Below are 144,179 nucleotides of genomic sequence, written 5' to 3' on the forward strand. Positions count from 1 at the left end.
GGATCAGGGGAAAAAATAATAAAAAACACAACAAAACAAAAACCAGACAACTATAAATCAGACATTCTGCAGGGGAGGGTCATGGAGTGGGATTAAAACAAGGGCAGGAAGAGCACAAGGGACTATGGTGATGGTGCACTGGTGAACTGGTGGTAGAAATTCTATGGGAATTACACCTGAGGAAAAAAAGCAAACACTGTTTAAAAAAAAAAAAGAACAATGATGTAAAATATATATTAATAAATATTGTAGCTCTTGCTCCTTTGGTGAGAGCCTCACTTCCTGCCCTGCCAGCTCCCTTACACCCTCACTGGGTTATCTTCTCAGCTGGCCCTTGCTGTGTGTCCTTCCTGCTGCTGAGCTGGGTCCTGGGCCTCTGATCATCTCAACCTCTAGCCCTCATATCTATTCCCCTCCAGAGACCATTTCCCTCTCCACTTGGCTGTCCCTGGAGGGGAGAGGGGGAATGAGCTGTCCCCAGCTCTTCAGGCTTTGCACACGGGTGCAGGAAAGGGAAGCAGGACACAAGCAGGAATGCACTTTTAGGTGGAGTTCATAAAACAGCTCAGGCATGCCTGCCGGGCCCCATGGTCCACACTTATTTGCACAAAGTGAGAGGAAAAAGTGTGAAGGTTCTGAATTTGAAAAGAACAAACAAACAAAAATTAATAAAATATGCCCAGGGAGGTTCCTGCATCTCCGATAGCCATTACAGTAACCTTTAGGGTAGTATTCTTTGGCCACAAATACAGCAATTGTGCTAAAAGGTCTTGAGTAAAACTCAAGCACTTGTGGAAAGAGGACCAGAACTAGATGCCTGGAGTGCCCAGAGGCAAGTAGCCAAACTCAGTTTTGTTTTTTTCAGCTACTTTTTTTTTTTAAAGATTTATTTATACATACAAGAATTGGAATACAGGCAAGAGATGTGGGGGGTGAGAGGATTCACCAGAGACAGAGTGGGGAACAGAACAGGCAGATCCACTGAAATACACTGCTGAGGGGAGCAGCGGGCGAGTCAGGAGAGGTCTGCTGCGCCATGTGGGAGATCCCTGGCTGGGGATCGAACTCGTGCTGCAGTGGCTGCCGCGAGCTTCATAGGTTGTGTCTTAACCCCTTGGACCATGAGGGAGACCCCTTTTTCAGCTACTTAGAAAAATCCTATGCTATGGTCCAAGAGGGGAGAAGGTTTTTGAGGGCGTGAGCTCGCCATCTCCCGGAAATACCTGTTTCCTGGATAAAACCTGGTTTTCCTAACCCCAGCTCCTATGTCAGATGGGCTTCTGAGGGGCAAGTGTCTGAGCACGTGGGCTTAATTACAGCTCCACCAACAAGGATATCCTTGCTAAATTATGTGAACCCTTCAGAGGTATGCTTGCTCCCACTTTTGAAAGTTGGTAATGAAGGGACAGAACATGCTAATTCCATAAGGCTTTTAAGTAATTTTAAAAGGACATATAGCAAGCCATGCTTGGATCCAGATGGGGATACAGGATAGTACTGGATCACATTGATTATGTTATTATATAGCAGAGAAATGTAACAACTAGATGGTGGTTGCTCTGAAAGTCCTTATAACATCACACAGGTCACCCTAGAAACATGTGTCTTTTATGACCCATTTTATATATTCTTCATGTCAACTGTGTGACATTATTTAACTCCATACACAAAAATTAATGCAAAATGAACTGAATACTTGGACAGATGACCCAGCACCAAAAAAGACATAGAAGAAAACATTGATGACACACTCCAGGACATTAGCCCTCTAAGATGTATTTGACGATTCATCTCAACATTCAGGGAAACACAAACATAAATAAACACAAGAGACAACATCAAACTAAAATCTTAGTGAAAGAAACCACCACAAAAATGAAAGGCAACCTGTGATGAAGATCCCATGGCGACAAGGGCTGAATTTCCTTTTCTCTGGCTGGAGAGGAGTTTGCCCCAGTAGCTTCTGCCTTTTCTCCCAGTCACTGGAATCTCCATGCTTGTCTGATACCATTAAGACTATATGCCTTTCTGATGGTAAGAAAAAAAAAATACTCACTTAGGGACAAGACATTCATTTTATCCTGTCTCTGATTCATCTCATTACAGGGAGCATGGAAGGTGAGGAAGGATCCTTCAAAGCCAACACACGCATAGTACATACAGACTACATATGACAGAGGACACATAGACACTGTCCTCATATGAGATAAGGCTGAAAAGTGTAATTAATAGGATTCATGAAGCATAAAATTCTCTCATATATCATCACATTCTAATTTTGATCGACATCCCAGTTTGACTTTTACTTTGGAAGAAACAGAGCTCTTCAACTATATAATAATTTTAATAAACATGGCTGTGATCTTCCTTTGGCGATTTGTTTTTCTTAGTCATCACTCTTGTTGAGGGAAAATTAAGTAGTCCTTATTGTAGACTTTGGTAATAAAAAAACACTTAATTCTGGGATGCAGACTAATAAGGATTTCTTTGTAAGATGAGTTTTAGTTGGAGGCCATGATTGTGGTCACAACTATTTAGTTTTTGTGTGTTAAATATGACAGTTACAATCATTTCACATGAAGTCTTTTGTTTCTCCAAGGCTAACTTTAAGTTTGTATATCTGAAGCCACACACATTAATTCCTTGAGCGTCATAGTTGATCCATAAATATTTAAATGAAACAGATTTATAAATATATTAATGATGTATTTCATTACTTTATAGAGCATTTATTGAATATCTACTATGAGAAGGCTTTGTGCCAGGTGCTTAAAATTTAGAATTGCATCAAGGAACCGTTAAAGCCAAGGTAGAGCAAGGAATAATTAAAATTTACTGCTTTAGCTCTATGAGCCAAAGTTATGATAGGTGATTAATGAGTATTATCTAATGCTGTAATATCCATATGAAAGAGGTGTTATTCAGAACTGAAGGAGAGGAAACTAAAGCCCAGGAAGTTTAAATAGTAGGCCCAGTGTCACACAGCAAATACAGTATTTCTGGGAATTCAACTCAGGTGTGTATTTCTTACTATGTTGCTGAAGGGAATCTGTCTCATTTGCATACGCACTAGAGAAATATGTAGGAGAAATCAACTTCTTTCAGGTTGGCATCATGAATGAGAATATTTAAAAGGAGGCTAGATTGAAAGGTCTAGAAGTGGCCTATCAAATGTTACTGGGCACAGAGTATTTGAGAAAACCACAACTCAGCATGGTGCCTACCATGGTGGAAAGGTCTGCGGGAGTCAGAATGTGGAAGGTCAAATGATGTGCTGTGAAGGTTGTACTTTGTATGGCAGTCTGAGTAGAGCTCCTTGGTGAGTAATGTGATTAGTGGGCGCCCTAAAACGTATCAGTACAGGGGGTTGGCCTCAGGCTGGAGAAGCAGCCAGGTTCCATTTAAAAGGCCATCTGGGTGTGATCAAGATATGAATGAGATGGTGGCAATTTGGAAGGAGAATGGATGACAAATAGGGAAAAAATAGTTGAGAAATAGGTTGGTGGAGCAAATTGTTGAGCGGGAATGTGAAACAGTGAAGGTGTGCTCTTAGTTTCTGACCCAGGCACTTGAGTATATTGTGATTTCTCTTGCAAGGCACCTTAATCACTGAAAAAGACTGAATTACTCCCTTTTCCTGTGATCACTGTAAAGCTTAGTTTGATGTGCCCTTGGAGAGTATTTGTGATGTCTTCTTTATACATATTAGGCTGAGGTTAAGAAGAATTTTAAATAAACTTATTGAACCATATTTCATAAAAGCATCATTTCATCTGTAAGCAACTTGGAAGTGTGAAGTATCATATCAAACTGAAGAGCTAATAATGTGTATTGAGGAAGTGTAATCAGTCATCCTTTTTCCCACTTACTCATTTCTGATTACTAAGAACTGAGGAATAAATGTAAGGATTCAGCTGAGGGTTCAAATACAATGTCGGTTTTATTACTAATAAAGCTGGATTAAAACTGCAAGAGAATGTCCTATCTCTCTCCCTCTAAACCTTGAAATCACATCTTGACTTGACCTCCAGGTTTCTGTGGGGGGAAGCTGCAGGCCACTTCAGCCAGCTGGTTGCCAGGCAACCCAGGGAGTGCTGCCTGAATCATCCACTGGTCTCCAGAACAGAAATTGATTTAATATCAAGGACACACTGTACCCAGTCAAAAATACATTCTCTAATCCATTCCTCATTGCAAATTATGTCTAGCCACGTTTTTTAATATAAATCAATGGAAGGAGCTGTAAAATGAGCACCCACAATAGCAAAAAATATAAATAGTATGCTAACAAAATTAAATTACATAAGAATATCAAGTCCGAACATGAAGTGCCTTATTAAAATTTCAGAATATAAGTATAAATATAAAATACCCTTTTGTTATTAAACTTTGAAGAATCAAATGTTCAGAATTATTCCCTCCATTTCATATTCATCTCATTATAAGGTTGAGGTGCCGTATTTGTGGCCATGGTCGCTTTCTAATTTTGGGCCTCTTTCCTGATGGAATGGGATGAGCATCCTTTAGTACTACCAAATTTGTGTTGCTTTAATGTAGAGTCTCTTCATTAATGTCTACTTTCCCCATGGAAAGATGTTTTTATAAAACCAGTATCTGAAATATTGACAAAAGAAGCAAGTCCTAGTCATCTAGTAATATCTTAAACAGAATAATATTCTTAGGATCTGGTACATGATATAATATCAAACCAAGTGCTGTTCCAGGCAAAACCTGTGAGAGAGACCTATTGGTTCTGAGGGCTGGGAGTGTAGACAAAAATGTGAGAGAGGGCCTCCCTGGTGGCACAAGGGGTTGAGCACCACACTATCAAGCAATCCACAGCCTCTGCAGCATGAGTTTGATCCCCAGCTGGCCAGAGAGAAACCCACATAGTGCAGCAGACCTCTCCTGGCTCACCTGCTGCTCCCCTCAGCAGTGTATTTCAGTCAGTCTGCCTGTTCTATCCCCTGCGCTGTCTCTGGTGAATCCTCTCACCCCCCTGCATCTCTGGCCTGTAACCCAGCTCTTGTATGCATAAATAAATACATCTGATACCAAAAAAATTGTGAGAGAAAGGGGACAGCTTGATGTCAATGTGGTGGTCATTCAGCATCAGTTGCCCAGAGCCCATGAATTTGGATTTAAAATTTAAATGTAAGAATATCCTATTGAGGGATTGAGGAATGGTATTAGACTGCCACATCCTGGGAAAGAATTCACCTATAGATACTTCTTCTCTTTGGAGTTTTAGATATTTCTGGTTTTTTGCAATATTCAGAAATTTACTGTGGTGACATCATAGTTTCCTGGTTTTATATAGTACTTGACTTTCATTTGATGAAATTTCTTAATGATAGGGTTTAAGTTCATTTTACTCACTTTCTACATACTCTACAACTTCTATTGAACACAATAAGTGGTCAGTTAATCTATGTTGACTAATAGCATAATCTAGTACTAATAGTACATAATCCAGTGTATGCTTAACCTATTAATTTCCATTTCTTTTGAGATTTGTGTTTCTGGCACAACAATCATGAGTGAAGTTCAGAGTACAGTCATTCTAAGTGATAATTGGTGCAGCCTGCATTTATGACCCTCTAAGTGATGTTTATGGCTTTTGCATCCTCCCCAGCCAAAGCTCCTTCAGACTACAAAGGTGATTTGCTCTGTATTGTACATTCTCTCTCTCATGCTTCTCAGTACCTACTCCCTATAAATGTTCTCGAACTACTAGGGGTTTGCCATTTATTTGGTTTTTGCTCACTTGAATGAGTTTTACATAAAGCTATTTCATATCGTGTGCTCACAAGTAGCAAACTATTAAGATTTAATATTTGAATGTTAATGGGAAAAGCCACCATGTTTGAAAAGTCTTCTAGCCCCAGGCTATTTGACTTCAGGATCTGTAGTTAGGTGTATTCACAGGACAATTTTATTGGTAGAAAATGTGAAATTCTAAAACAGCATCAGGTGGTGTAAAAGTGTAGATTAAGACTGAGTGCTGAGTGAGATAAATAATGTAATTTGTGGTGTGAACTGCTAAGCATTATGAGAATGGCCTCCTCTCCTAACTCTTCAGCATCTAGGTCATTAGAGTACTCACAGGAGACTCCCTGGGTTGCAGAGTCTGAGAGCATGGTTGAGGACTTTGTAATGATCTAAGCTCATCTTGTCCCCTAACTATAATCATCTGAGTACTTGTACAATACTGAGGTTGATGGGGTGTCTCTGTCCCAAGCACCTCTACTTTGAGGTAGTTAGTAGCATATACACACAGTGATGGTCTAGCCTTATGTTCTAGTTTTCATTAATCCAGGTCTAAGTGAGTTAGTGACGCATCCGATGGTAAACTTACTCATTCCTATGTTATCATGAACAACACCCTATCGTCCATGGTGTGATTTAGGTCCAGGAACCTTGTATCTTCTGTCTTGAGAAAAGCTGCTGATGTCTCTGTAGTATATCATGATTATACCAGCTGTTTTATATCTGCTTAAAATCAATAAATCCCGTTATTTGGTTCACTGGCATCCTTGCCAAGTGTCTGGCATTTGCCTGCCAAAGAGGGAGGTAGAGAAGAAAACACAGGTGTTTGCATTTAGGAAACTGGAAAGAGATTACTGTGAGTCCTTGGCGTCCAGAGGAAGACAGATGTGCATGGGCACTGCAGTTGGCAGCATCATGCAGGGCTTAGAGAGCTGGAATGACTATTGTGTTTCCCAGATAACAGAATTGCGGAAATAACAGCCTTGCTATAATGGAAGTTATTCATTTTGTGGACTGAAGTTGATAAACGAAAATCAAGCCATTATTTAGATTTTACCCTTTAACATTAGACAAGTTTAATATTTAAACTCAATTGTTGCTTTTCTGGAAGGACATTTACTGTAACTAAGTTTGTCTGATTTTGGACTAAAGTCCTTTTGATTTCTAGCCTGACTACCTGATTGTATGAAAGGTACATTAGAGATTCTTCTAAGGTAACCACAAAGTATGGGTCATGGCTCCTGTAGTCACTGGAGGCCATTTAATATTTTTGGATAGCTCATTCCACGCTCAGTGTGATGCCTATAATTTCCACTGGAGAACTGATTTTAAATCATCTGCATTAATAGATAGGAACTGAAGGCAAGAGCAGGAAGGTAAAAATCACTCCAATATGAAAAATGCTATTTCATTTTTAAAATACAGCTTTATTATGTTTTTGGTTTTAATGTATTCTCTGCTGCTTTTCAAAAAGGATATAATGTATCATATAGGAAAAGCCATAAACAACTGGTAGGTAAACCATAGAAAGGAAAACACCAGGGGAAGAAAAATGAGAATAGTTACAAAATTTAATGTAGTTTCCATAAATAGACCTATTTTTTCCCTTAGTATTATAGACCATAGATTGAAGGGATAAAAAATTATATAGGGCCTCCCAGGAGGCGCAGCGGTTGCGAAGCTGCCCGCAGCCTCTGCAGCCCACAGCCTCTGCAGCGCCGGTTCAATCCCCAGCTGTTCCCTGGCCACCGAAGGAGGGTCCCACATGGCGCGCAGACCCCTCCTGCCGCCTGCTGCTCCCCTCAGCAGTGTACTTCGGTCCTTCTGCCTGCTCTGCTCCCCGCTCTGGCTCTGGTGAATTCTCTCACTCTCCTGCGCTTCTGACTGTACACAGTGCTTGTATGTATAAATCAATCAATAAATAAATCTTTAAAAAAATTATATAGATGTAATTATGAGAAAGAAGCATTTTCTACAGAGATGCCAGTTTTTTATTACTGCCTGTATTTAACTGAAAACTTTCACATGCCTTTTGTACCATTCAAAGATAGATCCATGTGCAATATACTTAAAAAAAAAAAGACATGGGTAATATACTTGGAAAAAGACATGAGCGATATACTTAAACTTGATTGGCTTTGTTTTGTTTTTACTATCTTTGACAAACTAAAGCTGATTCTCTTAGGGACTAATGTCTTAAATGGAAAGTCAGATTTCACCCAGCAAAGCTGTAGATTTTCTCATTTATTTTCCAGAGCAAAGTCCCTCTTGTGGAGGACATTCCTCAAAGCTGATTTTACATCCTTATTCCTCAGGCTGTATATCAGTGGGTTCAACATGGGGGTTACAAGATTATTCAATATCTGAATTATAGCTCCCAACAAGGCACTGGGATTGGGCTGTAGATAGATAATGATCACTGGCCCATAAGCACAAAGAATGGCAGTGATGTGAGCACTGCAGGTGGAGAACGCTCGCTGCCTGCCCTCTGCAGAGCGAATTTTTGATATGGAGATGCCAATGCAAGTGTAAGAAACAAGGATCAGAGAAAAACAAATGAGAGATAAAAGACCAACATTTGTGAAACCTACCCTCTGGGCTAGAGACGTGTCTGTGCAGGCTAGAGATAAGACAGCAGGAATGTCACAAAAGTAGTAGCCCACCTTGTTTGAGCCACAGTAGGGTAACTGGAAGGTGAGGGAGGTGAGGATAATGGCATGGACACAGCCCCCCACCCATGTCCCTGTGGCCAAGATGGCACAGACTCTGTGGTTCATGATGACCATGTACCGCAGAGGGTGACATATGGCAACAAAGCGGTCGTAGGCCATTACAGTGTACAGAAAACACTCCGTGCAGCCCAGGAAGTGGTAGAAGAAGAGCTGGGTGGCACAGCCCTGGTAAGAGATTCCTTGACTCTGCCCGGAGAGGTATAATAGCATCTTGGGAGCAGTTGTTGAAGAGAACCCCAGGTCAAACATGGAGAGGTTTCCCAAGAAAAAATACATGGGGGTGTGAAGCTGGGAGGAGGAGATGATAGCTGTAAGAATGAGCACATTTCCCAAGAGTATACATAAATATACTAAGAGAAACAAGAAGAAAAGCACAGTCTCGAGGCCCTCTGTCTCAGGGATGCCCAGCAGGATGAATTCAGTCACCATGGTGTGATTTCTCATTTTTAATGGAAGAACTAACTCTTGCGTATCTGTGAAAAAGAATTGTGGTTAGCTGCTTAAATCAGTGAGGTGGAAAAGCAGCAACTGCCTTAGATATTTGCAGATTAATGCTTCCTGGAGGAATTGTCTTGATCTACCCGCTTCTCTCCTTACTGGATATAATAATTTCACCAACAACCTTTATAGGACCTGTCTCCTCACATTCTTCATAGACACTGTTAAATCACATTCATTCCAGAAGCTACTTTCTGATACTAAAAGGGACAAATATAGGGACACAATGTCTTTGTAACAGTTTCCTATATTCATCAAAGACAGTTCAGTAATGTTAACGCTCCAAAAATCATTTGTGATCATCTAAGCCATACATACAAAGGATCCAGCATCTTTCCCACATTGGCTTCCTAGGTATAAAGGTCAATCATGAGAAACTAGCTGAAAGAAGAGGCTTAGGCCGCTCTTAGTGAACATAAAATTACTTTAACAGGGCTTGTGTGCTCAGATTTCAAACAGTGAGTAACTTGTAACCTCCCTTTCAGTTCTCTAATGTCTACAATTGTCTAACAATTTTCTAAGCAATATCTTAATTTTATGGCAGTAGAAGACACAGGAGAAGGGATAGTAGATGCTTCTTCCAATGTCCATGTTTTGAAATATCCTGGGATATCTTTTTTCAACTCATTCTAACTTCTACAACAATAAGACCTTTAAATTACAGCTCAACCCATGAATCCTACTGTCTAAGATAAGACCCTATCCATCTCTTAATCTTGTGTGTGTATTATATATCTATACTATCTATCTATCTATCTATGGGGGGGATCTCATGAGAGACAAAATAAAATAGTGAAGGCCTTGAGGCTACCTGACAGGGGGGATAATGATGATGATGGGGATGCATCAGAGGAGGTGTGATCCTATGTCTTTGAATAATCACATATCATGTTGTCAACCAATGTTATCTCAATTGAAAAGGTGAAGGACTGAATTCGGACACTTACAAGGCAAACCAGGAACATATTTGGCTGATGTTACGGGGTGTTATTTCCTTTTTGTTCTCCAGGAGGAAGGGGCGCTCTTCTGTCTAAATCCCCATCAGTTTGTAGTCTGCAGGTTGATATCCTGAGTTCTGTTTTTCAATCACTTTCAAATACAAATGTGCTTCAATTTCTTTATAGTAAATTCACCCCCAGCTCCAGAACTGCAAACACAGATTTTAAATAATCTTGGTTTTCCTTTGGGTATTAGTCCCCCAAGTCAGGGACTGTGCTGAGCAAGGGAACAATTAACTACTTGGTATAATTGGACCTTAGAAATGAATGAGAGAGAGAGAGACCTGATTAGAGATTAAATCTGTTAGTTTCTTTTGTAAAATATAATTCAGTGGAATAATAATGTGAAAAATATGTCACATATTTTTGGTTTATTTTTATATTTACTGGTTTTTCATATGTGTTATTTTATAAAAAAAAATTGTCATGCTATTTACTACACTGCGATAATAGGGTTGATTTATTGCCAACAATAGTAACTGGGGTAGCACAGATAATTGATGAAAGTATCAGGCCTATGGAAGATTCTGGAACTAGGGCAGCTCCAGGGTCCTGAGCAGGCTCACGACACTGCCATCAGATGATTCAGCCTCAGCTGCTCTTTGCTGATGTGCGCCTCAGCTCCAGGTTAAAATCTGATTTTCTTAGCTGGGTCATATGCTTATTCTGTGCCCGGGTACAGAGTACAGTGGGTTGGAGATGGGCAGTTGACCAAAGGGCAGGGAAAAGGTCTATTGCTAGGGGGAAGAAACATGCTGAGGGCACAAAAAGAATTTTAAGCTGTCACTTCAGGTGTCCATATTATTTTACTTAGCATCTGCTCACACTTCCTAAGTTAAATGTCTTGCACACACAATAAATAATTGGGGGAGGCAGGGTGTAAATTCCTCATTGAATGCATTTGTTCATTTATTACTGCATTCATAGATTCATTTATACCAGCAAGTCCTGAGTACTAATTATCTTAGTCAGGACATTAATCATTTGCCAGATCTTTCTTGGCCCAAATAGTTTTGGGTGGAGGTGGTCAGATATAGGCCCTGTGCTCAAAAATTTTAGTTTATTGGAGAGAAAAAGAGTGTTATGGTCTTATTTATACCTCATAAAACTCTGATGAAGTCTACATATTAGAAAAGTAAGAATCAAAGGACTTAAACAAATGCCTCCAAATTATGGAGTTTATTCTGGAATAAGCTGGGATCTGGCCTCTTCTTGGTAATAAAGTTTTTGATCATCAAGTTTCAATGTTTAAGGAGTGTTTAGTATATCATTGTTACAAAGTCATCTGGAATTTTTATTTAAAAAGCAAATAATGTTTTTGTTGCAACCTAGCCTTTTAAGACTATTTGAAAATTGCAAATGAAATGTTTAAAATCAACAGGGTACATGCTAAATTAATATCATGGCCACTAAAAACACAAATGTTCCACAAGCTTTAAAGTCCAGTCACTGCTTTCAGTGATAACAATTGCAGAATAAAGAATAACAGAACATCTTGTTATTTTCATTTATAAGTTCCTCAAAGTATAAAGATGTACCAGAATTATTCTAAGCAACAAAGGTATAATTGCACATTACACTTTATATGCATTTTAAAACAAGAACTCAATTTACCTTTTAATAGAATAAGTTATTATTTTGAAGCACTTGTTTGGTTGCAGTATTTAATGCCGTAATACAAAACTAAAATATTAATATTCTTGACCTTGAAATTAAACATGTGAAAGCAACTTTCATTTATTTTGGCTTTTGAGATATAAATTGACAAATACTCTATATAAATTGTACAGTGGGGTGTTTTGATATATGCGTACATGATGAATTGTGCTGAATAACATATCCAGCATCTCACAGAGTGACCATTTTCTTTTCTCTAATTTTCTCTGTGTGGTAAGGACTCTTAGAACCTGCCCTCTTAGAAAATTATATGTATTCATTACATAAAAGGGGTTCACAGGAGAATGGGTGGGAAGAAAAGGAGGAATTTAGTACTAGTTATAATAATAGTCAAAAGGCCTAAACTGGATAAGAAGCTAAGAACAGGCAAGCAAAATGCTAAAAAGAGGAGAGAAAGTGGTGTCAATAATGTGGATGTTTCTGAGGTCACTTTTTCATTCCTCAAAAATGTGTTAGCAGCTGCTGTGGTATGGAAACTATGTTCTGGTGAATAGGAATTAGTCTTGACTTCTCCCAAATAATTCACAGTCCAGTAATAAAAACATTACTCAAATCTAATATATATGTATCTATATATCATATGTATATGTTTATGTAGCAAATGCTAGGAAGAAAAGCTCAGTTTTCTTTATACACACACACACACACACACACACACACACACACACACATATATTCTCTCTATATAGTCTCTATATGCAACTATACCTGAGTAGTTGTAACAGCAAAGTACTTGTATCCTGGGTTTTTCTTTTCATGTCAATACCTATTTGTATCATGATTTGTATCACTAGGTGGTGGTCCTTGAAAGTCCGGGACTTCCCTTGAAATGTGTCAATGGAGATCTGAAGAGCAAGAGTTCCAAGAAAGGTAAGACAAAGAACATTCTTGACAGACAAGAGCACATACAGAGGCTTTGGAAGTATGTTTGATGAACAGGAGCAAAGCGAGGAAGAGGACTGAGATAAACCTTGAGAGGCAGAAAAGCAAGTTAATCATGGTCTGGTTGGTCCTTTTAACGAATATGCTCTCTGTTAGGAACTTTGAGAAACTTTAGGTGAGTTTTAAGGAGGATTGTATTGAGTATATTGTGGGGGAAGGGACATAGGAAGAGACAGTTCAGGTAGTAGTGCTGAGAGAGGCTAATAATCAGAGTGACAGTTAAGGGAGATCACCAGGCTGTAGAATTTTGAGATACTTGGTTATGAGAAAAGGAGAAAAGATAGTTTTTAGGTTAGATAAATGCTACTGAGATTGTAGGTGGATTTTGTCCTTTTTTGTCTTTGGTAAAGGCAGACATTTACTTTTGATTTTTACTTGTTTTAATGGTTGCAAGTAGAATATGAGCATTGGAGAGTAAAAATGGAACATAAAAGCCACAAATCACAAAATGTCAAGAAAACTATGGGCTGCTGTGTCTGTGGGATCATCAATAAATTGTACCACCAATAAATTGAAGGTCAAATTAGAAAACATAACTTGGTGTGTGTTCAAAAGCATGTGGTAATTGAGCTACATGATTAGACCATTTTCTCTTCAAACGACACTGGACAGGAAGGTTTGCCCCATCCTTTTACACTAGGGAGTAATTTTGGATATTAGCAATGTGGGAGGAAAGGAAAACCATGACAAGGAGTTAAGAGGGCTTAGGTCTAGCCCTGGCTATATCATAGTTAGATATGTTATAATGGGTAAGATACTTCTATATGTAGGTGGAAGGGATTATAAGTAAATAGAGATCACAGTATAGTCAATATTCAAATATAATCTATAGTACACCATGTTTTACCAGTAATTTATTGAAAACCCTCTATAGATCATGAGCTCTGGAGAGAGGTACAAATGATGAATATATTGCTAAGCAGGCCTCTTAGGGCAGTCATGTTGTAGAGAAATTAAGAAAAGAGATTTTAGTGTTACTGGAGCTGAGTTGCAAGTTTGGTCTGCTACATTATATGTATCTTAGGTGCATTATTTGACGTCTGTAATCCTGAAAATTCCTTCCTACAATATGGAAACTCAACTTTATGGGAATGATGTTAGAGTCAATAAGATGGTATCCAAATTGTTCATCATAGTGCCTGGAAAACAAATCAGGTTCTATGAATGTTAATTAATACTATTTTTAGCAACATGGAGGAACTGAAATGTTCACAGCAGAAGAGGGTAACTATTGCTTTCGGAGAAGCAAGAAAAATGAAAGATTTGATACAGAGGTGGTGGACTTTGAAGGATTCTCCCTGATTAGCACAGATGCTTAATACCATCAACCATGTAAAATTGGCTACTGAAAATAGGAATAAGAAATCTGTCTCCAGCTGTTAACTCTGCCCCTTGGATTTCCTTAAGCAAGATAAAGGCACTGACAATAATATTGTAGTTACTTACAGACTTCAGGGATTACAGAGACACATACAGAAAAATCTCATTAGGCAAATAAAATACAATGCTTTGGAGAAGCAAATTTTATTATCTGATTATTTAACAAGAGGATAGGAGGATGATGTTAGCAACAATAAATTTCAAACATTAGTGTTTGCTTCTATAGAATGTATATAATAAATCAAGAATTCATTAAAAAATTATAGCTTATTACAGAGAAGTAAATACTACATTATGGAACACCCTTTTTAGGGATCTTTTCACTTCCTTGTTCCTTAAGGAGTAGATTAATGAGTTCAGCATAGGTGAGACAATATTATTTAATATTTGCACCACCGCACCAAGCAAGGGGTTGGGTGTAGACTGCAGATAGATGATGATTACAGGTCCAAAAGCACAGAGGATGGCAGTGAGGTGGGCACTGCAGGTGGAGAAAGCTTTCTTCCTGCCCTCCACTGAGCGGATTCTCAAAATGGCAATCCCAATGCGTGTGTAGGAGACACAAATAGTGAACCAAAGCATTAAGGCCAGAAAGCCAACATTAGTAGAACCCACAGTCTGGGCCTGAGAATTGTCATCACAAGCCAGGGGTAAGACAGCAGGAATGTCACAGAAGAAGTAGTCCACACGATTGGGGCCACAGTAGGTTAACTGAAATGTAAAGGAGGTCAGAATTGTGGATTGAAGGCAACCCACACACCAGGCTCCCAGGACCAAACCAACACAAACTCCAGGTCTCATGATGAGATTATACCTCAGTGGGTGACAGATGGCAACAAAGCGGTCATAAGCCATCACAGAGTAGAGGCACCCTTCTGTGGAGCCCAGGAAATGGTAGAAGAAGAGCTGGGCGGCACATCCGTGATAAGAAATGGCGTGGCTCTGGCCAGAGAGATAGAACAGCATCTTGGGGCAGGTGACAGATGGAAACAGTATGTCAAAAATAGAGAGGAGTCCCAAGAAGAAATACATGGGTGTGTGAAGGGCAGAGGAAGAGATAATTGCTGTAAGGATGAGTAAGTTTCCAAGCAGGGTGAAGAGGTAAATGAACAGGAAGATGACAAAGAGCAAAGTCTCTGCTCCCTGGGTCTCAGGTATTCCCAGCAGAATGAACTCCTTCACCTCCGTGTGATTCCTCATGTCACTGGGGATCTGGGTGTGGTTGGAAACAAAAATTGAGATAGCATGAACGTGGATACTGAATTTACTTATGTAAATTGTGAGGAACATGGTATCTCAAGAAATCAAGGTATCGATTTTTATACTGAGCCTTAAATGTTTGGGTAGAATTCCTATTCTAAATTTCAACATCATTATTTTTAAACAAATATCAGTGATGATGAATGTAGTTGGAGTGTTTTGTTCACAAACCAGTATCCATGTTCATGATATCTCAATTATTTTTTTGCATGAAAACTTAACATGTGATCTACCATCTTACAGATTTTGAAGAGTACTGTTCATTAGTGTTAACTTTTGGCACAATGCTTTAGAGCAAATTTCTAGGATATATTCTCTTGTGTTCCTGAAACTTTATATCTTTTGACTAGCAACTCCCTAATTCCCCCTCATTCCTACATCTGGCAACTATTATTGTGTACTCTGCTTCATGACTTGGCTATTGTTCTATTATATATTTTTCGTTCTAATATGTTGATTCATAACAACATATGATCTGTGGTTCATTATTTGCTAAAGAGAATCCCATGATAAAGAGCTTGGAAAATAATTATCCTTACATAGATGACAGAGTCTGAAGCCTAAGGGAGAGTTCAGAGGGGAGACAAAATAAGCACAGAAGACTGGATATAAAATTTAAGCACTATTTCACTTTAGGAAAAATGGAACAGGAGCCATTTAAGACATATATACATTTTTCAGAGAATTGGGAGATGACCTGGAGAATGTCTTTTACAAATCTTTGTGTCATAAAGATGATGATTTTCTTCATGCCATAGAAATAAATTTTTCTCCATGTTAGGGGATATATCCACTATTTTTTTTTATCCTAGGTAATGTTTGGTGCTTGGAACAGAATAAAAATTGAATATGATTAAAGAAAAAAAATAAATGAATGAATTTCTGCGTGTTGTTCAACAGAGTAAATGAAGAAAAGGGCCCTGGTCTTTGCATAAAAAGAGAAGAAAGTCCTTACTTTGATTTCTTCCAATAGTACTTGCAATACTGAGTCTATAGTGAGGGTAAAGACGTTAAAAGAAAGATGAACTATGCTTTAGGCACTTACGTGGCCAAAAGGGTCATTATAGGCTCAAGTAAAGAAAAATGTTTTCTGCCTCCTTTATGCTTCAGTTTCTTCTACAAAGATGTGGTCTCTCCATTTCCAATGTCTCTCTTCCCTGTGCGTCATGGAATCAGTCTTGGGTTCTTGTTCTGCAGACCACAGTGATCTTTTTCACTTAGATTCACACAGCGAGGGTATGGTATGTGTCTGATGGTGCCCTCACATCTAGAGTGATTCCTCACTGATTAGCAGAAGAACAGCTCTTCCCTTTGCAGAGATTTCATGTGATCTCATCATCCCTCTGGGATCCCACTCATGGTATATCCCAGGACACAGGGAGCAGGAGCCCTTTGAGCAGAGGGAACAATTAGTGCTAGATGTTGAGTGTAGGAGCGAGAAAATTGTACAAATTGTTAATCAAGATTGTCTTCAAAGGAATTGGGATTAAAGGAGTGTAGATTCTCCCTGGACACGCAATATACCTCCTTTGGGTAGCCATCCTATGGACCCCGTTGTTCTCTGAGGATCTCAAGCATTTGGGCTACTTGTCATTTTTCTAGTTTCTACCTATTTTCTTGCCTCTTGGTTTAGAAGAAGTTGTAACATAATTAATACCACCTATGAGCTAAAAAGTCTGGGTTGAAGTATGTGTTTCTCAATAGCTATGTTATTGAGAAGGTAATTGGTTGTCTCCAAACCTTAACACAATAATTTATAAAAGTTATAATTGTAGGTAACAGGGGTATTTTTCTTTTTCATAGGAATATTGAGAAGTTTAAATTAGATAATAATTGTGAACTTCCTGACATGTGGTTCTTGCTCCTGCAGATTTATTGATGTTGCTTGGAATATGGATTTCTCATCATTGTTAGACTCCTTTTATCCCCCACCCCCCAGTCCTGTTTATTCCAATTTAAAAATGAGTTTTTCTTCAGCTTTTGTTTTCTTGTTATTTGGCTTATTTGGTTTTCTTTTTCTTAACTTCTAGTGATTTTGAGAAAACTGATAGTAAAACAAAAACAAAAATTAATATTTCTATTGCTAGAAAAGTATATAAGAAATCTCCATCCTTTTATTTATAATAGCCTATTCTCTGAGACTAAATGACCTAAGATTTCCCATTTTCTCAAAATTCCACCAGGGTAAAGGAAAAGTGGGACTAACATTTAAAGAGTGGCTACTGTGAGTGATGTCTTAAAAAAATCTTTTCACATCTAAGAGACAGTGATTAATTTTTTTGGTTTGTTTTAATTCCTGCAATGTGCGTATAGGGTATATGCTTTATATGATGACATGGATCTCCAGAGAGGTTATGTCTTTTCCCTAAGGTTATACAAATGTTGAATTGTACATGAAGGAAGTGACTCCTAGATGCTTTAAGTCTAAAGTTCATAGACTAAATTCAATGGTAGAACCACATTGATTCTAATATACCAGAAGCTGCTTGACAGTTTTCTCTACAATTTCTGAGCCTCCGGGTTAACAAAATACCATTTACTAGTTGAATTTCTTTCATATTTCAGCTTTCACATAACTTTAATTCCACATAAATGTATGTGGATATTTTAATTAGTGCACATTGTTCTGTGTTCTAATTCTTCATGTTCCTCTTTAAATGGTAGCAAATATGTGATTATATCATAATTTGAATGACAAAGTAGTGTTCAACTTACAAGATATTGACTATTGGCTACATCCTGGGGACATACCGGTGAATAGGATCTCTATACTTACGGAATTTTTCATTAGATTTTCCAAATCTCTTGAACAAGTTGAAGTGTTGGTCAATGGGTACATATTCATAAACACAATCGAGGTGTGAGGAGACACCATAGCACCTGGCTTCTTCCCTCAATGCAGCATTAATAGGACAAAAACACACTAGCGCAATATGGATCTGGCACATTCTCTAGGGTAAATATTCTATCTGTGGGAGTAGGATTCTGTGTGATACAGGTTTTTCTAGATGGGCTAGCACGGGGCATGGAGCCTTACAGTACCTGGCTCCATCCATCTATGCTAGTGTGCTTCATTTTGTCCTCTTGCTTCATGTCCTCTTCTTTAGTTAGGGAGGCAATTTACTTCATTTGGGATTTCTGCTTTTTTATTTGTTTCCATGGTTTCCACTAGAAGGGAGAATTTGGGGATTAAAAAGGGAACACAAAACTACCAATCACTAAAATGTCTTGAAAACTAAGGCTGATTGATCTGTGGGGCTTCATAAAGTGGTGTCCCTTTCCCACCACAGATTGTAGAAAAGATGTAGGAGAAATCTGCTCCAGTATTGTTGGAAGCCAAGTTGGCAAATGTAGCTTGATGGTGGAATCAAGTGAGCATGGCTGTGGAGCCACATATTGGGACATTGTCTTCAACAATGGACAGAGTTTTTCCGGTCCTTTTACATTGACACTGAAGTTTCGTTTTCAAGATTGATTGCATGGTACAGAAGAAATACCATGACAGTAAGAGTTAAGAGAACTTGGTATAGACCTGGCTTTCCTGTAACAATTGTAGTTGTGTTATAAAGAGCAAGGCATATATAGACTGAAGCTCAGTACAGTGAGCAGTGGCACAGAATAAACAAAGCTCATAATACAGCCAATATAAAAAGGTGGAGTTTGTCCATATTATTTACCAGTTACTCACTGAATGTATTGTATATATATAATGAGTTCTGAGAGAGGTAATGAGGATGAGTAAATTTCCAAACAGATCTTTTAGAATAGTCATGTAGTAGAGGGATTTTAAAAAGGGACTTTGGAGTTAACAGGTTCTGACTCTGGGGTCTGGTTTGCTGCCTTATGTGCAATGGAGACCATTACATGAAGTCTGTTTCTCAAAGCTCCTTTTGACAAAATGGAAACTCTACTTTTCTGGGTGATAGGATGTTGAAACAAGGTGGCATCTGTGAGGTGTTCATCACAGGGCCTCTAGCAAAGTTCTATCAATAATAATACTACTCCTAGCATCTTGCAGGAAGTGTATCTACTAAGTGTAACAACAAGAAAATGACTTTAAGTTTGATTCATCATGGAGATGGATTATGAAGGGTGCTTCTTGGATTGCCAGAGACTTTCACTTCCCTCAACTAGGCAAACTTGGTTGCCTAATGTAGAAAGAAATCTGTCTCAAGCTGCTTGTGATGCCCCTTGGATTTTTTATCCAGAAATGAAGACACTGACCATAATAGTAATTGCAGTTACTTATGGAGTCCCAAGAATAACAGATACTCAAAATAGACAGTCTTATTAAGCAAATTAATATATTGCTTTAAAGGAATCATTTTTTATAATGTGCTTATTTCTTTAACAACAACAACAACAAAAAATAGAGAATGAGTTACAAACCCATAACTTATTCCAGAGAAGTAAGTACTATTCTGTGAAACACAATTTTCAGGGATCTTTTCACTTCCTTGTTCCTTAAGGAGTAGATTAATGAGTTCAGCATGGGTGACACATAATTATTTAATATTTGTACCACAAAACCAAGCAAGGGGTTGGGTGTAGACTGCAGATATATGATGACTACAGGTCCAAGGGAACAGAGGATGGCAGTGAGGTGGGCACTGCAGGTGGAGAAAGCTTTCTTCCTGCCTTCTGCTGAACGGATTTTCAAAATGGCAATCCCAATGCGTGTGTAAGAGATGCAAACTGTGAACCAAAACATTAAAACCATAATGTCAACAATAGTGGAACACACTTTCTGGGCAAGGGAGCTGTCATCACAAGCCAGGGGTAAGACAGCAGGAATGTCACAGAAAAAGTAGCCCACCTGGTTGGGGCCACAGTACGTTAGCCGAAATGTAAAGGAGGTCAGGGTAGTGGCATTTAGACATCCCACACACCAGGCTCCCAGGACCAAACCAACACAAACTCCAGGTCTCATGATGAGATTATACCTCAGTGGGTGACAGATGGCAACAAAGCGGTCATAAGCCATCACAGAGTAGAGGCACCCTTCCGTGGAGCCCAGGAAATGGTAGAAGAAGAGCTGGGCGGCACATCCGTGATAAGAAATAGCGTGGCTCTGGCCAGAGAGATAGAACAGCATCTTGGGGCAGGTGACAGATGGGAACAGCATGTCAAAAATAGAGAGGAGTCCCAAGAAGAAATACATGGGTGTATGAAGGGCAGAGGAAGAGATAATTGCTGTAAGGATGAGTAAGTTTCCAAGCAGGGTAAAGAGGTAAATGAACAAGAAGATGACAAAGAGCACAATCTCCAGTCCCTGTGTCTCAGGTATTCCCAGCAGAATGAACTCAGTCAGCTCTGTGTGATTCCTCATGTTGCTGTGGATGTGGGTCTTGTCTGGTTGGAAACAAAAGATAATGCATGAATGTGGATGCTGATTTGTGAAAGAAACACTGAAGCTACATTCATCATCACTGATATTTGCTTATAAATAAAAATGATGTTTTAATCAAGAATTAGGAATTCTACCAAAACACTTAGGGGCTATAAATGAAATCTGTGTTTCGTAGCTCAAGATAGCATCTTCCTGATGAGTGCACATGGGTATATATGGATGCAAAGGAAAGTGACCATCAAGATGCTGAAATACTTGAATGGCTGTGAGGTCAAAGATCACAATTGTTATCATTTAATTAAGGCTCACAACCAAGTATAAATAATAATGTGCTAAAGTAGACCAACCTGGAAGTTACTCAAAGATGTGGTCAAATACCCCAAGCATCTATCAAAAGTCAGTTTGGGACGGCTCATTAGATAGCATATCCCTTTATAATTGCAATATAAAATAGATACAAATTTCTTATAAAATACAGAAGGAAGCATTATTTGGTCAAATGCATATAAACTGTGGCAATTGAACATAATGTCCAAAACCAACTGTTTAGCGATAATGCCCTTTAATAAAGCAACCTGGGAGCCTGATGCTCCTGATTCTTTTTAGAATGTGTCTATTATTATCTGAGGGTTCATTCAGAGACCCTAAATTTCCATTGAAGGTTAATTTGGGCACTAAATATGATAGGACAATAGATTGCGATATCATGTAATGACCATTAGGATTTGATTTATTAACATTGTTTCAGCATTTTTCTTGTTTGGCAATGTTTATTAAAATATACAATGAAATAGTGATAGGTAGATATTACCCTGAACTCTTACATTCTTTAAAGTTTAGCTAAGTTGTGTCTTGTATGAATATGTAAATATGGGATATTTAATCTTTGCCAACAATTGGAATTTTTGAATTATTAGTGCATTGAAAGTATTTCAATTCTGCAACTTTTGCGGTGTTTTCTAGAAAGCTTAATGTGATTTTTTTTAGTATATTACACAATATTGTTGACTTTAAACACAGTCTTGTACAACAGATTTCTACAATGTATTCACCTTACACTACTGAAATTTCATAACCTTTTATTATCAACTCCCCTTTTCTCTCTGGCTTCTGTTCCTGTAATCCACCAGTCTGCACTCTGATTCTAGAAGTTTGATCATTGTTTTATTTTAAAGGGAGATGTCACTCAAATGCAGAGAGTATGAAACTGCCCATCGGTTCTGTTGTGATCAACATCTGTTACAATGCTTTATGTTTAAATGTGCTTGTGAGTTGTGCAAAAAAAGAGATATTTTTATGTTGTTTTTATTTATAAATTCTTATTTTGATATTCAAAATATATGAAAATTGTCTAATCATAAATGACTGACTTCTAAATACAATCCCTGATGAATTTCCCTGATCTCCTTTATAATTGATGGTTACTGATAGATCATTTTATCTTCCAAGAAAATAGGAAGTGGTAAGACAGGTTAAAACTACTCATATTTACAAGAGAAATCCTTACATGAATGAATTCAGGTACTATTAGACTATAAGGTCCTTAGAGTGAACACTGCAATTTTCCATTTAATCTGGAGTATTATCACTGTACCTTTGAATTGTTGTCATTTAAATATTTATATAAGTGAATAAATGAAAAGTTCACATATGGTGTCAAGTCTATGTAGATACACTATTTTAAGATAAACAGGATAAGACATCTATGCAGTCTATGGCATTGGAGGTACCCAGCAGCTGTAACTTACTCCTTACCTCTGGACAAGAGTCAGCCATTTCGTGCTGATTTAATATTTGCATCTGCACAGCTAATGCTAAACAGCGAGGGTTTGGAGAAGTGTTTAGAAAATACCCTGGGGAACTTGGCAGTCCATTCTGAGTTATGCTAAGGAGCAGATAAAATACATAATGGACAAGTTTGGGAACTATGATTTAAGGATCTCTCTTGTCCCTTCTACCCTTCATGCAAGCAATCCCCCTCCAAACCATTCAAAACCAGTAAAACAGGAATTGTGCCAGTTTATGATCAGTGACATATAAAATGAAATATGAGTTACATTTCTGCTGGTTCTAGAGCAGAATAAATATTATTTTATCTAAGACAAGTCGTATCAAAGATAGCTACAAACTAAAATTGTATTTACCATGTTAAATTTTTGAAAAAAATTCTAAAATTCTGTCCTAATAACTTGAAATATTAATTTTTTTCCTTAAAATTTCAACATCCTCCCATTCCTAAGATCATGATTAGACAGGTTCGTAGGCATCCAAGACATGCCTGAAACCTAAAGTGATAATTCAAATAGTCATTTAGGGTGACACCTATAACAAAAATGGACACAGCTTTCCTAGAAGATTGAGCTCAAATCAAATATTTGTCTAGGAAAGACACGACATAGGATATAATGAAAAGATTAGAGGTCTGGAGACCCAAGTTCAAATTCTGATTGTTAGTGGCATGGCTGTGGATTAGTAATTTACTTTCTCCGAACCTCAACTTTCATTTTTGAAAAAGCAGAAAATATTCTTTGTACCAGTAGCCTCCCCCACAACTTAGTTAAAATTTATCACCATAACTGGGATACTTTTGAGAATCAAAAGGGATGCTAATAATAATTAACGCAAGACAGTAGGGGTCAAATAGGAAAGTCCCATGAAATCATTGATAAGTCTCTTTGGCATTATACCCCTCAATTAGGTTCTGCAAGTCTATATTTGACATTTTCAATAAAAATGTGGGATGTTGTTACAATTGTGCTTGGTAGTAGTGGAACCCAGTAAATGTTAATTTTTGTTTCAATGAAGATAATATATCACAGGATTGTTGTAAGGATTAAAGTGATATTGTTTATGAAAGATTTGATACAAAATAGCATGCTATGTGTGGCTCATTATACTATTTGTTATTGAGCGTGCAATGCTAAAAAATTTGGGAAGTAGTTACCTGCATGGAGATGACAGATGTCTTAAGCCTGATGGAGGTTACAGAAGGGACAATAAAGTGACGACAACATAGGACTGGAGGCCAAACCTTGAGAGATACTGCATTTTAGAAAAAGGAGAAGAAAAGGGAACCATTTAAAAAGAATTATGTGCAGGGCCTCACCTGGTGGTGCAGGTGGTTGAAAACCGTGCTGTGAAGCTGTCCGCAGCCTCTACAGTGCTGGTTCGATCCCAGCCAGCCAGCAAGGGTCCCATATGGCGTGGCAGACCTCTCCTGTCTCGCCCGCTGCTCCCCTCAGCAGTGTATTTCGTCAGTCTACCTGTTCTGTTCCCCTCTCTGTCTCTGATGAATCCTCTCACCCTCCCGTGAATCTAGCCTGTACCCAAGTTCTTGTATAAATAAATAAAAAGAAAAAAAAATAAAAAGAATTATGTGCAGTCTTCAAAGAATTTGGGAGAGACCCAGGGATTATCTTTACATACCTTTGTATCATAAAGATTGTTATTTTCTCCATGCCAGAGAAATTTCTTTTCTTCGTGTCTAGAAATATCCATCCAGATTTTTAGTCCTAAATAAGTGTGTTATTTGGAAAAGGTGATAGATGCTGAGTTATTGGTTAAGGAAACAAAAATTGAGGCAAAAAAGGATCTGTGAATGCATTCCTGCATGCTGTTTGATAGAGTGAATGGTGGTAAGAACTCTAATCAAGCCATAAAAGGAGAAGGAAACTCTTGATTTTGATTTCTTCTGTCAGTCCTTGCTATAGTAAAGTTCAGAGTGAGGATAACTTAGAAAATAAAAAGATGTACTGAGCATTTTATAGTCAAAAAGTTCATTGTTGGTTTAAGTTAGAAAAACAAATATTTTCCTCTACTTTTAGCTTCAGTTTCTTCTATAATGTTTTGGAGCTTACCATTCCCAATCTTTCTTTTTTAGGGATCATGGAAATGGTTTGGGCTTTTTGGGCTGCAGACCACACATGGTCCTTTTCATTCCTAATCACACAGAGAGGGGACGCTGTACATCTGAAGTATGCCCTGTGACCTAAGGTGACTTCTCTGCTAGCAGAGGGTATCTCTTCCCTTTGCAGGATCTTATATGATCACATCGTCCCTCTGGGGTCCCATTTATGATGTATCCCAGGACACAGGGAGCAGGAGCTCTCTGAGCAGAGGGAGCAATTAAATACCGGATGCTGAGAGTGTTTAGGAGTGAGGAAGTAGCACAAGGTAATCAAGGAAGTCTTTAAAGAAACCAAGAAACAAAGAGGGTATAGAGTCCCCCAATTCACACTGTTTGCACTGGGTAGACATCCTATGGACCCTTTTACTTCTCTGTGGATCTCAAGGGATTGGTCTGCTTATTTATCTGTTACTTTTTCCAGTTTTCCCACAAGCTCTTTGGTTGTGGAGAAATTGTGACATAATGAAAAGAGTACCCCGGGAGACTATGTGCATGAAGAACAAGGCTGTTTCTCCTTAGCAATATGTTCTTAAGCAGTTCTGTTCTCTTTGAGCCTAAAATACTGTGTTTTGAAAAATGGAGTTTCAATGGTATTTCATAGAATGGCCATGTAGATTAAATGCCATGTTTTTGGATTTCCTGAGACTGCTTGCTCCTATGACAGTATTTCTTGATGTGGAGCAAGTTTAGAATGTTATCATTTTAACTATATTGTTAGAATTTGTTCTTTTTTTCCCCTCTCTCCTTCCCTTTCCATTTTAAGATGAGTTTTGTTTTGCTTTGCTTTTCGTCTTTTGTGTGATTGGTTGGATTTTTTTTTAAAGATTACTTATTTATACTTTATTTATACAAGCACTGGGTACAGTCAGAAGCGCGGGAGGGTGAGAGAATTCACCAGAGTCACAGCAGAGAGCAGAGCAGGCAGACTGATAAAGTTCACTGCTGAGGGGAGCAGCGGGCGGCAGGAGAGGTCTGCGTGCCATGTGGGATCCTCACCCGGTGGCCGGGGATTGAACCAGCACTGCAGAGGCTGCGGGCAGCTTTGCAAGCCAGCGCTCAACTGCTGTGCCACTGGTGAGGCCCTGGATTTTTTTTTTTACTACTAGTAATTACAAGGAAAGAGAACAAGCAAGTAGTATATCAGGATTTAGAAAAATATTAGTAATCTCAAACATTTTCATAATAATATCCTCATCTAAATGAACTCTAAATGACTTAAGATTTTCCAGATTCTCAGGCTTCCACCTGAGCAACCCAATGAAGGGAAATTGGAAATAGCATTTAGAAAGGTTCATTCTTTTGACAGACGTTTTAAAGAAATCATGCTTTTATTGTGAAGCGTGGAGACAGAGTAGGTATTGTGACTCCATTTTACAAATAATGACATGTACTCAAAGAAGTAAAAAAATTTTCCTCCAAGAGTACACAATCATTAAATAGTAGAGGTAGAAATGAAGGCTCAGATTCTAAGGTTCACAGATTGAATTCTATGATGACCTAATAATACATGAGAACCTAGTTCTTAGTTATGTCTACAAATTTACACATTCTCTGGATGGGGAAGATTCACTCTTTACTAGTCCTCAGAGAGACAAAGCTTGAGCATTATTTGGCCTCTCTCCTTTCATGTTAATTTATGCTTCTTGTTTGTCAAAAGCATATCTGCTGGTAGCTGATGACAATTGTTACTATTAAGCAAAACAGTTAGCATCTTCTAGGGAATTTCTGATAATGAAGTTTTTTTTCAGTGCCTAACAATCATTGCACAATGAATTAGAATCTGTAAAGCAGTGCTCAGCTTTTTATTCAAATGTCTGCTTTCATATATCGTCAATTTTATTAAAATGAGGATGCATGTTGAAGTTCATGCATGTTGTTCTGTATCCTAAATCATTTCAGTTATGTCTTCTTTTAACGTGCTGCCGTTGCATCATAATTTGAATGACAAAATACTCTTCATTAAGAAACTTACATAGGGACCTCCATGGTGGCGCAGCAGTTGAGCGCTGGGTTGTGAAGCTGCCCGCAGCCTCTTCAGCGCAGATTTCATCCCCCGCTGCTCCCCGGCCACCAGAGGAGGGTCCCACAAGGCACACAGATCTCTCCTGCCGCCCACTGCTCCCCTCAGCAGTGTACTTCGGTCCTTCTGCCTGCTCTGCTCCCCGCTCTGGCTCTGGTGAATTCTCTCACCCTCCTGCGCTTCTGACTGTACCCAGTGCTTGTATAAATAAATAAATAAATCTTTAAAAAAAAAAGAAAGAAACTTACATAGGATGTTTGCTTATATCCCTGGCAATGTCCTGTGCACACCAAAGTAAATAAGACAAATATGGTCTCTAATCTTTTTTTCTTAAAGATTTATTTATTTATACAAGAACCGGGGTACAGGCCAGATTTGCGGGAGGGTGAGAGGATTCACCAGAGACAGAGCGGGGAGCAGAACAGGCAGACTGATGAAATACACTGCTGAGGGGAGCAGTGGGCACGACAGGAGAGATCTGCCGCACTGTGTGGGACTCTCGCTGGCCGGCTGGGATTGAACTGGTGCTGCAGCGGCTGCAGACAGCTTCACAGCAGGGCGCTCAACTGCCTGCACTACCAGGGGAGGCCCTGGTCTCTAATCTTAAAGATTTTTCCATTGTATAGAAAAGAAATCTATTGAACAAGCTTAAGTATTAGTATGACAGTATCTGCCCATAGACACAATCCAGACATTATCAGATACATGGCACCCGGAGGTTCTTCTTCCAGTATCCAGCATGAACAGGACAACAAATAAATACTAGGATTGCTAGGATCCAGCATATCATCAAAGGTGGATATTCTGAAAGTGTGGGAACAAGATTCCTGTGCACTCACATCATTCAGGGCATGCTAGCAGAGCCCATGAGTTCTCAGACTGCAACTCATTCTGTGCATCTATCTGTGCTATCCTATGAGCTTCATTTTGTCCTTTTTCCTCATGCCCTTCACAAGGGCAGCAATGATTTGATTTGGGATTTTCCCTGTTTTGTTTTCTTTTAATAGCTTAAAACAAGATGGAAACTTTGGGGAGTAAAAATTGAAATAGAAACTACAAATCATAAAAAGTTGTGAAACTGAGGTCTGGTATGTCTGTAGGATCACCAATAATATGTACTTTTTCTGTTCCTGGACATGGAATAAAATGTAGAAATAACGATCAGCACCAGTTATCTTTGGAGGGCAAGGCAGAAACTGTAATTTGTTGGGCGAACCAGATAAGCTTTGTAATTGAAACACACATTTAGCCATCATCATCTTTAACAATGGACAAGAAAGCTTCTCTAATCTTTTACCCTCAGAAAATATTAGGGACATTGGCAGCATGTGGCAGTAGGAAAACTATGGCAGAGCTTAGGTGGCTTGGGTCTAGGCCAAATTTGCTATAACTAGATGTCTTATAAAGGGTAAGACATGTATTGCTGTATCTCAGTGCCAATGTCTAGAGAGGGGTACAGTAGGTAATGAGACAAAATAAATGGAGATCACAGAAAAGTTGATACACAAACATGACATATGTCAGTGCATATTGTACCAATTATTTATTTACTGACTTCTATGTATCACAAGACCTCAGAGAATTAATAAGTAAATTGTCAAATAGGTCTTTTAGGGTAGTCATATTGTAGAGGGATTAAGAAAAGGAATTTTGGAGTTAACAGGATATAACTTCGAATTCTGGTTTGTTGCTTAATATGCAGTATTGGGTCAGTTATTTGAGAGCTCTAGTCCTCAAAACTTTTTTTTTTTTTTTTTTTTTTACAAAATTAGAACTCTGTTTATGGGGGTGATAAAAAAATTAATTAAGTTGATGTCCATGGAGGGAGAAAAAGTGTTAAAATGGTTCCTAATGAAGTCACATATTTAAGTGATGAATGACTACCATGACTACCATGTTGTATAGAGAAAAAGTAAACTGATAAGTGATTATTAAAAGAGGAGAAAATCTTTCTACAAGGATTTTCTCTATACCTTGGATTCCTTACCCATGAATAAGGAACTGAGATTAATATTGGTTATGGAGTCAATGATGGAATCCCTCAGATTAGAGATACACATAAGCAAGTAAATATAATGCTTCGGAGGAAGCACTTTTGTTCTCTGAGGATCTCAAGCATTTGGGCTGCTTTTTTTGTCATTTTTCCGGTTTCTACCTATATCCTTGCCTCTTGGTTTAGAAGAAGTTGTAACATAATGAATACCACCTATGAGCTAAAAAGTCCGGGGTGAAATATGTGTTTCTCAATAGCTATATGTTGTTGAGAAGGTAATTGGTTGTCTCTGAATGTTAATACAATATTTATAACAGTTATAATTGTAGATCATAGGGGTATTTGTTTTTTGTCATAGGGATATTGAGAAGTTTAGATAATGATTGTGAACTTCCTGACGTGGTTCTTGCTCCTAAAAATTTCTTGATGTTGCTTGGAATATACAAATATATTAATGCTTGGAATATGGGTTTCTCGTCATTGTTAGTCTCCTCTCATCCCCTACCCTCCACTCCTAGGCTTTCCAATCTAAAGAGGAGCCATTTTTATTTTGTTCAGTTTTTTTTTCTTATTATTTGACTTATTTGGTTTTCTTTTTCTTCCAGTGATTTGAGAAAAGTGATGGTGAAACAAAAACAAAAATTACTATTTCTATTGCTAGAAAAATACATAAGAAATCTCCATCCTTTTATTTATAATAGCCTATTCTCCGAGACTAAATGACCTAAGATTTCCCATTTTCTCAGAATTCCACCAGGGTAAAGGAAAAGTGGGACTAACATTTAAAGAGTGGTCACTGTGAGTGATGTCTTAAAAAAAATCTTTTACTGTCTAAGAATCAGTGATTAAAATTTTTTTTTGATTTAATTCCTGCAATGTGCATATAGGGTATGTGCTTTACGTGATGACATGGATCTCTAGAGAAGTTCAGTCTTTTCCCCAAGGTTATACAAATGTTAAATTGTACATGAAGGAAGTGACCCTTAGATGCTTTAAGTCTAAAGTTCATAGACTAAATTCAATGGTAGAACCACGTTGATTCTAATACACCAGAACCTGCTTGCCAGTTTTCTCTACAATTTCTGAGCCTCTGAGTTAACAAAACACCATTTACTAGTTGAATTTCATTCATATTTCAGCTTTCACATATCTTTAATTTCAAGTGAATGTACGTGGATATTTGAATTAGTGCATATTATTCTGTGTTCTAATTCTTTCATTCATATTCCTTTTTTAAACAGTAGCAAATATGTGATTGCATCGTCATTTGAATGACAAAATAGTGTTCATTCATTTTTACATTCAACAAACTTACAAGATACTGACTATGGGCTACATCCAGGGGACATACCAGTGAATAGGATCACTGTACTTATGGAATTTTTCACTAGATTTTCCAGATATATCTCTTGAACAAGTTGAAGTGTTGCCGTGGTAGGTACATATTCATAAACACAATCGAGGTGTGAGGAGACACCATAGCACCTGGCTTCTTCCCTCAATGCACCATTAATAGGACAAAAACACACACTAGCATAATATGGATCTGGCACATTCTCTAGGGTAGGTATACCGACTGACTCTGTGGGAGTAGGATCTGTGTGATACGGATTTTGCTTGATGGGCTAGCAGGGGGCATGGAGCCTTACTGTACCTGGCTCCATCCATCTATGCTATTGTGCTTCATTTTGTCCTGTTGCTTCATGCCTTTAGTTAGGGAGGCAATTTACTTCATTTGGGAATTCTGCTTTTTGATTTGTTTCCATGGTTTCTACTAGGATGGAAAACTGGGGGACTAAAAATGGAATACAAAACTACCAATCACTAAAATGTCATGAAAACTAGGCCAGCTCATCTGTGGGGCTTTATAAAGTGCTGTCCCTTTCCTACCACAGATTGTAGAAAAGATGTAGGAGAAATCTGTTCCAGTATTGTTGGAAGCCAAGTTGGCAAATATAACTTGATGGTGGAACCACATATTAGGACATTGTCATCAACAATGGACAAAACATTTCTAGTCCTTTAACACTGAAGTTTCATTTTCAATATTGATTGCATGGTACAGAAGAAATACCATGCCAGTAAGAGTTAAGAGGACTTGGTGTAGACCTGGCTTTCCCATAACAATAGTAGTTGTGTTATAAAACAAAGAGCAAGGCATATATTGACTGAAGCTCAGTGCCACCATCTAAGATGGGTACAGGGAACAGTGGCACAGAATAAATAGAGCTCATAATACAGCCAATATGAAAAGGTGGACTATGTCCATATTACTTACCAGTTACTCACTGAATGCCTTATATATATAATGAGTTCTGAGAGAGGTAATGAGGATGAGTAAATTTCCAAACAGGTCTTTTAGAATAGTCATGTAGTAGAGGGATTTTAAAAATGGGCTTTGAAGTTAACAGGTTCTGCTGCTGAGATGTTTTGCTGCCTTATGTGCAATGGAGACCATTATTGAGTCTCTGTTTCTCAAAGCTCCTTTTGACAAAATGGAAACTCTACATTTCTGGGTGATAGGATGGTGAAATAAAGTGGCATCTGTGAGCTATTCATCATAGACCCATAGCAAAATTCTATCAATATTAGTAATACTGCTAGCATCTTGCAGGAATTGAAATGTTTATAGACAAAATAGGAGAACAGTATATACTATGTGAAACAAGAAAATGTCTTTAAGTCTGATTCATGATAGAGATGGATTATTGAAGGGTGCTTCTTGGATTGCCAGAGACTTTCACTTCCCTCAACTAGGCAAACTTGGTTGCCTAGTATAGAAAGAAATCTGTCTCAAGCTGCTTGTGATGCCCTTTGGAGATCTTGCCTAGGATGAAGGCACTGACCATAATATTAATTGTAGTTACTTATGGGTCCCAAGAATAATAGATACACAAAGTAGACAGCCTAATAGCAAATTAATATATTGCTTTAGAAGAAGCGTTTTTTATAATGTTATTTCTTTAACAGCAACAACAAAAAAAAAGGAGAATGATTTACAAACTCTGTTACAAACCCAGAATTTATTCATGAGAAGTAAGTACTGCCTTGAGGAACACCATTTTCAGGGATCTTTTTACTTCTTTGTTCCTTAAGGAGTAGATTAATGAGTTCAGCATAGGTGAGACAATATTATTTAATATTTGCACCACCGCACCAAGCAAGGGGTTGGGTGTAGACTGCAGATAGATGATGATTACAGGTCCATAGGCACAGAGGATGGCAGTGAGGTGGGCACTGCAGGTGGAGAAAGCTTTCTTCCTGCCCTCCACTGAGCGGATTCTCAAAATGGCAATCCCAATGCGTGTGTAGGAGACACAAATAGTGAACCAAAGCATTAAAGCCAGAAAACCAACAGCAGAGGAACCCACAGTCTGGGCCAGGGAGCTGTCATCACAAGCCAGGGGTAAGACAGCAGGAATGTCACAGAAAAAGTAGCCCACCTTGTTGGGGCCACAGTAGCTCAACCGAAATGTAAAGGAGGTCAGGGTGCTGGCGTGAAGACATCCCACACACCAGGCTCCCAGGACCAAACCAACACAAACTCCAGGTCTCATGATGAGATTATACCTCAGTGGGTGACAGATGGCAACAAAGCGGTCATAAGCCATCACAGAGTAGAGGCACCCTTCCGTGGAGCCCAGGAAATGGTAGAAGAAGAGCTGGGCGGCACATCCGTGATAAGAAATGGCATGGCTCTGGCCAGAGAGATAGAACAGCATCTTGGGGCAGGTGACAGATGGGAACAGCATGTCAAAAATAGAGAGGAGTCCCAAGAAGAAATACATGGGTGTGTGAAGGGCAGAGGAAGAGATAATTGCTGTAAGGATGAGTAAGTTTCCAAGCAGGGTGAAGAGGTAAATGAACAGGAAGATGACAAAGAGCAAAGTCTCTGCTCCCTGGGTCTCAGGTATTCCCAGCAGAATGAACTCCTTCAGCTCCGTGTGATTCCTCATGTTGCTGATGGACTGTTCTTGTGGAAATAGAAAAAAAAATAGCATGAATGTGGAAGCTGACCTGTGAATAAATAATACCAACATAGTCATTGTTTAAACATAAAGAAGATGTGATAAAGAAGTAGAAATTCTTCTGTGCTTTCAAACCTTGCATTGAGATATTCCTTACATGGATGGACCCAAAACAAAATGAAACATAACATTGAAAACTACTGGATTGAACTAAGAGAATGGAAGTCTGAATAGTGAGCAAATGAACTTAATGTTCACAACTAATTATCCCTCTATAATTGCCATAAAGTGCAGTTTGGTTCTCCTGATCCTTCCAGAGTATGTCTGCATGTCTGCAGTTACTCAGATTGTGGTCCAATACCCTATCAACTTGGGCACCCTCACCTCTGTTGAGAATGGTGATTGTGACACAATGCAAGGAGATATGGTCATATTTGGATATAGTTCTTTGAGCATTTTTTTTAATATTGTTTTCAAAGAGAAGAAAATAATGGTGACATCATTGGATATTATCCTGAGCTTTTAAAGTGCTTAGAAGTTAGTGGTTTAGTTGTATTATGTAGATGTTTATTTCTGTATCTGTTTGTTGAATATGAAGATGCTGCTATGGCATTCTTAATATTTTCTAACGGATGAAAATATTTAAATCCTGTAACTGTGTTTTCTGAATTTTTTCATCTAAATCTTTTTTTCATTCTGGTTAGGAAAACAATATAACATCTACCCTCTTAGAACTTTTAGTATATATAGCACAATATTGTTCACTCTAGGGACAGTGCTATTGCCCCAATCTAGAATTTATTCATCTTGTGTTACTTAAAATTTATACCTTTTGATTAGTAATTTCCCTTTCCCGCCTCACCTCAGCCCCTGGCAACCATTCTGCACTCTGGTTTTAAGAGTTTGACACTTGGTTTGTTGTAAAGAAAGAGTCAACCTAACTGAATAATCTGAGAACTTGAAACTACCACCAGGGTTTGCTGTGGTCAGCTCTGTTATGTTTGAGTTTAAACAACATTGTCTGTTGTCCAAAAGAGATACTGTTTTTACTTTCAGTTTTTATTTTTATGATAAAAATAATTTTAGAATATGATATGATAAGTGTTTTTTGAAATCGAATGTATATGAAAATTTTCTAATTTTAAATTTTGGACCCTAAATATAATTCCTGGTCAGTATATGTTTTTTCAGAATTAATATTTACAGATTAATAATTTTATCTTCTAAAAAATTGCTTTGACAAGACAGGTTAATACTATCCAAACATAAAAAAGAAATTGTTATAGAACTGGATAAATGTTCTATTTGACTGCAGAGTTCCTGAAAGTTAACAGCATAATAATTTGTGGTTGGATCTGCAGTACTGATGGTGATTATTTGACATTTAAATACTTGTTATTTAATGAATGAATGAAACCTCGGAAGTTAATTTATGGATATACTTTGGCAATAAGTTCATGAAGAGAGCTGTCTTTTGTTCACCATCATATTTCTGGGATTTGGGATATTTTTAGCTCTCAGTGTATTCAAATAGAATTTTATAATATGCTGAATGATTCCAATGACATTAGACTATATTAAGCCTTTTTTTATTAACCTCAGACAGCAGAGTTTGTAGTAAATGTACTTTTGGTATGAGATTCCATTGGAATTTAGATAGATTCTAAAGGAATTTAGATAGTCTTTGAAATGTAGAGTTTCTAATTCCTGAACTAGGAAAGATAGACTGAGCCTTAAAAATCTTCATAATTGTTGGTAACTGTTGGGTGACTCATGCTGGAGTTAAAAATATATATAAATGATAGGCAAGAGTAGAGAGCTAAGGAAAAAGTGTGGACACCCCTGAAGGGGAAGAAAAAGAAAAAGTCATTATTAGTGGAAAGTTTTATAACAACAGAAAAACATGTAAGTATGAATTATAGTAGAAAACCCTTGAACAAGCACAAAAAAACATTCACACAATCATAGGTCTAGACTTAGATTATGGGTCTTAGTTGCTTTGGTAATTTAAAGTAGAATAGCATTATACTTTGTTAATGCAGTTGACTCACTTTGCTATTTTGTCTCAAAACTATAGAGGTTTTGTTTATTACATTGGGTTCTTTGAGTGACAGTTTCTTTGCGGATTCTTGCTGGAGTATAGCCAGGAGTCATCAATATTTTCCCAGACAACTTTTGTCTTTTTCCAGTGAGGGCTCAACTGGACCTGAAGTCAATTTGTTCTTGTGCTGAAATTGTTGCAGGAAATGCATGGCCACTGGTCCCCATGGTCTGGATCAGCCATCTATTTGCTAAGTATCCTTGTAAGCTTCTGAACAATCTCAGCTAGACTCAATGAAAACATGAGTATGGAATAACTGCTATGCGACAATAATGATAAGAAAGTATATTTGCAGTAGGCAGATATGATTTTCAATCTAAGCTCTTGCTTGCTAATTTTGTGGCTTTGCTATGTTTCCGTTTGTCTCTAAAGTAGGCCATGTGTTACATTGTAAGGGTTGCTGGGTAGATTAAGCAGGGTAATGCTGAATGAGCATCTACTGCGGTATCTGTCATATCAACAGTCCCCAGCAATGGTTATTTATCCTTCACTTTGGACAGAGTAAAAAGACTTTGTAATATACTGACAATATGCACCAGAGCATATGTAATACTAAATAGCTCATCGTTTGGGGGAAAAGTTCAGAAAGTATGCAATGGACCCAGGGAAATTTCATCTGAGTTATGATGAAATTCAACAACTATAGTTTAAATATCTTTCTTATCCCCCAAATCCTGCTGAACATTCAAATCATAGTAATAAATGAATCATGCTAATGGATGGTATAATGATATGCCAGGTAAAACAAGAGTCACAGTTTTCTGTTTCTAGAGAAGTGGTAATGTTATTTTCTTTAAAATAAAAATTGAAAGCCAAGAAATTTTCCATGAAGAAAGAAATTTTCCACGAAATTTTCCATGAAAATAGCACAATTTCAGACCCATGTTTAGTTTACATGCTTTAAAAATGTTTGTCTTTATAACCTCAAATACATATTTTAAATGTTCAAACTCCTCACCATCCCTAAACACACAACCAGATTCATAGGCATCAGAGATAAACATGGAACCTAGAGTGATAATTCACACAGTAATTTAGGGTGGCTGCCATACTAGAAAAGAATACCTCTTTCCTAGAAGATTCAACTCAAATTCCAACATTTGTCTGGGATAGCCAACATGATATATTTAAAAAACCTTGGATTAGATGTCTAAAGACCTATCTTCAGGGCTTCCCTGGTGGCGCAAGGGGTTAAGCACCACAGTATGAAGCAATCCACAGCTTCTGCAGCACAAGTTCAATCCCTGGCCGGCCAGGGAGCAACCCCATGGCGCAGCAGACATCTCCTGTCTTGCCTGCTGCTCCCCCTCAGCAGTGTACTTCGGTTCAGTCTGCCTGTTCTGTTCCCCACTCTGTCTCTGGTGTATCCCATCAATCCCCCTCCCCCGCATCTCTGGCCTGTGCCCCAGCTCTTCTATGCATAAATAAATAGGTCTTTTTTCTTTTTAAAAGATTTATCTTCAAGTTCTGATTGTCGGTAGTGTCACTGTGGATTCACAAACTGTGAACCTCACTTTCTCATCTTTAAAGACACAGAAAGCATTCCCTGCACCAGTAACTCAATCTTAACTAATCATTTAAAATTTATCATTACAACTAGAATTCTTTTGAGAGTCAAAAGGGTGCTAATAATAATTAAGGCAAGACAATAGGAGCAAAATAGAAAAGTCCCATCAAACTGCTGAATAATCTCCTTGGCATAAGGCCTCTCATTTATGTTCTACAATCTATATTTGACTCACATTACTATGTCATGAAGATGTGTGATCTTCTTATAATTATACTTGGTAGATATTAGGACATTTTAAATGTTTATATTTGTTTAACAAATATATATCGTGGAAATGTTACAGATCAAATGCAATGTTGTTCATGAAAGATGTAAGGCATAATAACATACTATATATGGCTCATTACTATAATATTTGCTAAGGAGAGTGCAATGCTAATGAATTTGGGAAATAGTTACCTGTCTGAAGATGACACAAAATGGCTTATGCCTGATGGAAGTCCTGGGAGACACAGGGTAAAGTGAGAATAAAATAAGACAAAAGGCTAAACCTTGAGAAATACTCCATTTTTAGGAAAAGGAGAAGGAATGGAGCCAGAAGGGTGAGGGAAGCATGTGCCCATGAGGAGGAGTAAAAAATCTAACCTTAAAAAAAAAAAACAACCCACTAACCTTGCAGTTATACAGGTGGGTAGATGAATGATAATTTCAGTTAAAAAAAAAGAACTATGAATATTCATCAGAAATTTAGGAGAGAACAGGAGATTATCTTTACATACCTTTGTATCACAAAGATTATTATTTTCTCATTAACATAGAAATATATTTTCTCATGCCAGGGAATATTTCTAACTAATTTTTTAATCCTAAGTAAGTGTGGTGACTGGAATCTGATTGATGCTAAGCTAATGATTAATGATTAAGGGTAATAAAGATCACTGAATGTACTCCTGCATGCTATTAGATAGAATGAATGGAAGAAAGGACTCTAGTAATTGCATTAAATGAGAAGGAATCTCTTGATTATATTTTCCCACATTCCTTGCACTATAAAAGTCTAGACTGAAGATAAAATTAAAAATTGAAAAAGACAGGATGATGCTCTAAGCACTTACATGGTCAGAGTCGTGAGTGGCTCAGTAAGGACAAAAAATATATTCCCCCTCCTTTTGTCTTCAATTGCTTCTATCGAATTGGGTCTGATTTCCTTAAGGGCTATACAATTAGGCTTGAGTTCTCTACTACAGAGCCCAAAATGGTCCAGGTTTTCATTCTACACACACACACGCACACACACACACACACACAGAGGACGCTGTGCTTGTGATGTTGCCCTGTCACCTAGGGTGATTTCCTTAGAGTTCACAGAAGTAAAAATATCTTTGACCTTTACAGGTCTCTCTCGGGTCCCATTCATGATACATCCCAAGACACAGGGAGCAGGAGCCCTCAGAGTAAAGGGAGCAATTAAGTGCTGGGTGTTGGGAGAGTTTGGGAGTGGGAAAATAGTACACAGTAATTGAGATAATCTTTACATGAAATAGCAATTAAAGAGGTTGTGGGTTGTCCCTGGCCACCCTGTTTTTCTGTTCTGGGTACACATCCCAAGGACCCTTTTGTTCTCTCTGATTTGCTATCAGTCATGTTTTCCAGTTTCTCCCTATCTGTCATGTTCTCCCGATTCCCTAACCTCTGCATGGCTGTGGAAAAGATTTTAACAATAAAAAGAGCATCCACCTTGGTGTCAGAAAGTTCTGATATGAATACACGCTATCACACATTAGCTATGTGTCTTTAAAACTAAAGGTATCTGTCTTATCTGAGTTAATATTGTAATTTGTAAAATTGATTTATATTAGGATTTTATAGGGAAGATGAAGATTAAATGAGATAATGCTTATAACTTTCCTGACACATAATACTTGCACCTGTAATTTATTATTTCTTGAAGGTATTATACATTCTAATACTCAATTTCATTGCTAGAATCTATCTTTTTTTGTTACTCTCTCCTAGCCTTTGGAGTTTTAAAATGAGTTAGTGGGTTTTTGTTTTGTATTTTTGGTTTGTTATCTGGTTGTTGTTTATTTTAACTGCTAGTGATTAAAGGAGGGAAAAACATAAGAATCCTCAGAATTTTTTCCTAATTTCCTATTCCATATGGAATCTAAATGACTTATGATATTTCATGTTCTCAGCATTCAACTTGATCAATTAAAAAATGGGATAGTGGAATTAACATTTGTAGAGGGCTCTCTTGTGACAGGTCTTACATTCTAGTCTTTAATCCATTTTTAGTTAATTTTTGTGTATGGTGTGAAATAATGGTCTAGTTTTATTCCTTTGATATGACTCTTCAGTTTCCCAACACCATTTGCTGAAGAGATTTTTCTTTCTCCACTGTATAATCTTGTTATCAGGGAAATGGAGATCAAACCTACAATAAGATACTAACTTACACCTGTGAGAATGACCTATATCAAAAAACCAGAAACAGCCAGTGTTGGTCAGGATGTGGAGACTGAAGAAGGCTCATAATGGTACAGTCCCACTGTTGGTGGGAATGTACATACTCTGGTCCAGCCCCAGTGGAAAACCGTATGGACATTTCTCAAATATTAAAAATAGATCTATCATATGATCCAGCAATTCCATTCCTAGGTATCTACCCAAAGAATGCAAAACACCAAGTAGAAGGGATCTATGCTCTCTTGTATTTACTGCAGCACTATTTATAATAGCTAAATTATGGAAACTACCCAAGTACCCAATGACAGATAAGTAGATTAAGATAAAATACTGCTCAGCTATAAAAGATGAAATATTGCTATTTGTGACAACATGGATGGAACTGGAGGGAATTGTGCTAAGTGAAATAAATCAGAAGGAGAAAGATAAATATTGGATGATTTCATTTCTTTGGAATATGGAGATACAAAGAAACTGACAAAACTAAGCCAAAGAAACCCTAGAAATCTGACTGTAGAATTGAGGTTACCAAGAAGGAAAGTGGGACGCAAAGGCAGAAGGGATTCAGTGGACAATAGTAGGAGATTATGGGTGCTTTGGTGGTGGGTGTGTTGTGATAACATACATCTGAAGAGGTAGAAACCTATTCTCCTAAATTGTATGCAGTATTGTAAACTAATGTTACTTCAGTAACTACTACAATAAAAGAAAGAATGCAAGATTGCTCTCATGAATCAGATATTGGAGAAAAAATTGCTGAGCTGTGACTATTCCCTTCATTGTCAATGAACCCTTGGACGCTTCTACCTTCTGGTTATTGTGAATAATGCTGTTAAGAACATGTTATAAATAGGAATATCTCTTCAGGACCATTTTGGATACAAACCCAGAAGGGAATTGCTGGACCCTATGGTAATTCTATTCATAAATCTTTGAGGAAGAACTCACTGTTTTCCATATCGCTGCACCATTTTACATTCTCAGCATAGGCATATGGGGTTCAAATTTTCTACACCCGAGTCAACATTTCTTTTTCTTTTACTTTTTATTCATGGGCAGTCATATAATTGCTTGGAGGTGGTATCTCATTGTGCATTCAATTTGCATTTTCATAATTATTAGGGAGATCAAGCATCTTTTTATTTTGTGTTTTTTGGGGGAAGGGTCTATTTTATTTAAGTCTTTGGCCCTTTTTTGCAAATCTTGTTTTTTTTAAGATTTATTCATACAAGAACTGGGGTACAGACTAGTGGTGTGGGGGTTGAGAAGATTCACCAGAGACATAGTGGGGAGCAGAACAGGCAGTCTACTGACATACACTGCTGAAAGGAGCAGTGAGCGAGACAGGAGAGGTCTGCTGTGCCATGTGGGTTAACTTTCTGGCTGGGGATTGAACTCATGGTATAATGGCTGCTGATAGCTTCATAGTGCTGAGACTTAACCCCTTGCACCACCAGGGAGGACCTCTTGTTATTTTTTTTGTTGGTGATTTTGGAGTAAGTTTATAAAGTTTTATGTGCATATATCCTGTATTTTAAATAAAATAGTACTAAATTTTTTGATATAGGAAAGATGTGTTTTAAAGATAATTCTTCAATGCAAAAGTCATTACACACTGATTTAGAAAAGGCAAAAAAAAAAGTGGGGAGACTCAGATCATCAGGTAGTGGCTTTCATATGTCTTCATTTAACTTAAATATAGTTATTTATTTAAATTAGTGCATGTTGTTTTCTGTGTACTAATTATTTTATCTGTTTTCCCCTTTGCATATGAATAAACATGCACCTACATCATAATTTAACAGCAAAGTAATATCCAGTAATTTATTCAATGAACATTCCCAAGAATGTGGTGATATGAAGATTAAATAAGTTGATATTTGTGAACTATATATCACAATGTCTAGAAAACAGATTTTTTTCTGTTAATGTTGATACTATTCCAGGACATGGAAAATTGAAATGTTTATAGGTGGAAAAGGGGAACAGTTACATTATAAATGGATCAAGAAAAATGAAGTGGTGGGAGATGAACTGTTGTAGAATGCTTCTTGGAATCAGAGCCTCATTATTCTTTTTTTTTTTTAAAGATTTATTTGTTTGTTTGTTTGTTTGTTTATACATACAAGCACTGGGTACAGTCAGAAGCGCGGGAGGGCGAGAGAATTCACCAGAGCAAGAGCGGGGAGCAGAGCAGGCAGAAGGACCTAACTACACTGCTAAGGGGAGCAGCGGGCGGCAAGAGAGGTCTGCATGCCATGTGGGACCCGCCTCCGGTGACCGGGGAGCAGTCGGGGATCGAACTGGCGCCGCATAGACTGCGGGCAGCTTCGTAACCCAGCGCTCAACCGCTGCGCCACCGGGGAGGCAGAGCCTCATTATTCTCAATCAGGTTAAACTGGCTGTTCTTATTGTACAAGAAGTCCATCTCCCATGGCTGGCTATGCACTTTGAATTTCTTAAAAAAAAATATTTATATATGCACACAAGAACTGAGGTATAGGCCAGAGGTATTGGAGGGGGGTGAGAGGACTCACCAGAGACAGAGTGGGGAACAGAACAGTTAGATCTACTGAAATGCACTGCTGAGGGGAGCAGTGGGAGAATGAAGCAGGAGAGGTCTTCTGTGCCATGTGGGTCACCTCCCTGGCTCAGCATCAAACTCATGCTGCAATGGCTGGAGATAGCTTGATAGCACTGTGTCCTTAACCCCTGTGCCACCAGGATGGCCCCTGTACTTTGAATTTCTTACCCATTATTAAGGCAATAAGGATAATCTTAATCATAGAGGTGTATGTGTAGGCACAGGGTTTATACAGACAAACAGAAAATCTTAGAGAACAAAATATAATATAGTGGAGGAAGCATTTTCTATTACCTGCTTATTACTTAAGAAGTTGAGATAGGATGTAGGATGATATTCTTAACTGACAGCAAATCCAAAGCCCATTACAAAACCTGTAATTTATTCCAGGGAAGTAAGTACTACCTTGTGGAACACTCTTTTCAGGGAGTTTTTTACTTCCCTGTTCCTCAAGGAATAGATTAATGAGTTCAGCATAGGCGACACATAATTATTTAACATTTGTACCACAGCATCCAGCAAGGGATTGGGTGTAGACTGCAGATAGATGATGATTACTGGTCCAAGGGCACAGAAGATTGCAGCCAAGTGGGCACTGCAGGTGGAGAAAGCTTTTTTCCTGCCTTCCACTGAACGAATTCTCAAAATGGCAATCCCAATATATGTGTAAGAGACACAAACAGTGAACCAAAGCATTAAGGCTATAAAGCCAATATTAGTGGAACCTACAGTTTGTGCCAGGGAGCTGTCATCACAAGCCAGGGGTAAGACAGCAGGAATGTCACAAAAGAAGTAGTCCACCTGGTTGGGGCCACAGTAGGTTAATCGAAATGTAAAGGAGGTCAGGATGCTGGCGTGGAGACAACCCACACACCAGACTCCCAGGACAAAACCAACACAAACCCCAGGTCTCATGATGAGATTATACCTCAGTGGGTGACAGATGGCAACAAAGCGGTCATAAGCCATCACAGAGTAGAGGCACCCTTCCGTGGAGCCCAGGAAATGGTAGAAGAAGAGCTGGGCGGCACATCCGTGATAAGAAATGGCGTGGCTCTGGCCAGAGAGATAGAACAGCATCTTGGGGCAGGTGACAGATGGGAACAGCATGTCAAAAATAGAGAGGAGTCCCAAGAAGAAATACATGGGGGTATGAAGAGCAGAGGAAGAAACAATCGCTATAAGTATAAGTAAATTGCCAAGCAGAATGAAAAGGTACATGGATAAGAAGATGACAAAGAGCCCAGACTCCACTCCCCTTGTGTCAGGTATTCCCAGCAGAATGAATTCAGTCAGCTCTGTGTGGTTCATCGTGCTCCTGGAGGGGAGGTCTGCGTGGAAACAAAAGACACTAAATCATAGATGTAGAGGCTGATTTGTGAAAGACACAGACCAATTCATTCATTGTCACCAATCTTAAAGATGAGGGTCCTCCCTGGTGGCTCAATTGGTTGAGAAGCAGCACTATGAAGCTATCTGCAGCCACTGCAGAACGAGTTTGATCCCTGGCCAGGGAGCTATCCACGTGGCACAGCAGACCTCTCCTGTCTCGCCTGCTGCTCCCCTCAGCAGTGTATTTCAGTACATTTGCCTGTTCTGCTCCGTACTCTCTCTGGTGAATCCTCTCACCACCCACACCTCTGGCCTGTACCCCAGTTCTTGTATGCATAAATAAATAAATCTTAAAAAAAATAAAGATGATGCAATAAGAAACAGGAATTCTACCAAAGACAGTTAGGAGCTGTTACAGTAAATTTTTGCCTTTATATCTCAAGATACCATATTCCTTTATGAATATGAATACAAAACCAACCAAACGTTCATACGTTGAATAACTGAATAGGCTTTGAGGACTGAACCAAAGAACATACTTTAATATTACAACCAACAGTGTAACACTGTTGTAATAAGAGCCCTAAAATAGACCAGTCTGGAAGCTTCCTCTTGATTCCTTTGCAGAGAATGTTTCCAGCACTCAAAGATGTAGTCAAGTATAATATAAATCCATCAAAGGTCATGTTGGACACTTTGGATAAGAACAATGGATTATGATAAGTGAAATTAACTTTCGGATTAGTATCAGTCTGTTTGAATTTATTTCTCAGTTTGAACATTTTCTTAATGGCACATCTTTTTTGAGTGAAAAGAAACTATTGCACATTTGGATATTATCTTAGCATTTTAATTGTTTAGGATTTCACAATTTTGTTGTGTTTTCTACTTTAATTTTCTTGCATTCTGATGTAAAACCAAATTTTTTGGCATTCTGGTAAGAAATAATTTTATTTTCATTTTAAATAATTTTATGTGTTCCGGAAGGAAAACAATGTGAGAGCTACCTTGAACACCATTTCAGTGTACAGTACAATATTGTCGATTGTCACGGTGTGCTACAGCAGGTGTATAGAGACTTTGTGCCCTTTGACTAGTAACCCCTTGCTCTCTCCACACCACTGTCCTCGCTCTGCTTCCGTGATTTGCTTGTTTTATTTTAAAACAAAAAATCCATTAAATGGAGATGGCTGAGTACATGAAGTCACTCATGTTTCTTGTGCTTTGGTTAACTGTGTATTGAATGGAATTGAATTCAGGTTCTGCTATGCTGTGAGGTGCCTGAGAGCAAATGCTATCATTTGTCATTGAATCTGCAGTATGCAGCGGTGCCTGTGAGTAGCTGGCATTAGACAGTTGAATAGAAAGTTAGAAATCACAGCCACCACCAAAGCACCCATAAGCCTCCACCATAGTCCACTGTATATCCTCTCCCTGTGCCCCCAACCCCCTTTGAGCTTTGGTAACCTCAGTTATATTCAATTTTAGGAGAAGGAAAGGGAGTCATTTAAAAAGAAATATATATTTTCTTCTGAGAATTTGGATAGACCTGGAGAATGTCTTTTACATTGTATCAAAAGGTTTAGTATGTCCTCCATCTTTGCTATTGTTCCATTTCCACAGAAACATATTTTCTCTGTGTCAGATAATATAGCCAACCTATTTTTCAACCCTCGGTAACTGTTTGGTTCTTGGAATGCTGAATTAATGAGTAATGAATAACAACCTGGCATGCTCACTGATTGAGGTAATAAAGGATAAACTCTAGTCATTGTATAGAAAGACAAGGAAGCCTTCATTGAGATTTCTTCCACAACCCTTGCTAGGCAGATTCTAGGGTGAGGATAAAGAGTTAACATGGAAAGATGGAGAAATGCTCAGAACACTTACGTGCTCAAGGTGTGGTGACTGGTGCAAGTAAGGAAAACAATTATTTTTCCACTTCCTTTGCTCTAGTATCTTCCATAGAGCTGTGGAGATCTCCATCCCAATCATATTTCTTTCTTAGGTGCCATGGAATTGACTTGGTTTCTGAAAATCCAGGCCACACATGGCCTGTTGCATTCAGAATCACAGACAAGGGAGGCTCTGTATTTCATATCTGCCCTGTCATCTAGGGCAATGTCCTCCCAATTAACAGAAGTAAAAATGTCCTCTAGCTTTTGGATTTGAAATTATCTAGTAGCCCCTCTGGAGCCCCAGCCAGGATATATCCTGAGACTCTGAGCAGGGACCCTCTGAACAAAGGGAACAATTAAATGTTGAGTATCAAGAAAATAAGGAGTGAGCACATGGTTTACAGAAATCAGGATAAACTTTAAAGGAACTAGGAATCAGGGAGGTCATGGGTTTTCCCCAGCTAACTTGTATTTCTATCTGGGTACACATCCCATGGGACCCATTTGTTCTCTATAGATCTCAGGGATTTAATCCTTGAAGGTGCCCAAATCAAACCATCCCAAGACTCCCAGGATTAATCTCCTCTAGAATCCCTGCAGATTATTTTGAGTTAAGTGCAATTAAGGCCCCAGAAGCTGAGGAGAAGCTTTTGTCTTTATCTGAGTCCTTTACCCTTCCATGATGGACAAAGAAGAGACCGTTGCTCTCTAATCTTTTACCCTTTCCCTATTTGAAGCAGCAATCACTGCTTTCATTTCATTTTTATGACCTAGAAAAATGTAGTTTGGGGCTTATCATCCAGGTGTTTTTATTTGGAAGTACATCCTCCATATTTGACAATCTCATCATTACTTGGAGAGTAAAAATGAAGTCATCCTCTGCTTGACATGTTTAGTCTTCCCCCTCCTTAAACCTTGGTGAATTGTGCCCATTAAGTTGGATTTTGAATTTCTATCCCTTTCTCTCCAGCTGCAATTGAGACCTACATAATCATTGTAGAATACCTCACCCCTGACTCCTTGAATAAATGGATTTTAGTTAGTTAGTAAATGGATTTTTTCCTTAGCTAATCTATTATATGCTGTTTTGATTACTTGTTTAGCCTGAGAAGAACCCAGAGGGGTGGAGAATTTTTCCCTTTTTCCCTATACCCAGACACGTGCTTATCTGTCATTGTTCCCCAGTGTCTACCAACCTATTCCCATAGCTCTTACATTGTGGAAAAATTGAAACATAATTACTTACATTGCAATTAGAGATTTTTCTTGCTTTCTCAGGCTTAATACTACCCCATGTATGTGTATATATGTACATATATGTATATACATATGCATATACATTTTGTTGTTTATGACTAGTGCTCATTTGGATTGTTTCCACCTCCTGATTATTGTAGATAATGGTGCTATGAACATTCTATAAATGTGAATATTTCTCCAAGACCCTTTTGGCTGTATACCAAGAACTGAAATACTTGAATCACATGGTAACACTATTTTTAAATATTTTGAGGACACACCATACTATTTCCATAGTGGTTGTACCAGTTTACATGCCCACCAACAGTGTACAAGGGTCCAAGTTTCTCCACATCCTAGCCAACATTTACATTCTTTTCCCTCCACAACAGCTACCTTAATTGGTGTGATTGACTTCTTTGTGCATTTATTTGCATTTTCCTAGTGAGTAATGATATCAGTATCTTTTAAGATACTGGTCGGCCATTCCTATGTCTACTTTGGAGACTACTTAATTTCTTTGACATTATTTTGTTGTGGATGAAGTAGCACTTTAAGAAGTAGTGTTGTACATTGTTTAAATATTATATGTTGCTTGCTTTACTAAAGTTTTAGATATAGAAAGATTTAAACTCTTAAATTTGCATTTTAAAAATACCAAATTGGGGCCAAAATAAGGGGGTTGCAATTGTATGGGGAATATAAAAATAAAATTAAAAAAAAAAATACCAAACTGTCAATACAACACTAATTAAGAAGTGGCAAATTAGAATATATATTTAAATTAGTGCACATTAATTTGGGTCCCATTTATTCTCTCATGTACCGTGTTCCTCTCTTTATGTGAATAAATGTACAAATAAACCACTGTTTGAATGCCAGAGTAATGTCCATTCATTCAACTAAGCATGGACGCTTGCTATATCACTGGAATATGTTCTGTTGAAGCCAGTGTACCCTGTTATTTTAGCCCTTGAATCAGCACAGGTTGTTGTCTCACCAAGCTGTAAAAAGGAATTCGCAGACTTTTTAGACAAGTAAGCAGAGAAAATAAAACTTTATTGAAGAAAGTAAAGAACAATTTATTTAAAGGAAGAAAGCAATGACTCCCAGATGCGCTGTACCTGGGAGGGACAAAGAAGCCGCTGTGGGCCTGTGTCTGGGTATTTAAACTTTTATTTAATTTTTTTTTTCTACTCTAAAATCTCAGCATCCTACTTGGTAACTGGCACGCTCTCCTAGTGGCCATATTCCTCTGGGCAGCTGGGTCCATTCCCCCGGCTGTTATCTTAGCATTTCTCCTTTTCCTCCCCTGTTCAAGATCTTTATTCTCTCAAGATTTACCATCCATGTTTATTTAGTCCTCCTGGACTTGATGCTATCCTTATCTCTGGAGTATGTTTTGGTTAGCACCTTTTAGAATTGACTGTCCTGATCTCCCAAGCCTCTTTAACTCTCCCGAAGTCCCTGCCTGCACTGTCCCTAACTTGCCCTAGGACGTAACCCTAACTTGAACTCAGACTCACTGTGGATACCATTTGTCACAACATGGAGGAAACAGGGGGCATTAGGCTAAATGAAATAAGCCAGAAGGAGAAAGACAAATAATGGATTTTTCAGTCATATCTGAAATATAAAGAACCAAAGCAAAACCAAATTTGAAAAAAACAACAACAAAACAACACAACAGGGCCTCCCCGGTGGCACAGCGGTTGAGCGCTGGGTTGCGAAGCTGCCCGCGGCCTCTGAGGCGCCAGTTCGATCCCCGGCTGCTCCCCGGCCATGGGAGGAGGGTCCCACATGGCGCGCAGACCTCTCCTGCCACCCGCTGCTCCCCTCAGCAGTGTACTTCGGTCCTTCTGCCTGCTCTGCTCCCCTCTCTGGCTCTGGTGAATCCTCTCACCCTCCCACGTTTCTGACTGTACCCAGTGCTTGTATAAACAAACAAACAAATTTTTAATTAAAAAAGAAAAAAACAACCGTGAAATCTGACTATGGAAGTGACACTACTAGAGAGGGAGGATAGGAGCGCGGAGTAAAAAGGGAAGGAGGCCAAATGGACTATGGTGGAAGAATATAGGTGCATTGGTAGTGAACAGGATGTGATAACATACATGTGAAGAGGTGTGAACCTGTACCTGTAAATCATATACAGTGGCATAAATCAATATAACCTCAATAATGTACAATTTACCTGAGTAAGAGAGACAAATGTGATCTCTACACTTTTGGGATTTCCCATTGTATAGCAAAGAAACTGGTGGCTGTGTGATGCATATCTACCCATAGATGCTCTCCAGATTTTACCAAATATCATAGTGGGTTCTTCTGCCAATTCCCAGAATTAATAGTACAACAAACATATACTAGAATTGCTCCCATATCTTTTAAGGTATGTAGTCACAAAATGTAAAATTTTGCCCATCAGGTGGGTTCTTGTGTCCAAGCTTTTGAGAAATAATCACCGAAACACGGGACAGAAGATTAGTAAGCTCAGGTTTATTGCAAGAAAGTAGGAGGGGCGTCTAAGGGAGGAGCTTGTTACTGTTGGGAGTAGTTTACTTTCATAATTTCTCAAGGGGTCTTTTTCCTGTTCTGGTGCTTTTCCAGTATCCCCCTACTGTGTGCCTCTACATGCCTCTTGTGGTTACCGGCCTCTGCCTGCAAGCTCAGTGGCTAGCAGCCTTTGCCTGTCAGCTTTCTGCTTCCTCAGGCACCCAGCCTCAGTCTATCTGACACCCAGCTCTTGCAGGCCAGCTCTCTAGCCAGCTGACTCTCAATAATAAGATTCTTTATGATCTTGATTTTACTAATCATATTAGTAGGGACAATAGAACCTTATATTTCACCCTAAATTGTGTAGCTAAGGTTGAATGGGATTCATTTTTTCCTTTTATCACACTTTTTTTGTAATGCAGAAATTTATTTTACTTGGGACTTTCACTTTTTTTGGTTCTGTTTTAGTGGTTTAAAATAGGATAAAAATGAGTAATAAAAGTGGAGTATACAAACTAAAAAAATACTAAAATATCTTGATACTAATGTGTCTGTGGATTCTACAAAAAATATTGCCCCTTCTTCCTCTCTGGATTCAGAAGAATGCACAAATAATCATCAACTCTAGTATTGCTGGAAACCAGATTTGACAATATAACTTGGTAAAAACCAGATGAGCATGAACCCCATATTTAGGTTATCATATTCTTTAACACTGGACAGGAAGCCTTCCACAATTCATTCACACTGCAGAGTAATTTGGGATACTGGCAGCATAGCGCAGTAATAATACCAGCCCAATAAGAGTTAAGAGGGTGGTCAAGGCCTGACTTTATCATAACTAGATGTGTTATCAAGGGTAACACAGTTAGCTGTATCTCTGTGCTACCATCTATAGATGGGTGCAAAGGATTATGGCACAGAATAGATGGAGATCACAGTAAAGAAAAGAATTAAACATGACCTATGTAAGTACATATTTTAAGTTATTTATTAAACATCTTCAATGTATCATGTGCTCAGAGAGAATGACAATGAGTAAATTGCCATGTACATCTTTGTGGGCAATCATCTAGTAAAGGGATAAGAATAGGGTGTTTGTATTTAAGTGAATCTGAGTTATGGTCTTTTTTTTTTTTTTTTAATGTTCAACCTTAGGTCAATTAACTGAAACATTTAATCCTCAAAGCTTTTTTCTTTTAAATGGAAACTCTATGGGTGGGGGTGCTCTTAAGATTAAATAAGATAACATTGTAAAATATTCATTACATTGCCTGGAAAACAAATCATTTTCAATAAATATTTTAGTTAATACTACTCCTGGTAATTTGAAGGAATTGAAGTAGTCACAGGCAGAAAATATTTAACAGGCACTCTGCTAAGTATGGTAAGTAAAATACAATGAAGTTTGATTTGGCAAAGAGATGAACTATTGAAGTATAGTTTCTTGGGTGGCCATAGATCCTCATTATCCTCAACCTGCAAACATGCCTCAAACCTGCCCAAATATGGGAAAAGAAATCTGTCTCCAGATTCTTGCTATGTCCCTTTCGTTCCTTACCCAGATTAAGGTGCTGAGGATAATATTATTTAGAGTTACTTACAGACTTCAGGAACTATAGAGACACATTCAAAGTGGAAAAGCTAATAGGAAAAGAAATATGATTTACAGGAAGGATTTTCTATTACCTGCCTTTATGAGCAGAGAATATGAGGATGACGAGAGACAATAAAATCCCAAATTCAATCACAAACCTTTACTTTATTCCAGAGAAGTAAGTACTGTTCTGTGGAACACTCTTTTCAGGGAACTTTTCACTTCCTTGTTTCTTAAAGAATAGATTAATGAGTTCAGCATGGGTGAGACAATATTATTTAATATCTGCACTACAGCATCAGTGAATGGTTTGGGTTTGGGCTCCAGGTAGATGATGATTACAGGTACTAGGGCACAGAGGACTGCAGCCAGGTGGGCACTGCAGGTAGAGAAAGCTTTCTTCCTGCCCTCTGTTGAACGGATTCTCAAAATGGCAATCCCAATGCGTGTGTAAGAGACACAAAGAATGGACCAAATCATTAAGACCATAAAGCCAACATTAGTGGAACCCACAGTCTGGGCCAGGGAGCTGTCATCACAGGCCAGGGGTAAGACAGCAGGAATGTCACAGAAGAAGTAATCGACCTGATTGGAGCCACAGTAACTCAACTTAAAGGTTAAGGAAGTCAGGATGCTGGCATGAAGACAACCCAACCACCAGACTCCCAGGACAAAACCAATACAGACTCCAGGTCTCATGATGAGATTATACCTCAGTGGGTGGCAGATGGCAACAAAACGGTCATAAGCCATCACACAAAACAAGAAATTTTCAGTACAACCTAAGAAATGGTAGAAGAAGAGCTGGGCAGCACATCCATGATAAGAAATGGCGTGGCTCTGGCCAGAGAGATAGAACAGCATCTTGGGGCAGGTGACAGATGGGAAAAACATGTCAAAAGTAGAGAGGATTCCCAAGAAGAAATACATGGGGGTGTGAAGGGTAGGGGAAGAAACAACTGCAATGAGGATGAGTAAATTGCCAAGCAGGGTGATGAAGTATATGAACAAGAAAATGACAAAAAGCAAAGTCTCTGCTCCCTGTGTCTCAGGTATTCCCAGCAGAATGAACTCAGTCAGCTCTGTATGATTGCTCATATTCCTGGAGGGTTGGTCTGGATGAATGTAAAAGACATGAAAGCATGAAGATGAGTTCGATTTGTGACAGAAAAGACCAATACATTCATCATTACTAATCACTCTTCAAACAGAAAGATGTTGAAGTTAAGAACTAGAAATTTAGCTGAAATATTTAGAGGCTATAAGGCAAATCCATGTCTTCCTATATGGTGAAATATTGAACATATGAGAGCAAAAATTTTTATACTATACAGATCAACATAGTTTGATGCATGTTCATAACCAATTATGCAAAAAAATGCACTAAATTAGACTACCCTATAAGTCTGATCCTACTGATTCCTTTACAGAGCATATCTGTAATTAATTTAATAATTGGTCTAATATCCAAAATATTGATCAAAGGTCAATATGAGCAATAAACTCCTGTGATGAGAATAATGGATTGTGATAGATTAAAATAGTGTATCATTCCTATTGGATTATTTGTTTGAGCATTATCTTAGTTGGCAATATGCCTTTGACTTAAAAAGAACTAAAAGTGGTAAAATTAGATATAATCCTGGGGTTTTAAATTCCTTAGAAGCTAGCAGATCGTTGTGTCATGTGGATGGTGAATTTTAGTGAAGTTATGTCATTTATGAAGGTGTAAAGATAGACTATTTAATCTTTGCTAGAAATCAGAATTTTTGAATCCTAGTACAGTGAGACATCGCAATTATGCAACTCTTTGAGTGTGTTTTCTCCTGCCTTAATTTTTTTTCTATTAAGACATGTACAATATTTTATTAAGACATGTACAATATTGTATAGCAGATCTCTTGAATTTATTTAGATTTGCATTACTGAAAACTTACATGCTTTTATTTAGGCATCTCTCCATTTCTGCTCATCTCTGCCCATGGCAAACACCAGTATGCATTCTGCTTCTGAGTTTGACAATTAACTTTATTTTAAAGGAAAATGTCACTTAAGTGAATATGTGAAGGACATGAAACTGCCACTAGGGTGCGCTGTAGTCAGCTGTCACACTATTTATCTTTAAGGTGCTTGCCAATTCCAAAAACATGTTTTCCATTTTTTAGGTTCTTTTTTTTTGATATTCAAAAGATAAGAAAATTGGTTAATTATCGTGACTTGGCTTCTATATACAATTCTATATACAATTCCTTCAATATACAATTCAGTCTCTCTGAATCCCTTAATAGTTACTGACTCCTAATAGCACATTCTGAAACAACTGGAAGTGTTCAAAAAGGGTAATATTATCCACATATACAAAAGAAATTGGATGGAACTGAATTCAGATTGTATCTGACTATATTGAGACTATATTGGTGTGTTTGCAGTATTATCACAGTGACTCAATAGCTGGCAATATATATTTGTTAGATAAAAGACTGCATGAAAAGTTGTTATATGGTATAAGTACTCCATAAAGATTCTGTTTTAAATTAAACAGTATAATGCAGTGTAATGCATCAGATAGTCACTGCTATAGGGGAATGGTAATAAGGGAAGATAACATTTATGAAGCAGGCAGATTTGATTTTTAAACCTAAACTCTTGTTTACCTATTTTTTGACTTTGCTGTGTTTCATTTTATCTGTCTTTAAAACAGGGTTGTATTACAATCCAAAACTGTTAGTAAACAGGATAATATAGTATGAGACTCTCAAGTATGTCTGTCACATTTCAGGTCCCTAGGAATTGTTATTTACCTCTTTATTCTGGGCAAAAGTAAAAATACTCATGTAATGCTCTGACTTAATATTGGCATCAACATAGCTAATGCTAAATAACTCACAGTTTGGGGCAAGTGTTTATTTAGTAAATGCAGCTGTGGACATAATGGTCTCCTCTTAATTTTGCTGAGATACAAATAAAACCCATAATGGAGAAGTTTGGGAACCATGGCTTAAATGTCTTTCTCATGTTTCATACCCTATAAAAAAGCACTCAACCTTCCAAATCACTGAAAGTACTGTAAAATGTGAATCATGATAATGTGATACAGTGATCTGTAACGTATCAGTCTATAAGGTATTTGTAAATAGGAGTCACATTTCTGTTGGTTATAGAGCAGTATATTTTCTATAAGACAGCAGTGGAAAACTATGAGTAATATCTCATGAAAAGAATACTATGTTAGACTGAAGTTTTATATACTATATATTAAAAATATTTTTCCTTATAAATGACAGACTTCATGAAAGATTCTGATATATACAACATGCTACATATAGTTCATTATTACTATATTTTCTACAGAGAGTCTCATGTTAAAGAATTTGGGAAGTAGTTACCTGCATGAAGATGACAGTCATTGTCTTAAGCCAGAAGGTCACAAGAAAGATAAGAAAAAGTCAGGACAACATAGGGTTGGAAGTCAAACCTTGAGCCATACTCCATTTAAGGAAAAGGAGCCTTTTAAGATGAAATATGTACATTCTTCAGAGAATTTTGAAAAGACTATCTTTTACATATTTTTATAACATAAAGATTATTATTTTCTCCATGCCAGGAAATATATCTTAACTAAATTTTTAATCCTAAGTAATGTGTGGTACTTGAAATGTGATAGATACTGAATAAATGATTAAGGAAGAAAAGGAGAATCAATAAATGCATTCCTGCATGCTGTTTGGTTGCGTAGATAGAAGAAAAGGCTCTAGTGATCACCTAAAATGAGAAGCAAGGCCTATTGTGAATTCTCCCAACATATTTGCCACCAAGAACTCTAGAATGAGGGGAAATAGTAAAAAGAGGAGAAAGATGGGGAGATACTCTGAACTTACATGATCAAAAGGCTCATGACCAGCCCAAGTAAGGTTAACAAATGTTTTCCCCTCCCTTTTATCTTCAGTTTCTTCTACAAGAGTTATGGGACTCTCTGTTCCCCTGGGCACCGTGGAATTGGACTTGAGTTTCTCTCTCTGCAAAGCACAAATGTTTTTTTTCATCGAAAATTAGGCAGAAAGAGGAAGCTTTACCTCCAATGGCTGGCCTATCACTAGGGGGATTGCCTCAGAGTAAGGAAAAGTACAAAGATCTACATTTGCATGATTACATAGTGCCTCTGGAGACCCACCCATGGGATATCCCCAGACACAGGGAGCAGGAGCCTTCTGAGCAGAGGGAACAATTAAATGCTGGAAGTTGAGAGAGTTTGGGAGTGAGAAAATAGTACACGAATCAAAATGATGATTCCCCATTCCTTTGAAGACTGAGCTTGCCCGTTCCTCATGGCCACCATTTTCTCTTCTGGGTAGAGAGCCCATGGACCTCTTTGTTCTCCATGGATCTTAGAGATCTGACCTGTTCATCAGCCATTTTTTAAGATTATCTTGTTTTTTTATTGAGGTTTTTTGAAGAATTTGTAGCATAATGTACCACCTTGGAGCCAGGAGTTTCTGGTGTGAAAGATGTCTGTCTCATATCAGTTATATGTTCTAGAGAAGGTAATGATTCTCTTTGAACCTTAACATTATAATTTAAAAATGGAGTTTTACTAATATTTCATGCAGTGACTGTGAAGTTTTGTTATAGGACAGGGAGAGGGGCAGCCCAAACCCCGCAAACCTGCCTATTCTAAATGGGTTCTGTCATCCACTGCATCAACAGAAAACATGGGAGACTTTAAGGGGAAGGAACTTTAATAAAACTAAGAAACAATACAGGTAAGGCAGAGTCTAGTTTCTAAATGAAGCATCCAGAGTTACCCGTCCCCTCGTGGGTAAAAGTCCATCCAAATGGGATTGGCCCAGAACAAGGCCCCAAAGCCTGCTACAAGTCTAAAGCATCTTCCAGTGGGGACCCACAAAAAAGGGCCAGAAACAACCAGACAAGCCCGGAAGGAAAAGAGCAAAATCAACATCAAGATAAAAGCTGCCATTGTCACCTCCCCACGGGTCTCACCCACATCTGTGTCACCCAGTCCACGACCAAAAGACAAGCGCAGTTTCTTCATGTGTCTCCTGGCTCCATCCTGCTTCCTTCCTCAGTCTCTTCTGCAGCTTCTCCTCTTCCTACTCAGCTCCACCCTTCCTTGGGTGGGGCAGGGAACCTCCCCCTTTCCTGGGGACCACCCTGTTACAGTTTGAGTGAGGTAGTGCTTATAAAGTTCCTGGCACATGCTCTTATTCCCATAATCTTTATTAAATTTGCAGAAAGCGTATATTTCTCTTCATTTGTAGAATCTTTCCCTTTTTCTTATTCCTTCCTTTCCCACTGTGAAGATGAGTTATTTTTTGTTGTTGTTTGACTTTGTTTTAAACATTAATATGTATAGGGAAGAGATTGCAAATAACTAATATTTCTAGAATTAGGATACTATATAAGAAATATAAGGTTCCTTTTCATAATAAAAGCCTGTTCTCTATGAAATTTCATTAGAATCTGGGATGTAATCAGGTTAAAAATCAATAAAGGGAGAGTGCAACTAGCATTCACAGTGAATGTTCGTGTGTGAAGTAAAGCTATTTGTTTTACCATATAAAATATTTGATTTCCATAAAAATTCAAATACAATAGCTACATATGTTTTTTTTTTTTTCATTCCATCTTACCAACTTTCCATCTATTTTAAGTTTTTGTTGGGCCCCAGTGTCATGTGATCTCTCCAAACACAAAATTTGTGTTACCAGTGATCACATAAAGTGATGCCTATTAATTATAGTTGTTATCAGTAATAGATCAGGTAACAAAAAGATGTATACACTTCTGAGAACTTTTTTAATTTGATCTTTTTGACTATTACCTACAGTGGATAGCAATCAGAGATCTAAGTACAACCATTAGTATTCTCATGTAACACCTAGTAATAAAAAAAAAATATATGCATTTTGGGCTTTTATTTAAAAGTTTATAACTTATTTTTTTTAACTTACGAATACATAAAAGGCTTCAGTAGGGTAAGAATAATAAAAAGTCTTAGATGAATTGCAATGGAGAGGAAAGAGATTCCTCTGCAGTCAGAGGAAAGAGAGCAAATCTCAGAGGAAACTAAAATGAGACTCCATGATAATAAAGATAGAATGGCAGAAATGAACTTCAGGGTTAGAATGAAGTATTATAAGCAGCGTAAATTGGAAACCACGCTGGGCGCCAAACTGTTATAGGGCAGCCCCAATACAAAACGGGCTGCCTAACTGTGGGTCCTCACCCGCGTGCTTAAAATGACTTATCAGTACTCTACTGCAGACACACACGAAAGGTTAATAAAAGGTTTATTTACAAGGGAAGGGCAAATGAGGAAATGTACGACTCAGGGAGGAAAGTGGGAGACAAAGTTTTAAATGCGTTCTAACTGCTCCGCCAATCTGGAATCCCATATGGTACTCTGAGAGCTGGCTGCGAGCCAGGAGCCATGAAGCCAGGAGGCCAGCAAGAGAGCGAGAGACCCCAAGGCCCACATGTTTGGTTTTTTATACCAACCCTGGCTGCTTAACTGCACTCTCAGGTCCCTGCCACCTTCCCTTTGGTGGTGACAGGATTTGTCTTTCCCAATGTCCTGATGGCTTTGGTCTGGAGTGGGGGTGGAGTCCACAAAGCCTGTATGGAATTAGCTCAGGACATCCTTTCCCCCTAACAATTCTATGATTTCAGGTTTTCAAATCTAGCCTCCCAGCCAGGAACAGATCCCAGGCTGCAGGGGCAGCGCTGTGTCCCAGCCACTAGACCACCACGGGTTGGTGTCTCAAGAAGCCGCAGCAGGAAATTCAATGACGCTCAGGCAAGCAAGCAAAAAGAGGCAGATTTGTTTAGAGAAACGAAAGGTTTATTAAGGAGAAAAGGAACAGAAATACAGTGGGACTCCCAGCCAGTGGAACCAGGCCAGGGAGGGGCAAGGAAGCCAAAGTGGAGTCTTGCCTCAGGGAATATACACCTTCTTTCCCTCATTATTCTAAAACCCCACCAGTCTCTTTGTGATTGGTTAGTCCTTGGTGGTCTCACTCTGCCTTAAAGTCTCTGTGCCCAGAACAAAGTCTCTGTGTCTCAGCCCTTATCTTAGCATACTTTTCTTTATCATCCTTGTTCCAGGATGTCTTGTTGCCCCTGGTCCTGGGGTGTTTGATTAGTTCCCTTTGGAATTTGTTGCTCATCTCTGGAGGCTTCTTTATTCCTTCCAGGCTTTTCCTGTCTATTCTGACCCTAAAAGCTCTCCTCTGCTTGCCAGTAAGCCCTTGGTAATGAGGCTACAGAAATATCTAGTTTTTTATATTAATGTTGATGTTGTTACTGTTACATTTTCACTTGGGGTGGGGTGGGGGGACTCCCTTCCCTTTGCTTATGCTCAGATTGTTACTTAGGGGACAGCAAAAGTTCCAGAGTTAAAGAATTCTCCCTTGATTCAGAAAAGCAATGGTTAGAACATTTAAGAATTTCCTGTCGGTCCCTTACTCACGTAGTTACTATTTTTAATTGGTCCCTAGAAGAGGGCGGGCCTTCCCGTAATTTTTCTTGCAGCTGTTTTCTCTCTGCTTTGACACACTTCTCTCAGAGCTGCCTGTGAGGAGGTAGGTGACCCAGATGCCTGCCCTGGGGCTGGACCCATCCTTAGTCTCTGAGGACTAAGATCAGCCAATCTCATTCAGCTTCCAGATCTGCAGCTTTGTTGGGGCTTGTTTACCTGCAAGTGCAAGATTGGGGAAGTTAGTCCTGATGTGGTAGCCCAGGAGTTTCTGCTGGGTTGACAGTTCAGGGGCCTCTGGTGGTGGGCTGGGAAATTATTAGTCATTTCCTAACAATCTAATGACCTTCATTTCTGTCTCTCCCTCTCTGTCTCCCCTTCTTTTTCTTTCATATAAACTGTTAATGTTTTCTCCATGTTATGATGTGGAAATTAACCCTCCTCCCCACCCCCCCCCCCATCAGATTGCAGCCTCTAAATTCAAGGGACCGACTCTGATCCCTTGTGTTAATACCTAACACTGATATCTAGGACTGGACATTAAAGATTAAATCACTCCCTTTTTCTCTTCAGCCCTCTCTACACCCAAATCTCTTCCTCGGCTGGATCTGTCTCTTCTACTTCTGACCTGCAACAGGCTGCAAGGGTGTGGCCTGCTGCCCGCAGTTCAGGAACCCTTGCTTCCCTTCCCGAGAGCCCATCTGACACACATTCACATGGTTCTGTGATGCCTTCTATTTAACCAGACCTCAGGTTCAGGTTTAACCAGAGACCTCAAACAAGGCTTTGAACTTGTCAACCTCTTTAGCCAGTTTTTACCTACCTCTTCTATTTCTAAAGTGCCACCCCCAGGGCAGAGAACTCATGCTATCTGACCCAGCCTTGTTTGTACTAGGAAAGGTGAGGAACTGGGTACTGAAGAGCAGATTGCCCTCAAGGAGGGATTTATTCTGTGGTTAGAATCAGGAAATGAGGCTGTTTTGTTTAGTTTTTCCAGAGACACCCTTCAACTTCTCTCCCTCCATCTGAAATCCACCATTGGTGAGTATTGCCTCACCTTCGGCTTCCGTGGCCTGACATTTTCTGAAAACTGCTTCAGCTGTGTGTCTCTGTGGTTCCTGCTTTACGTTTCTGCTGATGTCAGAAATTCTTCCCCTTGCAGCCCCAGCCTGTTCAGCCAAAGAACTTACTGTAGTAAAGTGTCTGGATAGAAACCCTTTTCCTAAGCATCCTCTCCTGAGCTGCCACTGTTAGGGGGAAATGATGTCCTGAGCTAATTCCATACAGGCTTTGTGGACCCCACCCCCACTTCAGACTAAAGTCATGAAGACATTGGGAAAGACAAATCCCATCACCACCAAAGGGAGGGTGGCTGGGACCTGAGGGTGGAGTTGGGCAGCCAGGTTGGATATAAAAACCAAACACATGGTCCTTGGGGTGGCTCGCTATCGCTGGCCTCCTGGCTTTACGGCTCCTGGCTCATGGCCAGCTCTCAGAGTGCCATTTTGGAATTCCTGATCGGCGGATCGGGTAGGAGTCATTTAAAACTTTGTCTCCCACTTTTTTTCCTGAGCTGTACATTTTTTCATTTCCCCTTTTCTTGTAAATAAACCTTTTATTAACCTTTCGCGTGTGCCTGTAGTAGAGCATTGATAAGTCCTTTTAAGCGCACGGATGAGGACCCACAGTCAGGCACCCCGTTTTGTATCAGGGCTGCTCTACAACAGTTTGGCGCCCAGCGTGGTTTCCAAGTTACACCCGTGGTTGACCAGCCCAAAGTAACATTCCTTACGGTGGTCACCATAAGCGCACTAGTTCTGCAGGACTCGCAGTATAATATTTATCTCAAGTCCTAAAAAGTCTGTTTTTTTTGCCCTGAGTGTTATTTCAAACATAAATACAGACCCAGGAGGAAAAGTCTGATTTACTGGAACTAATTTATGGGGCCAGGGCAGTGTGTATAAGAAACATTGTTATTATCAGATGGCTGAGCAACATGGAGCAGGAGCATTGCTTGGGTTAAGATGTTGCACTGGCAGTTGTGACGGTGAGGCAAAGAAAGTTTATTCAAAGGAGGTTGTGGATGAGACCCCAAATATGTGATGTGAGGTGACATGATGAAACAGAAATCACAATTGGTGTAACAAAGAACTGCAGGCAAATAATGGTAAGAAAGCCAAAGGGAGTTTGTTGGAGTAAACTCCTTAATGCCTAGGTTCAGTGACATTGCTGCTGAAGATTGCAGCTTATGTCACCCTTTGACTGAAGAGGGAGGGGGACATTTACAAATAATTCAGTTCAGAATAGTCGGAGGGCAACTTCCAGTGATATTAGGGCCAAAGACTGTGACTAAATCCACTGCTGATTGGATGAAAGAACCATAATGTCTGTAATAATAGTGCAGATACATAAGTTTATCTTTGTTATATCACATGAAATTGTTGTCTAATGTTACAATACAACATAGAAGCTATATTTAGTATGGCTTGATTTAAAATAGAGAATATATTGCATATATTATATTAGAATGTCTTTGGCTAGAGGAACTAAAGAGTAATTTCAATATGAGTCCCACAAAGAAAATCACAAGAAAATTTGGTGTGGGGGTCCATTCTGGGTCAGGCAGCTGAGCCATGGAGACATGAAGCTGATATGGACAGTGACATTGTTAGGGTTCTTCAGCCCTTCCCTGAGGAAGAACCAAGCGACACTCAGAAAACTGAGATCAGGAGATTTTATTAACACCGGCAGGCCCAGGGGAGTCATCTCCAAGACTCTGGGCACCAAGTGTAAAGGGAACAAGCTTTTTATGCCTTTTTACAGTTCCACTGTGACAGTCAAAACAGAGTTAGCAGTTGCTTAGGAGCAGGGCGTGAGGGAGTGAAATGAATAATGGGTTAGGAAATGGGAGTGCAGGAGTCAGATAAGGTTGCTTAAGAAGGATGATTTGGGGGGTTCTCACGGGAGAGTTCCTTCGGGGGGCATAGTCATACTGCATTTTTCCAGACTTCTCTAGCAACATGAAGGTCACTGAATAGCATGAGCCAAAGTGACAGCAGAGGTCTATGTAACAACTGTAATGACAATCATAGAATACTAATAGTCTATCATAACTGATTGAATACATGCTATAGGCCAGATACTGTCCTAGGGACCTCACATACATTAATTCATATGTGCATGTATGACTTACAGGTATTATGGGCTTCATTTTAGAATACTGGGCTTCTGAGGAGTTTCATTAATTTTACCTGTGTAATGTACTTATGGGGGGATATGTTAAAATCACTTTGGGGAAAATGGAGGCGGTGTCTGAACCATCTTTGGGGCATTTCAGAGATTTTCTGTTTAGGGGGTAGTCAGTGAATCTTACAGCCTTACTGTTGGCATCTTTATCTCCGTTCCGGCTTCTTTCTCCCTTTTTTGGCTCCATCATTAACACCGAAGCACTATTATGCTAGAGAGAAGCACCTAAGGTACTGGTATTTGAAGCAGTAATCCCCAACTTGTTACTGTATTGGGGATTACTGTCACTTGTCACTCTTTTCCAGAGCAATCCCTGTGTCACCATGGTGGGGTCCTGTGGCCTACTAACCCGCCAGGAGGAGCCAGGTAAGCCCGATGCCTGCCTCTTAATTGCCACTGTCCCTTTGGTGGCTCACACAAGGGCTGGCTTGCAGGAAGCAATCTATTCATGTTTTTCTTCTTTTTAACCATTGGATTCTTTCCCTAGTGCCGCTAAAGAGCATCTCTGTGACCTTGTCGATTCGTGAGTTTGTGGCCGGTGTGTCCGCAACCTTACACTACGAGAATGAGGAGAAAGTTCCCGTGGAGGCCTTCTTTGTGTTTCCCATGGATGAAGACTCTGCTGTCTACACCTTTGAGGCCATGGTGGATGGGAAGAGAATTATGGCAGAATTACAGGAGAGGATGACGGTACTAGGGATGAGTATATTGTACCCTCCCTCCTTATTTCCTTAATGAATATTCTCTAGCAAATGCAATTTCACAAAAAAAAAATGCTGATGTTGAGTGCTCTTTCCTCCACTCTCCTCTTTAGTGCTATTTTCCTAAAATAATTTTAGAGATAAAATGCCATCAGAGCCACTCAGAGTTCAATTATGAACATGACGAGATCATCATAGCTCCTCTCCCTCAGTCTTTGTTTTATCACTTGTCTCCTCATCATCAACTATATTACCTTTGATGCCCCTTTTCTTTCCCTTATCTCCTTAGGCCAGTGCCAAGTACGACACTGCCATCAGCCATGGCTACCAAGCCTTCCTCTTGGAAGAGGACATGTTCTCCAGGGATGTCTTCTGTTGCAACGTGGGGAACCTCCATCCTGGGTCAAAGGTTTCACTGACGCTGAGGTATGTGCAGGAGCTGCCCCTGGAAGCAGATGGGGCCCTGCGCTATGTGCTCCCGGCTATCCTGAATCCTCGATACCAGAACACTAGTGAGTATTGTCTCCTCTGGAAAATTAGTGGAGAAATCCCCTCGAGGTTGGAGGGCTGCTAGAAAGCATGGGAAAGGAAAACAGAACTCAGGTAATATTCTGTAGGATTGTCTGAGGACAGTTGCCTGAACATGAAGGCCCCCAGAGTTCCTTTGGAAGACCTGCCCTACACACTCAGCATGACTGCGGCCATCCATTCCCAGCATGGCGTCCAGAGGATTCAGTGCAACTGCCCCTTGAGTGCCATTGAGTATCCTGAAGCTGAAAAGACTTCTGCTCAGGTACTTACGGTTACCCACATCTCTGTTCCTTGGGTTCTGACCTTGGTCCTCCCTCAATCTTTCCTTTACATTCCTTCCTTTTCCCTGTTGACTGAGAGGAGGGGATCCTACTGTGTTCCTCTCTTGTCCTCTTGTCCAGAGCCTTCTCTGCATTCTTTTTTTTTTTTTTTAAAGATTTATTTATTTATACAAGCACTGGGTACAGTCAGAAGCGCGGGAGGGTGAGAGAACCCAATAGAGCCAGAGCAGGGAGCAGAGCAGACAGAAGGACCGAAGTACACTGCTGAGGGGAGCAGCGGGCGGCAGGAGAGGTCTGTGCGCCATGCGGGACCCTCCTCCGGTGGCCGGGGAGCAGCCGGGGATCGAACCGGCACTGCAGAGGCTGCGGGCAGCTTCGAAACCCAGCGCTCAACCACTGCGCCACCGGGGAGGCCCCTTTCTCTGCATTCTTGGTCCTAGTCCTAACCACATTTACTTGTGGAAAAATCCTCAACTCTCACCACAGCCCCAGGCAGCAAGCCAGGAAAGTCCCAGCGTGGCTCTTTGTCTGTTCCCAACTCAGGTTTCTCTGGCCGATGGACACAAATTTGATCGAGATGTGGAACTCCTGATTTACTACAGGGATGTGCATACCCCCAGCGTAGCTGTGGAGATGGGGAAGCCAAACTCAAAGCCAGGTAGGGGTAACTCCTCAACTTGTTCTCAGCATCGCTTTTCTTTCCCTCTCTCCAGTAGTGGGTAAAAGAGATGGATGTACAGCATCTCACTCTGGCGTGAAGGAATGATTCATTTTAATGACTTAAGTGGTTATGTCTTGGAGGCATTTTTTAAGAGTACCAGTAGATACTTAGGCTAAGCACTAAACAAATAATTCACAAGAGGGAATATAGCTACCTACAAATATGTGACAACAATGTGACTTTTTCACCTTTCAAATTACCCAAGCTTTCCAGATCTGGCAGTGCTACATGCTTTGAAAGGAATGGTGAATTTGACATTCTCATAGGTAGTGTGAAGTAAATAATGTGGTTTCATACTTCTGAGAAGAAATTTGTTGCTAAGTGTCACATGTTCATTTTGGTAATTGCAAATTTGGGGATCTTACCTAAGGGAGGGAATCTAAATATAAGTAAACATATGCACTAAAATGACCTCTATCACTTTAATAGTAGCATGTCTACATGTAGTAAAATGTCTAAGTGGCTAAAATCACTATGCTCTGTTTATTTGATTAGTAAAATAAGGCAAGATAAAGTAAGTCATACAGACTTGCACAGGAAAATCCCTTCTGCATTGATCAAAACATTTAAAAACAGGAGGTATGCAAGTAGTAATTATTTGGTTAAGATTATTTAATTTTTTTATCTAATAAGTTTTATTGATTGATTCACCACATCTACATGTGATTTTACCTGCAGTTTTTTTTTTTTAAATCACGGTAAAATTTACATAGCAAAGTCTATCATTATAACTATTTTTAAGTGTTTGTTGCCTTGAATGTGTTCATTCACCTTGTTGGACAACCATCAGTAATATCCATTCTAGAACTCTTTCATCTTGCCCTAGTTTCTTACTACATGCATTTGTATTGCCTTACTTTGGAAATTTTCCTTAATATGTGTACACTTTTCCTTGGAAGGTTACCTGGTATCCATGTCACTCTTGGGAACTTCCTGGCACTAGGTTACAAGGACCATGACGCATGACTTTGCCTCACAGTGTCCTTATCCTTTCTGGTTAGATTCTTTGATGGGGGCTCCATCTGCAATGGTGAGTTTCTACCCAAATATCCCAGAAGCTCAACCACCAATTGCCTGTGGAGAATTTGTCTTCCTCATAGACTGCTCAGGAAGTATGGCCTGCCCAATGAGTAAAGAGGATAAATCTCAACTGCGTATCGAGGCAGCCAAGGTAAAACTACTTTCTTTGATCATATGCTCAAGTGAGAATGAAATGCTGGGGTTAAAATGGATTCCATCTGGAGCTGTGGGTCTGCTACCCATGTGAACTACAGAGGAAATGATCATTTGGAGTGAGGCTAACCTTGGACTATAAGGGCATGGAGGCATGAAGGTGAAAGATCTTACTGTCAAGAGTTAGATTGTTAGGGTCTGTGTGTCTGAGAGGAACCTTTCTCACTGTTCCTGCATACTCTGTTCCTTCAGGAAACACTGATTTTGCTGCTGAAGAGTTTGCCCATGGGTTGCTATTTCAATATCTATGGATTTGGATGTTCCTATAAGTCATTCTTTAAGTAAGTGTCTAGAAAAGTGAAAGTCCAAAAAGAAATTTGAATGAAAACATGCAATAATCCCTTTAATAAATGAAAAATTGACTTTGGGGATTTCAGATGGAGTTTATAGTGGGGGTATTTCAACGCAGGGACTCAATACTGGATGGTAGCTATGTGCTTTCTTTTTCTCAGGGATAGTGTGCAGTACACTCAGGAAACCATGGAGGAGGCAGTGAAGGAAGTGAAGCTTATGCAAGCTGACTTAGGGGGCACAGAAATATTGCAGCCATTGCAGGCCATTTACAGTAGGCCTTCCATTCCGGATCACCCCCTTCAGGTAAACACTGAAACAGAACAAAAAAAGGGGACAGGGAAAAAAAAAACAGCCTTAAATAAAGTTTTTAATCTTTATGAGGGAGGGCGGGCTTCCCTGATGGCACAAGGGGTTAAGTCACAGCACTATGAAGCTATCTGCAGCCACCACAACATGCCTTCAGTCCCTGGAGAAGGAGTTGGCTCACCAGACCTCTCCCACCTGCTGCTTTCCTCACCAATGTATTTTAGTGAATCTGTCTGTACTCTACTCGGGAGGGAAGGGGAGGGAAACCAAATTCAAAAATTTACTCACATTCACTGCTGATTTGATTCTTTTTCTTTCTCCAGCTTTTTGTGTTCACAGATGGTGAGGTTTGCGACACATTCCGTGTCATTAGTGAAGTCAGAAGCAACAATCTGAGGCACAGGTAAAGAAATCTCTGGCCTGTAGCCCAGTTCTTGTGCATAAATAAATGGATCTTAGAAAGATAATGATCTTGTGTCACAGTGCCATATAGTGCCAGCATTGACATTCCATGCATTGCTTTTCTTGTTTTGAATAGTCTTGCTTCTTTGCTCCCGCCATATGTTGAGATACATATTTTCCATGGAAACAGTAAATTTTAATAGGTATAAAATATCCCATAAAACTTATACCACACTTTATTGATTCTGCTGCTGATAGACATTGCTTCAGCAGTTAAAAATAATGCACATTAGCTTATTGTTGTATGGGTGTTTTTTGTACACACTTGTCTACATATATCTGTATGTGTGCACATGTATATATATATAGTCATGCCTCACTTAGCAACAGAAATACATTCTGAAAAATGCATCATTAGGCAGTTGCCTTGTTGTGTGAACATCACAGAGTTAATTGCACCAACCTACTTGGTAAAAGGACAGGTCTAGGCTGTATGGTGTAGCCTCTTGGGGCCATCACTGACCTTGACCAAAATGTAATTAGATGGATGGATGGATGGCTAGCTATCCCATATTAAGTTTCCCATATTTACTAGTTGGCATCCTACTGTAAAAGAGCTTTCCCTCCCTCATCTCACCCACCTTTGCTTTTGTTATCTCTTGTATTCTTTCATCATTTTTCCAATTTGTTTCATTACTCTCATTGTTCATCTAGATGCTCAAAAGTTCCAGATTAGGCCAATGGGAGCACCTTTTTCACTTGCTCCTGTCTTTCCCACATGGCCTTTGCTTTATGAATATTTCCGTTCTTTTTTGCAAACAATGTTTCAGACTCACCTGTACTTTCGCAGCCCTCTAACTTTCCATTTTTATAAGATGCCTTGTTCCTGTAAGTGAAAATAATAGAGAGAGGTCAATATTTTAATGTAGTTACAACTCCTTGATGCCCTGGGATATTATTAGTTCTAAGCATTTTCAGCAGACAGAACTAGCAAATATTTAAAAAAATTATTTTACTGCCACCCATCCTTCCAAGGGAGTAACACATTTGTTCTTTCTCCTGCTTTATATTTGTGTCTTCGTTCCTCCATGGCAAGAAACCTAGTATCCCACAAAATGAGCACATTTTCTTGTTTTTTAACCTAACAATACACACAAGATCTCTGTGTAACTATGTTTTTTAATTCATTGTGTGTGATCTTGGACAGTTTTTAAAAATGCATATGTGCATATGTATATGTATAGTCATGCCTCACTTAGCAACAGAAATACATTCTGAAACTCAGTTCTTTATCTGCAAAATGAAGCATAAACTGGCCTTTGAGGAGCATTGTGATGATTACACTGTATTAGTAATTTAAGGCATTTGCCACCCTAAAATATAGAAAAATAAATGGCTGTTATTAGACTTTTGGTTAAGAAGTAATTATTTGGACATTGCATATTTACTGTATAGTTTCACGCTGTATTGCCTGTCTCTAACTTTTACCCCTTCACAATTGCAGATGTTTTTCATTTGGTATTGGAGAAGGAGCCTCCACCAGCCTAATAAAAGGCATTGCCCGGGCCTCAGGGGGCACTGCAGAATTTATTACAGGCAAGGACAGAGTGCAGTCTAAGGTAAGGGATAGACCGGGTGTGCATAGGTTGTGAGCCACAGCAAGTGTGGGGTGGGAGAAGACATTGCTGAAAGGGCACAAGCAACCCTTGCCACCAGAATTCATTTCGTTTTATCCTGAAGGCATGGGCTATATACTTCTGGCCGATGTAAGAGGGCCCCTCATCGTTATAAAATCTAGCCTACTAATTGGAAACCCAGACAAGCGATTCTATAGCATGGTTAGGGATTTGTATTTAAGAACAGAAACTAAGAGACTGTCATGATTGAGATTCTAGGTATATGCTCTAGACTCTTTGGTATTACATCTTATCCTCCATGCAAAAAATACAGAGAATGAGAAGGAATAATTAGAGCATGTCTGCTAGATTGGAGAAAGTGGTGCATTGATGTACCATTTGATTAGTATGCACAAGGAAAGGCATTTTCCACCTCTGATCATATTTCTAAGTTCCTCTTTTCTGTTGCTGCCATCTCTTATTTAGCTCCTCCTTCTCTAGGGTTTCCTTTCTCAGATGTTTCCTTCATTCATTTTTTGTTAATAAATCTGTCAGCTTTAACTGCAAATTAAGAGTAATAATGCCCATCTGCTAGGACAGTGTTACAGATTAGGTGTGACATGCATTGTGTTGCATAGCACCTTATGCATAATAAATATTCAGTCAATAATAGTTATTGTTGCTGTTATTATTTTTTAATGCTTATTCTGTTCTCTTTCCTCCCCAGGCTCTTAGGGCCCTGAAATGTGCTTTGCAGCCTGTGGTAGATGATGTTGCACTCAGCTGGGATTTGCCTTCTGGTCTATCTGCTAAAATGCTTTCCCCAGAACAGACTGTCATCTTTAGGGGTCAAAGGTTAATCATGTATGCCCAATTGAATGGAGTGATGCAGGTGGGTGCCTGTTCTTTTTTGTGCCTAGAGTAGCTGCTGACCTGAACTCTGCACTGGACGTTTCATTAAACTAGGAGACCTCATCAAAAGATAGTACTTGGCAGGTGGAGTCAGCCTGCCTACCCCTTTCTCCATCATATCCGGTCTCTAATTTCCTAAACTACCTGTTCTAGTGGGAAATTTTTTAGTAAAAGATTTATTTACACATACAAGAACTGGGGTGTAGGCCAGAGGTGTGGGGGTGTGAGAGGATTCACCAGAGACAGAGCAGGGAGCAGAACAGGCAGTTCTACTGAAATACACTGCTGAGGGGAGCAGTGGGTGAGACAGGAAAGGTCGTCTGCACCATGTGGGTCAGCTCCCCAGCCAGGGATTGAACTTGTGCTGCAGTGGCTGGAGCGAGCTTGATAGTGCTGTGTCTTTAACCCCTGCACCAGCAGGGAGGCCCCCTGGCCAGAAATTTGAATGTGGGTTGGGAGTCTGCCCCAGTTCTGACCTTGCTCTTGGTGAGCCCTCCCTTCCGTCTTCTCTACTCTTCTCTAATTTATAGCCTGCAAAAGCGACAGGAGAAGTGTGCTTCAGGTACACATTCCAGGGCAAGAGGTTGAGCAGTAAAGTGAAGTTTTCTCTAGAGCCCAAGTTTGATGCCAAGTAAGAATTCATTTTTCCTTTGCTATCTTTCCCTTTTCCTTCTCTCCCTCCCTCCTTTTCTTCCTTTCTCTCCATTTTTTGGTTTCTGTCACCCTCGAGGGTTGTCTTCCTTCTCTTAATTTTGGGCTCAACTATTTCCCTGTAATCATTTCTCCTTTTTAAGTTACTCAAATCTTATCTCTCCCCTTCTCTGTTCTTGTTTTCCCTCTGCCATCTTTAATTGGTGTGTGCCCTGAATAACTGCCATAGGTATGCTTTCCCAGAGTCACAGGAATGCTTTTCTTTTAGCCTCACAGTTCACCGCCTTGCTGCCAAGTCCTTTCTCCAGTCCAAGGACCTGGGCTACAGGGACACTCCAGCCAAAGATAAGAAAGACATTCTGAAAGTCAGCATGGAGTGTGGAGTCATCAGCTCCCACACATCTTTCATTGTTGTCAACAAGGAGGCCAATAAGCCAATTCAGGGGCCCCTGGCTCGTAGGGATGTTCCAAGGCCAATGCTATTAGGAGCTACTTTTGCATCGAACCACTCTGTATGTGGTGAGTTTCACCCTATTCTAACTTGTAAAATTAGGGTTCCTGCATATCTGGACACATCATTTAAAGGAAATATTTAGAACAGGTCCTTAAGATGCATTTTTATTCCTTGTCTTTCCACATCTAGGGTTTCTGGCTGGTGTTAAGCTTTTCTGTCTAGTAATTGCACAGGTGGCTGATGGACAATCCAGTAGTGTTAGAGAGTGGGTTCTGATTGTCTCGGTCCTAAGCCAAGCAAGCTTAATTATAGACCTAGGGGTTCCAAGGATTAGGATCAGGTCAAAAATTTTCCTGAGCAAGATTCTATGACTGGATGGGGATATTTTATGTTAGCTCTAATGCCAGGTTTCAGTGCGAAACCAAATTTCTGATTAAGCAGCAGGGTGGATGATAATCTCATTTAAGTAGAGAATAAAGAATAAGACCAAGTTTAGGGGTTAAAACTTGAGATGCCTAAAGAATACCATATGAAGATGTCTAGTAGAAAGGGAGATAGATGGCTTTGGTGTTCAGAATGAAGATACACATTTGACAGTATTTAGCAGTTAGATAATAACTTGTCATGAGCATCAATGATACTATTTAGAAGGCAGGTATAAAGTGATAGGGAAATGGAGGGGTGAGAGTTATTGTAAAAAATAATTCAGTATCTAAGAATAGGTGACCAAGTGTTCTCCAAACCCAAAGAGAAATTAAGGGGGGGGGCAGGAAAGGTAACATTGATATAGCAAAGGGTATTATGAAAGTATCAGATACTACAGAGAAATCAAAGTGAAAAATAGAAATGAGAATAATGGGTTTATTTTAAAGTGGTCCTTGCTGATCTAATAGAAAACAATGTCATTGATCAGAAAAGAATCCATATTATAGAATGTTAGAGTAAATGAGGGGCTGTATAGATACTATAAATGATACATTGAAAATAGGAAGGCATATAGAGTGACATCTAGAAAAGAGGTAGGAGTTGAGGTGGGGTTTTTTTTTTTTTTTTGTATGTTTTTGTCTCTTTAAAATTTGAGAATGGGAGAGATTTGAGGAAGTGAGCAGATGAGATCAAGAGACACAGTGAGGGATTAACTTTTAGTAGGACAAGTATGGGGCCTCTATTGCCAGGAAGTGGGAGAATGGTGAACGTTATTTTAGGCTGAGGCAAGTTTTTGGAGTTTCTGTCTGCTAGACTTTGTTTAGTTTCAGTAAAAGAGACCAATTCGAGAATGAGTATGAACTTGAAGTGTTAGCATAGAGAATTAGATGAGTCTGAAATAACTATGTGGACTATTGGAGAACAAAATGAGTATTTTTCAAGGAGTGTTAAGGGTCCTCTTTAGCTTTGTTCCTTGGCCTTCCCAGTGGCACCACATTATTAAAGGGGGAATCATCATTTCTGGGATTCATTTCAGCTATACTCAGCACTTTGGTCTAAGAATGGAGTAGAGTGTTGGCTTCATTTCAAGGATGGAGTTTTGACTGTTGGGTGTGATTAAAAGGAATTTAGGGGATGTGGAGTTGAAGATATGAAGGAGTGGTAAAGTTTTTAGATTTGGGATGTAGGTTAAATGGAGAGAAGAGAAAAGACAGAAGGAAGTTGATATATAGTGAAAAAGCAGAGGAGTCAAGGATTTGGAGATCCAGATGAGGTCAAAGATCAGGTAAGATGGGAAACAACTGAGTTAGATTGTGTATAAAGAGTAGGATTTTGTTTCCCAATTTATTTTTTACAGGTGGAATAATTCTACTTGATAACAAGGCCTGGCTTGGGAAGGGAGTTACTGTGGTAGAAGCCTTTTGATTTAAGGAAGTCAAGAAGTTTTGAATTAGGGTTATTTACATGGGTACTGGATTCTCTTAAGATAATGGCCAACTTTGCAAGGAAGTAGAAATATAGGATATAGCTCCCAGATACTTCAGTGAATGAAAAGAAGTGACAAAGAGGTTGGGGTTTGGCAGTGATGAGAAAGGTAATCCTGGTAAGTGAGGATATGTAAAGAGCTGAATGTGAGTTAGCACTGTTTGATAGGAATAGAGGCAGAATAGTTTTTAAGTGAAGATAAATAGTTGGAAGAGGCCTCTTGTAATGAAACTAAAGATGCAGGGAAGATCATTGTCATGTAGTAAGGATTCCAGAGCATACCCTAGAAAGAACTCAGAGTGAGGGCATGTGCAGAATGTGGGCTCACGGGAGAAGAAATGCATAATAAAGAGGGTGACAGACTGATGTAAATATGAGAATATGTGTCTCAGATTATCAGGGTCTTTAGCCTACAGCAGAGCTCAGGGAGTGTCTCATTCACACTGTCTGTGCTGGTCTTTTTCAGCTCGTGCAAAGAACTCATCTCCCTTATGTCTTCCTGGGAGTCAATCCATGAGGAAACTGCCTTTCTCAGTCAGGGCATGCCGCCTAAGGCCTAGCACGTCTTCTAGGGGGCCCAAGAGGGACAAGCACCTGTACAATCTAAGTGAGCATCTTCCTAGGGAATTTTCCTCACCCAGGTCTCACACATATGCAGAACTAGATGACTCTGAGCTATATGGCTCTGCGCTAGATCCTGAATCCGAGCTTTTGGACTTAGATGAAGGAAGAAATACATGTCTTTCAGGCATCATTCCTGGAAGGGCTTATTCTTCCACCAACAGCACCAATTTGGAATCTCACCATACAGGTGAGGCGGGCCTCAGTTCTTTTTGATCTATGGGGAATGGAGAACTAATTTTTAATGCTCTGCTGTCTTGGGGGCTTTGCTACCAAGGAGGGAATCTATTTGCAAAGGATGACAGGGTGAGATTTATTAAGTCTCTGTATTTGTAGGGTCAGCCCAGCTGCTTTAATTTACAGTACAGGATCCTAAAACCTACTCCAGTGGGGTATAGGTCAAGTGCTAGTTACACACTCCCCCTTTGCTATCTTAGCCTTGCCTATAGGCTGGGACCCTCCTATAGAACTCAGCTGCCACCATGTTTGTGCCCCCACTACCTTGGCTGCCATGGCCCAAGTTGTGTTTGAAATTTGTCTTCCTGATACTGTCTGAGGACTTTCTTTCTGTCATCAGCGTTCCTTGGATATTGTGTTCTGAGCAGCTGGGCTTTTCATGGACAAAATGAGTTAAGGGACATTTTACTAACTGAAGAGGGGATTCATTTTCTACTAAAATAGGCTTAAAGACAACAACTTTTTGGTCTTTACAATTTCTGGAGCAAGAGTTGTAGCATGCGCTTGTTTATTTAAACTTCTTTGCCTCACTCTCTCTACTTGTCCATTCTCCTTAGGCTGCTACTTAAAGAAAAGACTGTGAGGTCTAAGGTGGATTCTGTACTTCCAATTACTGTGCGTTGGTAGGCAAATTAATTCATTTTCAGAGCATTAGTTACTTCAACTGCTTGGCTACTCACCTCTTATGGCTGTCATGAGAACCTTCTAGTGTTGTCCACTGATTGGATTTTCTGTTGATCTCCCATGGCATTCTAATGCCCAATATTGTAGGATATCTCTGCTTTGAGCTTTTTCTCTCATGAATTATTTTACCAACATGAAAGAAAAAATATTACCCAGCAGTGTTATGATGCTAGTTTTTGTGAATTAATTAGCACTACTATTTATAGGGAGCCAATTAGGGGCCTTCCAAGTATTTTACTTTCTTCTTCATATACTAGGCATTATTCCCTTCAATTTACAAAGAGTCCCACTGATTACAAAACTATTGCATTTTGAGTGTTAGTCGAAATTCAAATTAAGGTATTAATTTATTTTGCCAATAGAGGACAACTGTTTTTCTAGTTAGTTTTTGCCTACTAATTTCTAAGTTGCTCTAAGTACATCATCCCATTTGATAGCCAGATGTGAGATGGTTTCAATGAACATCATGTGGTCTTTAAACAGTTCTCACGCCACCAGGATTTAACACTAGACTAGATTAGACTGCTCTTTGCTTCTTTTAGATCTACTTTCGTTTGAAAGTTTTGATAATTGAAACTCAAGCACCTAAAGCTTAAATGCCTAACAGCACCAGGTAATGGTTTAAATAGCACTATAAGTGAGTTTTTTAGTACCCCGTCTTTCCTTTTTGCTGATTTTGTTAATATAGCTCTCTTGGAGTCAGTACATCACCTGGCTGACCTACATCATCACAAAACTCTGCCTGTCTCCTAGGAGAAGGTCTGACATAGGGGTCCGCTTAGCTCTGCACTCTTGCTATAGCCTATCACTGAATTCAGATCTGTCTCTCAGATATGACAGGGACCAGGAACGCCTTCACTTCTTATCCTCTCTCTTTTTGCTCTCTCAGTCTTTGGAGATAATTACCTTGTGCAGTTGATTTCCCTCCAAAAAGCAAATGGCTCCTGGGATCTGGATGAAGGTTTGGCCATTGTCCTAGGTATGAATTTGTCAGATATCCTGGCTGCTCTCCCTGTGAAGGTGAGTTTTGGAGGGAAAAAAAAAGGAATATTTAGGGGTGAAGGGTTAGGGTCAATATTGAGAATTCAGGTCAACTACGACTCACCTGAGGAAGGAGAATATGGGCCATAGACTCACTTTCTAGGAAAAAGGGTTTTCTAGGAATGTTAGAACAGAAAGGACAACAAACTAATGTTCTTGCTAGGACACACTGATGGTTTAGAGTTGAAGGATAGCAAAGGGAAATCAATAGTCCTCTTCCAATATGAACTATATTCCCTGCCATTGTAGTTATAATAGCCAATATTTACTGGGAAGTTTCTCTAAGTCAGGCACTGAGCTAAGCACTTAACATTCATGATCTTATTTATTCATCACAAAATAATTATATTAGGTAAATCCTAATCATGTTGCTGCTTCTAGATGAAGAAACTAAAAGCCAGAGAGGTATGTACAATGAAGTGTTTGAGTTTACCCAGCCAATCAGCAGCAGAGCTGGATTCAATCCTAGGACTCTTTTTCTTCAGAACCCACATTATTGTTCCTCTTCATATTGAAGGAAGTTATCCAGAAATTAGCAAAATTGCATTGAATAGGTAAAGTAGTAATAGAGATGACCTACTTATTTCAAATCTGTTCAACTGTGCTGGCAAAGATAAATTATATTCCAGGATTTCAAGGTACCCTACTAAACCTTCTAATTGAGAAATTGTTTAATGTGAGACAAATCCAATAGCCTATAACTGCACCATCCACTGTAGTACACACTAGTCAATTGTGGCCAATGCAAATGAAGAACTAATAATTTTTAACAAGGGTATGTATGCTATAGTTGTAAAAGACATACTGACTTGAAGTTTAAAAGAATGTAAATTGTTTCATCAATAATTAGTTTACATTGATTATGTATTATAATTATATTTTGACCATATTAATGTTAGTAAATGTATTATAATATCTGAGAAAAATAACTACATCTCTTAATTTCTACAAGTTTACATGTGGCCACCAGGGCATTTAAAATCGTCTGTAGTTCTGCCATCATATTTCTATTAAAAAATGCTGTTCTAGAACAGATAATTAACAATTGGATAAATATGTAAAGATCTGGAAATTCTAACTTGGGTTCACAGAGAACAAGACATGCCAAACTACCATTTTCTTTGATGTGTGCAACTGGGCTAGTAAAGTAAGGAAATCAAGAGCCCTGGTATAGATGAATTTCAGTAGAGAATTAGACTTTTTAAAAAAAGTACATGAAGTGAGTACAAAATAGCTGAAACATTTAATACTTAATGAATTAATTCAAATTTGAAACAATTTTAGACCCACAGGTTCTGAATTCTCTAGAGGTCCATTTCAGAAGATTAGACTAAGACACAGACCATTGCTTTCCTACTTACCTATGACAAAACTGGGGAGATAAAGCAAAAAGAAAATCAGGATTCCCAAAGACCTTGAACAATAACTTGCAGTTTTGGGGGGAGGGGAAACTCCTTAGGAATAAAAATGGTGTTTTTGGCTTTCAGTTCTCAACTTTACAGTTAGAAAATAGAAGCAAAATGACTTTTTTTTTTACAGGAAAATAAGAGATTTTTTAGATAACCCCAAAAGAAATCTCTTTTAGAAATCACCATATTGATTTTAGACTAGGAGAACAAGTATGGTGATTCATACTACTTTGATATAAGCAGCCATCTTAAAGAATTAAAGAAACTGGAAATTTTGATTTGAAACAAGACCACCTAGAGGTCTTGAGAGGAAATGAAAACTATTTTCTGAATATTAAAGATCATCATATTAAAGGGGAATTGCACTCAATCTGATGACTCTAAACTATTAATAAACTAGGGAGCCCAGGATACAAAGGCTCATGGGAGGCCACTCTGTTGTGGGGCTGGACTGTATACTATGAGCCATTTGACTCAAATCAGAGTAGCTGGCTCCACAGGCCCAGCTCTGTCATCTGCTAGAAGGTCAACTTGGGCAAATCATTTTGCTTCTGTATGAATGACTCTTGTCTCTTACAAATGTAGTGCTCGATCATTCCTCATGTTTGTTAGGATAAGGGTGCAAATAAAAAGGTGTGAAGGTACTTTATACTGTAAAATAACTACTGATGTGTTTCTCTTATCACAACTGGGCAATCCTTATGGGGGATGTCTTAGGAGTTTCAGGCACTATTCAGGTGGTTATACTTGACCTTTCTACCAAAAGACTCAATGGATTATTGCCCTGGGGTTCACACCCTGGCATTATGCCTTGCATGTAGTAGATGAGATAAAAAGAGGACAGATAACTCCATTAGTAACTGTTGGGGGGTTGGCAAGTAGGAGTGGATGGAGCTCTTTGCATCCCCCTGAGGATTTCTAAGAGCTCTGTTTTGCACAGAATGCAGATGCTCAAAGCTGGGCTACAATCCTGGCAGTGCTCTGGCTGCATGCTAATGGGAAGGACTTGAAGTGCGAATGGGAGCTTCTGGAACGAAAGGCTGTAGCTTGGGTTCACCTCCATGCAGGTAGGCACACAATCCTATCATCCCCTTTCCTTTCCTCCTTCGGAAGCAAGTCATGTTGCCAGATGCTGAGCCTCTAAGTCTGGCAGAGGTTAGTCAAAAAATCCCCAGGATCCACCCTTCCTACCATTCTGGCTCAGACCTTTTCTTCCAACTGCTTTGTTCCTTGACAGGATGGGGGTGCAGTCTTAAATACAGAGGGAAAGGCCATGGATTCTCATTCTCAAGACTAGCCTGGAATGGGAGTATTTAATCCTTGGGCAGAAATTATCTCACTGCTGCTGAGTATTTGTGAGCCAGAGAAGATTGAAGGAAATCAGTAGGAAGAGAGAAGTCAGGAGTATTGAGGAAAGATAAAAGCAGGACTCTTTTTTTTTTTTTTTAGTAGAGGCATGCTTTATTTGTTTGTTTGCTGGTTTGTTTGTTTGTTTTGTTTATACATGCACTGGGTACAGTCAGAAGCGCGGGAGGGTGAGAGAATTCACCAGAGCCAGAGCGGGGAGCAGAGCAGGCAGAAGGACCGAAGTACACTGCTGAGGGGAGCAGCGGGCGGCAGGAGAGGTCTGCGCGCCATGTGGGACCCTCCTCCGGTGGCCGGGGAGCAGCCGGGGATCGAACCGGCGCTGCAGAGGCTGCGGGCAGCTTCGCAACCCAGCGCTCAACCGCTGCGCCACAGGGGAGACCCTAAAAGCAGGACTCTTGAAAGAGATGAAAAAGGAGGTTTAGGGGAGACTGGGAGAAGAGCATTTCCTCTCATCACTGTCCCAAAGCCCTAAATCTTCTGTCTTCATCTTAGGCCCCAGCATGGACGTGCTTGTGAAAGCTGCAATTGCTTTCCTGAAGTCACCCGTAGATCCTGCTGTCTTTGTCCTGTAAGGGTGCCATGGAAGACAGACAAGTGCCTTTCCTATGCTGCTGTCCTTTCCTTTGCCCTCTCTTCTGCTGTGCTGTGCTTTGTATTTGACACCTAGCCTATGAGTTTGCGAATATAAAAGTAAATAATGGCCACCCTGCCTCGCCTCTACTCTGGGTTCCCTTTGGGTATAGTCCTCTCTCCAGTATGCACTTTCAGCCTAGTGTCAGTGGCCCCAAACCTGTTCCCTTTCTGGGAGGAATTCAAAGCATTTAATGGTCCGCCCAGGCTTATGCAAAGGTCACATGAAAAAATAGGTGATATGGACGCCAGACCAAAGGTGGTAAGTTTGATGTCTGGGATGTCTGAATTAGAAAATTCTCTGCATTGCATTTGTCTGTACACCTTTGATGTTATGTACTTATCAGGACCAGACTGGTGAGCTGAGCAGTTTTCCATCCTTACATAGGAGGAAGAGCTGGAGGGGAGGTTGAAAAAAACAATATTAGCATCAATATAATAATAACATCCCAAAGAGGGAGACTCAAGTTATCCACTTCAAGTTGGCGTTTTTGTGGGGGGCCATCGTGATGAGTGATGCTTGGGCTTTGCTGACCTATATTCCTCTGCCTGGAGGACTTGGGTTGAGTGACCACTGCTGGAGACAGCAATTTTTTCTTATCATTAAACATCCTTGTAAGGCTACACTGGAATCCTGTCTAACCTTGAACTTGTGAGGTCTCTTAAGTCTGATCTGTTAAGGAAAATCAGTTTGAAAGGCATCTTTTTCTGAGACTTGAACCTGGATCACTCACCTCATAAGGCAGAAAGATACTCCCTGTGGATAGGTCTGATGCTTATGTCCCAACATCCTGTTCTACTGGAAATGATCCTGTTTGATGTATTATTCTCTAAACTGTTGTTCTATCACTATTAAAAGAACTCTGTATAATGCACATAGTAATATCTGGTCTTTTATAGATTCATACAAAACCTGTATTGGCTTTATTATCCCTGTTTTTCCAAACTTTTGTGATGCATCCATTGTTCACACCATGTCCCTACCACATCTTCTGTTATAGGCTAATGTCCTGGTGGTGCAGGGGTTAAAGACAGTGTTATCAAGCTATCACCTGCCACTGGAGCATGAGTTTGATCCCTGGCAGACCAGGGAGCAGCCCACACAGTGCAGCAGACCCCAGTTCTTATATGCATAAATAAATAAATCTTTAAAAAAAAAAAAAAAGAAAGGCAATGAAAGCAATAGAGTACTTTACCACCAGGGGGAAAAAAAGGAAGTCATGAGGGAGAATGAAAGAAAAGGAAAGGAAGTAAAAAAAAAAAAAAAAAAACAGCCTAAGAAATGTATCCCTCTGTAAGTAGCCATCACCCTGCCCTCTTCCATTTCTAACTTACACTGTAATTCTTGTAATTATTCCTTGCTTGAGTTTTTCACAGATAAAGAAACTCTCACTTGTCTACTCAAATCCCAGCGCTGCCAACAAACAATAAGGTGTCTGTCACTGGACTAAGAATGTCTAGACTGAGCCCTACTATTTACAGTTAGAAAATTTCATTGAATGATTAGTTGATAAATCAGTGGTTGCTAAAATATACCAATACTTGAATTCCCAGAGTAGGGAAAAAGGAGTTAAACCAGGCAAGCCATTTTCTCTGATTAAAACAAAGATGCGAACAGCTCCACAAATACCCAAGAGCAAAACAGAGATCCTCAGAAATACCTACTGAAGTTTCTGGGACTTGTGGTTTATGAAATGGCACATGAGCTGAATAAGATTTTGGTCTCTTTCATTTTAACCTAAGGCCATAATTTTGTCAGATAATACAAAATTTAAAAAGTAATGCTTGTAGGGATATGGAGAAGATTCCTCCAAATCTCTAAGATGAATCTATTAATAATAATTCTCTCAGAGAGGGACAGCTGCTTTCTGTATGAAGCCGTTTTTGGGAAGCAGTGATGATGTAGTGGAAAGAGAGCTTAGCTTGGGAATGCCTGGACTCTTCCACAGTCTAACTTTAGGAAAGTCTCAATTGCTCTGAGTTCCAATGTCCTTATTTGTAAAATGGGCTTAATGAGAGTTTTCTTAGATAATTCTTGATAAAATTAATCACAATATAAAAGTGCACTGGAAAATCCAGTCATTAGCTACCAACAGGGCTTAAGGGGATCTGAAAAAAATGTTTAAGGAAGTGATCCAGGGAGAGTGCATGTCTGCACAGGTCTTGATTATACAACCCTTGTGAGACTAAGTTTTTATAAATGAGAGAACTGAAGCTCCTGTGGCAGGGCACCCCGTGCTCTGCTTGGAAACCGTAGATGTGAGGTCTTAGAATAACACGGTGGATGGAGCGACTGTGTTGCAGACTGTGAGCGTTCAAACTAACATACACTGTCCTTCACACACTAACAGATCCACATGCTAGGAACTTCTTGTTCCTCCACAGTATGATTGATTAATTAGAAAGGAAACCTGCATGCGTATGTTTATTGCAGCACTAGTTACAACAGCTAAGATGTGGAAACAACCTAAATGCCCAAAAACAGACACTAGATCAAGAAGATGTGGTACATATACACAATGGAATACTACTCAGCAATCAAAAAAGATAAACTCATGCCATTTGCAGCAATATGGATGGAGCTGGAAGGGATTATCCTCAGTGAAATAAATCAGGAGGAAAAAGAAAAATATTGGATAGTTTCACTTATAGGAGGAATATAGGGAAACTGAACAGGGGGTCAGGGAAAAAAAAGACAAAACTAACAGGCAAACTATAAAAATAAGATATACAGCAGGAGGGAGAGGGGTCAAAACAGAAGGGAAGAGCACAAGGGACTATGCTGATGGTTCACAGGTGATGTGGTGGTGGGTGGAAGCTTTGGGGGCTTACAGCTGAGGGGAGAGATCAAATATTGTACAAAAATGAATGATGTAATAAAAAAATAAAGCCAACAATGTTAAAAAAATTGATTGCATATTTGTATATCACAATAGTAAATTATTTTTCTTTATAATGCAGAGTTACATACAGTTATAAAGCTGTATTTGAAATACAGCTCTTCTATTAATCAACTCTGTAACATCAATGAAGTTGCTTAAACTCTTTGAGATTAAATCTTTTAAAATTTTTCTACTAGACCCACAAAAAAAATTTTTTTTTCTACTAGAAATAAGGGAAATAACAATATTTGCCAAATAGATTTCTGGTGAAAATGGAAAGAAATAATAGACAACACTGAGCACAATTCTGACATATGGCAAATGCCCAGTAAATGTCAACTATTATTAGAAGTGGTTTATTCACTAAGACATCCCAACTGGCCACTCTCATGCTGTGAGAACCTGTCTGTGTAGCATCTGAACTCCCTTTGTGATGTGTATTTCTCCTCTTTTAAAAATGCTTTCAGAGCAGTCTAGGTATTATGATACTTACTTTTATAACCACTATAGTCATATTTGTTATTTTGCTCTGAGATTTGGTAGATTTAGTGTCATTAAAGTTCACTTTTGTTATGTTAGATCAGTGTCACTGAAAATTTTTTACTGTTAAATAAAATCAACTAATTTCATAATTCATAAGAACTCAATTATTTGTTCAAATTAAGAAAATCCTTACTGGCTTACCTAAAAGATGATTCTCTTTATATCTTCTTGTATATTTCCAGTGACAAAAGAGTGAAATACCCCACAAGATGGCTTATTTCACTGCTATATGTTTTCTAATAATTAAAAACTTGCTTCCTACAGTGAAAAGAAATCTTTCAACCACATCTGCACATGATTCCTGAGTCAACACAGGGACCAGCATACATTAAGTCTATCTACTAGCCCTGAAAGCATCTGAAATCTGCATTTTTATTTCTGCTTCACTGAAATCTCTATCTCATAACAGTGTAATGCTTTAAAAATGTTGGCATTGAAATTAAAGAGGCTCAGTTAAGTCACTTTCTACTTTATAGAATTTCTTTTAGAGATACTGTCATAATTAATCAAAATTTAACATAGCACTCAGCATGAGGTTAGTCCTTAAAATGAATTATTAACTGAATATTAGCTATTTAATCAATCATTTTCCTTTGGAAATGGTTGTTAACATCTTTATAATTATCACTGTCCTATGTTTGTGCCTGGTATGTGAATATTTCTCTTTAGGGGGCTGACTTAAGGGACAAACACAGATGGTTGATGCATAATAAAGAATTACTAACTGATTAGGTTTATCTTGAAGAGTGATGCATATTAGAGATAACTTGTCACATGTATGTAGGGATCACTTCAAAAGCAATGAGACAAATGATACCACACACAAAGATGTGAAGGTGAAAAAAGGCACCCTTAAGAAGGGATAGTTAAATGATCCACCAATACCAATTTTAGGAATGTGTCCAAAGAATATGAAAACACAGGGCCTCCGTGGTGGCACAAGGGATTAAGCACAGCACTATGAAGCTCTCCGCAGCCTCTGCAGCACGAGTTTGATCCCCTGCGGGCCAAGGAGCTGACCCACATGGCACAGCAGACCTCTCCTGTCTCGCCTGCTGCTCCCCTCAGCAGTATATTTCAGTCAGTCTGCCTGTTCTGTTCCCCACTCTGTCTCTGGTGAATCATCTCACCCCCCGGGCCTCTGTCCTGTACCCCAGTTCTTGCATGCATAAATAAAAAAAATGAAAACACTACTATGAAAAGATTTATGTACCCCCATGTGCACAGCATTATTCACAGCAGCTAAGACATGGAAACAACCTAAATGCTCATCAAAGGATGACTGGATGGAGGAATTGCGATCTATATACCCTATGGGAAACGATTCAGCTATTAGAAAAGAAACGGTGCCTTTTGTGACAAAAAGGGCAGAACTTGAGATGATTCTGTAAGTAAAATAAATCAGAAAGTGGAAGACAATTACTGGATGGTTTCACTCATTTGTGGACCATAAATAACCAAAGCAAACAAACTGGCAAAATACAACAAAAATATCTCTAAGACTCTACAAAAAACACAATGTTTCCCGAGAGTTGGGTAGGGTAATGCAGTGGTATGATGACACAGGAGGTCTGGAGGTGGGTGAGTGAATCATGTGCACATGTTGAAGTATTAAACTGTACCGCTGAAATTATATAGTTATGTAAACAGATGAGCCAGTAAAATATTATAAAAATAAGTAATAAAACAGGCCTTTTTAACTGATATTTTGTTAGCCATGCCACATCCCATTTGTCCATTTGGGACTGATATCAACTGATAAACAATGCAGAGCCTCAAAAAAATAAATAAACAAAGGATAGTTAGAGCTGGAACCCATTCTACCATGCAATCACCCTTGGGGGCACAGAAACACCTCCTACTTTAGAGCACCCTTTTCCAGTAACCTCATTATGCTATCTCATAACTGGATGATGTCAAGCCTGGCAGACTAATTATTCCCTCAGAGCTATCACTGAGTCCCAAACAGGGCTTAAGGGGACCTGAAAAAAACTTCTAAGGAAGTGATCCAGGGAGAGTGCATGCGTACAGGTCTTGCCTGGACAACCCTTGTGAGACTTAGTGCTTATAAATGAGAGAACTGAAGCTCCTGTGGCTGAGCACACTGTGCTCTGCTTGGAAATAGTAGATGTGAGTTATCAGCGTAACACGGTGGACTGTGTGACAGTGTGAGGGTTCAAACTTCTGCCTGTGTCTCACTGCTAAGAGTCTCTGTCTCTGACACATTAACAGATCCACACAGCAGGAACTTCCTGTTCCTGGGGATTTGCTTTTTCCTGAAATGGACTTAAACAGTGAACAGAATTATGCAATCATAGATTATCATGTCATCTGATCACAGACAAGGACCAAAGACCTTGGAGAGCCTGCAGTGACCAGGAGCGGTGATCCGGCGCTCCTGTCAGTTTGCATCGCTCAGACACACTACTCAGGTGAGGCTACAATCACTAACAACTCTAGGTTATGGGCAATATTCCTCCCCCAGAATGTCACTCTTCTTTCTTTGCCATCTTCACTTTTGCCTAGTTCTTGAGCGGTATGTGAGTGACTCATTTGCTAGGTCATTCTAGTTAGACATGATTTCAGTGGTATTTGCCACAGTTTATGATTGGAAAATCCACGTTGAATGTGGCTCTGTAATTTGAATGTTCCTGTCTTGGAATGGATACTAAGGTCTAGGGTCACAGGAATGGGAAAAGCCTGTTGTCTGAACTCTGAAACTAAATTACACATCAACAACATGTTCTCTACAAAGCTAGAAAGTGATGAGGATGAAGTAAGACAGGAAGATATTTCCACTATCCTAGAAGATGATGATGTGGATCTAGATAAGAGGGTCCACTGCCCAACAATGGACAGGCTGTCTTTTAAAGCAGATGCAAACAGAAGCAGAATTTCCTCTTCACAAAGGGCACAGACAAAGGAATGAAACAGGTCTGAGTCTTGGCACTATCACATACTAGCTTTACAACCCTGGGCAACTTGCTTCATTTTTCTAAGCTTCAGTTTCTAGATCTGTAGATGGCAACAGTAATAATCATTTCTCACAGGTTTATTTTAAAATATGAATCACATTTGGAGGTCTTAAACCTAATTGTTGGAATGCAGTAGTCTTTAATATGAATGTATGTGTGTGTGTGTGTGTGTAGAGATCACTTCAAAAGCAATGAGACAAATATCACAAGGCAACCCTAAGAAAGGATAAAGTTAGAGTTGAACAATGTTCTACCATGCAAACAAACTTGGAGGCACAGAAACGCTTCCTACTTTACAGCACCCCTTTCTGGTGACCTCATTGCTATTTCATAACTGGATGATGATAAGCCTGGCAGATTAATTATTCCCTCAGAGCTATCACTGAGTCCCAAACAGGGCTTAAGGGGATCTGAAAAAAACTTGAAAGGAAGTAATCTAGGGAGAGTGCATGCATCTAGGTCTTGCGTGTATTATCGAGGAAGAGGTCACTTGTGTTTTCCTGTCCCACACCTTGCTCTTGACTTCTGTGACCAACTTTATTTTATGTAGGTCATTGTACGTCTTACTTTGTTACAGTAGTTTGGCTCTTTCCTTCCTGCTACCATTTTTTTCTGTTTAACATTTTAGAGTTGCCTCAAGTCCACTTAGAAAAGATGAAAAGGCTTGGAAGAAGCAAAGTAGCATCTCCTGAAAGAGCTGCAGATATTAGCCCTCCCAAGTCTGGAAGGATATAATCTGAAGAGCATATGATTTAAATCTACTCAACAATGTTATCAATAAAGCACTTACTTGCAAATAGAGAAAGACACTAAAGAAGTACCCGAGATACATAAAATAAAGGAGCGCTTTTTATTAGGACTTTCAGTTTTGACAAATGTTTTCAGATGTTTTGTAAATGTTACTCTGATATCATTATTTTTGTTGTTGCTCCTATTCTTGTTATAGCAATTATGGATTTCTTTGTGTTGAGGATAAAATGGTGTCTTTGAAAGAGGCTATATAAATGGTTTTACCTAATATAGCTAGTAAGAGGCAAAGCCAGGATTCAAATGAAGTGTTCTGTATCCTGATTGCAATGTAATTTTGTTCCTGATGTTAATCACAAAGTATTGTGAGCTGGCAGTTTGTTACTCAAAGATATCATTAGGGTTCAAAACAGATATGACCAAAGGGAAAAAATCCATGAATTAAACAAAGTGAAAAAAGTTTTCTAACTCAGCAAGAGAATGTCTGAATCTATCCCTCTAACCTCTCTCGAAAACCTTTCTGCCTGGGCCTGGATGATACGCATACTCTGGCTCGGAGATACACATTTCTCATTACCTGATATTTTTATACAGATCTTGTCTTTCATAAGAGGGATGGTAGTTTCTTGTTTAAAAACACAGTTAAAGCTCTCATCAGCAAAAATCTTAATTTGAGATTGATGCTCAATTTTGGTTTCTTGAGTTCCTTCTCTGACTTTCTCACAGCTATGAGGAATCGCTCAGTGGTGACTGAGTTTATCCTGCTGGGCATCCCACACACGGAAGATCTGGAAACCATACTCTTTTTCCTTTTTTTGTTCTTCTACATCTTCACTCTCATGGGGAATCTAATCATCCTTCTGGCAATTATCTCCTCCACTCGACTGCACACCCCCATGTACTTCTTCCTGTGCCAGCTGTCTGTGTTTGACATATTTTTCCCTTCTGTCAGTTCCCCCAAGATGCTCTTCTACCTCTCAGGAAATAGCCGGGCCATCTCCTATGCAGGCTGTGTGTCCCAGCTCTTCTTCTACCACTTCCTGGGCTGCACTGAGTGTTTCCTCTACACCGTGATGGCCTACGACCGCTTTGTTGCCATATGTTATCCTCTACGCTACACGATAATCATGAGCCACAGGGTGTGTGCCCTCCTGGCCTTTGGGACGTCATTTTTCGGCTGCATTCAGGCCATCTTTCTAACTACCCTCACCTTCCAGTTGCCCTACTGTGGCCCCAATGAGGTGGACTATTACTTCTGTGATATCCCTGTGATGTTGAAGCTGGCATGTGCAGACACCTCAGCCCTGGAGATGGTGGGTTTCATAGCCGTGGGCCTCATGCCCCTCAGCTGCTTCCTTCTCATCCTCACCTCCTACAGTCGCATTGTCTACTCCATCCTGCAGATCCGCTCTGCTGAGGGCCGGCGCCGTGCCTTCTCCACTTGTAGCGCCCACCTCACTGCTATCCTGCTTTTTTACATGCCGGTGGTCCTCATCTACTTAAGACCAACCCCCAGTCCCTGGTTGGATGCAACGGTTCAGGTCCTGAACAACCTGGTCACCCCCATGCTGAACCCCTTGATCTACAGCCTCAGGAATAAGGAGGTAAAATCATCCCTGAGGAAGGTCCTACATCATCTGGGCTTCCTTCCTGAGCAGTTGTAGAGATCAGATGCTAATGCTTCAACTGTACTTCATAGCTTATAAGATACTTTTAAATGGTTCTCAAAAATATTTTTAAATTTGGAAGATACTGTAATGATTATTTCCATTTTACAATATGGAGTCTAAGATTTACATAGTTACAGTGAGTTAAAGAGACTTGTCGAAGGATGTGTCGAAGCTTCAAGTAGCACCCTAGAAAAACCTACAGAAGTTGTTTAAAGAGGACTCCAGCTGGGACCGGGGGCAAGTTCTCTGTGAGTGAAGCTGAGGTGCTAGTGGGCTGTGTCAGCTGCAAACCCTTGCTCTTGTACTTGGACCTGGAAGCAGGTCCTGACTGTAGCATGTGAACAAGAACGTGGAAATGGCAGATGGGAAGTCTGCAAAAGGGTGTCTGTGCTGTGATTCTGGACCAGGCTCTGTATTGCTCAGTATAACCAGTGGGCAACACAGGGTCCACACTGTCATGGTCTGGTGTCTGGCATTTCTGTTTACTGAAAGATTTTGACTTTGGTCTGCAGTCCTAGGCATCTTTATTTTTTTGGCTGAGAATATGCTAAGAATGAAAACGTATCATTTCAATACAGTGAGTTATTGTTTGCATGACTGAAATCTTTGAGAATCCTGACACCCTGGGGAAGACGCTATGAAGTCTGTTCTAACAGTGCCATGGAAAGAGCACTGGAAGAGGGTGGACAGAGGCAAAGACCAGATTTTTCTCATCTCTACCTCTCAGAATCAGACAGCAGCCAAATCATGGAGACCACCGAGCAGACTGCTTAATCCACAGGGGCAGAGCAAAGACAGAATCAAGATCCAAGACCAAAGAAGTCAAAGATGAGCAAGAATACTGAAGTAGAAGTTCAGAGTATATTTTGAGCAGAGCAAGGTATATCCACAGCATTTCTCCAGACACTGATCAAACACAGTCTTGGTGTCACATTAAAGATCTGACACAAGTGCATTCTGGTTCCTTAAAAGGCTTCTTCTCTGTTCCCCACACCCAACACTTTCTGCGACATTCATTATCATGTCCAGTCACTGTTTCTTTTAACTTTCCCCAAAATTTGTTATACAGTTAATAACTGTTCTGAATTTCACCTGTGTATTTACTTTCCCTGCAGCCCGAGAGACAGAACCAGTGGTGAGGGCAGCTACAGTAGAAACCTATCTCATGGCCACTAAGGTAGAGTTGAGATGGTGGCTACCCACAGCCTGGGGGTCTTGTGGAAAGAGGTTTACAAGGGAGTGTTCACAGGAGCAGCGCCTGTTCTGTTTATTGCTTGCCCTCGCTGGCACCCTGCCTATTTGCTCTAAATCAAATGAACTAAAATGAATAAATAGCTAGTCACAAATGAGTGTTTTTAGTCACAGTTATAAACAATAATACACATTAAGCAAGGAAAATAGCATTGTTTGTGTTTCACGAGTTCACTTACAGTAAGAGGAATGATAATGCTGGTGATTATCAGAATGCTGTATCACTAAGAAATAATCTAGTCTATAATTTACCATCCCTTTATTTTACATTCTATTTTTTAAACATTTTGTTTTTATGATTGTTTTGATAATATTCCACAAGCACATCTAAAGTCATCCTTCATTGTCCTGATGGATATATTTAAAATGTATTTTCAATTCCAAATAATTAAAAAATGATTTTACTGGAAAATATGTAAAGAATGAAGAACTATGATACAATTACACTTGGGTCCCACCAAAAAGAATTAGAAAGAGAGCAGTGGTGTCACTGCCTTGAATGTTCGCAGCAGTCCCCAGCCTGATTTCATACCTTTCATTCCGTCTAAAAGCCATCATTTTCCTGAATTTTGTGATGATTATTTCCTTGCTTTTCCTGAAGGTACATTTATGAAGCACAAGAACTTAGTACCAAGTTCTAATCTTGAGAATAAAACTCCTCAAAAATGAGATAAAGATGACCTACTCCCTAGCCACCCAACAGTTACATTTATGGGTCTGTTTCCTTGGGGGGCCTTGTGAGCCAGAGTTGTCCAAAAACATGGAAATGGGAGTTTGAATGCTAAACCTGGATTTCCCACCACCCATCAGGAGACACAGGAGATCACAGCCTTGTGGAAAACAAGCCTCAGGGGTTGGGATGAAATTCAAGATAGATCAGAAACAGGGAGAAATTAGAAATGTTTACCTAAAATCAGGAAATTTATTTAGAGACAATGATTACATTCTTGCATTCTCTGTCTTTAAATATAAACATTGTGGGGGCCTCCCTGGTGGCACAAGAGTTTAAGCACAGCACTATGAAGCTATCCATAGCCTCTGCAGCAGGAGTTTGATCCCCCAGTCAGCCAGGGAACTACCCACATGGTATATATATATATAACATATCTCTCCTGTCTCCCCTGCTGCTCCCCGCAGCAGTGTATTTCAGTCAATCTACATGTTCTGCTCCCCACTCTGTCTCTGGTGAATCCTCTCACCCCCCCACCCCCCGCACCTCTGGCTTGTACCCCAACTCTTGTATGCATAAATAAATAAATCTTTAAAAATAAATAAATATAAACATTGTGGCTGATAACAATTTTTGGTGAAATAACAGTTTTAGAGAGATGATACTTAAAATTGTTAGTGACGTAATGCGAGCATTTTTTCTAATGAGAAATTTCCTGAAGACTGCACCCTGTTGTCATGTAGGCTTTCAGCCGAATTAACTGAGTGAGCCAACTTCAACATGACTTAACCTGGTACTGAATTATCTAGAGTCAGATTTGTCATCAGATACCCAAATAATCAACAAAACTCAGGAACAAAACCAGATTCCTATAGACCACAACATACTAAAGTAGGCCAAACTTTAGGTACACAAAATGCATCAGGTTATGTATGACCCAAGTAGTGGCATTTGGAAAAAATTGGATGGATCTCAAGGTAATTAGGATGAGTGAAATGAGTCAAAGACAGATATCTGATAGTGTCACTCATCTGTGCACTATAAATACCCCCCCAAAAAAAATTCATATGCGAAGAATAGTAGGAATAAATCTTGAACTCAGCAAAAAGAATAAAATGGTTACCAGAGGGAAGGCGGAGGGGAGGGGTAGGAGTAGAGGAAAGGTGGCAAATGGGGCGTGGGCACAGGTGGTTTAGTGAAGCATGAAAAGAACACAAAGGGATCTCCACCTTTAAAAAAAAAAGTAAAAAATGTTATGCTGGGGCCTCCCTGGTGTCACAAGAGGTTAAGCACCGCACTATGAAGCAATCTGCAGCCTCTGCAGCATGAGTTCAATCCCCAGCCAGGGAGCTGCCTACATGGCAAAGCAGACCTCTCCTGCGCGGCTGTTCCCCTCGGGTAGATTTCAGTAGATCTGCCTGTTCTATTCCCTGCTCTGTCTCTGGTGAATCCTCTCACCTCCCATATCCCTGGCCTGTACCTCAGTTTTTGTATGCATAAATAAATAAATCTTTTTTTTTAAAGATTATGTTAAAAGTTAATAAGAAAAAAAATTAAATGGGAGAGTCAGAAATGTGAAAACAAAACTTCTACTTGCTTTGAAAACAGAAAATGGACAAACAAAACATTTCTGCATTTGAATAAGTATAATCTCAGCCTTGGATAAAAAGTATAGGAAGGAGAAACTGAATAAAATAGAACCTGGTTATAGGAACAAACTAATTTCCACTGTTGGGGCTGAAGCTGTGGCCCACCTTGATAAAATAAAGGTAGAGATGCACATGGGGTAGGGACTGAGATACCTTTTTTTAGTTAAGTGTAAACTCTTAAATTTAAGAAGTAACTCAATAAATATTCAGGAAGCAGCAATGAATTATCAGTTTTCTGTAATTCAAACTAATATTAAAATAGTTTGCAAAGGAGGAAGGGAATGTTACTAGGGTCAAAGAGGTCAGTTGTATGGGGAAGGATAGAACTAGATTCTTAGTGGTGAGCTAACTGTAGTATATACACATATTCATTCTCAACAATGCACACTTGACACTTTTTTCGGTGTTTACGTAGTTTTTCAGGTGTTTACGTATTTCAGCAATGTTACTTCAGTTAAAAAAAATGTTATTGCTGCTTGTAACTACTACCAGAAATCAAGAATTCATTGAAACAATTTTTAAAAAGCAAAAAGACAAGATTTAGATCGACTAAGACTTAGATGAGAGGCAAGCTGATAGTTACCAAATAATACTGTTGATGAAAAGGATAAGCTAAAACTATCATGAGGAAATGTTGGAGATACCAAAAAAAGTAAAATTTTGTTATGGTTGGCTGTATTTAGAGTATTCACCATGCACGAAACAGCTGGCTTTGTTCTCTCTTTCATTCTCATAAGTCAGTGGGGTGAGTACCTGTTGTTATTATTTATCCTTATCTTATAGATTAGAAAAAAAGCAAGATGAAAAGCTTGAGCAACTTGTTCAAAATCACTCGTGTAGTGAATGATTCATTCAGCGTTGAGCTTGTCTTCCTGTCTGTTATATCCCTCCAGAATTCAGATTTGAAGTGTTAGTCCCCAGCACTTCAGAAGGTGACTGGATTTGAAGACAGGGCCTTTACAAGGGAGACTTTCAGGATGGGCCTAATTCAGTGTGATCAGAGTTCTTTTTTTTTTTTTTTAAGATTTATTTATGCATACAAGAACTGGGGTACAGGCTAGAGGTGTGGATAGTGAGAGGATTCACCAGAGCAGAGTGGGAGTTATATTATAAGAGGATGAAATGTGGAGATAGAGAGACACAGGGCATGCCCACTCAGAAGAAGGCCATGTAAAGAGGCTGCAAGTTAGGGAGGGAGATCTGGGGTAGCTCTTACCCTAAAAGGCCTTTGCTGTAAACTGACTTTTAGCACCTTTATCTTAAGACTTCTAGCTTCCAGAACTGTGAGAAAATAAATTTTTGTTATTTTCTACTAGCCAGTTTGTAGTATTCTATTGTGACAGCCTGAGTAATGTTGCCAAGCCCAGTTCAACTCCAGTGACTATGGATAATGTATGATTTGTGCTGCTGATATCAGCATGTTCTTTTTATGTTCATTCCTATTAACACTGTGTGTTGAAATTTAGAAAACGGTCCTTCTTTCTTAAAGTAGGTTATGGAAAAACTCTGGACAGAAATACATTTATAAAAACTTCTTGCCACTTATATCAAATTGTAAGATTTCTCTATGGGAAGCACTGAGAACTTTTTCATTAATTAATCTCAGAGGTACTGATTCTGATGAGATGTTTTTCACATCCATTAATATTTTTTTTGCCCTCTAATTTTTGTTCCCCACTTGTGAGCTCTGTAATGGGGCAAAGTGGGCTAATAAGACTGGGAATTAGCTCAGGAATTGAAAGAAAGCTTGTTAAAGTGTTTATGATCTTGGGTTTGGGTTCTGTCTGCAATAATTATTCCAAAGAAAAACTGAGTATTACACACATCTGTGTGTGCATAGACATATATAGACACACACACACACACATAACTAGCATAGCACTCCCTTTCCATATATATGTTCATGTACAATTTCATTCACATTAGGTTTTCCAGCATTTCCAAGAAGTTGAGTCTTAAATCACTGCATTTAAAAAATAGAGGGGGAAAATCTATGACATTGCCGCACTTAAGAGAGTTGGTGATAAAATGCAATTTATCAGTTATGATGCAATTAAATAATTCGACAGAACAGTGAAAACATGGGGTTTTTAAAGTCAAGGCTTCAAATGACTGTATATTCTGAGTGTTGACTCTTCTCACTCTCAAAAAAGAATCACTGGAATCTGTCAATCATATTCCAGTGCTCAGAGCTGACTTTGTCTAGGAGAATTAAAACAGGGCAATTAGACTGAACAGCTGAGCCATGAGCAATTTGAAACTCAGAGTGAGTTTCAAGAGCTAATGCAGAAGGCTCAATTTATCAACCATGACAGTCTCATGGCTTAAATTAACTGGATACTTGCTGATTCTTTCCATCAATGCTTGCTGTGAAGACATATTTCATGTCATCCTTCCCTACTCATAACCGCAAAATTTAGAAGTACTCTACATTCTTAATTATTTAAAAATACACTATTTAAAAATATTTTTAAAAATATTTACCTTAAAAAGCAAAACACACACACAATATAATCAATGGCAATAACAATAATTTTGATACTATACCAATAGAAAGAAATCTCTTGTTTTTAGCAAAATGTTAGAAAAACCCTTTAAGGTTCTCAATAAGTAAACCATCACTATCAAAATAGAGAGATAATTTTTTATGTTCTTTTAGACATATAAGGAAAGAGATGAATGGGAGCTTAAATATATAAGTAATGATCTCATTTATATATGATGAAATAATAGGACTTAAAGAGGCCAAAACTACATATATAAAATACAACTCAGAACAATGAGAACAAAGTAATATACTCTGTCATTCAATGTCACATCACTTAAAAGAAAGCATTGGCATCTAATTAGGGATTTAAATCTTCTGGTTATCTCACCTACTTTAGAATAAGTTCTTATAATTATCTTTCTTCTTGTCTTATCCACCTTATAAACTGGAAATTCCCTGAAAATAGACAGTGTGTCTATTCTGTTACTAATCCTCTCTTTATTCCTCCTGCTGTGGTTCATTAAAAGGGCCTAGGCATAGCTGAAATCTATCACTATTTGTAATATTGAATTGGATATCCTTTTGCAAATGATATCCTCATGTACAGGGCCACTCCCTCCTCTGCCAATTTAATTATTTATAGAACTAAGTCTACTTATTTGGGAACCAATGTGAGCAGAAATAAAGGGGAACATTTAGACTAGGCCCCACAACGAAAGTTAGTCTAAATGTACATAACTGTATTATTTTTATATCATGATTATAAAATAGAACATTTGAGATACAAGTCATCTCAGAGATTCCTAATATTAAACCTTCTCCTTAAAATGAGATGAGGCCTATATAACTAAATGAGTGTCTGAAATGAGTGTACTACATGGGAATTCTGTTCTTCATCAAGGGATCCGAAGCTTAAGTGGGCTTTTTCCCATTTTAATTAACTGATCAATTCACATAGCAAATGTTCATTAAGGATCTACTAAGTAGCTAGATTCTACAGATAAAAAATGAGTCAGATATGTAATTAACTATGAGACAAATTGCATATAACCTGTCACAAGAAAAAGGAGTTAAATATGAAGTTGCTTAAATGAAAGAGGTTAATTTGATCTAGAAATATTAGATTATGCCTAAATAAGGAGACAATATGATACACTGGGTCTTACTGGCTGGTAGGATTTGGACTTTTAGGAATAGGAGCTGGCATTAGGAGAAAAGAGACCTGAGAGGTTAAGATACAGAAATGACAAGAAAAAAAATGACATTTTTTTCCTTTAGTTAAAAAAGTAGTAATATTTAGTATTAGATTATGTGTTCATTATAAATTGGCACTATATCTTATAGATAATATAGGTATATACAATATATGTATCCATATGAGATATATGGACTTTGTGTGTATATGCATGTATGTGTCTATGTATACATGCATATGTATATATAACATTAGACATTATTTTTATTTTATATTATTTATATAGTATAGTAGTTTTATAGTATTTAAAATGTTTATAGCATATTACATATTTATATTCATTTGGCATAAGCCACACAAAAGCACTGGCTCTGTTGTCAGGACCTAGGAGAAAGGAAGCAGCAGGCTGAAAATTAATTAAGCTGTCTTTCTGCGTTCTCTTTTCTCTCTGCATTTGGTTTCTATGGAGACCTTGAGAGGACCCTGTGAGTCAGCAATAGACCAAAGTGGGCTTGTTGATTTCTGTGAAGTGAAGTGTAAACTTTAAGGTCAGTGAAAATGTTTCCAGTGAAATAGCACAAAGTCCATTAAATGCAGTGAGGCCTCTTATCTTCCACCTATAATGCCAGTCAACACACTCTCAGGGCCTTGATACACACCCAAGTATATGCATGTAACTGACGTCACTCATATCTTGAAGAGTCACAATTTAAGGTGATTTCAAATATCCCAAGAGGTTACCTCGTGGGTAAACTGTTGTTCATAGGCTACAAACACAGATGTGTAAAATGTAACTTCCTTTAATTTTCTACAACCTAGTTTACTTTTATCTTGAGCCTCCATTTCTACCAAATGGAAGGGGGAATATTCTAGTTACTTTGAAGTCAGTGACATTCTAGTTGCATGCCAGTCCATTTCCAGCTTTTTGTCCTCAGCTTTTTTTCTCCCCCGGAGCGGGTTCTGTGCTCTGGGACTTACATTCACTACAGTGTTGGTGGGAAAGAATGTCCACTTTTCTACTTGGATACCCCTGCTCTTGACCTCCTCTGATACGTGCAATGTCCTGTGGTGGCATTTGGTCACTTCTGTCTCCACATCTGCTGAGCTCAACCCAACCTGCTGTGGTCCCCACACTGACATCCAACACCCTTCTCCCTGGGAAAATTTCCTCCTCAGAGCCTGGAGACTACTTCAAATAGATGATTTTACTTCAAAATTTAATTGTTGCAATTCTCTTAAGTTTATTTATTTATTTTTATAGATTTATTTATTTATTCATATAAGAATCAGGGTACAGGCCAGATGCGTGGGAGGGCAAGCAGATTCACCAGAGACAGAGCGGGAACAGAACGGGCAGACTGACAAAATACACTGCTGAGGGGAGCAGCGGGCGCAACAGGTGAGGTCTACTGCGCCATGTGGGACCCTCACTGACCAGCTGGGATCGAAACGGCACTGCAGAGGCTACGGACAGCTTCACAGCGTGGCGCACAACTGCCTGCGCTACTAGGGGAGGACCTCCCTTAAATTTAATTAGCCAATAATAATAATATATTGATCAGCTTTCGCTGGAAGGGATCATGCTCAGCGAAATAAGCCAGAAAGAAAAAGAAAAATACTGGATGGTCTCACTCATAGCAGGAATCTAGAAAACTTAAATAAGGGACCAGGAAAATGACTAACTATAAGAAAGTGAAAATCAAAATCAACAAAAATCTATGAACCAGAGACACTTTTGGGGGGGTGGGTGGAGGGAGGGGAGGGATTGGGGTCAAAATGGGGGGGTTGAAATTGTATGGGGAATATAAAAATAAAATTTATTATAAAAAAAAGTCATTTTGAAATTACAGAGCTAAGGAAATTCAACTGATGAGCTAATATTCTTTGAATCACAGAATCAAGTTGACAAAACACTACATATGTAAATGTAAAATTTCTTTGATTAAATTCAACACCCATTATTTGATTTCTAAAAAAATTTCATTAGATGAAATTAATACCATTAGAATTTTATGAATTCTATAGTTGGCTTTTTGCATTTAGGTTAGTTTTGTTTTATTACTGCAGGAAGGTTGTAAGCAAAAATTGATTATAGCTTTATATTTAATATAACATGTAAGAAAATGTATGTCAAGATAAATATTCTTTCTGTTTGCAATGCTGATAGTCTAGATCCAGTATTTCACCTTGGTGAAACATGTACATAAATATTCATAGCAGCATTATTAAGAAAAACTGGAAATAAACTACATATCCATAAATTAATGAATGAATAACAATCTAATCTGGATCCTTAGAGATGCCTAAGCATTTATTTAAGCATTTGATACCTACTCTTAGGGGAGCCTACAGAAAAGGCCAGAGGATCCATGGTGTCTGGTTTGGGAATTTATTCACACAGAGCCTAAATAGCTAAAAGACAAAAAAATCGAAGCAACACATGTCTCAGAGACCAGAACCAAACCAATCTGTAGAACCCTTTCTTAATAAGGAGACCCAGCAAACATCCATGATTGATACCAGAATAACTGGAGAGGATTAGCCTGCATTTGACTTAGACCAGAACACTGCTTACCTGATGAGTGTAAATCCTGCAATTTTATTACTTATTTTGTTTTTTCTCTCTGTCATGTTTTCCCATCATTCTCTCTCCTCTCTGCACTTATGGTTGTATCTTTACTTTTATTTAAAAATAATTTGCTCTAAATCCTGGTTACACACTGTTCACCATTTTGTGTGTGTGTGTGTGTGTGTGTGTGTGTGTGTGAGAGAGAGAGAGAGAGATATTTGAGGTACAAATTGAGATCATCCTTTGATTCCTTACAGATTTAATCATGCTTGGTTTAGTATTTATTCTGTTTTGGATCCAATATATAAGTTTGCTCTACGGCCCTCTTTGTGATAAAACTAAGTCTACAGTTAAGGAATGGTGCTTTAGGATTACACATTGGAAACTTAATATGTATACAACAGATCTCTAAAAATTATTGATCTTGTTTAAATGAAACTTATGCCTATTGATTGATTATCCCTCTTTTTTGCTCCTTACAGCTCCTGTAAACCACCATTTTAGTTTTAGTTCTATACACTGACTATTTTAGATACTTTATGAGAGTGGAATCATGCAGTATTTGTCCTTCTTTGCAGAAGGTTTGGTACATAGCATAATGTCCTCTAAAGCTCACTGATGCTGTTGCACGTTTACAAATTTTCTGCTTTCTTAAGGCTGAATAATATTCTATTTTATGTATATGCAATATTTCCTTTATTCATTTTCTTGTTGTTAAAAATTTAGGTTGTCTCTATTCCTTATATGTTATGAACAGCACTGCAATGACTATGAGAGTGTTACCATATCTTCGAAATCTTGATTTGTAATGGAAAACTACCCAACTATTACAAAAATGGAAATCTCGCCAACTGCAAAACATGAATGATCTAGAGTATATTATGTATTGAAATAATACAGATAGAGAAAGATACCATGTGATTCCACTTGATGGAGGAAAAAGAATGGAAAACTTCAAAAGGAGGCATCACAAGACTAGAACCTGACTCACATGAGGAGGTGGGGGTAGAAGGGATTAACACAGCCATTAACACTGCTATGGGTACTAAGATCCTTGGGCTCCAATGCCTAGATCACAAAGCACAAGACCCAAGCAGGTATCAGACTGCTGTGGGGAGTGTCAGGGGCACAGACCAGAAGGTGAAGATACAGAGATTGAAGGCCACTGTAGAATCTTGATACCTTTAAAATTCTACAGTTATCCAAAACCAAAAACCAAAAGCAAACAGGCCATTCCACAAAGGAAAGAGACCCTTCCAAAGAGAAAAAGACTTTATCAGGGCAATCTCTGCACTCTCTGGGGCAGCAGTCCTTCTGCCCACCTGCGACTGTGCAGGCGCTTCTTTGCTCCAGTTCTCTCCCTCCACAGGTAGCAGCCTTCCTGCCTGCCCATGACCTGTAACATGCCTGTGCTCCTCTACACTGGCCTCCTTCAGCAGAGGCAGCTCTCCTCAAGGCTGCCTGCCTGTGACCATGCAATCCTCTCTCTTTGCAAACCTGTCCCTTTTGGGGCAGCCCTTTTTGCCCACTTGTGTCTATGAAAGTGTCCTTTATTCTTCTCTCCCTTTTATAATAAACCTGCCCTTTTGGATATAACTAATGTCTCTGTGTCATGGAGAAACTAGCCTGGGAAATTCGCTGGTGCCCGTGAAAGGGGAGCTCTGGTGACACCTTTTCTAGAGTAAACCCAAGGACCCCAATTTTTGAACCCAGCCACTCCAGAAAACATCACACGCAAATGTGGAATATAAAGAAACAAAGCAAACGAGCAAGCAAAACAAAGACAAGCTCTTAGATATAGAAAACAGCTTGGTGGTTACCAGAGGGGAAGTTGTAGGCCAAATATTGATGTCTTTTTAGATTTGTTACTATAGTACCCACAGCCATTTTATGTACTTTCTAAAATATTATAAATACATATACAAGGCAAAAAAAAAGTATTGATTTTGAAATTTGTGATATATACTCAAAAATGCAATTGCTGGATCGCATAGTAGTTCAATTTTTAATTTAATTTTTTAAAGGAAACTATACTGTTTTTCACAGCAGCTGCACCATTTTACATGCCTACCAACAGGGTATAAGGCTTGTAATTTCTTCACATCCTTGCCAACCCTTGTATGTATTGCTCTCAGCCTTAGTGAGCATCTTATGATGCATTAAGTTCTCAGGTAAATCATATAATTCTGTTTCCTTATGTTCAGTTTCTGGAGATTTATTGCAATTATCTGTTTGGAGTATTCTGCCTTGTTCTTTACTTTCCTCAACTCTCTGTGTTGCCATCTGCCTATTAGAGAAAGTGACTACTTCTAGTTTTCACAGACTGGTCTTTTCCGAAGAAGATCCCCACCAATCAGCCCAATCAGAGATTCTGGAGGAAGGTCTCTTAAACCTTTACATTAGAGTCACCTGCTTTCTTTGTTCTTTGCAGAATCCAATGATGGAAGCTAAGAGTAGAAAAATTTAGGATGGGAGGTCTCACAGTGACGAACACCAGTGTTGGGGGTAGAGATGTTTAAGGAATCTTAAACTAAACCTGACAATGGAAGTTTCCAGGAAAGTGAGGTGAGGACAGAAAAGATTATCAGCCAGAAGGTAGGGGGGTTGGGGTGGGGCACCAGCGGAGGATTATTGATCTTAAAAGACCAACCCAACCTGAACCCAAGGCAATGATTTCCACAATAGTTCCATCAAAGAATACTATAAAAGAACATCCCTTGCTCTGACAAAACACAGTTCTTGTCCTTTAAGACTCCCTGCCTGTGTCTATGCAGGTGTGTCTGTTTCTCTTTCTTCAAAAAACTTGCCCAGTGCTAATGAATGGGAACATCTGAATTGTTTCTCAGCGGGACCCAAGAACCACACACACTGACCCCATCATCTGAACCCAACATCATCATCTAGTTTCCTCACCCTCCATATGTGGGATGCCCAACTCTATACTCTTTTCCACAGTGACTGCGCCATTTTACATCCTTCACTACCAGATACTGGGTTTCAATTTCTTCATACATCCTCTTATTTAATGTGAATTTTCCTAATCAATGAGTTACTAAGGTATGAATTCACATTTCCCTCATATAACAATGTTTTCTTTACATCATGACACATTCTGCAATTTCTTATTTAATAATGTTTTTGCATAATGTTTATACAGATTTTCATTGAATAAATAGATCTGAGTGCAACACTCTGTTAGTGACTTACCTACCAAACCACTTAGCAAGCCAAATAGCAGCATTTAATGCTATTCATGGCAAGCACCCCAGATCCAGGTCTACTTTCTCTAACATTGCTTCCATTCCACTCCTGTCATTGTCTGGCTCCCGCCTTTTGACCCCTTTGCTGCTTATCAATACTTGAATTTTTTTAGAATGTTTTTTTGTTTGTTCATTTTTTTCTCACTAACACTTATCCCAGCACCATTTAATAAGGTTAAAAACAAAGGCCCCACTCCTTACCCAGCAGACAAGTTTGGCAGCCTTGAATAAATAAAGGGACTTGATAAGGTTGCTATGGGAACTGGGCCATAAGTCTGATCACTGGACCATGAATGTGGAAGCAGGGCCAGAACCTCCAGCAGATAACTGACCCAACGTGGCACCCCAAGGAAGAAAGCCTGCAAAAGCAGATTATAGAAGAGAGCCTCAAGCCCTTCTTTAGGCTACTTCTCTGTCTCGCACCCCTGCTCCCTCACAGGATGTTTAAATAAATCCACCTTTTTTGTTCTCTACTTTGGCTCTGGTGAATTCTTTCACCACGACACCTCTGGCCTCACCCTCACTACAACTTAGACTGATACTGTAACAGGGTGGTCCCCAGGAAAGGGGTAGGCTCCAGGTTTCCTGCCCCACCCAAGGGAGGGTGGAGCTGAGCAGGGAGAGAAGATGCTGCAGAGAAGACTGAGGAAGGAAGGAAGCAAGATGGAGAGCCAGAAGGAGACCTGGAGGAGGCAACTTGGAGCAGAGAGAAACGAGAAGAAACTGTTAGGGGGAAAAGGATGTCCTAAAGCTAATTCCATACAGGCTTTGCGGACTCCACCCCCACTCCAGACCAAAGCCATTGGGAAAGACAAATCCCATCACCACCAAAGGGAAGGTTGCTGGAACCTGAGGGTGGGGTTAAGCAGCCAGGTTTGGTATAAAATCAGAAACGTGGGCTTTGGGGGATTCCCTTTTTGACTCTGCCAGCTCGCAGCGCTCAGCCAGGGGGTTTCTAGGTCGGCGGATTGGGTAGGACACATTAAAAACTTTATTTCCCTATTTTCTCCCTGAATTGTACATTTCCTCATTTCCCTTTCCCTTGTAAATAAACCTTTTATTAACCTTTTGTGTGTGCCTGTAGTGGAGTATTAATAGGTCCCTTCTAAGTGTGTGGGTGAGGACCCACAGCCAGGCAATCCCTTTTGATATCGGGGCTGCTCCGTAACAGTTTCTGATCCTTTTCTGTGGGTCTCCACTGGAAGATACATTAGACTTGTGGCAGGCTTTGGGGCCTTGCTCTGGGCCAATGCTGCTTGGGTGGGCTTTTACCCACAAGGGGACGGATAACTTTGGGTGCTCGATTTAGAAACTAGATTCTTTTCCTTTCCTGTATTGTTTCTTAATTGATTAAAGTTCCTTCCCATTAAAGTCTCATATGTTTTGTGTTGATGTGGCAGATGGCAGAACCTATTTAAAGCAGGCAGGTTTGAGGGGTCTGGGCTGTCTCTCTCCCTGCCCTGTAACAATTCCACAGGCTTGACTGCTATCTGTCTTACTGGAGATCATTGCCCTGTATTCTTTGGAGCAAACAGGACAGCACAGCTCTCAAAGGTATGTAAGAGAGCAATCGTGGCAGACTTTTTAAAATTAGTCTATCCCCAGCACCTCATGCATGCACAGCCAGTTACAGACTGGGTGGTCAACATATTTATTTTGATTAATTGAATGTATATTTTATTTGTTTTGTTTTGTTTCTCTGCTTTCACACAATCAGTTTTCTGGGAGGATGTTGGTTGTTCATTACTGATGGAGGACAGGAATAGAAAAAAAACTGAAAAAAAGATTCTGGTGCCACAAGACCAGAAACTCACAAGGAGGTGGGGGTAGAAGGGATTAGCATAGCCAAGGACACAGCTATGGAAACCAAGATCCTTAGGTGCCAAAGCCTAGATTACAAAGCATAAAATCCTAGTAGGTATCAGACTGCTGTAGGGAGTATCTAGAGCAAGGGTAAAGATATGGAGATTGAGCCCATTGTGGAATCTCTTGTCCGTTTCAGATTCTGCAGTTATCCAAAATCAGCAACTAACAGAAGGCTCACAAGGATTGAGCCCCTCCCAAGCAGAAGAGGACTATATCAGTACAGTCTCTGCCCTGGCATGAGGCAGCAGTCCTTCTGTTACAGAGAAGCCCCAACATATGTATACAGAAGTAAAATCATGTGCCATACACTAGGTTTAATCCAATTATTTACACTTATCAAACTGGTGGTAATATTTAACGGAAAAAGGCTACTTAAATTCAAGGCCGGAAAAAAACTGAAAGAATTCAGGTTAGGGATTAAACCACTGAAGTTCATGGTTGAGGCCACGTTTGGGTCAAAACCACACCCACAAGAGCCATATGCGCGGGAAAAAAAAACAGACTTTTCAAGACGTGAAACAAAGAGTTTCACTGCGAGTCCTGCAGACCTAGTGCACTTTATGGTGACCAACGCAAGAAAAATTACTTTGGGCTGGTCAACCACGGGTGAAACTTGCAAACCACGTTGGGCACCAAGCTGTTATAGAGCAGCCCCGATATTGAACGGGTTCCTGGCTGTGGGTCCTCACTCGCGCGCTTAAAAGGGACTTATGAATACTCCACTACAAGCACACACAAAAGGTTAATAAGAGGTTTATTTACAAGGGAAAAGGAAATAAGGAAAATGTACAACTCAGGGAGAAAATAGGGAAATAAAGTCTTTAATGCATCCTACCCGATCCCAACACCTGGAAACCCAAAGTCACTCTCAGAGATGGCCAGACACTGCGAGCTGGCCGAGAGCCAAAATGGGGATCCCCCAAAGCCCACGTGTCTGCCTTTTATATCCGCCTGGCTGCTTACCCCCACCCTCAGATCCCAGCTACCTTCCCTTTGGTGGTGATGGGATTTGGAGTTTCCAGTGTCTTTGGCTTTGGCCTGGGGTGGGGGTGGAGTCCACAAAGCCTGTATGAAATTAGCTTTAGGACATCCTTTTCCCCCTAACACTTCTGCCCACCTGTGGCTATGCAGGCGCTTTCTGCAGGGCAGCAGCTTCCTGCCTGCCCATGACCTGTACCATGCCGGGACTACTCTTCACTGACCTCCCTCAGTGGGAGAGGCAGCTCTCCTCAAGGCCGCCCGCCTGCAACCATGCTGAGAGGCCTCTCTCAGCAAACCTGTCCCTTTTGGGGCAGCTCTTCCTGCCCGCTTGCATCTATGCAAGTGCCTTTTACTCTTCTGTACCTTTCCTTAATAAATCTGCTCTTTAACTAACTGCCCCATGAAGAAACTTGCCTGGGAAACTCGCTGCGTGTTGCTGAAAGGGAAGCTCTGGGGAAACCTTTCCCAGAGTGAACCCTAAGGACCAGGCACTCCAAACCCACTGACTCCAAAACCACAACAGTTATGGCAACATAAACAAATTGGGCAATAGCTGCAATTCTCACTCATTCAATTCTGAAAGCTTTCCCTTTTGAGAGTTTTCTCCCACTTAAGGAATAGGTCTGGATTATAAACAAATGAAACAGTAAAAAAGTGCATTTCCTCTGCATTTTTGGAGAACAGAATTAAGGTAATATAAATCTATGGAAAATTTAGAATGCTTCCATGTTCCAAACCTTATCGTATTCTTTTGTTGATTAAATTCAGGATGGGGAAAATTACTTAGACTAAGAAATGATTCAAATAAATGTTCATTGTATCTACGGCCATTGCTAACTGTAGTGGCTGGGTAGGGTAGGCTGGTACAAGAAATTCCCTTTAATTCAAACATTCTCCACAAGCCTGTGTGGTCTTGTTACAAATGTCACTGTAAATTCTAAGTGCACTTGTAAGTGCATGCCCTGTGACACTAGTCACTTAGTATTTGAAAGGTCCATACAGGAGGCCAGAATGCAAAAGCCTACCAGGAAGCCCACCTGGGGGGGCAGGAATGCGGAAACCTGCCTGGAGGACTCAGACAATGAGCCTCCCCCCTCCCCCTACGGGTCTCTTCTCAGACAAAGAACCTCTACCTGCCCCTCGAACCTTATCTTGCCCTACAAACCCCCCCCCCCAGCCCTACGAACCCATCTTCCCACCTGACCCCTCCTTACCCTATAAAACCCTGCTTCCCCCTAACAATGTGCGTGGCTTCACTGACCCCCAACTTGGCTGTGTAGGTCCTCCTGGGGCGCAATAAACTTTCCTTCCCTTTGAGAAATTTAGCCTGGCTCTCCTTTTCTTTACCACGCCGAACCTTTCAAGTGACATCTTTTTCCCTAGCAGGTTATCCCAATGGCCCAATGAGCACCAGGAAAAGCAGTTGCTGGCCGAAGGGCAGACCCCTTGGACCTAGGCACAGCCCACCCATAAGGAGCTAAGCTGCTGCTCTCCTTCTACCTCCAGTGCTTACCCTTTAAATATCTCCTCCTAACTCTTGTGAGGAGCCAGGCTAAATTCTCTCCTCACCCCTCTGTCCACCTCCTGCATGAGTCTTTACTAAAGCCTTGTTTGCTGAGCTTTTTGGTAAATTCTTTCCCTACAGGGTAAAGGACCCTCTCTTTTGGGTAGGGCTTGCTTTCAATGTGTTTAAACTGTTTTACTTTAGAGACTGCTCATCCTTATACATTTTCCTGAAGTTCTGTATCATTGTGTACTTTGATAAAAGTGAAAAAACATACTGGGTATGTTAGTATATTTTAAATTTATAGTGGATCTGAGAGAAATGTATACTAATTTGCAATACCTGGACACAAGTATGTTTTCTTATGTTTTGATTCTTAGCAACCTCAGGAACTGGAGAACTTGGAACTTCCCTTTGATCAATATGTCAGTAACAGGATTTAATCCCCTTTTCCAGTTACTGTAATGTGAGCAAAGGGTTGAAACACTTAGACTGTGTGCCTCCAGGCTGTATTTAGATTGTCTGCTTTATCACATCAAAGGAATGCAAAATGGTAGATGTCCAAGGTCACAAAGATTCCACTTGAGACCAACCTCAACAAACTGAAATAATTGGGGGCAGTATTGGGGCCAGCCATGAAGACTGAAGTGATGAAGACCTTAATTTTTGTCTTATTCTTGCCTTTTGGGCTCGTGAGTCAAAAGATTGAGTCATATGGCTTCTTTTACCTCACTAAGTCATCTTCTGACTGTTCTCCATTATTTAGTTCTGCATGAAGAAGACAACTATTGTCACCTTCACCTCTTCAGCATAAATAAGTTTTACAGATAGCAGGGATTTAGGCTATATCTTGTATCTGTGATATAGTCTATAATCAGTCAGTATCTCTAGACACTAATGGCTTCAGCCTGGACATAGGATTTGTATTTTGCACACTGTGCTCTTTTGCCCTCTGGTGGATGTAGAAACATCTCCAATCTTAGCAGAGAATTAAAGGCTCCCCCTGGCTGTAGGAGTTTTCAAGGTATTTCCATTTGGATAGGCAGGGATAGAAGAGGAATCTTTTTTTTTTTTTGATCTACAGCCTGAGGAATAAAGATGTCAAAAGTTGCCCTAAAGGAGATCCTTGAAAACACAAACAAATAAACAAAACAAAAAAAACAGTACCTGTGAAACAAGGGTATTTTGCCTTAGCAAAAATTTATAATTTCCTGAGAAATTAAGAAGCAGTTAAGAGTTCAAAAACTGAAATATTTATCCACAAATAATAAGGTTATTGATACTATTTGATTATTTGGCAGGAAAGCACAAAGGAGAGGATTGAATTCATAGCATCAGTCACATGGGGAGCAGTATCATTTCTGGGATACCCAGAGTTCACCTACCCGTAGTAACCCATATTACCGGTAAACATTAAAGAAAAAAAAATCTTCAAGGGTCTCATGTGGACTATCATACTTTATATGCTTGGGATATTGAAATTTTCAAGGCAAGGTTTGTTTATTTTATTTCATGGAATGAATGCATCTGGCAGTCCCTTTACTATACTCAATGATTTGTGTCTCTGGCATTATTCACTACTAAGTGGACAGACATATTTCCAGAAGTGTGATCGCTAAAATAAATAATTTTGAAACATTTGGAATCTGTAAATTCCAATCCTCAGCTCTTATAAAATGTACAGAATTGTATAAGCAAATACAGGGGCCTATGATGGGTATTAAGACATAGTTCCTACATCATCGATTATACTATCATGGAAGAGATGGATACTAACAAACAGCACTAAATATATTGTGTGTATTTTGTCTTATATATTTGCCAACACTCCTAGCTCCACAGTTTGGGGATAATACTACCACCTCCGCTTAGGTGAGAATCCTATACTCATTTTCTCTTATTCCTAACAATACACTTTTTTTTTTAACAATCCATGTTATAGGGTCTCAGATTTAGAAGTGACTATTACAATAAGTAGCCCCTTATACCCTAACTCTATTCATTTTGGGGGAAAAATTGAATTTTTAAGGGGGTGAGAGGGAAGAAGATGTATAAGCAATAAATTCCCTCCTTTTCCCTTTCACCAATAAGTTTCCAGTGGCGTTCTTGTGAACAGCAAGCAAAATACTCGTAATTCCTGCCCGGAAGTAACAGCTGCCATTTGTAAGCCTCAGTAGCTCTGCCAGCTCCTCACCTCCTCTTGCTGCCGCATGTACTCTCTCTCCCTGGAGCAGCTCCACACATATCTGAAGACCAGATATTTCAGTTTGTTTTAAAACTACTTCTAGATGACAAGTCAAGGTGTAACAGGGAAACTCCCTGAGATCTGTGCCACCATAGATATGGTGGAATAAAAATTAAAAGGGGGGATTGTAACAGGGTGGTCCCCAGGAAAGAGGGAGGTTCCCTGCCCCTCCCAAGGGAGGGTGGAGCTGGGCAGGGAGAGGAGAAGCTGCAGAAGAGACTGAGGAAGGAAGGAAGTAGGATGGAGCCAGGAGACCTGGAGGAGGCGCATGGAGCCTAGAGACACGTGAAGAAACTGCGCTTGTCTTTTGGTCCTGGACTGGGTGACACAGATGTGGGTGAGACCCATGGGGAGGTGTCAATGGCAACTTTTATCTTGATGTTGATTTTGCTCTTTTCCTTCTGGGCTTGTCTGGTTGTTTCTGACCCTGTTCTGTGGGTCCCCACTGGAAGGTGCTTTAGACTTGTGGCAGGCTTTGGGGCCTTGCTCTGGGCTGATCCCATATGAATGGACTTTTACCTGCGAGGGGACGGGTAACTTTGGGTGCTTGATTTAGAAACTAGATTCTTTGCCTTTCCTGTATTGCTTCCTAATTGTATTAAAGTTCCTTCCCATTAAAGTCTCATATGTTTTGTGTTGATGCGGCAGATGGCAGAACCCATTTAGAATAGGCAGGTTTGCAGGGTTTGGGCTGCCCCTCTCCCTGTCCTATAACAAAGGTAGAGGGTTTTTTCCCTGATGTTTTCAAAGCTCCCCAGCCCAAAAATAAAAAGTTAAATTAAGGAGATAAGCATGGACACCTCCAAATAACATGTTCTGACTATTCATCTCTGATATGCTGAGCCCAGAGGCAGGGCACACGGCTCCTGGTTCTTTGACTCAGCCTGAGCATTTGCACCAGGTTAAAATATATTATAAAAACCATCTGCATTATCTAGCAGGCATAAGACAATGCTTGCTTTGTCATCAGCTTGTCTTCAAATATGTGACATTAACCCCTCAGTGAGATATTGTTATAGGGCAACCCCAATATAAAATAAAACGGGTTGCCTGGCTGTGGGTCCTCACCCACGCGCTTAAAAGGGACTTATGAATACTCCACTACAGGCACACACAAAAGGTTAATAAAAGGTTTATTTACAAGGGAAAAGGAAATAAGAAAAATGTACAACTCAGGGAGAAAATAGGGAAATAAAATCTTTAATGCATCCTACCCGATCCGCCGACCTGGAAACCCAAAGGCAGGAGAGCTGGCCGAGTTCTGCGAGCTGGCGGAGAGCCAAAATGGGGGATTCCCCTCCAAAGCCCACCACACCTGGCTGCTTAACCCCACCCTCAGGTCCCAGCCACCTTCCCTTTGGTGGTGATGGGATTTGGAGTTCCCAGTGTCTTTGGCTTTGGCCTGGAGTGGAGGGTGGAGTCCACAAAGCCTGTATGGAATTAGCTTTAGGACATCCTTTTCCCCCCAACAATATCACCCTTCCTTACATATGTCCACATGCTTACTAATGAAAAAGGTCAGAGGCAAGAAACTAGTATTGAGCGAAGGAAGATTACATCCTCTTTTTGAAAATTAAAGGAAATGTCCTTGGTTTTCTATATATTAATCATCCCTTACCTTCATACTCCATTTTGAATCACATTAAAACTATTTGCATGGTGTGTGTCTCTCGTATATGTGCATATGTGTAGTATATGTGCTTATGTACAAACTATATGTGTAAGTCTATGTTATATGCCTACATGATTTTAACTGCTGAATATGTTTTACAAAGCTCATATGTATATGATTTATTTTATTACTTTAGGCATTAAACAAACAAAATCTAGTAATTTTTTTTCACATTGATGGCTGATGGACTGAAACTCTTTATTAGAATTTTTGTTTCCAAGCATTCATTTGCTTATTAAAAATGTTCAAAAGTGTTAAGAAGGTAAAAAATTACAGAACTGTCTCTAGTGACCTGGGAAATGGAGCGAGATTTGCTAGTAAAATATTAGAATATATATAAGAAAGATTCTAATATGGAGATGGAACTCTACCACAAAAAAGATGGACAAAGGACTTTGAAGAAGGTAACCTACTATAAATGAGAAAAAAACTTAACAAATATGAAGGAATTATGAGGTGTCAACCCCGAGAGAGATATATCAATCATGACACAGTAAATATGTTCTAACACCAGGCACTATGATAAACTTGGATAATGTTCTCACCATAGTTTTATCTTTTATGCTGATGTAAGTAAGCATATATTTCTAAAATAAAACAGTTCTTACGTACAATTAGCATTCTCAAGGATCATCACTGTGTCACAGGGTGAGCTTTAAACAGAGTAAGATTTCCAGCCTCCCTGGTGGCCTAGTGGTTAAGTCTCAGAGCTATCACCACAACGGCCCCTCATGACTGCCTGAGTTCTACCCCTGCCAGGTTGCTGACCCACGTATGGTGCAACAGCCCTCTCCTTCTTGCCAGCTGCTCCCCTTAGCAGTGTATTTTAGTAAATCTGCCTTTTCTGCTCCCCACTCTGTCTCTGGTGAATCTTCTCAACCCCTGCACCTCTGGGCTGCACCCCAGGTCTTCTACACAAAAATAAAAATAAAATCTTCAAAAAAAATAAACAGTAAGTTTTCATCTTCTGTATTAGTAACCCTTAGGATTGACTATGCATTACACACACACACACACACACAGGCCAGTACAGTGGCTTATCAAGGACATAAATTTCTTTTAAATTCTTTCTCTACTGGCCTCAAATCTATTTTCCATCTTTTGGAGTTATTTTGGTTCCAGATCTACCCTTCATCTGCACAGCCTAGCCATGAGAAAGACAGAGAGGGAAGTTGAAGGGAATGTCCCCTAACTTGAAGAAACTACCTGGAAGTGATAGACTTCACTTCCACCATCTGCCTTTGCTGAGCACTTGGTCTTATGATGAAACCTAGCAAGAGAAGCTAAGAAAGTCCATGTTTATCTATCTAGGCATGTGCTAAGCTGAGATTCAGGGTATTAATTTTTTAGGAAGAAAGGGAGAAAATTTGGAATAGCCAGCAGTGTCATCCACTCTCTGTAAGAGATAATTTATGTTCTCAAGTTTATTTTAGCATTAATTTAATTTAGCCTCTAGACATGTGTCTAAGAAAATATTGTGAAATGTGATCTTTAAAAGTGCATAATACAAAATAAAATATGTAACTTAAATACATGATTCATAAATTATGTTGACATTTTCATATCATTAAGATATGCTGAGGGCCTCCCTGGTGGTGCAAGGGGTTAAGATGCAGCACTGTGGAGCTGTCTGTGGCCACTGCAGCATGAGTTCGATCCCCGGCCAGGGAGCTGCCCACGTGGTACAGCAGACCTCTCCTGGCTCACCTGCTGCTCCCCTCAGCAGTGTGTTTCAGTCAATCTGCCTGTTCTGTTCCCCACTCTGTCTCTGGTGGACCCTCTTACCCCCAACACCTCTGGCCTATATCCCAGTTCTTGTATGCATAAATAAATCTTTTTAAAAAAATATGTTTTAATCAGCATCCTGAAAGGGTTTATTGATTCTATTCTTATGACTGAATTGAACACAGTTTTCCATGACAAACACAAATGTTAACTGGTCATGTATGACTGGCTGATTCAGGCTATTATCAGGCACACTTCTGTTTATCATAAATGCTACAGAAGTGAGGTAGTCTCTGGCATTGTTTAGCAAAAGCACATACAGGTGCACTTTATAACAGCTCTATTTATAATTTTAAAATCTGTCAAATACATAATAGTAAATATTATCTTTCATTGTACCACATTTTTTGGCTCTAAGGTTTGAAAAATACTTATGAGCAACATTTTTCGTAGGGTTCATAAATTATTCTGTACTAGTTTTGCCCTTCATTGCAATTTGCAAAAGTAATTTGAAAAACAGCTACTGTGCCATACCTAAAATAATGTAAAGCATATAAAGTAAATTTATGTTAATTATTATAAAAAAGGATAAAAATTCAAATAATATTTTGAATAAAAGTATTAATTTTAATTATTTCCAAGTAAATAAGAAAATTTAATACTTGTATAGAACTTTAATATGTATGTCTTCATATTGTTCCTCAATAATTCTTTTTTAATTTTAGAGGAAAATAAGTCATCCATTTTAATTGTTAGATTTGCCAGGAAATTCATAAAGGATAAACAAAATATTAATAAATGCTTTCATTAGTCACCACGAAGAATGCTCCAAATAATAAATTTTATGAGTACCTCATGATATGGAAAAATAATTCATAGAGGTCAATGGAAATAAAAACTTCAAAATGTACATACAGAGGTCATTCTAATTTTCTTTTATTCCTATATGAGAAATCACTTTATAAATTTCCTCTAGTGACTGTCTTAAAATGTCTTCTAAAAATACACTATTCAGTAGGTTGGCATGAAATTTACTAGAACTCTAAGAGGAACATTTCTCATCCACATTTCTAAGCTGTGACACAGCAATGACAATGAATCACATCTTGTGACACCATTAAACACTGGAGAGCCAATGGGGAAAAAAAAGGAATGCAATTGTTTCTTTTCCCAAAGGTTTGATACCTGTGGGATAAGATTCTAGTGGGATGTCATTATTATCATTTGTTCCTAATAAGATGTTAGCAGTAATAATCCAGTATATAAAATCACCATATCAAATTAACTGAGCTCAACATAGCATCAACTTCACAGAGATCAGGACCAGTGACTCAGTATTATTGCTACGGACACTTTTGGGCTTAAACCACCTGAGTACCAAGGAGTCCTGCAAGGTTAGTGCTCAGAACGATCCTATGTTTATTAAATATAATCTTCATACATTGCTACTACACCGAATAAAGTATTACACCAGTTGACAGACACGGTATATACAGTGCTATGTCTATATATCTATGCTTATATGTATACATACGCAAACACATATACCTGTACACATATAAACTGAAGAAAAGAGAACCAAAATAACAGGAGTAATGCTCATTGTGTAGACTTAAAAACTCTAAAACTGAAGTTTTCATTGAAAGTGTTGCAAATTATCTCAATTACAGGGTTTTTAAGTCTAATATTCCTTGACTTCTTCAAACAATCATTATTCCAGAAGCACAAAAAAATCAACTGTTCCTTGTATTATGAATCTCTTCTTTGGATAAATAAATAATGATCTCCACAAAATTACCTTTCTAGACACACATGCACACACAGTGTTTATACAGTCACACGAAGGCACACTCATTTTTGCTTTTTTGAACTTAGAACCTGCTGAGAGCATAATGGACCCTGGAAATCACACCACAGTGACTGAGTTCTTCCTGGCTGGACTAACAGGACGTCCTGAACTCCAGCTACCTCTCTTCCTCCTCTTCCTAGGAATCTATGTGGTCACGGTGGTTGGAAACCTGGGCATGATCACACTGATAGGGTTCAGTTCTCACCTGCACACCCCCATGTACTATTTCCTCAGCAGCCTGTCCTTCATTGATTTTTCTCAATCCACTATTGTTACCCCTAAAATGTTGGTGAACTTTGTGACAGAAAAGAACATCATCTCCTACCCTGAATGCATGATTCAGCTTTATTTCTTCATCATTTTTGCTATTGCAGAGTGTCACATGTTGGCTGTAATGGCCTATGACCGCTATGTTGCCATCTGTAAACCCTTGCTTTATAATGTCATCATGACTCCTCAGATCTGCTTCCTGCTCACAATGGGAGTTTATATTTTGGGCATCATTGGGTCAACAATCCACACAGGCTTTATGTTGAGACTCCTATTTTGCAAGGTCGATGTTGTTAATCATTATTTCTGTGACCTTTTTCCACTCCTGGAGCTATCCTGTTCCAGCATCTACATCAATGAATTACTGGTTCTAGTCTTGAGTGCATTTAACATCCTGTTTCCTGCCTTAACCATCCTTGCCTCCTACATCTTCATCCTCTCAAGCATCCTCCGTATCCGTTCCACTGAGGGCAGGTCCAAAGCCTTCAGTACCTGCAGTTCCCACATCTCAGCTGTTTCTATTTTCTTTGGATCTGGTGCATTCATGTACTTGCAGCCATCTTCAGTGAGCTCCATGGATCAAGGCAAAGTGTCTTCTATATTTTATACTATCATTGTACCTATGCTGAATCCCATGATCTACAGTCTGCGTAATAAGGATGTCAAGTATGCCATGAAGAAAATTCTGGACTGTAGCAAAAATTAGTGAAAAAATAAGTATCAAAATGTTGTATCAGACAGAGACTTTAGTTTGATATGTCATGTCAGTTTTGTAGTCAAATATTGGAAATTCAGTAGTATTTCACTTTATAGAACATCTTCAAAATGTCAATGAGGTTGCTTCCTTTGGACTATTAGTGACCAGGCATACAGAAATTCTAAGAAATGCAAAACTAATTGGGATTTAAGCAACAATAATTTTTGAGACAATACAAACAGTAAGACAGGCATGATAATATGTTAAAGATACTAATGATGACAGTCAGCTGTATTATACAGCTTTTGTGAAATATCAAGAACTATTTCTTATACTTTTAATAGATGACATTATTTATTCTCTTCAGTATTCCCTCAGGGAAAGATCTCCTATCTTTTCCCTTTTTACAGAAGTTGATATTGGTGCTTATTTAGTTTGAGAAAACAGGTAAGATCCTAAAATAAATGATCAAACTTAGTGGGTTTTATTCATTACACTATGACACAGGGTAACTCTGGGTGGGTCTAAGGCCTTTCTGAAAATTTCCTACAACAGAATAGTTATCTACAAGACTATATTGCTTTCCTCTAGATATTTAACACCATTTTAATTTTATATGTGTAGGGTAAATGAAGACGGTTAGGCTTTTATACCATTAACTTTTGTGGCTATCACTAGAAGCCTTGAATGCAGAAGGCACTTGGGAGCGTGGGCACCAGGCATGCATGCCTGATTGTGGAGTATGGTGTGTGTGTATCTGGTCCTAGATGCTGAGGCTATAAGGGTGGCATCGCTCAGAGACAGAAAAGGGCTAACACAGAACAGCTACAAGAGGCCAAGCAGTGGCTACGAGCAGAATACACTACAAAAGAACATCAGAGAGAGCCGAAAGAGTAAAGATGCCAGGGTCCTGGGAGGCCTGACAGCCACCCGACACCCCCAAGCTCCCTGCCTTGCCAGCCTGCAGATTTGCCCCAAAACAATGGCACAGAAAGTATATTAAAGCCTGAAAAAGCCACTGACAGCTCCAGGATCCTCCTTTATCCATCTGCCTGAAACAATAAGAGAACCAGCCCTGTGCATGTGGGAACTACATTACAATACAATGAAAATAATTAAAATCTTTCAAGCGTGTTCATCAAAGCAAAATAAAGAAGAAAACATGGTAGACATACAAATTACTATACTTGACAGCAATGTTTTGTATAAAAGCAACACAAACCACATTGTTTCATCATCGGGCCAGGAATGTTATCAATATTTATGAAGTAATTGCTCATGTAAGCTAGAATTATGCTGAGACAAAACACCTTCCTTGCTTCATGACCTTTTCACTCATAATTTACAAATAGTTGCCATAGTGTTTCTATTTTAACTTTGAAAAGTCTCTTCTTGACTTTCTGGACATTTAATATCTTATAACATTTAATTCACATGAATTATAAATATTCAACTGTCTGCTTTCTCTTCCCAAGTCACATCACCCTACTTATTAGTTATTGCCAGGATAACCCCTTTGGATACTGTGATATAAAGAAGATGCAGTTTCTCTACACTCTCTAATTCCAAGGCTCTTACATCTTCACCACCCTTGTGTTCTCTTATCTATTTATTCATTATAGTCAGCTATTCATTTCCAAAGTGTTTTCATACTGATTATAGGACTTACATTTCATCAGTCCTATAAAGTAAAGGAAAATATTGAAAATTACAGGGCCTGTCTAAGATTTGATACCGAGTCTGAGCCCTGTATGTCAGACACAGTGGAAAAATAAACTGTCCCGTTTACAGGCATTTGAATAACTTGGGCTTGAGCTTATAAAGAAAATACCCAATAGGGTGAAAGGTCATTAGCTCATTAAAAGGAGAGGAAAAAAAACCTATGCAGTTTCTCTGCATATCATGTCTGATTTGAGTAATATGACCAAGGGACACAGATTAAAGTGCAAACAGAAGATGTCTCATAATCCTCACTGGTCACTGTTAAATGTCTCTCCTTATCACAGTGAAGGGATTTCTCAGTGTTTTAAGTAGGGCAGAGACACAGTTTTGCATGTTACTATTAACACACTTAAGTTGGTGTAGAAGATGGATGGTAAGAAAAGACAGCTGAATTCAAGGAGACCATTCTGTTATTCTAAACAAGTAACTGCACAACAGACATTGTGGTATCCAAATGAAGGAGACTTTCATGGGATGTTGGAAAAAGTGCATTGTTTAGAGAAGGTTGCATAAAAGTGAGCTGCAGTCAGAGGAAAGCATGGGGTTGAATACCAGATTCTAGCTTGGACAAGAACAGAAAATGGCTTCTATGTGTCCCTGAATAGTTATCATGATTTTTTAGTCATTTATGGAAAAGCCTATTTGTATCCTTTCCATGGCTGTCCCTAACCAAGCGCTAACTCTCTTGCTCACTTTTATTCAGGAGACTGCAGTAAAGTGAGTTGGCATTCCAGACACACAGTCTTTTCCTAGAAACATGCAGAATCCTGCAGCCAACTGCAATTCCAAAGCAAAAATAAACTCTGATGTGTGGACATAGGGAAATTTGCTTAAATATGACAGCAGAGCAGTGAAAGAGACTCTAAATAAGAGATCATCTAACACCTTGTTTTTCGAAGGATCCTTAGGACAGCATTTGGAAATCATGAGTTTGTTAAAAATGCATAATCTCAAGGCATTTCCAGTCTATAGCTTTGTCCTGGGGATGATACCTTGTTGCCACTGCTTTCTCTGTGGGTTATAGTCCTAGGACCTGCCAGCAGTAGCTCCATTGTCTACCAGAGATGAGTGACTCAGAGTTGTCATCTGGACAGGATCCAAACACTTGGGGCACCAGGCAAGCATGCAACCTCCTTTAGAGGGGATAACAGGTCACTGCAGTGATGCAATGGGAGAGCAAAATGGTGGACCCTGTGGCCTCTGGTCACAGAGGATTTGTGAATATTCCTTGCTTTGCGTTATATTACATGCCTGCCCCTCAGTGTGATGCTTTCAGGTAAGCAAAGAGGATTTCTTCCCAGGAAATCTGGGTGCTTTGAAGAGGGCACTGCCAGCGTGCAGACCTCTCCTGCTGCCCGCTGCTCCCCTCAGCAGTATATTTCGTTACTCTGCCTGTTCTGTTCCCTGCTCTGGCTTTGGTGAATTCCCTCATCCTCCCACGCTTCTGACTGTACCCAGTGCTTGTATAAATAAATTAATTAATTCAAAAAATGTTATAAAAAAAAAAAGAGGGCACTACCTTTGTGCTGAGTCCTGTGCTGGGTGAGCCCACCCCTGGGGCTCTATGAGAGCTCCGTCTGATATCGCCGCAGCCTGTGGGGCTTGTGCACTTAAGACCCATTGGTTTTATTTATTTATTTATTTATTTAAAATTTTTTTTTTAAATAATAAATTTTATTTTTATATTCCCCATACAGTTGCAACCCCCCTTTCTGATCCCAATCCCTCCCCTCCCGCCCCCCACCCCCCCAAAAGTGTCTCTGTTTCATAGTTTTTTTGTTGATTCTGATTTTCACTTTCCTATAGTTATTCATTTTCCTGGTCCCTTATTTAAGTTTTCTAGATTCTTGCTATGAGTGAGACCATCCGGTATTTTTCTTTTTCTTTTTGGCTTATTTCGCTGAGCATGATCTCTTCCAGCGCCATCCATGTTGCTGCAAATCGCATGTGTTTATCTTTTTTGAATGCTGAGTAATATTCCATGGTATATATGTACCACATCTTCTTGATCCAGTCATCTATTTTTGGGCAAGGATGTGGAGAAAAGTATTTTTTGTGTTTGTGGGAATCTAAAGTATTACAACTGCTATGAAAACGTGGTGGTTCTTCAAAGAATTAAAAAAATAGAATTACCACATTATCTAGCAATTCCACTTCTATATTTAACTGAAGGAAATGAAAATACTATGTTGAAGAGCTACCTGTACCCTCATGTGCAATGTGTCATTATTTACAATAACTCAGACATGGAACATAACTAAGGGTCCAAAATGCATGGATGCATAAAGAAGTTGTGCTATACGTATATGCATATAATGGAAGACTATATAAGTAAATACATATGTAATGCATTATTTTTAGCCACAGTAAAGTGGGAAATCCTGCCATTGTGACAACTTGCATGGGCACTTAAAGGCATTGTGCAAAGTGAAAGAAGTCAAGCAGAATAATCAAATGCTGTATGACCTGAAATAGATATGTGAAATTAATAAAATACACATAGAAAAGAGATCAGATTTGTGGGTGCCACAGGCAGGGTTACAGGGAAAGGGAATTGGTAAGGTGGTCAAAAGTCACTAATTTTACTTAGAAGATAAATAAACCCATCTATGAGCCATGGATTAAGACATGCTATATATGCACAATGAAATCACTGTAGGAAAAGATGAACTCTTGCCATTTGTGACAACATGGAGCAAACAAGGGAATTTCACTAAGTGAAATAAATAAGAAGAAAGACAAATGCTGGATGATTTCATTCATATTTGCAATGCAGAGAAAACAAAACAAAAGGAAAGGGAAAAACTGAACCAAAATATACCCTAGATATATATCTGCATAATGAGTGTTGTCAGAGGGGAGGAAGGGAGAGGTGGGGGAAAATGAGGGTGGGTGCCTATTGGTTTAGGGTAAAGGAATATGGGTGCTTTGAAGCAGGGGGCGGTGTGAGAACATACATTGGAAGAGGTGTGAATGTATTCCACTAAATCATATAGTGTTACAATCCAGTATTGCCTTAACGAAGGGGGAGAAAGAAAATAAATGCTAGGATGTAGTATATAATATAATGGATATTTAATTCTAAAAATATTTGTTTAATATGTGTGTCTCCATACTGTTCCTCAACATTTTCTGTTTTAATTGTAGAGGAAAACAAGTCATCAATTTTATCTGTTAGATTGCCAGGAAATGCTTCTAGGGCAAATAAAATATTTATAAATGTTTTCAGTCACCAAGATAAATGCTGATAGTACTGAGTTTCATAAGTACTCAAGATATTGAAATATAATTTACAAGGATCAATGGAAATAAAAACTGAAAAATCTACATTCATAGATCATTTTCCTGAATTTCCTGTATTCTAGGGAAAATCACTTTATAAATTTCCTTTAGTGCATATCTTAAAAATTTCTCCCTATTTTGGGCCTCCCCTGGTGGCACAGGCGGTTGAGCGCTGGGCTACGAAGCTGCCCACAGCCTCTGCAGCGCTGGTTCGATCCCCAGCCACCTGCAAGGGTCCCACATGGCACGCAGACTTCCCACATGCCACCCGCTGCTCCCCTCAGCAGTGTACTTCGTCAGTCTGCCTGTTCTGCTCCTTGCTTGGCTCTGGTGAATTCTCTCATCCTCCTGCACTTCAGACTGTACCCCATGTTTGTATAAATAAATAAATAAATAAATCTTAAAAAAATTATATAAAAAAATTTCTCCCAATTTTACACTATTTGGTAGTTTGGCGTGAAATTCACAGGGACTCTAAGAGGATCTTTCATATCCACATATCCACTTTGTGACATCATTAAACACTGGAGAGCCAATGGGGAAAAAGGGAGATTCTAATTGTTTCTTTTCCCAGGAGTTGATGCATGTGGGATAAGATTCCAGTGAGATGTCATTATCATTATTTGCTCCTAGTCCCACTTTTAGCATCAACACCCAGAGTATAAATTCATCATATCATACCACCAACCTTTGCAGAGCATCATTGGCTTCACAGAGACTTGAACCAGTGACTCAATATTATTGCTGTGAATGCTTTTAGGCTATGATCGCCTCAGCACCAAGGAGTTTCACAAGGTTAGTGCTAAGAATGATCCTATGTTTATGAGTTATAAAAATCATACATTACTACTACACTAAGATAAAAATATTATGTCAATCGATATCTATGGCAGTAATATATACGTATCTAAAATTTTAGAGAGAAGAGTCCATAAAAACAACAGGAGCAATGTATTGCCTTAAGAAACCCCAAAATTGCTGTATTCTTTGAAAGTGTTGCAAAATATCCCAATTATACAGTTTTTAAGTCTATAATTCCTTCTGTTGTTCAACCAGAAACATTAGGTATCCCAGAAACACAAAGTAATCAAGTGATTTCTGTATTAATTTCTTCATTGGTGAAATAATGATCTTCCCAAAATTACCTTTCTAGACACACACTCACACACAGTGTTTATAGAGTCACACACAGGCACACTCATTTTGGCTTTTTTGAACTTAGAACCTGCTGAGAGGATAATGGACTCTGGAAATCACACCACAGTGACTGAGTTCTTCCTGGCTGGACTAACAGGACGTCCTGAACTCCAGCTACCTCTCTTCCTCCTCTTCCTAGGAATCTATGTGGTCACAGTGGTTGGAAACCTGGGCATGATCACGCTGATAGGGTTCAGTTCTCACCTGCACACCCCCATGTACTATTTCCTCAGCAGCCTGTCCTTCATTGATTTCTGCCAATCTACTACTGTTACCCCCAAAATGCTGGTGAACTTCGTGGCAGAGAAGAACATCATCTCCTACCCTGAATGCATGACTCAACTCTATTTCTTCATCATTTTTGCTATTGCAGAAAGTCACATGTTGGCTGTAATGGCCTATGACCGATATGTTGCCATCTGTAAACCCTTGCTTTATAATGTCATCATGACTCCTCAGATCTGTTTCTGGCTCTCAGCTGGAGTTTATATTTTGGGCATCATTGGGTCAACAATCCACACAGGCTTTATGATGAGACTCCTTTTCTGCAAGGTTGATGTAGTTAATCATTATTTCTGTGACCTCTTTCCACTCCTGGAGCTATCCTGTTCCAGCATCTACATCAATGAATTACTGGTTCTAGTCTTGAGTGCATTTAACATCCTGTTTCCTGCCTTAACCATCCTTGCCTCCTACATTTTCATCCTCTCGAGCATCCTCCGTATCCGTTCCACTGAGGGCAGGTCCAAAGCCTTCAGCACCTGCAGTTCCCACCTCTCAGCTGTTTCTATTTTCTCTGGATCTGCAGCCTTCATGTACCTACAACCATCCTCAGTGAGCTCCATGGATCAAGGCAAAGTGTCTTCTATGTTTTATACTATCATTGTACCTATGCTGAACCCTATGATCTATAGTCTGCGGAATAAGGACGTTAAATTAGCCCTGAAAAAAATTCTGGACTGCAACAAACATTCATGAATAGAATCAATGTCAATATCATATCAACACAGACTTTGTTTTGCTGATATATATATATATATATATATATATCTATATGATGTATCAGGTTTATTGTTCAAAATTGGGAAATCAACGGCATTTCCCTTTAAGCATATCTTCAAAATTCTTAGGAACACTCCTTTGACTATATGAATTATAGTCATATGTTCTAAAAATACTAGAAACAAAAGATTTTGCATTAAAAGCAAACATTATTAATTTTAAAACAATATAAACAGTAAGAAAAATGATGATAATACTGTACTATTTTATATAGATTTTGTGAAATATCGAGCAGTAAGTCCTGTACTCTGAATACATAACTTCATTTAATAAAAACTAGTCTTCAGGCAAGCTTTACTATTATTTCTCTTTTAAAGATGAAGAAACTTTCTTATTTAGTATGATAAAATAGGCAGAGGTGCACACACATACACACACACAACATGAAAGCAAGAGAGTTTTTTCTCATTGAACTATGCCCCAGGTAGTTGTGGGTGGATCACAAGACTTTCTGAGAATTTCCTCTACATAGCAAACATCCCTACTTATGGTGGGACTGTTGGTTTCCTCTACATATTTTAATGATTCTGTTACTTTCTATTTCATATGCTTCAATGGAAATAATAAAATCTTTGAAAACTGTGCTCATCAAAGCAAAATAAAGGATACATAATTGACAGTCTAATTATTATTATTGACAACAGTGATCTGTATAAAGCAATTGTTTTATCTTTAGACCTCTAATGCTACCTTGATTTATGAAGCAGCCTCTCATGTAAGCTAGAATTCTGCTGAGTCACATCACTGTCATTGGTTCATGATTTTTTGCCTCATAATTTACAAATAGTTGCCACATTGTTTCTATTTTAATGTTGAAACATCTCTTCTTGACTTTCTGAACATTTGACATCTTATAACATTTAATTCACATGATATTACAAATGTTCAATTGTCTTCTTTCTCTTCCCAAATCACAACACCCTACTTATTAGTTACTGCCAAGATAACCCTTTTGGATATTGTGATATAATTTTCAGCTGATAAAGAAACTGCAGTGATTCTTTACAGTTTCCAATTCTAGAGCAAAAGAATACCTACGCCGTCACCACCCTTGTGTTCCATTATCTAGTTATTGATTGTAGCAGATACTCATTTCCAAAGAGTTTTCACACTTATTATAGGACTTAAATTTCATCAGTCCTATAAAAGAAAATGATGAAAATTACAGAGCCTGTCTTAAACATGATACCAAGTCCAAGCACTGAATGGCAGACATATGGCCAACAAAAAGTGTCCTGGTTGTGAATACTTGAATTAGTGGGACTTGACCCCATAAAACAAATACTAAGTGAAAGACCAATGTCTCATTGAAAGGAGGGGAAAAAACCTGTGCAGTTCCTGCATAGCACGTCTGATTTGGAGTAATATGCCCAAGTGACACAGATAGAAGTACAGACAGACAATATCTCATAAGCTCAATTGGTCACTGTTAGATGTCACTCCTTATCACAGTGAAGGGAGTTCTCAGTGTTTTTAAGTAGTGCAGAGACAAGATGGATGGCAAGAAAGGACAGCTGAATTCAAGGAGACCATTCTGTTATTCAAGCCAGTAATGGCACATCAAACATTGTAGTGTCCAAAGGAAGGAGACTTTCATGGGACATTGGAAAAGGTCCCTTTTTCAGAGAAGGTTTAATAAAAGTGAGCTGCAGGCACAGGAAAGCATGGGGTTGAATGCCTGCTTCTAGCTTGGACAAGAATAGAAACAATGGTTTTCTATGTGTCTCTTTATAGTTGTCATGATTTTATAATAATTCATGGAAAGGTCTTTTTGTGTCCTTCCCATGGCTGTCCTTAACCAAGCTCTAACTCTCTTGCTCACCTTTATTCAGGAGACTGCAGTAAAGTGACAGTCTGCTCACCAGTAAGGTGTCATTCCAGACACCCTGTATTTTCCTATAAATGTTCAGACAATGCAATCACTGCAATTCCAAAGCTAATAAAAGAAGCTCTCTGCTTCATGGACATAGAGAATCTTGCCTATGTCTGAGAGCAGAGTAGTGGAAGAGACTAAATAAGAAATCATCTAGCACCTTGTTTTTCAAAGGGATCCCTAGACCAGCATTTGGAAATCATGACAGTTTGTTAAAAATGCATAATCCCAAGGCATGTCCAGATATGCCATGTCTGAATCTGTATCTGAACAATATCACCATATTATTCTTGTGCAGATTAAAATTTTGTGAAGTTTTGAAAAAAAGTGGATAATGTACCTTGACCCTAGGATATTGTTAATTGAGATGGGCTGTTATGCAGATATTGAGAGTCAGAAAAACAAAAACAAAAACACAAGAGACTATTTTAATGTGAGACTGTAGCTGAGAAATATGAATATATTCTATTCTTTTAGAAGCACTGAAGTGAATACCCTTAACTATACTACATAAGAGTTCCCCTATGTGCGTGTCCAAGTTACCCTGAAACATACTGCACTTGATGACTGCTTCCAATTGTTTCAGCTTTGGAAAATTAATATACAAGAAATAAGAAAGATTTGTGGTTACCAGAGGCAGGCTCAGGGGAGGGAATATTGGTCAAGTGGTCAAAAGATACTAAGTTCTAGTTCTAAGATAAATAAGTACTAGGGATGTCCCAGAGCACTAGGGATGCATGAGAGGAGAACGTACACAATGGCAGTTATTAACACCACTGTTTTATACATTTGAAAATTATTACCTAAGTAAACCCTAAATATTTTCATGGTGTAAAGCACTTTTTTCCTTTTCCCTTTTTTTTTTTTTGTATATATTATGAGATCCTGGATGCTAACTATCCTGGACATCTTAAACTTATATAAATCTGTATATTGATTATATCTCAATAAACTGGAAAAATTAAAAAAAATATTAGATTAGATATCCAAAACAGAGATGGAGCTCTATCACAAAATGAGAAGTAAAGAATCTTGAAGGAGGAGATTTGCTACAAACGAGAAAAAAAAAATGAACACATGATTTATTATGTAACATTACAGAAGGATATATTGTATCAAGGATTTTTTTTTAATAATTGAAAAGAGCAGGTAAAAATAAATGTACCCTAAGTCTAGGCATTATGACAAACACTTATATGTTCTCATATAGCGTTTGGCTTGCATCAACTCTACACAAGCATAGGTTAATTTCTACAATAAAATGTTCATTACATACAAATTTCCAAGCTGTAACCCAGCAATAACATGAATCATGTTGTGTGACACTATTAAACACTGGAGAGTCAATGGGGAAAAGGGAGATTCTTTCTAATTGTTTCTTTCCCCAAGAGTTGATACTTGTGGGATAAGATTCTAGGGGGAGGTCATTATCATTATTTGTTCCAAATAAGACTCTTAGCACCAATACCCAGAGTATAAAATTATCATATCACATTGATCAAACTTTGCAGAGGGTCATCGACTTCACAGAGATCAGGACCAGTGATTCAAATTATTACCACTTCTAAGGTTTAACCCCCTCGCACCAAGGAGTCCTGCAAGGTTAGTACTCAGAGCTATTTGCCAGCAGCATCAGGATTTGTTTTCCCCTTCAGAGAAATGGAGGAGGAAAATACACAGTGCTACACTTTTGGGCAACAAAAGGGGCATATCTGAATCCCAGTCTTTGATTTGCAAATTTTAGAGCCCTCTACTCTGACTCCTTCCCAGTGTACATGGTGGTGGACATTGTTATTTATCTCTGCCTAGTCTCACTCTAATATTCATACTCTTAATGAGCGAAGGTTCCCTTTTCAACCATCTGTCCCTTCTGAATAAAATCATGGGAAACTCTTCTTTGTTTACTCCTTCCCACTTGGGCAGTATGAGGACTTTGTTCACTTATTTTGAGCCTATGTTAACTTGTCACAAACCCTCTTTCAGAAATTGTGTTAGAAACATATTTTTTGAGAGTGGTTCTGTGTAAGGCATGGTATACTGTGTTTAGAGTCTACTACATAAGAAAAAGTCAATAATGAAAACAAAGTTAAGTGCATAAGCTCTGTAAACATAAGCAATGTATTCATGGGTATAAAATAATGGTTTGTTAGCTAGGGTTTTCACTATTAAAGTAGTTAACTAAAGAATCTAACTATTCAAAAGATTTCATAGAAAAGAGATTATGAGAGAAAGCTAAAGAAACATGATATGTAAAAATGAGTTTACCAAAGTCTCTTTTATGAAATAATCATTTCATACTTGTTGGGACATAAAAAAGAAACTTTTTAATCTTTTTACTAGATGATATGAATCTCTGAATGACAATGAAAATTTTTAAGCTTTGATTGTAGAATATTTGAAAAAAATATTGTTATTGAGGCACCATTGTTTCACCTCCTTGCTAGTTTTGAATCACAATGAAATTGCTTTGAATTTATTTTGGAGACACTGGTAATTTTAGGAAGCTAATATCAGTAAAGAATTCCAAATCTGGATCATGGTATGCATTAATGTAGATGGGAGCAACAGGAAGATATGCCAAGAACAAAAGTTAAAAATTCTAGCCATCAATACAGGAATGAAAATTTTGGTCAAATAAGAGATACAGCCAAGAGAAACTTAACAGATTAAAGTCAAAGTTACACTGACATATATTAAGTTCCTAGTAAGAGTCAGGAAATATATACTATCCACCTTGAGACCTCACTGAACTTCATACAAGAGAGAGGAGATCACTTTTTTATTTCAGATGATTGAAGAGTAAGTGTAATTATCCTAGGTCACATTACAAGTGCATGGTTGCATTGAGCTTTCAATCAACTAATATATACCTTCTATCAGAACCTGTTCGAATTATAAAAAAACATGAAGTATTGGAAATGGAACAGATGTTTAAGATGGTTTATATCTTTAAATAACATCTGCTAAGTAAGTGATTAGTCAGGCTCTGCTCAGACATTTATGACAGCAAAATTAGGGTATAATCTCATGGGTGAAATGCTCACCTTTCTGGAGAAACCAAATATTTTTTCCATAATTTCAAGCAATTTGTTTTACTACATTCTCCAGAGACATATGCAATGAGTTAAATGCCATTTAAGTAAAGGAACATTGAGTTAACTGTCAGTCTCACAAGATCATTCAATTTGTTAGCAAAATGTTAGTGATTATTCCAGCTATTCTTCATATGACAGATTTCTGGATAGTTTTTCTGAAATTGTCCAGGTTTCTATATCACTTATTATTTAGCCCAAACTGAGAACACTAACATAACTATTGCTTGAGTGTTATGCATTTCCTCTTTCTAGAATCTGCCCATTTTCTTTGCAAACATAAGCTAATGCAGTAAATGGAATGTGGAGAAACAAAACAAAGGAACTGGCAAAATCAAATTACAGTAATGAAAACTCCTAGAAATTTCAAAACAAACCCTAGAAATATGACTGCAGAACTAGGCTACTGGAGGGAGATGGAGGACAAGGGTGGGAACAAAATGGGATCAGGTACAATAGAAGGGGTACATTGACATACATTGAAGGGGTATAAACCTATATCCCTAAATCATATGCAGTATTATAAACCATTGTTGCATCACATAAACAAAGATGCAGTGGACTTAAAAAAATCCCACTGTTAACTGTATTAAGTTTTGCAGATCCCCTAATCCACATCTCCACCATCTTTCAGTTCTATAGAGAGCATGTGCAGAAGACATGATTACTAAAACAAACAAACAAACAAACAAAAAAAGACCTGCATAAATGATACCCAGTGTTGGTCTTCAAAAATCCTTCTCTTAATTTGAGGATATGAATAATTTTCTGACCACTCCCTCTTCATCTGTGTTGTCCACTGCATAGTCCAATCCAGTCCACTGTTCCCCTCACTCCACTGGTGGAATGAAAACATGACCCCAAATCTATTATGACTCCTATGGCTGCTCAGATTAAAAGGGGGGGGGGTTCCTTGGTTGTGGAAAACCTACTGAGGTATAAGTTGCCAAACAGCTATATTCCCGCTTTCTGGGGTAGTAACCCTGAAGGAAGAAAGCTGACATACACCAGGGAGCAAGAATTTCAGGGAAGATATTGGTAGTTGCTCAGTTCTTCAGGTAGCTTGAATTGGGGGTCTAGTAAGGAAAAAAAAAAACTCAGACTAACAAAACCATCTTTCACAGACCGATGTATTCTATGATCATTATTCATAGACAGCACACAGTACTATTACTTTTCTGAAAAATTCAAATTATTATGCCACTTGATGTTTGATATTAGTATGGATCTCTAGAATATAGCAGGAAAGAAGATTTCTCATAAATAATTGTGGCACAGTTCATTGCAACATTTAAAAGATTCAGAAATGATGTTTTCTCTTAAAGAGTATTACAGTATCTTAGTGTATCTAAATTATAAGGTTATTTGAGTCTGCATTTCCTTCTCTGGTTGAACCTGAAGAATTGGTTGTCCCAGAAGTAGGAAAAACTCAAATGATCTCTGGATTATGAATCTCCTCTGATGAATGATAAAGTGAATAACTTCCTCGTTGTATACACACACACAGACACACATTCATAGACTCAAAGCCATACACACAGTCCACTCATTTTCTCTTTCATAATTTAGAACCTGCTGAAAGGCTAATGGACCCTGGAAACCACACCACAGTGTCTGAGTTCATCCTGGCTGGACTCACAGGACGTCCTGAACTCCAGCTACCTCTCTTCCTCTTCTTCCTAGGAATCTATGTGGTCACAGTAGTGGGGAACTTGGGCATGATCATGCTGATAGTGCTCAGTTCTCACCTGCACACCCCCATGTACTATTTCCTCAGCAGCCTGTCCTTCATTGATTTCTGTCACTCTACTGTTATCACTCCCAAAATGCTGGTGAACTTTGTGACAGAAAAGAACATCATCCCCTACCCTGAATGTATGGCTCAGCTCTACTTCTTCCTTGTTTTTGGTATCTCAGAGTGTCACATGTTAGCTGCAATGGCATATGACCGATATGTTGCCATCTGCAAGCCTTTGCTTTATAATGTCATCATGACCCCTCGGGTCTGTTTCTGGCTCTCAGCAGGAGTTTATATTTTGGGCATCACTGGGTCAACAATCCACACAGGCTTTATGTTGAGACTCCTATTTTGCAAGGTCAATGTGGTTAACCATTATTTCTGTGACCTCCTTCCGCTCCTGGAGCTATCCTGTTCCAGCATCTACATCAATGAATTGGTGGTTCTAATCTTGAGTACATTTAATCTCCTGTTTCCTATCTTAACCATCCTTGCCTCCTACATCTTCATCCTCTCGAGCATCCTCCGTATCCGTTCCACTGAGGGCAGGTCCAAAGCCTTCAGCACCTGCAGTTCCCACATCTCAGCTGTTTCTATTTTCTTTGGATCTGCAGCCTTCATGTACCTGCAGCCATCCTCAGTGAGCAACATGGATCAAGGCAAAGTATCTTCTGTGTTTTATACCACCGTTGTGCCTATGCTGAACCCCCTGATCTACAGTCTGCGTAATAAGGATGTTAAATCTGCCCTGAAGAAAATTCTATATTGTAAAAAACATTTGTGAATAGAATATTATCACAATGTCATATCAAAAACACATCTTTGTTTTGCAGTAGGTTTATTTTGAATATTTTGCAAATTTAGCAGCACTCCCTATATACTACATCTTTAAAATTCCTTCCAGGCCTATGTTGAACCTATGTTATAGCTATCATATATAAAGAAATACTGACAAAAGTCAAAGACTTTTGAGTATTAAACCAGTTTTATCTTAATGACAGACATTACAGACATAAGCAAAACAATTATGCTGATTTTGATTGAAATAGTAGTGATGTATATTAAGATTTTATAAAATATCTAGCAAATGCCCAGCACTTTAAATATAACTTTATTTACTATTTACAGTATTCCTTTAGGGACAGTCCTATTATTAATTTCTTTCAAAAGATGAAGGAATTCATGCGTGTTTAATCTGCATAAATGAACAAGGACCCCAAATTAGGAAGAAAATGATCACGCTCAGTTAAATTGGGCCCCAGAATCCATAATTTTCCTCATTGACCGCAGGTAAGTGTGGTTATTTTAAACACCCTCAATTACCCACACAGCTGTTACTTTCCTCTCTTTACTTTTCCTCACTTTTATTTCATACTATATATAAAAAAATCAAAATCAACACTTTCATCAAAGCAGAACAAAATGACACATTGCAGAGAATCCAATTATTATACTTGATAGCAATAATTTATAAAAGCACAATATTGGCCTATCTTTATACCAGTGATTCTATAGCTATTTATGAGCAACAGCTCCTCAAATTCAAAAATCCTGCCAGCTTGTATCATTTTTGTGGGGTTCATGCTTGCTTGCGCCATAATTTATAAAGAGTTGCCATTTAATGTCATTCTTCTGTTTAAAACATTTCTCCTGTGTAGACAGAATAGAAACAATGGCCTCGAGAGGCATTTAATAGTTTTCATGATTGTATAATTATTTATGCAAAGGCCTGTTTGTGTCCTTTCCATGGCAGTCCAAGCTCTAAGTCTCTGGCTCATTTCTTTCATTCAGCCTGTGAAGTGATAGTCAGTCAGTCTGCTCACCAGTAAGGGGGCCTTCCAGACACATAGTATTTTCCTAAAAACATTTAGCAACCTGCAGCCACTGCAATTCCAAAGTTAAAAGAAGCTTCCTGATGGACAGAGGGAAACTTGCTTAAATCTAAGTGAAAAATAGTGGAAAAAATTCTAAACAAGAGATCCTCTAACACCTTGTTTCTCAAAAGGGTCCCCACAGACCAGCAATACTGGAAAAATCTACGAATTTGTTAAAAATGCCATACCTGGATTTACTAAATAGACTCCACATTTGAAGAAGATTCCCATGGTACTCCTCAGTCTATTACATAGTTTGGTTTAACTGATATATTGTGCAGCCTGGACCCTGAGGTTTTTTAAGTCTCTGGGATTTCAATATGCAACCATAACTGAGAAACACTAATTTAACCCATTGAAGGAACTGACCCTAATATATTTAGCCATAATTTATATGGGCTTCCTGATGTGAGTATCCAATTTACCTTGAATCATACTGTAAGCTAAGACTGCTTCCAATTGTTTCAACTTGGGGGCGAGAGGGGAAAGTGAATGTGTATAAGAAAGAGGAAGAAATAAGGGACACCGGTGCCCAATAAAATATTTTCTTTAAACATGCAATTTTGCGGGGGCCTCCCTGGTGGCACAAGGGATTAAGGCTCAGCACTATGAAGCTATCAGCAGCTACTGCAGCACACCAGGGAGCTGACCCACATGGCACAGCAGACCTCTCCTGTCTCACCGGCTATTCACCTCAACAGTTTATTTCAGTAGATACAACTGTTCTGCTCCCCACTCTGTCTCTGGGAATCCTCTCTTCCCCTGCACCTCTGGCGTATACCGCAGTTCTTTTAAGCATAAATACATAAATTTTTAAAAAATATGCAATTTTTCAGAGTATCCTTATTAGTGAAGATCTAAAAATGAAAACATTATATTTTGAATTCTTATCCCAGCAATTTCAGTGTCCAATTTTAAAGAGATTTGGCTTTTAAAACAACTCTACTAACTATCTATACATGAAATAAATTAAGCTTTTTTTGTACAAGAATAAGTGGTAAATTTAGTATTTTAAAAAGCAGCTCACTTAACAGTAAAATAACTTGCTAGGGTGTTTCCTGATTATTTAAAATCTCCTGTTCACACTGTGGACTGTGAATCAGAATCACTGGCTGGGAGATTGTAAGAAATATGGAATCTCAACCCCCTTCAGAACTTCTTGACCCAGAATCTGCATGAAATAATTCCAGTTATCGCTGTGCATAAATATCACTAATTGATAAGTTCAGGCTTGACAATGAATCCCTCTTTCTGAAGGAAGAAGTTAGTAATGGGAAGGGTCAATGCAATTGCTCCTGCTCTCAAGAGTTTCCTCCCTGAGAAATAGAAATCCTTAGAGAGTATTTGCCTCCATGTTATTCAGCACCTTGTTCGGAGCCCAGCAATCAGAACTGCTCTGGGGAATGTGAAAGGTGAGGATGTTTGCTACCCTGAAGTTGGAGAAACACACACCAAAATTTACTCTTGGAGATGTTGACATGTGAATCAGATGGGCTTCAAAAGTGCCTCTGAGACAGGACTGTGCCTGTCTTTTCAGCACTCAAGATAGCAGAAATTTAGGGACCTATGACTCCCCAAAATTAAAATCAGCACTTTTTTTTCCCTCCAAGTCAGAGAGAGCAAATTGTAAATAGAACTCGGCATTGAGATTTCCAGAACCAGAAAGGTGAGTGTTCATTTTATAATTTTGATGTGAGACTATTACATCTGGAAGAAATCACATTAGTAATTCAGCAATTATGCCTCCATACCTTCATTCATTCACTTAAATATTCATTTACTCCTAATATTTTTAAAACATTTTATGACATGATGGATGTATGCTGTTTACTTGGCATATAGAGATTAAGTTTGATTTGGTCCATAGTCTGGCCTGTAGTGCAGCTTAAATAGTAAACTATGCTGTTTTAAAATGATAGTTTTTTGATAATGTAGTAAGATAGTCTAGATGATTACAAGGAATTGGAGATTCTTTCCATGATGATTTTAATTTTAAATGTGAATGGAAAATCAAAACTATTTGGCAAATGAAAAGACAAATGGAATTCATTATTTCTTGTGAATACAAGAGCAAACAAAACTTCAGACAGCTGAGAGAATGTGGCATATTGCAAAACTGAAAAGTTTCTCAACTTGAAAATAAAGTCTCTGAATTTGAAAGGAACCAAATGTGAACAAAGTCAGGAGATTAGCAAGAGGTGTGGATACTCATACTTGATCCTAAAAGGTATGAAAGAAACCCTTTCTCTAGTGTCCCTGAAAGTGTTCCTTCATTTGGCTTATGGTTGGGTATGTTCGCTGATTAAGAATGGTTAATTCTGTTTCAAATAACTCAAATTTTTAAAATATTTTCTCATGTATTTGGGTGTATTTTTAGATCTTTCAAAGTCCATACATAAAGTCTCTCTACCCTTTAGTTTCCTTATGATACCTGCTAATTTTCCCATTACCTTCAAATATTTTCCAAGTTTTTCCAATCACAACAACCCATAACTAAACAGATCACTACAGATGCAATTTAAGAGTAGCACAAGCCTTTCTAATGCAATGACACACATTGAAGTCATAGTATTTGTTGTATGTCTTAGGGCTACACTACGTGTGACCATGGAACCCAAAGGCTTACCCCCACTCCCTCAAAGGATAAGAAGACAAAGCCCTCAGCACCTTCACAATCCATTCATAGTAATCTAATTTCATGGAACTCTAGTTGGAAAGCTATATTAATGATCTTCTAGGAATTATTAACGATCAAAATTAGACACTGTTTTTCTGTAAGTTCAATCTGAAACGACAGGGTTTTCCTATGCTAAAATCAGGTATAACTGCAAGCATTGTACATTAGGGAGATATTCTAAAAGAAAAGGAGTTGAAGTCTAAGTTTATCCACAGCAGAAAGAGCTCAGAATTCTAACATTCTACAGATCCAACATAAAGCATATGTAAAAACAAACATGGCTATAAAATCAAAAAGAAATCGATAAGTCAAAACTCTGTGGAAGACTTCAATATATGTGTATATGTGTGTATATGATTATCTGTGTATATATATGTATATGTCACTAGGCAAAAAAAATCACTATGAATGTAAAAAGGTGAACAGTATAATGAATGGATTGCATTTATTAAATATATATGACCCTGAAGGTAGTCAGATAAATGAAATAAGACAGAGAACGACAAATGCCATATGGTCTCACTTATATTAGAATAATTAAAAGAGAAAAAAATAACTCTCAGATACTGAGAAGAGTCTGGTGTTTGCCAGAAGGTAGATGTGGTAGATGAAATGGGTGATGGGATCAAAAAGTACAAACTTCCAGTTGTAAAGTAAATAAATCATGGGAATATAATGTGTTATGAACTAGCTTAAAAGTAATTTTGTAAAGATTCTATGTACCCCTAAAAAGAATGTGTGACCCAAGGAGACAACTTGCATCCCAAAGAATCCCCTGGTCAGACCATGCCTTGATTCTATGAATCAAGTTCACCTGAATGAACTCTGACAAATGCATCCAATGCACACTGGACAACCCAATATCTCAATAATTATGTGACATATTTGTATCATCCTTAAAGTTTCTTTCATGTCCTTTCTCAATATTCTCCCATGACCCACTGCAGTCAACACTGACCTCATTCCCATCACTGTAGTTTAGTTCTGTTTTTCTAGAACTTCATATAAATAAAGTTGTGCAATGCAGATTCTTTTATGCCTGGCTCTTTATACTCAACATGATCTTTATTAAGTTAAACTATGTTGTTACATGTTCAGTGATACTGATTTTTATTTATGCGTAGTATTCCATGCTGCAGATGCAAGTAATTTATCTAGTTGAATATGAGAGTTATTTCCAGTTTTGGGTTGCTAGTGAAAAAACTTCCACTATACTTCTACCAATAACTTGGTACAAGTTATTGCGTAGACATTTGTAGAAATGTCTACATTTCTCTTGGATAAATACTGAGGCACAGAATTGCTAGATTTTATTGTAAGTGTATTGGAGTTTTTCTAGGAAATCGCCAAAGAATTTTCCAAAGTGTTTAGACAATTTCACATCTTCTTCACCAGCAAGTGATAGGTCATTATGGTTTCACTGCAGTTTTCATTACCATGATGAATAATGTACTTATTAATTATTCTTTTATCCTCTTCTGTAATGTATCATTTTAAAGTTCTTCAGGTTCTTGTAATATCAGTACTATATATTTTGGATTAAAATCCTTAGATATCAGTATTGCCTATAGCTTGCTTTTAATTTTCTAAGGATGTTTTTAGAAGAATAATTTTAATTTGCATAAAACAATTTAGCAGTGTTGTGTGGATAGCTATTGTGTGTACATCCCAAAAAATCTCAGACTCCTTTAATATATTAAAGGCATACTTTGGTGTTTTGTTTCAGTATTTTCAGTTTATCTTTTATTTTATATTTAAGATTTGGTTCATGTTTATTTTTGATGAGCTATTAAGTACAATATTTTAGATTTTCTGTTTAATCTTTATTTTTATTCAAGTTGAATTCATTTGGAATTTCATTCATTTGTATGTAAGTAATGATAATCTGCTTACTACTTAACAGAATAGGAGACTACATTTATGATTCTATAGCCTTAATTTTATGGCAGTTTTCATGTTGTCTTAATTAATGAAAGGTAAGAGCTAAAAGGAAAGGTTTAAACATTATATTATAGATTTTGCATTTGAAATATGTAATTATCCCTTATTACCAATTGATAACATGATGCAAGAAACAACAACTACTATGATGATCATCATTTCTGGAGTATTAACCTCTGCTAAATAATAAGGTTTTTTTTTTATAGACTTACCCAAGTCTATAAATGATGTTTGTAAAGGATGGGTGTGACTGTTAACCCAGGTACTTGGAATTGAAAACCTTCACGCTTAAAACTATTCATGCTTCTCTCAAGCAAAGGCAGAAGTGTTTGTTCTCAGAGCTACAAACTTTCTCACCCTGTACAATCCAGCCATCCCATTACATTATCAATATATAATTATATTGATGTGTTACATATTGTAAATTAATGTATATAACATATTGTATATATTAATATTATATATTAAAAACTTGAATTCTCACTGAGAAAACAAAGTTTCTGATTTTCATTTAAAAGTTCCAAAAGTCTAGCAATGATATGTCTCTTTTCATTGCTGGTGGATTCACTGCTAATTAATAAAGAACCCTGCACTTGAATAGGGCTGACTCTCTCCAGGCTGCCCTAAGCCAGCTTATGTCCTTTTCAAAGGTTTCTTTAACTTTTTGGTTCTGAAAACACACTTCAGGAAAAATTTAATTAAGGATGACAAAAATGTTGAACATAGGCGGTCTCTCCTCAAAAAATGTATAACGATCATTATGGATGATACATTTTTATGAAATAATTTAATACATCTGCAGGAAAGTATACATATTTAAATTAAGATACTATTATATAGGTAACTTCAGTCAGAATTAAAAAGGACTATCAAAGGGAATATATAAACAGTTAATTTTTATCTAGGGTACCTTTTATAAAATGGGAAACAAAGGCAATGTTTCCAAAAACTATCTTTCTCTCTCTTCTTCAGAAACATCTGGAGAACAATGCTAAGACAAAATCACACCACAGTGACTGAGTTCATCCTGGCTGGACTAACAGGACATCCTGAACTCCAGCTACCTTTCTTCCTCCTCTTCCTAGGAATCTATGTGGTCATGGTGGTGGGAAACCTGTGCATGATCACGCTGATAGGGTTCAGTTCTCACTTACACACCCCCATGGACTATTTCCTCAGCAGCCTGACCTTCATAGATTTCTGCCAATCATGACTGTTACCCCCAAAATGCTGGTGAACTTCGTGGCAGAGAAGAACATCATCTCCTACCCTGAATGCATGACTCAGCTCTACTTCTTCCTTGTCTTTGCTATTTCCTTGTCTTCTGCTACATGTTGGCAGCAATGGCCTATGACCGCTATGTCGCCATCTGTAGTCCCCTGCTCTATGTCATCATGTATTATCAGGCTTGTCTATCACTGATTTTTGGAGTATATGTTATAGGTTTGGTTTGCTCATTTCTTCACACAGGCTTCATGCTTACGATTCATTTCTGTAAATGTGATGTCATCAATCATTATTTCTGTGATCTTCTTCCCTCCTAAAGCTCTCCTGTTCAAGTACCTATATCAATGAATTACTGATTCTCTCTGTTGGTTCGCTTAACATCTTTGTCCCAACCCGGACCATCCTTAACTCCTATGTCTTCATCATTGCCAACATCCTCCGCATGCGTTCCACTGAGGGCAGGTCTAAAGCCTTCAGCACCTGCAGTTCCCACATAAATGCAGTTGTGATCTTTTTTGGATTTGGTGCATTCATGTACCTGCAGCCTTCATCTGTCAGTTCCATGGACCAAGGAAAAGTGTCCTCTGTCTTTTACACTATTATTGTGCCCATGCTAAACCCTCTGATCTACAGCCTGTGGAATAAGGATGTCAATGTTGCTATGAAGAAAATGATAGAATATCCTCATGATTAGAAATAATGTGAATGTGAAGGGACTCCCTGGTGGTGCAGGGGGTTAAGCACCGCACTATGAATCTGCAGCCTCTGCAGCATGAGATCGATCCCAGGCCCGCCAGGGAGCAACTCACATGGTGAGGCAGACCTCTCCTGTCTCGCCCACTGCTCCCCTCAGCAGTGTGTTTCGGTCAGTCTGCCTGTTCTGTTCCCCAGTCTGTCTCTGGTGAATCCTCTCACCCCCCACATCTCTGGCCTGTGCCCCAGCTCTTATATGCATAAATAAATACATCTTAAAAAAAACCAAACAAAACAAAAAAAGAAATGATGTGAAGATGGTTTATTAGCTCTAAGTCATTGACTATTACTCTGTATGAATTGCTATGTTTCCTAATAGTCAATTTGCCAACACTTTTTCTATTTAGATAGATCTAGTAGTAACTATTATTTCTTATTTTCATGTCCTTTTTGATGTTATATATCTCCAGATTTTTCTCTTATAAGTATCACTGAGACACAGATTAGAAGAACTATTAAAGGGTGATCTAAATACATGGACTGACTAACGCTATCACCACCACCTTTCCTCATTTTCTTCCATAAAATTGATTAAAAAAATCTCAATCATAATGAAAAAGCCATCTTTCAACATTGATTACCAACTTCCTGTCTTTTATATGGGCAGAAAACAACATATTCATAGCAATAGGATGACTATAGTCTCTTTTTCTAGTTTGGGGCATTAACTCTACATTGAAAGTCTTTTTTTCCCTTATCCTATACCTCCATTTATATTATTTGCCTGGATTATTTCTTCTATCACTCAGAAATCTCATTAGAACTAAACCAAAATGAAAAATTCAAGTTAAGAACACATTCATGTGGTGTGATATCATTTACAGAAACTGCATGCTCCTCATGAGAGGCTGCAAAACTGAACCTCAATTACCAATAATGTCACCTCAACATTACTCTCAAATATTGGTTCCTTCTTAATCTCACTGGGGCCAAATTAGTGAATAGTACATTAAATGAAGAAAGTTAAGCCCCCATCTTGTAGTCCTGTAAGCAATACTAAGTAAATAAAGTCAAAGACAAATACTATATAAATACTATATAGTATAGACAAATACTATGTATTAACACTTAGATATGAACTCTAAAAAAAGCAAAATTTATAGAAACAAGGGAGGTAGTTACCAAGAGTGGCAGTTACACCCAAAAACCACCAAACAAGAGTGGTGGTCATTGGGGGAAGCAGGGAGGTATTTATAAAAGATGACAATTGTCCATTTATAAGATGAACTAATTTGGGGATGTAGTTAATAACATGGTGTTTATAGTTAGTAATATTGCATTATGTAAGTTGCTAAGAGAGTAGATTTGAAAGGTTCTTACCACAAAGAAGAAATGCTAGTTATGTGATATGACAGTGTTAGCTAACACTGGAGTATTGATGGTGGTAACCAATTTGAAATTTGACAATGGCAATCAATTTGCTATATTTAAATTGCATAAATCAAAGCATAGAACACCTTTATCTTAAACAATGGTTATGCCAATTTTATCTTAAAACTAGAAAAAAGATGAATTTGACAAACAAAAATCTACTGTAATTTTATCTCAATGATAAAACATTCAATGAAATTGCATAATGAAACATTAAATACAATTTTAATTCCAAAGAAATATTTCAGTGTTTATGGAATAATAAAATAATCTGTCAAACACATATGCCTTTACATCTTTTCTCAAAAATTCTGTTTTGATTTTAGAGGCAAGTAAGTACTCATTTTTCCTGGTTAAATTCATTAAGAACTTCTCAGAGAAGTAAAGCAATATCTAGCCAAAAATTTTATTCTGCTCCCTTGGTAAATGTTCCAAGTATTACTATTTTATGAGAATTTCATGGTAGACCAATACATTTAGATGAAGTCAGTAAAAATAAAACCTTTGAAATATTTTTTGAAAATCACTGAACTATCAATTTATTAAAAAAAATTCCATGTCAGTATTGGTTGTACTCCACATATATCTTGAAATTATTGGTTAAAAACTTTGAAATCTTACTTACAAAGGTTATTTTCCCTTATTTTCTACTTCTCTCCTATGGGAAATCACTTTAGAAAATTCTTTTAGTATCTTTAAAAATTCCTCAAATTTGGAACTTTGAATTAACATATCATAAAATTTACTGGAACAATATGAGTATCTATGATATCCATGTTTCCAATCTCTATCCCTGCAATAACAACAAATCACACCTTGTGACACTATTAAACACTGGGAGTCAATGGGGAAAAAAAGGAGATTCTAATTGTTTCTTTTCCCAATGGCTGATACTTGTGGGACAAGATTCTAGTGGGATATCATTATCATTATTTGTTCCTAGTCAGACTCAGCACCAGTACCCAGAGTATAAAATCGTCATGTTAACCAAACTTTACACTTCACCTTCACTGGGACCAGAATCAGTGACTCAATATTATTGCCATGGAGACTTTTAGGCCATGACCCCCTCACCACCAAGGAGTCCAGCAAGGTTAGTACTCAGAACACTCCACCAACAGCATCAGAAATTTTTTCCCCTTCAGAGAAATAGAGGGGAGAAATAAACAGCACTCAATTAAGTTGGAAGTAAAGGAGTATATATGAATCTCATTCCTTGATTTTGAAATTTTAGACTCTTCTTTCAGAGTTCCCTTCATGTGCATATGCTTATTTATCTGTCTACCTATTTTCACTTCAATAGTCATCCTATTATCTACCTGTCCCCTGCTAAATAAAATTCATGACAAGCATTTCTATGTTTACTTGTTTTGACCAAGACAATGAGAAAGCTTTATTCCCTTATTTTGAGTGCATGTCAACTTATCACTAACCTTCTGTCAACAATTGTATTAAAGACATGTATATTTTGAGACTGGGTTTATAAAAGGCACTGTGTCATGTACTGTTTTGATTTACAGCCTTAGCAAAAATAAAAAAAAAAAAACAGTAAGTGCCACAGAATTAAGGACACTTAATGTAATGATAAAAAATGTACTCATAGGCACAAGTAGATGGTGTTTTGAGCTGGGGTTTTCATTACTAAAGCCTTAACAAAGAACCTTAGCTATTAAAGAGATTTTTATAGGCTAGAGGAGAAGAATGATAGAAAAGTTAAAAAAATACATGATTGAAATAAACGCTGTTTTGTGACACAACTAATTATATGGTACTTTTTGGCACATTAAAGAGAAAGCATCTCTTTATGTTGTGAGATAAAAACCTTTCATTAGAGTGACAAATCACTTGCTTATATTTTACTAGAGATCCTGGAATGTAATGTTAATTTTAGGAAGTTGCTATTCAATTAAAAATTCCAAATCTCTGTTAATGTATGTACTTATGTAGAATGAAGCAGCAAGAGGATGTGCTAAGGAAAGATCTTTAGGAAAGTGTTCATCTAATAAAAGGAAGATCAGAGAGATATTTAGTAGATAAAAATTAAAATAACACTGGCACTCAAGAATTCTATCAAGAGTCAGAAACTGTGTAAAACACCTTGAGGGCTCCTTTAACTTAATTTTCACACAAGACAGATAACCATCATTTTTGTTTTTCCTATTGGTAGAGAGTGGGTCTAATTATCTCAGGTTACACAAACCTATGGCATTGGGATTTTAACCCGCTGGACCTACTGGACTTAAGAAGTCATGAAATGTTGAAAAGTGGAAGAGATGTTAAGATAATTTAATTTCTCCACCCATCAGATGCTTATGCCCTTGAAAAGATCTTGTAAGTAACTGATTATTCAGACTCTGCTCTGACATTTCTGACTATAAAATCAGGGCATGTCTGATGGGTGAAATGTTGGCCTTTGTTGAGAAATCAAATATTTCTCTCCCTAGTTTCAACAGTTTACTAGTTTATAGTTTACTAGTTTTACTTCACTCTCTTGGAGAAACATGTCATGAGTCTGATACCTCTTAAATAAAGCATTATGTTGATCACTGTGATAACTACCATGTGTTACACGAATTTTTACTTTGTTAGCACAAAACCTCAGTTATCTCAGCCATTCTTCAAATGGCAGACTTCTGGATCATTTTTCTGAAATTGTCCACATTTTCTGCAACACATAAATTACAAAATGAAAACACTAAACCAACTATTGCTGATTGTTGTTTAAGAATGTGGATTTCCAATTTTAATACTTTGCTCTTTTATTTTGAAAATATAAAGTCGTCTACTTTAAAACAGCAATGTTGATGATATCACACTAAAAAAAAATTTCTAATTTCATATTGCATGTGCTCTACCAATGTAAATCTCCAATGTTTTAAATTCTATAGAAAGCACACACAAAATACAGGATTATCAATAAAAGACCAACAAAACTGATACCCAGCATTTGTCTTCAAAAACTTTTCTCATATTTGGGGAATAGAAATAGTTTTCTGACTTCCACATCTTCAAACATGCACCAGAAGTTGCACAGGCAAATCACAGTCTACTCTTGCCTGGCTACTGTGGTGGACTATGTGGCACTAACTGAGGCCGTTATATTATGGCCTCTGGGATGATTCATATTAGAAGGGAGGGCAATTGCTTAGAAATGCTTGAGATAGCCACATGATGTGTGCCAAGTGGTTAAATTTCTGCCTCTGGGTGGTAGACTTTGTGAAGGTGCTGGAACAAGCAGGACCACAAAATCACAAGTGCAAAGATAGTGGTAATTCCCTGTCCTTCAGCTATTTCAGTGGAAATTTCAGGACAGGGCAACTCCTGCTGGAACAAGCAGGACAACAAAATCACAGGAGTTGCCCTGTCCTTCAGCCATTTCAGTGGGGTATTTCAGGACAGAAAATAGCACACATTAATACAGTGGGGAATATAGTGGAGTTTATACAGATAATGATTTATAATGCTGTCCATCTACTTCATAACACTACGAACCATGATACTTCATTAAATTTCTAAACAGAGCAGAGCAACATCACTCTTTCACTGACTTAAGTGCCCCATCTTCATTAGTTACAGAAAGCACACACCATCAGTTATTCTCAGCAAAATGAAAGAGTCATGCTGTTTGACATGGATGATACTAATATATCCATATAGGGTATGGGAGGAAAGAAAAGGTCCTCAGACCTTACAGTAGAAATAATGTTTGTGACTGACTTAAAAATGCCAGATTTACTGCTTTCTCTGAAAATGAGTGAAATAACTTAATTTTAGGGTTCTTGAAGTCTATAATGTCTTTTGTGACTCAGGAAAAGTCATGGGTACCAGAAGCAAGAGAAGATTCAAGTGATCCCTGCATTGTCAATCTCCTCTGAAGAGGGACTAAGTAGAGTCTCTACAGCATTACTTTGTCAACAAGCACATGTCATCTCTCATACATGTTTACACACACACAGTCTCTCTCACACACTCTCTCTCTCTCTCTCTCTCTCTCACACACACACACACACACACACACTCACTCACTCATACAAGTACTAATTTGTTTGCTTTTCTCAAACTTAGAACCTGCTGAGAGGATAATGGACCCTGGCAATCACTCCATGGTGACTGAGTTCATCTTGGCTGGGCTAACAGAGCAGCCAGAACTCCAGCTGCCCCTCTTCTTCCTCTTCCTAGGGATCTATATGGTTTCAGCAGTGGGGAACCTGGGCATGATCATACTGATAGGGCTCAGTTCAAACCTGCACACCCCCATGTACTATTTCCTCAGCAGCCTGTCCTTCATTGATTTCTGCCAATCCACTATCATTATTCCCAAAATGCTGGTGAACTTCGTGGCAGAGAAGAACATCATCTCCTACCCTGAATGCATGACTCAGTTCTATTTCTTTGTCATTTTGGCTATTGCAGAGTGTCACATGTTAGCTGCAATGGCCTATGACCGCTATGTTGCCATTTGTAAACCCTTGCTTTATAATGTCATCATGACTCCTCAGATCTGCTTCTGGCTCTCAGCAGGAGTTTTTATTTGGAGCGTCATTGGATCTGCAATCCACACAGGATTAATTTTGAGACTCTATTTCTGTAAGATGAATGTGATTAATCATTATTTCTGTGACTTTCTTCCACTCTTTGGGATCTCCTGCTCCAGCATCTATATCAATGAATTGCTGCTTCTTATCTTAAGTGCATTTAATATTATGTTTCCTGTCTTAACCATCCTTTCCTCCTACATCTTCATCATCTTCAGTATCCTCCGCATCCGCTCCACTGAGGGCAGGTCCAAAGCCTTCAGCACCTGCAGTTCCCATATCTTAGGTGTTGCTATTTTCTTTGGTTCCTTAATATTCATGTATCTTCAGCCATCATCTGTGAACTCCAGTGGCCAAGGGAAAGCATCCTCGGTTTTATACACCATCATTGTGCCGATGCTGAACCCCCTCATCTACAGCCTGAGAAATAAGGATGTCATAGTTGCCCTAAAAAAAATTCTGCAATTTAGAAAACGTTCATGAATAGAATCAGCGTCATATCAGAAAATTCCTTTTGCTGATATATGTGATGGATTAGGTGCATTCCTTAATTTTTTTAATTCCATGACACTTTTCTATATAGCCTATATGTAAAAGTCTTCTCCAAGTTACTTTCTTTGAACTTAGAGTGTATTGTTTGTGTATGGAGTATTACTAAGAATAAAATAAAATACTCCACAGGATTAAATGATCTATAGATTTTATTTTTAATAATGACGCAAATAACAATGAGAAAAATAGGTTATGATGTTAATCATGATGATAGGAACCTACATTGCAAAGTTTTAAAAAATATCAAGCTTTTAAAAGGATAACTGAAATATTTATAGTATTTCCTCAAGGCAAGAACTCTATTATTTTCCAGTTAAAGATGAAGAAATTGAGCTCATTTCATTTGCATAAAACCTCAAGATCCTACTCATAATGAATCTACAGCTTAGCAAGTTTCAGTCTGGGATCCACAATTTTAGTTAAAGTGGTTCTTGGGTTCCGGGGACTAGTGGGTAGTTCTATACACTCCTTAAGATCTGTCTCCTATGTGTCACACTCCCCTGGTTACATATATGGCCATGCTACTTTCCACTAGATGGTACCAATATTGCTTTCCCTTCCATTTCATATGTTAAAATGAAAATAATCACAATCTTTCACTCTTGTACACATTAATGCAAAAATAGAATGAAAATGAAAACTCATTATAGAGTCTCATGACAGGGACTCAAATTATTATAGTTGACAGTAATTATACACACACACACACGTAATAAACCATATTGTCTTATCTTTATACCAGTAATATTATTATTATTTGTGGAACAACTCATCTTGTAAGTCACAATACCTACACAGCTGTACTCTTTTATGTGACTCATGTTCTTTTCCCCATAATTTACCTATAGTTGTTATTTCAGGTTAATTTCATTTTAAGACATCTCTTTTCTCCCCAGTGTTATTGCATATCTACTTCTGGGCAGATATTTTACAACTATGAATTCACATGTTATTCTAAATACTTATTTCTTCTACCCCAATTCACACCAGTGTACTCAATCATTCCCAGATAAGTACTCTCTACATAGCATATTGCGTTATGCAGTATTTAGCTAGTTTCCAAATATAGGGCAAAATGTGTATTTTACCGTGTTAGTATTTCATTATCCATTCATTCATTGATGTCATACATTCATTTTCAAAGAAACCTCATATTTAGCATTTAATTTTCATCAATCTTATAACGGAAGGGAAAATGGCCACAATTACAACCCTCTCTTAGACTTGGTTGACAGTCCAGTGCTGTGTCCAACAGGTAGAAATGGACTGACACAGAATGAACAAAGAGTCACTGAATTACTAGCACCTGAACTGATAAAGAAAATACAGACTGAGAGAAAGTTAGTGGCCTCATAAAGAAAAATCAGTATAGCTCTGAAAAATCAATATAGCTCAGAAAACCATGTCATATTGAAGATGATTTAATGAAGCTACATAGAAAAGCAGAAAGAAGACATTTCATGACTCACTTCTCATCACTCATTGGCAAACACTGTATTTTAGTGAAGGAAGCTCTAAATGTTTGGAAGCACACAAGTGACAAAAAAGCTTCAGATGTTTGTAATATCTGACTTAAGTTGGCATAGAAGATGGAAAGAGACAAGGTTTAAGTTGAAAGGAACCAGTCAGAGGCCATCTTGTTATTCTAAGCAAGATATGAAATAATAGAGTCAGAGGAACTAGAAAGGAGATTTTGAAAAGATGCATTATTTAGACATGGCTCAATAAAAATGAGTTGAGGTATGGAAAATATAAGGGTCAATGCAAGTTTCTAGTTTGGCTATTTAAATTAAGGATGAATGATGTAGAACTCTCAAGATGGAACTCTAACCCTAGGTGAGAATTTATAGTGAGGAAATAAATTAAAGCTCAGTCTATTTGTTGTTTCTTTACATTGAATGTCTTTTTTCCCCTTATCCTATACCTCCATTTGCAGTATTTGCCTGGATTATTTATTCTACACTCAGAAATCTCATTGGAAGTAAACCAAAATGAAAAATTCAAATTAAGGACACATTCGTGTGGTGTGATGTCATTTACGGAAACTGCATGCTCCTCATAGGGGCTGCAAAACTGAACCCCAATTGCCAATAATATCACCTCAACAGTATACTCAAATATTGCTCCTTCTTAATCCCATTGGGACTAAATAAGCGAATACTACATTAAGATGAAGAAATTTAAGGCCCCATCTAATAGTCTTGTAAGCAACAGACCAAGTCAAACAAAGATAAATACTATATACTATATATAAATAGATAATATATAATATCATTTAGTTATTAAGTCTAATAAAAGCTAAATTTATAGAAACAAGAGTGGCAGTTACCATGAGTGGTGGTTACCCCCAGTGCCCACCAAACATGAGTGTTGGTCATTAGGGGAAGCAGGGAGGTGTTTATAAAATTGTCCATTTATAAGATGAACTAGTTTGGGGATCTACTTAATAGCATGGTGTTCATAGTTAGTAATATAGCATTATGTAAGTTTCCAAGAGAGTAGGTTTGAAAGGTTCTTACCACAAAGAAGAAATGCTAGTTATGTGATATGACAGAGGTGCAAGCTAACACTGGAGTATTGATGATGGCAATCAATTTGCAATATTTAAATGTATAAATCAAAGCATAGAGCACCTTTATCGTAAACAAATGACCTATGCCAGGTTTATCTTAAAGCTACAAAGAGATGAATTTGATAAAAAATATCTATTTTATCTCAATATGATAAAAGATTCCATGAAAATGTTAAATAAAAACATTAAATACAATTTTACTTCCAAAGAAATAGAATGATTCACTGTTTCTAGAATAAAATAATCTGTCAAACACGCATGCCTTTATATTGTTTCTCAAAATTTCTGTTTTGATTTTAGAGGCAAGTAAGTAATCATTTTTCCTGGTTAAATTCATAAGGAATGTCTCAGAGTTAAAGCAATATCTAGTCAATGATTTCATTCTGCTTTTTATGAGAATTTCATGGTAGACCAATATATTTAGATGAAGTCAGTAAAAATAAAATAATTTTCAAATATTTTTTAAAACTCATTGAACTATCAATTCATTTTAAAGAAATCATTGTAAGTATTGGATGTACTCTACATATACTTTGAAATTATTAGTTAAGAAGTCTGAAATCTTACAAAGGTCATTTCCCCTTATTTTCTACTTCTCTAGGTAGAAATCACTTTAGAAAATTCCTTTAGTGTCTTTAAAAAATCCTCAAATTTGGGACTCTGAATTAACTTATCATAAAATTCACTGGAACAATATGAGCATCTATGATATCCATGTTTCCAATCTCTATCCCTGCAATAACAACAAATCACACCTTGTGACACTATTAAACACTGGGAGTCAATGGGGAACAAAAAAAGAGATTCTAATTGTTTCTTTTCCCAATGGCTGATACTTGTGGGACAAGATTCTAGTGGGATGTCATTATCATTATTTGTTCCTAGCAGACTCAGCACCAGTACCCAGAGTATAAAATCATCATGTTAACCAAACTTTACACTTCACCTTCACTGGGACCAGAATCAGTGACTCAATATTAATGCCATGGAGACTTTCAGGCCGTGACCCCCTCATAACCAAGGAGTCCAGCAAGGTTAGTACTCAGAACACTCCACCAAAAGCATCAGAAATTTTTCCCTTCAGAGAAATAGAGGGGAGGAACACACAGCACTCAATTAGGTGGGAATTTAAGGGGAAGGTCTGAATTCCATTCCTTGATTTTGAAATTTTAGACTCTTTGGCATTCCCTTCATGTGCATGTGCTTATTTATCTGTCTACCCATTTTTCACTCCAATACTCATATTATTATCTACCTATCCCCTGCTAAATAAAATTTATGACAAGCACTTCTATGTTTAGTCATTTTGACCAAGGCAATGTAAGAGCTTTGTTCGCTTATTTCGAGTGCATGTCAACTAATCACTAACCTTCTGTCAATAATTGTATTAAACACGTGTATATTTTGAGATTGGGTTTATAGAAGGCACGTGTCATGTACCGTCTTGAGTTACAGCCTTAGCAAAAAATAAAAAACACTAAGTACCACAGAATTAAGGACATTTACGTAATGATAGAAAGTGTACTCATAGGCACAAATAGA

The 144,179-nt window shown here is 38.6% G+C and overlaps 11 protein-coding genes and 1 pseudogene across 12 annotated transcripts; 7 read left to right on the plus strand and 5 right to left on the minus strand.

The window, feature by feature from the left end:
* Positions 1-8,009: 8,009 nt before the first annotated feature.
* Positions 8,010-8,945, minus strand: LOC311182124 (putative olfactory receptor 10D4; the record flags this gene model as incomplete). Its single annotated transcript, XM_084250724.1, has 1 exon — positions 8,010-8,945. The coding sequence occupies one exon, from the start codon at positions 8,943-8,945 to the stop codon at positions 8,010-8,012; it is 936 nt and encodes a 311-aa protein (XP_084106850.1).
* Positions 8,946-14,256: 5,311 nt separating this feature from the next.
* LOC311182120 (olfactory receptor 10N1-like) lies at positions 14,257-15,196 on the minus strand (the record flags this gene model as incomplete). Its single annotated transcript, XM_084250720.1, is given in 2 exon segments — positions 14,257-14,280; positions 14,282-15,196. Coding segments are annotated over 2 exon segments (939 nt in total).
* A 4,456-nt stretch (positions 15,197-19,652) lies between these two features.
* On the minus strand, positions 19,653-20,585 carry LOC311182152 (olfactory receptor 10N1-like; the record flags this gene model as incomplete). Its single annotated transcript, XM_084250750.1, has 1 exon — positions 19,653-20,585. The coding sequence occupies one exon, from the start codon at positions 20,583-20,585 to the stop codon at positions 19,653-19,655; it is 933 nt and encodes a 310-aa protein (XP_084106876.1).
* Positions 20,586-31,549: 10,964 nt separating this feature from the next.
* Positions 31,550-32,482, minus strand: LOC311181441 (olfactory receptor 10N1-like; the record flags this gene model as incomplete). Its single annotated transcript, XM_084249913.1, has 1 exon — positions 31,550-32,482. One exon carries the CDS (start codon positions 32,480-32,482, stop codon positions 31,550-31,552), a length of 933 nt encoding a protein of 310 aa, XP_084106039.1.
* Positions 32,483-41,539: 9,057 nt separating this feature from the next.
* On the minus strand, positions 41,540-50,818 carry LOC311181442 (olfactory receptor 10N1-like; the record flags this gene model as incomplete). Its single annotated transcript, XM_084249914.1, has 2 exons — positions 41,540-42,336; positions 50,683-50,818. 2 exons carry the CDS (start codon positions 50,816-50,818, stop codon positions 41,540-41,542), a joined length of 933 nt encoding a protein of 310 aa, XP_084106040.1.
* Positions 50,819-60,781: 9,963 nt separating this feature from the next.
* On the plus strand, positions 60,782-76,403 carry VWA5A (von Willebrand factor A domain containing 5A; the record flags this gene model as incomplete). The annotated part of the gene is made up of 17 exons (XM_084249915.1): positions 60,782-60,824; positions 60,946-61,148; positions 61,449-61,671; positions 61,777-61,952; positions 62,515-62,629; positions 63,694-63,863; positions 64,118-64,206; positions 64,378-64,522; positions 64,849-64,928; positions 66,432-66,546; positions 67,271-67,435; positions 67,986-68,086; positions 68,375-68,625; positions 70,938-71,282; positions 72,903-73,033; positions 75,404-75,530; positions 76,324-76,403. 17 exons carry the CDS (start codon positions 60,782-60,784, stop codon positions 76,401-76,403), a joined length of 2,559 nt encoding a protein of 852 aa, XP_084106041.1.
* Positions 76,404-84,336: 7,933 nt separating this feature from the next.
* On the plus strand, positions 84,337-85,272 carry LOC311182137 (olfactory receptor 10D1B-like; the record flags this gene model as incomplete). The annotated part of the gene is made up of 1 exon (XM_084250736.1): positions 84,337-85,272. The coding sequence occupies one exon, from the start codon at positions 84,337-84,339 to the stop codon at positions 85,270-85,272; it is 936 nt and encodes a 311-aa protein (XP_084106862.1).
* A 24,973-nt stretch (positions 85,273-110,245) lies between these two features.
* LOC311182139 (olfactory receptor 8G3-like) lies at positions 110,246-111,178 on the plus strand (the record flags this gene model as incomplete). Its single annotated transcript, XM_084250738.1, has 1 exon — positions 110,246-111,178. The coding sequence occupies one exon, from the start codon at positions 110,246-110,248 to the stop codon at positions 111,176-111,178; it is 933 nt and encodes a 310-aa protein (XP_084106864.1).
* Positions 111,179-117,409: 6,231 nt separating this feature from the next.
* On the plus strand, positions 117,410-118,348 carry LOC311182160 (olfactory receptor 8G3-like; the record flags this gene model as incomplete). Its single annotated transcript, XM_084250757.1, has 1 exon — positions 117,410-118,348. The coding sequence occupies exon 1, from the start codon at positions 117,413-117,415 to the stop codon at positions 118,346-118,348; it is 936 nt and encodes a 311-aa protein (XP_084106883.1). The 5' UTR covers positions 117,410-117,412.
* A 6,635-nt stretch (positions 118,349-124,983) lies between these two features.
* Positions 124,984-125,919, plus strand: LOC311182121 (olfactory receptor 8G3-like; the record flags this gene model as incomplete). Its single annotated transcript, XM_084250721.1, has 1 exon — positions 124,984-125,919. The coding sequence occupies one exon, from the start codon at positions 124,984-124,986 to the stop codon at positions 125,917-125,919; it is 936 nt and encodes a 311-aa protein (XP_084106847.1).
* Positions 125,920-132,615: 6,696 nt separating this feature from the next.
* On the plus strand, positions 132,616-133,548 carry LOC311181444 (olfactory receptor 8G1-like; annotated as a pseudogene). The gene has a single exon. The product of its transcript is annotated as an olfactory receptor 8G1-like (transcript).
* A 5,512-nt stretch (positions 133,549-139,060) lies between these two features.
* LOC311182136 (olfactory receptor 8G3-like) lies at positions 139,061-139,996 on the plus strand (the record flags this gene model as incomplete). Its single annotated transcript, XM_084250735.1, has 1 exon — positions 139,061-139,996. One exon carries the CDS (start codon positions 139,061-139,063, stop codon positions 139,994-139,996), a length of 936 nt encoding a protein of 311 aa, XP_084106861.1.
* Between the last annotated feature and the right edge of the window lie 4,183 nt (positions 139,997-144,179).

Source organism: Talpa europaea (genome assembly GCF_964194135.1).
Source record: "Talpa europaea genome assembly, chromosome: 12".
In the NCBI taxonomy this organism is placed as follows: domain Eukaryota; kingdom Metazoa; phylum Chordata; class Mammalia; order Eulipotyphla; family Talpidae; genus Talpa; species Talpa europaea.